A 141,968-nucleotide genomic window follows, 5' to 3' on the forward strand; every position below is an offset into this window, starting at 1 on the left:
CCCGGCGGCGGCGAGAGGAAGCCGGAAATTTTTCATTAATATTTAAATCGCACCGGATTCAATGATCGAACGGACGGTGAAGAAGTATTCCCATATCCGATCCGGCTCGGTACGGGCTTGTCCGCTTTCGTGTGACGCTCCGTGACGGCCCGAGAGCGGCCCCTTCAAATTTAGTGGGACAGTTTGATAATAAATATGATTCCATTTTTTGTTTCTTCCTGCGTCTCCGAAGTCTGGCATCGGCGATGTCGTGTGGGTGGCGCTTTATTTTGCCTCGATTTCGCATAACACACCCACCCGAGGAGATGGGTGGGAGAAGCCGGAAACGATCTGCGATGGCAAATGTAAGTTACGGAATTGACCGAGCAAAAGGGAACACGTAGACGAGCCCAATAGATTATTAGAATTAGGTTACCATATTGCTCCCGTTTGCAAGTTGCTGAGCGTTCGGTTACGGTTTCCGATCGGGCTTTATCTTTTCTTCGGTACGGGTAGAAGGAACCGGAATGGAATCGATGGCCGCGTCAAGCTCGGAGTCGGATGACTGTTAAAGTTAAGTAAGTGGAATGTATGAATTACGTAAGCATACGTTTAATGTATCTACTGTTTGTTGTTATTCTGAGTTTCTGATGATACAATTGCATTAATTACAATACGTTATGCATAATTATGTTATTTTTAATACTGAATCGTGAATCTTTAGTTTATCCAGCTTGCAGCATAATGAGTTTTTTATATTTTTCTTATAATAATTCTTATGTTAATGTGTTTATCATTCTAATTTTTCTAAGTTTCCGATAATACTATTTTTCTACTATTATGAGTTGTACATAATTATTTTATTTGTTCTACTGAATCCTAAATCCTTAATTTATCCAGCCCGCAGCATAATGATTATTTTATGCTTTTTTTATAATAATTCTAATTATAATTTGTTTATCATTCTAATATTTCTGAGTTTCCGATTAAACCATTTTTCTACTCATATGAGTTGTACATAATCATTTTATTTGTTCTATTGAATCCTGAATCTTTAATTTATACAGCTTGCAGCATGCTTTTATGCTTTTCTGATTCTTTTTATGATTCTTTTATGCTTTTCTTATAATAATTCTAACTCTAATTTATTTATCATTCTAATTATTCTGAGTTTCCAATTATACTATTTTTCTACTCATATGAGTTGTACATAATTATTTTATTTGTTTTACTGAATCCTGAAACCTCAATTTATCCAGCTTGCAGCATAAGGTTTCTTTTATGGATTTAAAATATTAATTTTTATTTAACTAATATAACTGAGACTCATATGAATTAGACTTAAAATATGCAGCCCTCCCAAAAAGCTGTAGATAAATATCACAATAAAATGCAACGTATATTTGTATAACACAACTTGTACTGTTTTGCAAAAGTAACACATCCGTGTACAACACTTCTTTCTGGCTCTCCACAACTGTTACCATATCGTGCATGAACAAATTCATAAACCAAAAACAAGAGCCATCCTTTACCTCCCACCCAGCGGGGGGTATACGCAGCCGTAGGGCAGAGAAATGAGGCACTTTCAGCAAATGACAAACGCGTACACCATTTTCCGACCGAGAGCTGAAAGGCAGAAATCTCCGACACTGGCCATAAAACACGATGAGAGATGAAGCGTAAATCATATCGGCACATTTTTCTCACCGAACTCGGGACCGTTCCGTTGCTCTGGATCTGGACCCGGTGGGGGAGATTCTAAAAAAAAAATAAAACAAAAATGATGGCAAATATCTCGTGCGGCCGATCCGCGGGCGAAATAAAAACACACGGACTCGGACGGACGATTCCGAAGGGTCCGGTGGCGTGAATCCATTCGTTTCCCCCAATCGGCACACATCATCTCACGGTGAAACCATCCGACCGGCTGCGGTTTGACGCCATCGTGGTTTTTGGGTGGGAAGTATTTAATCGCGATAAAACAATCACCACCGAGCGATCTGCCGAGCTTCGTGCCGTAAACGACAAGGGATGGGTTGCATGACGTTTGACCTGTGTGCTGGGTGTTTGCGTTTGTTTGTGGTGTGTTTTTGCTTTTTTTGTCTCAATTTCTACTCCATTTCACTGTCCGTCTACTCACCACCGTCAAATCGAAGGGCTACACAATCACGGATTAAACACACATACACATCATGCTTCATGTGTTGCAGTGGTGGTCAGCGTGGTTTCGGGAGACGGAGAAAAAACGGATCTCACCACCCACCCTGGTAAATGGGTTCGTAATCTGTGCCCTGAAATATGCGCCCAACCAGCAGCGCAAGGATAACGCACCACCCGCCCACCACAAACACGGGACGCGCCTGGCTGGTAGTAATAACGGCAACGCATCGGATGCAATGTGGCCATCGCGTACGTGGCAACACATGAAGTCATCATTCTGCAATCAGCGCCAGCACGACATGGCGGCGTAGCTTGGGAAAACAGAGCTATTCGGGATAGATTTCCATCGCTGCCCGTGCTGACTGAGCACTATCTGGGATGCGTTATTTATTTTTTTTTTTGCACGCAAATTTTCGTTAAATCCTATCCCAATTTGGTACTGTTTGTCGTGTCGTGGTACAGTGCCGATTGCAAACGAAACATATCGATGAATGTGATAGGGTTCGTTGGTGTAACTTCACGAATTGGCAGCATTCAATCAACTTTTCTTTTTCTGCGTTATCTTCTTATTTTACTGCTGTAATTGTATGTCGATAGATGAATGTGGTTTTCCCTATTGCGATATTGTTTGCGATTATTTGGTGCGATGTGGTTCAACTATTGCGATAAATTGTACGCGATGCAATAATCACTCAATTTCATGGATTCAAGGATTCAAGACAGTTATTATTTATTAATTTTGAATTAATTAACCTTCTATTGATTGTACAGCTTGAAAGATGTTTTGAAATCATATAACTCATTTAAAAACTCATAGAAAAAAATTACAAAAACTAATCTAAGACAAAAAAAATCGCTCAAATTCTCATCCGCCCTTCCCGGCTATTTTTTCATTTTTCGTTTTCCAAACAAAAATAGCGAAACGGTTACCAACACTCATCTTCTTCAAGCGAATATGCTTCTTTTTCATTCAAACAATTGAAGTATGGCCTCCTACGATAAAGGAACATTTTGCTTCCTCGAAATTTGCAACATAACCTCTCTCAAATAGTTTTAAGTCGGCTCTGATGTTTTCAACAGTTTTTGATTAACAATTAACACAATTTATGATCCAAAGCTACGCCAAAAAACAACACCAACAGTATTAATCATGGTTTAGCTGGCTTACAAAATAGTCAAAATATATATTTATTTATTTATGGCAATTTAAATTACCTCATAAAAATTTACAAATTTGTTTTATTTTTCAATCTGTTAGCAACGGCTTACCATCGCAATATGATTCTTTTTTCGTTATATGTAGATTAAGCTTGGTGTGTCAATGTTTGCATTTCCATCAATAAACATTAGCAACTAACGGCAATACATTTGCCTATGTGTGTTCATTTAAATTATATGCATAATTTATAAAACTTACTCTAATGACGTTAATGAAGTACATTTTACGCGGTCACTAAATGTGATACAAACAAAAAAAGGTGCACTCAGAAAATTCCCCAATACGAGTGTGAATAGTTCGAGCAGTGTTACCATACTTCAGGCTGCTACCGTTAAACCCCTGATTTGTTGTACAATTACAGCAGCCCTCCCGGAGTCGGTCCCTTCGAGTCCATCGACTCGGCATTAGTACCACTTGGTCGCGCTCTTATGCAACTCCATCGTTCACATTTTTTGCCCACAGTTTCAGCGAGCGGTGTTGCTAAAGCTTGATACTTTCTAAAGCAGTTCCCTTCAAAGCCCTCACACGGTCCCGGGAGCTTAATGACGATGCTTAATGGTGTTTGGGATTAGTCAGATTTATGACGCACACGACAAGAGGCCAACCCGGTTGCCAGCTCGCAAGTTGGCGGCGCTATTGGCGGCTTCCAATCGCTGTGGACCCCTAACGATAGCCCATCCCGGACGGCGCTAGCTGCTCTAACCAAGTTAATTACGTGGACCTCTCGAGAACCGCAAAACACGATCCCGCGGCAGGACTGCGCTCGAGTCCTGCCATGCTATGGTCGTCCTGGTCGTCCTGGTCGTCCACGGTTGTGTCGCGCTGACGAGTAAACTTTGCCCGTGCGCTGCTTTCCATAATCAAATGTAAATATTTGATTTGAGATAGTTACACGACCCATTTACTCGACTCATACTAACCGTGGCTGGGTGGCTTCTGTCGAGCGGTCGAGCTGGACGCGCGCCGCACAAATAGACCCGAACTTAACGGAATTAAATCAAGCTCGTGTGATTAAATCGTTCGTGGAACTCTCTTTTGAAATACCTTGCACAGGACCACATAATGGTTGATTTCAGTGGGGGCATTAGTTTTACACTTTTGCCGCCGTTCCGTTCCGAAGCTACCGAGCCGTGTAAAGTATTGCACAACATGTAGGTGGTACCAAATTGGAGGAACAACTTTTGGTGGTGATCACATTTACTGTATTTCTTACAACACTTCACTTTCTGGTTCTATAGGTTCATTGATATCTACAACGACTCACGAACTATTCGCTCGTCCATCCATCAAGGAGTAGTTATTGCTACAGGAATGTGGGCTTCAAGTTGCAGATCTAAAAAATTGTAGTGATCTGTAAGCTATCATGGGACATTATTAATCAATGATAATAATTTCTCCTTACTCCATCATTTGTCGATATAAGACAAATAAAACACTATTGGAAAGGTTCACACTGCTAAAAATATTAATTGCAATGTAAAAAAAAATCCTTAAATGTTATGAGACAATAAATTGTTAATCAATATTAAAAAGAACAATAGTATTAGGAGTATTAATCGATAACATAATTTTCTCCTAACTCAATGATTTGTCGATACACAATATAAAAAAGGTCAATACAATACATGTCGAAACAATGTTAAAAAGATATTCATTAAATATTATAAGCTAATGAATTATTAATCAAAACTAAAAAAATAATAGAAATACAATACGTGATTAACTTCTCCTAACTTGATGATTTGTACAAATAAAATACAACCGACAATTGGTATTTTATTTCACAAGAATTCGCTCAAGAAGTCATTTGCTTGCTATAACATAAAGCTTTTTCGATGAGAGGAAGATAAAATCTAAAAAAAAATAAAATGCAATTGAGAAGGTTGATGCTACTAAAAATATAAATTACAATATTTAAAAGATATTCATCGAATGTTGTGAGTTAGCACTTTCGATTTAACGACATTTTTACTGTAGAGATATTGTACTACACCACACTGCACGTAGGGGCAAGGGCGGTCATAAGTCCAATTTTTTTTATTCGCTTTTGCTAAATCTGATACTGCCGATTGAAAGTCAGATAGTTAAATAAGAAAATTCCGAAATTGTAGACTTCTATCATTTATATTTTCGAAGATACAAAGCTCCAAAGTCAAAAAAGCTTGCCAAAAAGATCAAATTTCAACTAGTCAGTACCCACAATTCAACTTACTATTTTAATGGTACATTGAGATGTAAAATAGATAAATTATATATCATTAGAAACATAAATTAGTCTTCTTTTGAATTAAAGTAAAACAAAATTTATAAAATTTATATAAATACATGTTTTTGGGCTATAACTAAATAAAAAACTAAAAAAAATCATGTTTTTCAACTTTGGTAATGAATTACAAAAATGTTTAAAATTGTTTATTTCCAATGCAATGATCTTTAGAGTAGGGTGCAGAAAAATTCAACTTAAAGAGAATATTAACTTGATCGAAAGTATGATTTTCCTTTGCTTTTTTAAAATAATATTTCCTTTAATGTTTAACGAAATGTAAATGGACAATTTTATGTTTAATCAGCAACATAACTTTTTGCATATTCCATTACTCACACCACCGTATAAATTGATATGATTGATGTGATATCCTTGCTGTTTTGTAACCCAACTGGGATGGTTTCAGATCTAATATACTACCCTTTTGTTGCAAACGATTATATATTTACTCTGCTGTTACAGACACTAGATATCATTAAGCTCAAGAAGGATAAATCGAACTACAAGAAATAGGACTACAGACTAATAGTAATCAAATTTGCATAAGAAGGAAGCAGATATATTGGCAAGGTGAACGTTTCAGAAAAGCAATGATTTTACCTCTAGCAAACATAAAATGAGATTATGTTATTGTACTATCAAAATTGTTTTCACGGAGTAGAAACATAATAATTTGCAATGTAGCTACTAAGAGTGAAGCTTTCAATATCTTTTAATTGATTATTTTTTCCTTATAAACTAACATTTTGATCAATGTTGGTTTTATATTTGCGTTTAACGACAATTGCAATTTTAAGGTGTATGTGCATTTATATAATACTTAAACTTGAGTTTGATACAATGCATTGACAAAGTAGATAATATAATAACCTATGCACACCTTTACCTTTAAGAATTTGTATATTAAGTACAAAAATACAATTTAAATACCAAAAAAAAAGAGATATATAGGGTTCATGTGATATGATATATATGACCTCATGCAATTATTTTTTTAGAAACTTTTTTAGTTTTTTTATTGTATTTTTGACACGATTAAAGCATTCAACATGTTTAGGATTCAAATTCAAATAAAAAAACATTATCATTAACACTATCACCTATAAGGATTGATACAAAATACACCTGAAACAAGGAAAAACTGTGCACAGTGGCGCCCTCTGGATGTCCAAAACATCAAAAAATGCTTAGTTTTGTTATAAAAGCACATTTGAATCTATTGTGTAGCAAATTGTAGCTTAGTTATGAAAAAAATAATTATGACCGCGGTTTGTTCCGGGCTGCCCCTTAGTGCACTGGGACTTCGTTTCTGGGACATGTGAGTATATCTAACACTCAGCATAAAACAAACATTCTTAAATGTGTTCTTATACTTTATCTTTCTCTCATCGAAAAAGCTTTAAATTATAGCAAGCAAATGACTCATAACTTCTGCTTCTTGTGCGAATTCTACCAGCGTTAGTACCCCTCCCAGGCCCCAGGTTTGTCAGGTTGACCACTGCAAGGCAAACAAACGCAAACAAGAAAAACGACTCTAGCTGCGGAATCGATTTCAGCGGAACACACCGAAATTCTCTCCAGTCATCACCGCATCCATCAATCGTGGCGAAGACCTTGGACGTGTGGCGTGCGGGACGATTCGTCCGATGACGAATCGGACCCAAGCGCGTCAGGTTTGGTCGATAAACGTCTTCTTGGCTCGGCCCATTCATCTTGAACTCGAGCTGTCCCGGAAGCGAAGGCCAAACCCGGGGATGCTCCATCAAACTAGCACTGTTGGTGTCTCGGTTTACCCAAATTGCCCTATCGGATCGTCATCATCGTGCCGATGGCCATATGCTTCCAGCGCGGCATGAGCCATATGGCGGCATGTCCGGGATCTATCCAGCGATAGATCCGTCCAACCAATGGGGGTAGGTTGTTACATGTCCTTACCGCATCCTAACGGATGGGTGGCCACATTCGGATGTGCCTTCGTGCTGGAAGGAGAAGAATTTCTACACAGTTCACATGGCAAGGCAAATATTACGAAGTGGTCGACCACACAATACCTCATAAACACAAAATTACGCAACCTCAAATGAAATCGATCGATCATGGATTGATTCGAAAATAATAGAAACGTGCAAACGAATTCCATGAAACCACTTCGCAACACTTCCACTACACTACCATTTTGCAGCACGTCAAGAGAGCTTTACGCTTCATACATTTGATTCTCAAGCTCAAATGGTACGTAGCAGCTTACATGAAACAATGTAGTCCTGCTTGTGATTAATCATGTGCAATCGAGAGCTTGCGTTGAATTTCAAAATTACATCCCGAATGAAAATGCATGCCGCATCAAAGTTGCACAACCACAATGTGGCAAATTGCGAAATCACGAACGAGTTGTCTAAAAACCGCAACGCAGGACGTGATTTTAGTTGCGTTGAGCTCTGTTTGTGCTTTAATTTGCGAGCGTTTTACCACATGCCCAAAATTAGGTGCGATTGCTTCAGGCGCCAGCAAATGATCGAAACTCCGCTCTGAATTATCCTACTTAAGACCCAACCAAGCCGCACACAATCTGTTCGCTTCGCCACCAAAGCGTTATCTATCCCACCACGAAAAAAAAGGAACCAGCAACAACGAAGCAAGACAATAAATGCGTAGAAAATTATTAGACGCTTCGTCCTCTCCGAGGCGCCCTCCGGCGAGGACTCAATATGGCCCCGGAAATGGTCACTATCGCGCGAAACCTTCGAGATCGAAACCGGTCGGTGGCGGCTCGAAACGCTTAAAATGAAACTCAACCATCCGGGGCGGCAGGCACCTAGCCAGTAAGTGGGATTTAAACATCGTTAGCGTTTTGCCGGGGCTGGCTTATTGGGGATTTTTTATTTCCCTCAGCCCTCAACCCCTCCTGAGTGTCCCTTTGCCACGAAGGTTTGATGGGCTTTACAGTTAGTTGGGCCGGAATGGAACGCAAAAAAAAAGTGCTGAATAAACAGCAAAATTCGATTATGACCGCTGGTGATTTGATGAGACGTCTTCGAAAAAAGACCACAGACGATGCGTGGCGTCCGCAAAACCCACCCACGCTCAGCTTTAGCCGGTCCAGCGCTAAGTTCCGCGCCATCCACCGTCTACACGCTCGGAAAATTCGCTCCCTCACAGTGCGCGCGCGAGAACGAGAGAAAAGCGTCCGGAAAAAGTACTGCACCCCAGCTCGGGGCCGGGACCGTAATCTGTGGCACAGAGAAGCGGCCACACATCGAAACAGCTAAAACACGCATAAAAATCCGCACTTTCGCTGGCGGCCGACCGGAGATCGAGAACTCGCCAGAACGGAGAAGCCCATCAATTCGAGTGCGATTTATTGAACCCATGTCCTGGTTTATGGCCTGTAAACACTATTAAGCATCTTAGCATTCGGGCTGTTTTAGGTGGCCCATTTGATTGCAATAAAACAGAAGAGAAAACAAAAACGAAACGTATTCCAAGTGCTTGTTTTATTTTCCATCGCACAAAAAACAAAGGGAAGCCAGTTTTCCACCGTAGACGCTCGAAGGAGACAACCGACTGCGATGGAAAAAAAAACCAACGGCCAGCAGCTGGTGTGAGTGACACGGAAATGCGGTCAGAGTATAGTTACCTTATTTTTTGTTTTCTGGTGGCACATGAAAACCTTCGAAAACCATCGAGAGTCATTTGCGTAAGGATAAGCAGCGTTTTTGTTCGTTTGTTTTGGAGATGTCTTAGTTTTTGGTGAGAAAAACAAAACGCATTTGCAGCAACCCGCACAGATGCACCCACGCAAACCCACTGAACCTTTTTTGAGCTGCTTTTATCGGTCAAACCTTGCACCTGAGGACGACGGAAATAAACATCCTCCCACCGGACATTGCTTCTGTCACTGCATACGGTGGCACCGCGTGCAGTAGTTTCCGGAGTTTTCAATTTCCAAACCCACTCACGTCACCACCGGCAGCTACTAATAACGATCGGCTTAAGCCCTATGCAACCCCATTTCCGGACCGGAATCGGGTCCCCCCCCCCCCATCAGCATCCCCATAAAAATGTTAATCAATGTTTGGGGCCGCATCCCGATGCAGTTCTCCATTGTGTAACTTTCGACTTTTGTCTCCGGCTAACGAGAGGGGTTCATAAAATAAATCCCACCGCCACGGGTGAAGCGAGTTGGGAGCCGTTTTGCGATCGACATCCGGTCAGGAAATAAGATTTTTTATTAGTTTATCCATCGGGCGTCGGGAAAACACATTAGCCCGAAACCTTGCCGAATGGCCCGTCGCGTGTGCCGGCATTCCTGGCATTATAACTACCCGACTGCCCATTGATTGGCATTGCTTGCTTACGGCCAGTTTCGCCGATAATCGCTCAAGAGCTCGTCACACAAAGCCAGGGTCGCTTCTCAGCTTGATGGGGCAAAACCCCGATTGAGGGCGGGAACCGAGCTGTGTGTACCGAGTGCTGGGAAAAATACAAAAACCAAAAAAAGAAAAACAAACCCATCACCGGAAGGGCAAACAGCCAGACAAAACGCATGACACGAAAGTGGCTTATAAATTTAATGGCCGAAGCGATTCTCCAAAATCCGCGTTCGCTGTCAAAATTTATGCGATTCTTGGTAGCGATTTACGAGCGGGAGGAAAACCCTGGCCAAACAAAACCCGGACGATCGCAAAAAAAAACAAAAAAAACGTCCCCAAAAAACCCCGGCATACGGAAGCGCCAACGTGAAAACCCATCGATGGAAAGCGGTCGACCGGTCGTTCCTCGTAATTCCTCGCAGCCGAGATCGAGAAGTGGCTCATCGAAACACACACACACACATACGGGGTAGTTCAGTCGAGTTGGCAGCACATCAAAATCAACCCCCGCCGGTCAATGATTTAACCATCCGAAAAGGTGGGCCAATTTGCGTAACCGAATTTACTGAGCCGGCAACCTAAGCCGGCTAAACGAGCCGATGAGGGGCTGCATTTTTCCATGCATCCTGGCTGGCCCTGCCTGGCCTATCGCACAACTGTTGCGCCAGGGACGACACACTCATCGTGAGCCCTGTAAGCCCCGGGAAAACACATTTCCCCCGAAAAGCAATCCCCTTTTCGATCGTTTTCTGCAGCGCTCACCCCATTTTGGCCAATCGACTGCCAGGGTTTGTCACATGAGGTCGACAAGCGGGGCCGCGGCTAATGCCGAATTGTCGAATTCACGCTCCTTGCTCCTGCTCCTGCTGTACGTGTGTGCGTGTGTGCGTGTGTTGTGCCATCGAGTGTTCCAATCGAGTCGAGTAATTAAATGAAACTGGAAACTGGCACCGGCGAGCGTTCCGACCCAGTCGGTTGGGTTGCCTGTGAGCCCCGGTGTGAGGGCTGCAAAGCCCAACTAAATTAAATTCCATTTGATTGTGCTTTATGTTGATTGCCGAAAGCTATTCAACAGCTGCATCGTTGCATCGCTCGGACGTGCACGAGCCTTGCGGTGGGTGCTTTGCTGGCGAGGGGTTAAAATGTGTATTGATTGGTATTGATTTAAATAGCTTGCAAAACTGTGTAATGTGAAAATCGCCCGTAACGCTCGCTATCTTGCGCTGCTCTTCCCCGGAAACGATATAATGCTGTCGAATGATATTAATGCTGTGTATTTTTACAACCCGCTGTTTCAAGTTTTTTGTAATGTTCTACGGTTTTTATTTATTACGGAAGCATAAAATGAATAAACCAACTTTTGTGTAATTTTCATTTGATCCATTCCATTCACTCGAAAGCGGCTATCAAATGAGAGAAATTTTAAAACAGCGAAACATGAAAACTGCATGACATTTGAGCACCTCGTGCGGTATCGGTAGATATTTGTGATATCAGTTTTTACATCCAATATCAATGATACCGATCAGCAGTCGAAACCCGGTTTTGTTTCAAATGCTTTTCGTTAGCTGCAAGTTCTCTTTGAGGCACCGTGGATCGAAAAATAATCGAAAAATGCTTTATTCAACTTGTGACCACAGCTTTTTATTATAGAACGATTTTTGAATTGAAACTGCGTACATGACTATTCAAATTCAGTTCATACACCTTATAGATTGTATTCAAAAATACAGAATGCGTTTGATAACAGCATCCCGACGATATCATTCATCAGAAAGTATATGTATTTATTCAACAATTCATTTTTATCCAACAGCCAGATGAAGCTTTGGAATTTTAAATTGAATTGAATGCAGCTTGAAAAAAATTCAACACAATTCCAATACTGTGAATACAAGTTACAGGAGAAAGCATACCATGCATTGTATAATGCTTATTACGAGGGGTAATCAGGTATTATAAAATTTAATGTCGCATTGAACACAACAGACCATTTATGGTATAATATATTTATCAAGCCTAGGGCTCGTTTACGATTCACAATATAGCGTATTTAGCCTAGATAGCGAACATATGGCAGTTAGTTGCCGGTCCTGTAAATAACTAGATTTGAGGAGCATTCCTGGGATTGAGGAGCGATTCAGTATCCACAATTCAACTGACTATTTAAGTAGTATTTTTTGGTATAAAATAGGTATATTATATATAGCAGTAGAAACACAAACTAATATACTTTTCCGTAAAATAAAATAAAAATTTGAGTTTTGATACAAATATACTTTTTGGGCTATAACCACATAAAACCCCGAAAACAAATTACGTTTTTCAACTTTGATAATGAAAAAAAAATGTTTACCACTGTTTATTTCTTATTTTTTCCTAAAACATATATTAACATATAAAAATGTAATGGTGCCACTTCGAACCGCAAATATGTTAAAAATGGACTTGAAAATGTTTGGTATACGCACTGTAGTACCAAACCTAAGGAGCATGAATGTACTGTATTGATGCGCAAGAGCTTTACCATAGAAGCATTGAACCATTTTATAAGCATCAATGTCTGAAATTTAAACTATTCGATTCGTAGAAAGTATGTTTCATCCTTTCTATTAAGTATTTTGCTATATTGAAATTTACAATCTACACAACTGTTATGTTATGATCTTCAGTGTATAGTGCAGTAAAAATTGACTTCAGCAAAGACTTCAGTGTATAGTGCAGCAGAATATTGACAATAATATATACTTTTCATATGGATGTATTGTTTTATGTTTCATCAACAACATAACTTTTTGCACATTTCATTAGTCATAGCTTTGAATAAATTCATATGATTGATATGAAATCCTTGCTGTTTTGTAACCCTTCTTTTTTTCAGTTGCTTTTCAGATCTAATATAACACTTTTTTGATTCCAATTAGTATATGTTTACTCTGCTGTTACAGGCACTAGATGCCACTAAGTACAAGAAGGAACAATTGAATCACAGCATGTTTTTTTTTGAAAAAGAAGGTCTCCTATAACTTTTACTTATGTGCAGCCTTTAATTTAAACTTGACTATGAAATGACTAAAAAACAAGTAAAACCGCGGTAAACAATACATGCCCTCAACGACATTTGCTGTCGTAAGGTGCATGTGTATTCATCTAATACTTAAATTTGAGTTAGATACAATGCATTGACAAAGTACATTGTATAATTACCTATACAGACCTTTACTTTACTGGAATTTGTATAGTAAGTACAAAAATAACACTAAAATGCCAAAAATGAGAAAATATAACATGAAAAATATAAACAACCTCAAGCAAAGCATTTTTTATATTTTGTTTTAGTATTTTCTAGTGTTTTTGAAACGAACAAAGTATTTAGCTTGCTTAGGATTCAAAATCAAAGCAAAAATCGTTGACAATGACATAATCACCTATAGGGACTGATCCAATATGAACCTGAAACCAAGAAAACCAAGAAAACTCTGGATGTCCAAAACTTCAATTCATGCTTAGTTTTGTTACAAAAGCGCTTTTGAACCTGTTTTGTTGTAAATTGTTGCTTAGTTAGGAAAAAAATATTTATGACCGTGGTTTGTTCCGGGCTGCCCCGTAGTGCCCCGGTGTTACTGAAAACCATGGCCTACTAGTTCTATACCTACAGAAGTAGCATGCATGCGAAGATATCAATACGTAATTTACAGCCTACTCCGTCGGGGCGGCTGTCGATGTAACACAGCACTGTAAACGACTTCAACAAGGGAAGCGCATTTTTTTCTCTCCGCCTTGTGGGGCAATTCACTCTACCAGCAGAACGCTATCGCGGTCGTGTTTGCTATCTCCGGCAAAACAAAATAATCGCACACTCTAACCATGCACCTGAACGAACGCGTACATTCACTTATCGGTTGAGGTAAAGCACGCTCGCCCACCGGGTTCCACAACGGTTGAGTCAGCACGGCATTTTGATAACGAAAACACGCAACACGCAAAGATATCACAACCACCGTTTGCGTCGGTCAACTCAGGAAAACGTCAAACCCGTTTTGAGTGCACTGCAAAATGGACGTTCTTGATGGCGTTCCTCGATCGGTGCTCGGTTACCCGGTGAAGACGCGCACGCAGCTCGTGGTGACGTTTCTCGTGCCAGTGATCTTCGAACTGATGGTGTACATCGTGCTGATGACAGCCGACATTCTGGTGGCCATGGAACACTTTAATAACGGCAACACGTCATGGGGTTGGTTCACACTTTCCCTCATCTGTTTACCGTCTATCGTGTGCTTCTGTTCCATCATATCGAACCCGGAACGATGGCCCGAAGAGATCGGGTTTGATCAACGTACAGGGTGGTTTTTGTTTCACAACTTCGCCATCCTGGTGTTCTTCCCATTGGCCGCTCTCTACCGGTAAGACTGCTATGACTCATACAAGCTCACTCACTTACTCGCTCTCTCTCTCTCTCTTTGGTGGACAAACAGCTTCAACAGGCGCATCTTCTGGAGCATCGAGGCACTGTTCCACGACAAAAACACCTACGGACGGGCTCAATCCGTGGCTAAAATAGTAGAAACGTCACCCTGCGAGTTGTATCACTTTCTGCAGGCCTTCCTGCAGGCGGCACCCCAGATGATGCTCCAACTGTACATTCTGCTGCGTGATGGCATGTTCCGGAATTACGACACGGTCACGGTGCAGGTGATAAGTGTCGTGTTCTCGTTTCTAACGATGGCCACCATCATCACCACGTACCAGCGTTTCGAGAGCCAAAAGATCGTCGGTCGTTGTTACCCCTGGAGTACACCCGAGCAGACCACAACGAGACGGAAGGAACTGCTTCGAACGACGAGCACTGCGGAGTCGACATTGGTCATGCGTACACCATCCATCGCTCCTGAGGCGGACCCGATCGTGCCAAACATCATGCGCAACTTTTACTCCAAATACGGCAGTGATGTTGATCCGGACTCGATCGAACCCTCCGAAATCCTACCGGAAGACATCTCCCGAAAGACCCTAAACGTCGACGTGGTGAACTTTAACCGGCAGCAATCGAAAGGATACCGCGATCCGTACGTGAACTTCACCGACGACGACAAGCTGGAGATCTCCGAACCGGACAGGGTCGATGCTAAAGGCACTGTCTCCGCTCGAAGCGTTAGCTTTAAGCTACGAGACACCGTGGACGAGCTGAAAGAGATGGACAACTATCTGCGAAGTGTGGAGGACTTGCGGAATTACACCGACGATAGTGACGACGAGTACCTGAAGCCGGACAACTTCGACGCGATCCCCAAAAAACTGCCCCCACCAACACCGGAAGCGAACACCGGCGTCCTGCACCGGGTGTCCATATTCCGTAACATGCTCCTGCACAATGCGGAAACCTTTCTGAAGGAAAACGTACCGAGACTGCCCGAGCGCATGTTTCATGAAAAGCATCACGAAAAGCAGACAGAACAGAAGCAAACACCAGCACCGGATACGATCGATGGAGTTGCGTTATCGCTGCCATCACGTCGACGAATGATCGTTGGGCTCGAACAGGACGACATGGTTGGCAAGTCGGTGTTGTTCACCGGTTGGGTGATGTTCCTGCTGATGCGCATGCTGGCCCTGTCGACGTTTTACGTGTTCTTTCCGCTGTACTTCTGGATGCTGTTCGTTAATCACTACCTCCTCATGATCGCTTGCATCGTGTACGAGGTGCGCTTGCACGAGAAACTTGAGCGATACTTCTTCTACGCGTTTCTCGCGTACATGTACGTGTTTTCGCTGCTGGAGTTTAAAATCCGCTTCATACACGTGCGCTGGTGGTACATCGGTTACGTCGGCATTGTACTGCTGGAGAATGTGGCCATGCTGGTGGTGTGGTTCAATCTGGGTGCGTTCGAGTCCTGGTGGTTTTACTTCCTGCATCACACGATCATCGTGAGCGGTGTGTTCAGTGTGATGTGCTTCCTGTTTTACTATGCGTTCCTGCGTCCCAAGGATAAGGTGCTGTTTGTTAACGAAGACCCGTAACAGAGGGGCCGATCGTATTGTGTTGAACGGCTTTTTAGTGGTTAACATTGCTCTCTAGTCCAGGTAGCGTAACTGCCACAAATTGAAGCAGGCAGAACAAACTTTTATCTTAATATTTATTAAACTATATTGACTGACCAGCCTGCGTAAGGTGAGCGGTTAGGTATTTTTAAGGCACACATTTCGTACCGATACATGTGCTATTTATAGTTGAAACTTATCGTGGATTTATGTTTGAAATGAAACTAATACGCACCATAGTTGAAGAAGACATTCTAAACCTTCATCGCGTGAGAACTAGCATACGATAAATGTAAGGGATTCAACCCCGCAATAAATAGCTTTTAACTAAAACCCACCGCACCGATGACGCTAATTCAACCGATCAGCTAAAAATCAATTTCTATTTGCAGCAAAGTTAAGACATTACGCCTCGGGACTGGCGAGAAACGGCTGAATCCTTTTTTCGTGCAAACAAGCACAATTTAAACACGGCGCGTCAGGATTTTCGATCCGTCCAGAGGGGGGAGCACATAATCTCCCAAAAGTCATAAGCCACGCGCCATCGTGACTGGAATTTCATGCGTTTTGTTTCCCGTTCCGGTGCGGCACTCGGCTATCGGCAATGCCCTAAAAATTAACAACTTTCAAGATAATGCCCCCTGCCGAAAACGGATGGAAAACCGTTTTTGGGGCCTCCTAACCATCCGCACTCTGTCGCGCGCCCTGGAACATTTGCCCATGGTGTTTCGATCGATTGACGAAAAAACGACAGACTATTAATGTGATTTACTGTTACTGCGGATCGTGCGGATCCCCAGTTGCCCGCCCGGTTGGATGCTGTGGATCGTAATGTTTTAATCTATTAAATTGATTAGAGATAAATATTTTATGTGCGCTTGAATCAACTTCGGCAATCATCTTCGACACACGATACCTCGGATGCGCTTCACGAGCGCGCGCTCGAATGGTGCTAATAGGAAAATTCACACATTTCCCCCTCTTTGCGGGTTGTGGATTAGGAAAGAGTTTTGGGCTGCGTGAATGGAGAGGGCAAAAAAATTGTGCAACATACGGAGGGTTCCATCGTAGAAGCGTTTAACAGCAAGGCGATTTTTTCGCCCATAACGCCCAACCTGCCGATAAACGACGGAAAAGGATGCCGATATGGGTGGAGCATTTTATTACTGTGAACTACCAGAACGAGTTTGCGAGAAGCTGGGGCGCTTTGACGAAAATAAGCTGGTTGACAAAATGTTACCTATGTGTATCGTATTATTGCACGCAAAAAAAAAGCGCACCTAACAAATTACACCCTCAAGAGCCTTTTTCCACAACAACCTTTTACTTTAAGTTTTCGTTTTTTTTAAGGAACGTTGGATATTTGTTTGTGAAAACAGTATTCATAAAGCTGTTGAACATTCGAGGTTTTGCATCAAAAACGATAACACCTCATTACAGCCAACACCATATCACAAATTTCCTATTTTACATAATTTGAAGAAGCATCATCTTTCCACCATTTTGCAGGAATATTTTAACATACCCATACCAATATTGTATCCTTCGTATCCAATACACCTTTGATGCAATTATAACGATAGCTCCAATCAACAAGATCATTTGGGCTTGTCGAATAGCTTACAAAGAACCAAATGATACTACTCAAACACAATATAGTGGTGGTAAATAAATTCAAAGATTTTCCCCAAGGCTTAAAGGTATCACCGAACTCGTGCAAAACACGCTTCTACACGCTTCAAGGACAGCATCCCGGCCCATTCCTGATGGCAGCTGTGTGCCAGATTGACCCATTAATTTCCCACGTTTACGATTCACCCGCAAAAACGTTGCCGCATATGAAAGGGCGCGCCTCGCTTAAGATAATCCATTATTTAAGCAAACGGCTTTTTGTGTGACACACAGCCACACACAATTCCATCGCCTTCGACGCGCTCGACACACTCACTCACTCACTCACTTGCCACAATGGCACAACGACGGGATAGAAAAAAAAACGAACAATAATTTAAACAATAAATACACCCCCTCAATAATGCGTTACGAGCAGGACGCTGGAATGTTTTCATTCTGTCAGGCGAATGCCTCCCCCTTGTGGGTGGCCATTAATAATGGGTTATGAAATGAATAAGAATTCCAAACAAAATAATCAATTCCATAATCACGCCCCCCGGGTTTCGGCCATACCCTTCCTCACTCCCTTCGACGACATCAGCGTTTTCTGGCGCTCGATAACTCGATTGCTGACTTTTCCGCGTGTATGTGTGTGATTTCTCCCACCCACAAGGTCCATCGAGCCATTCATTCACGCACACACTCGGATGACAAAAGGACCCGCAGGGCCGAGGGGAAGGGGGGGGGGGGGGAACGATAGTAGAACAACATTCCAGTTAAACATTCGATAATCCTTTTTGCCATTGACAATGGCTAATATCGTTGCGGCGACATCCGGCCAATGCCTCCGCCGATGCCCGTCTTGCGCAATGTAACCCACGCCAAAAAAGGGACCCTCGGCGTTAGCGTTGTGCTTCCCGCGGGGCGCACTTACCGTAATCCCTGCTGGGGACGACGACGAAGAAGAAACCGACCACGAACGAGAAACGATCCGCTCGGCTTTGGTCAACCTCCGCGTTTGGCGCAGATTTGCAAAAGAAAGATCCATTCAATGGCCATCCTGCATGCGATCCGCGCGAGCGCGCGCCCGTTCTTGCGTGTCCTTTTTCCACCCTCGCACTAGAGATAAGACCGGTCGAACGGTGATGCTCGTTGCTCGTTTTTTCCACGAGATGTCCTCCGTCCCTGTTCTCGTCCCTCCCTCAAGCTTCGTACAATTTTCTCGCCTCGTCCTGGCGAAAAGAAAGCACCCACAGTGGGGGATGAAAAACCTTACAGCAAATCCCTTCCGCCCTCAATCCACACAGTGCCGCGGCCAGCACACAAATGTGACGTTTCGAGTTAAGATGGGGGGGGGGGGGGGGGGGAGTTTGGAAAATCATGGCTTGCAATTGGCCCCCGTGCGCCACGCAACCCGATAGCGTCCCCGCGGCTGGACCCTGGGTATTTGAGGAAAAACACATTGATCCAACTTTTTCAATAACTAATGGATTATGACTATTTCTTTCTTTTTTTTTTTTGGTGTGTGTGCCACCTCGCCTATGGATCGTTGGATATCGCACCGAAGAAGAGGACCGTTTCTTTTTTCTTTTTTTTCGCCGATGTCGTGTAAATATAGTGAATCCTCTCGTCGCGATGTGCGCTCGTCGTTTGACGGTCGATTGTGGTTAGTCCCGCGTATGATTCAATCCATTGCTTCAGAGAGTGAGAAAGACAGAGAGAATGATGAGAAAAAGGAAGCTCGGATGAAAAACCAAGCAAGCCATGGTTTCTACATATACGCGATCGACAGCCGGTTTGGCAGGCCATCTTTGATCCTTACGGCTGAAGCCTAAATTAGGTTTGCGGAATAATACCTCAAGAACAAGTCGATGTTGGATTGGAGGAAACGCGCGAGGGTTAACTTGCTTTTACTAACAGGAACTTGAAAATGGCTACTTTTGCTGTCTAGCCCAAAACCTATTCCATTTGTGTTAGATAAAGCACATTTGTCTCAAAAACAGATTAAAATTTGCTTGTATCGCTAGCCTTTTGAAAAAAATAGCCATACAACTGTCCGTTAAAGCATTTCCAATCGTCCTTCCAATCGATAAGGGAGAGATTTTCTTTTTTGTAATGTAATTATCTCGTGCCGCTCCCAATTGGAGCACCGCTTGAATCAGTTCGAACGGGAGTGCTTCAAAATCGATTCGTTTCGTATCGCACCGGTGTCGGATTTTGATAAAACCATCAATTGAACGCATCATGTTACCGGTCCCACACTACACCAGAACGCTGCACATCGATCTGCACGCCCTCGCCATGTGGAACTCGATCTGCAATGGGTGGGAAAAAGAAAGAAGGACAACACGAAAAAACACGCTACGCTGGACGAGCCCGAGAACCGAGAACGAGCAGCGAAAACGATAAAAAGCTAATATTTCCATTACAAAGAGCGAAACGAGACGAGAACGTTGCTGCAAGTGGGAGGCTCGGATGTGCTCGGATGTCCTTTTGCAGCAGCAACCATCCCCACACGATCGGTGGGAAAGGACGACACACAAAGTAGGGAAAAAAAAGAAACACCTCCTGACCACGAACACAAGAGAACAACTAGTGTCAACGGTACAAACGACGGGTGCAACCGAGCGGTTGATGGTGGTGGTTGGCCGATCGAGCTTGGGATAGGGAATTTGAACACCGGAACACGGCGCTGGACGGACAAGGAACGTTTCACGGCACATTGTACGCTGTGTGATATGACCTAAATTTTACTGCTGTTTCATATTGTTTGAGGAACTAGTTAGCTTTATGGATCATGATAAAATGTTTGGCTTCGGTTACGTCCTCCATTCGATTCACGCTCGTCCAGCTCTGGTCCGGGTGGCCGTTTTGTAGCAAGCCCCGGAACCATGGGCCCGAGCTGGTTTGCCCACGTTCGGTAATCGTTACCCATCATCGTTGATTTCCCGGGCGTTTTCCACCACCACCACGAGGCTACCACGCCGAGGCCCTGCCGTGTATGATAAGCTTCGATATATTCGCTTCTTTCTTCTTTTTTTTTCTCCACCCCATTCATCCAGAGTGCAGCACAGAATGCTGGGGAAGAATTTGCTTCCAACGTACGCCTTTTCCTAGAACCGCGTCGATGGTTCCCTTTTTTCTCCACTGTCAAACAACAATGTCGTCGTTTTAGCATCCGCAATTTGGTTGCTGCAACCTTTCACATTCCATTCGGTTAATTTATCTCGCTTCTGGCTCACTCCTACGCGCCTTCCGTAAGACGCCCGCTCATTTCGCCCCCATTTCGAAACGCCACATTGGGTACCTAGAAAATCCGCCCGTAATGGGTAGGATTTCTTTTAATACCGACTTTCGCAATCGATGGCCATCGTCACCGCCAAGGGGCACACACACTGGACACGTTCGTCTTAATGAAGCTTGGCCAAATATTGACCATCGTTGGGGTGATATGGGGAGGAGGTGGGCCTGATCCTGGGGCCTAATGTTACTTATGTCGCTGTGGCAAACAAGCACAATTGTCCACACACATTCTCGCTCTCTTTCTCTCTCTCTCTCGTCATGATGTCAGCAATCGTAAGATTTGCACTTCCCTTCGGGTTTGGAGCACGTTGCGACTGCCAAGCGATAAGGAACAGGCGTCGAGCGGAAATAGGTAATGGCCTTCATCCTTTTTTTGTTGGTGGAACTAGACCGGCCAGAACAAGGGGCTGTTCAAACAATCAGTTGTTAAATTGTCCAATGATGAAACTGTGTATCGCCCTCTTCGCTCAAGGCACTGTAGCCGATTCAGTGCAGTAATGCAATTGGCGAAGTAATGCGATTTGGCAAAATTGAAAATGGATGAATTAGCCTTCTCAGATGGAATATCTGAGTCCCCACGATCGATGAAAGCAGTGATCATTGGAAGCCGTTACAAGGAGTTTGCATTACTACACGTGTCGCCGATCTGTCGGTAACGGTATGTGATGATAAAAAGGAACAGCGATCGTTGCGTTAACTCGATCGTGGGAAAACGAAAGGATGCTTTTGAGCAGTCCAGCAAAATAGGCACAGAGGAAATATCTTATCACAACTAAGCGTACTATATTTTAGGCATCGACACCCTGTTTTGTCAACAGCTTCAAAAAAACCAATTACTTATGGGCTCGTATGTTGACACCACCGTTTCAATTCGATCGAACTTCCGTAACTATTTAAAATCAATCTTAAGAATCCTTACTACTAAATTGACAAAATATAATAAAAATCAATATAACGCAAGCAAAATTTCAAAAACCTATACATGATTGTATGAGTATGAGTGTATAAAAGTATAGCCCACCGAGAAGTGGGAATATACGAAAAGATTACAGTTCTCATATCTCCTAGCACAATAGATTGTAATAGATAACAATATCATATTTGATTATTTAAACGATCAAGTGCATGTTCTACTGAAAAGAATTAAGCACTATAAAGCAATTGTTTTTGAAAGTTTGAACTACTCTAACTTGGTAGTAGATCAACTGTGTTCAAGCGTGCATTATTATTGCGCTTGGATGGTAAAAAAGGAAGTGTATATCATTTGTATCACTCTTATCAGCAAATCGAACAAACCCTACTACGCATAAGTAAACAAAACCCAGTCCCATGTGTAGGTACCTGGAGGAAAACTAACTAAACTAATAAACTATCTAGCTATTCATATTTGCCAAAATTTGCATATCCTATGCAGACTTTAAATATATTAGATTCTCTGGATATTATTTGACAAACTCAATTTGAAAGAAAAGAAAACCTGTTGGTTTACATTTCGACAGTTCGTTTTATACATAAACGAATACACTTACCTTCACCTCAATACACTTCAAGCAACGAGTTAACATTTGCATTACATATTCCGTAATTAACTAGATCTCACTAGATGTGGGTCAAGCAAAACCTGTATAAGGCTATACCGAGACACCAACGTATACAAGCTACATAAGCTTTGAATACAATAACGCTAAAATTGATGATTTCAAGTCAACTATCATATCAAAGGCGGATAAATGCATAAGATTTTTAATATTTTCTATCATCCGTATTACCAAGCTACACAAACTATACATTAGCGTGCACAGGTACACTCATACAAAAATACTAGCACTTTGTATCTCCCATAAATTAATAATAATAAATTAGTGCATTTATGAACAATACATAGAGAAAAGCATGCATAAGTAACAATATAATAATCAATAAAGTAATGAATAATAAATAAATAATAATATAATAATAATAAATCAATAAAATTTGAAAAGACATCTAAATGTTATTCTTAATTCATCACGTAAATATTTAATGTTATGTTGTTTTGTGACGACATGCTGCAACAACCTTACAATAGAAAGAAAATCATGCGCCAGATGCAAGCGGTTCTGAGGGAGAAAAATGTAAAAGTCAGGTAAATCGTCTTTGGCATATGACTCCAAATAGTCGAGCCTACCAATTGGTTAACTTTTTGGGTGTATTAAAAGTGGACCCTAGGGGATTTCCAGTATGGAAGGCCAATTGTAGCAAGAAGAAGAGGAAGGTCAATGGTATGTGATTTTTAGGGAAAATAAAACTAAAGTATATTAGCACTATTAGCAAAAAAAGCGTTTGCCACATAGCAAAAGGATCACATATTCTTTTTACAGTTTTCAAGAACTTGGAATTTAGCAATAACTACAAATTTTAGAATATATGAAACACAAAAAAATGGTTAAATAAGAGACATTTCGTTTTAATCACTTTAATGTACACGCACAATGCAATACATTGAAAGTTTCGTTCAATCCGCTAAACACTACCAGCATCCGTGCGGTACAGCTTCAACCAGAACATCCTCGGCATCCGCAATGCACGCACTCGACTACTCGTCCTTCCTCCAGCTTCGATTTAGGTACGCGACAGATGCAATTCGTGCCGAAGTTTGTGTCCCTCGTTTGGATGCACCTTAGGCAACATAAATTCTCGTAGCCGGACTTTTTCCATTTGGCTATAAGATTAGAATCGGCGATCTTTTCCTTCAAACAGTAATCGTACAGCTCCCGGCTAATTGCTTTCCTCCGGTAAAACAGGTCGTAGATGTAGCGCGATTTTTGGTGGTGAATTTTGAAGATAGGCCACAGCGACTCAGTAATACGCTTTCCCTCGTGGGGTTCGGTTTCCGCTGTAATAAAATTCGAAATACGGTTATGGATGTGACGACGCCGCAATAATGCTTGCAAACAAATCACCATGCTACGATGTTACCTTCTCTCATTTTCTGTTCCAGCTCCTCGAGCGTTGGTTCAATCAATTCCCATCCCTCAGGCGGTTGTTTCCTACTCCTACGTACTTTCGGCATACTTTATATAGTAAATACGCACAAGTACCACCTAATATTTCTTAATTTATGTTAAGGATACACCGCGATTTTGTTGTTTCGTTTCACCGACCAAACAAACGTTTGTTGTGATCTAGCCGACAGTACACAACACAAAAGGTTGCACCACTGAAATCTTTGCTGTCATCTCATTGAGGCACATGGATTATGTCCTTTTTGAAAACCGTATTTAGACATTTCTCGTAGTTGAAATAATTTTATTCAATTTATCCTTTAGTCTATCTTGTATTATCGGTTATCAAAAGCTTTGTACTTAATATTGTATAATTAACACGTTCTAAAATAGACCACGTGCTAATGAATTTGACAGCTGAAGTACAATGGTACTACTACCGTCCAACCCGCTTCACTTTCCACATTATTCGCGAAGTGTCATCCGTCTGTAGCACGTTATTTTGTTGTTAAGAATTTTTTTTTTCATTGCCACGGTAATTGAACACAAAATTCGTCGCAAAAGCACGTTGCCTAGCGCTGCATCGTGCGATACTCTCAGTGTCATGGCCGCAAAAATGAACGATAAAAAACGAGAGGGGGGCGAAGAAATCTGCGATCTCACCGAGGACGATAACGAAGCCGAAACGGGGTCAACATCATCGGACAGCAATTGTCCCGTCTTTCAGCTTTGCGAGGTAAGCACGGTTTATTTACCTCTTGTCCGACAAATGCCCTATGGCACAAAAGAAAATACACACGTTCATTTTTTTTATTGTTTGTTTCCAATGTTCACAGCAAGGACAGAGTGCTATCTTGGCCGGAATGAAAGCAGCCAACGCAATGCCATCGGGGCGGTCCCGAGACCTATATGCAGCACACGCAGAGTTTATCAAAATTACGGAATCACATGCGGATCGAATGTTGCATATAATATCGGACCTACTGCAAATGCACGGAGTCCAAGGCAACATTCGGCGGTGAGTAGTTCATGCAGGAGCACAGACGTCCTAAACACATTAAGGAAGTGGATGCTAATACACCCGTTTTCCGCTTCTTTTTCCTCTCTGCAGACGCGATGCGGAAGAACGATTGGAAATGATACAAGAGTTTAATGATAATTTGATTGAGCGAATCAACTCTAACCTGGACGCGATGGAAGGCGTTGGCGAAACAGCCCCAACAATGCTTGTGCAGTCGGAGGTTGAGGTACCAGCACTGCCACGGTATCGGTTAAGCGGTGCCTGGAACGAACAGAAAGCACCCGAACCAGTGAAGGCGACTCTCATTACCGGAACGAACATTGCCCGTCCCCAATCAAAGTTTAAGCTTCCGATCGATAACTCACGGTTGAACCCGTTCGTACCGAAAATACGCGACAAACCAAATTCGCGTAAACCGCTTGCCGTGTTACCCGAGTACGACGATGACGGCAACATCGTCAGCTATCTGCACCCGTACGAGTTCGAGCTGGATCGCTTCAAGCCTGCCAAGGAGATGTTCCAACCCGTCACACCTCAACAACCACTAGCGATCGAAAAGACTAACCTAATGTTCGTCGATGATGAGACCACACTGGGAGGCCTTTTGCGCGAGCTGAAGCTGGCCAAGGAAATCGCAATTGATTTGGAACACCACTCCTACCGCAGCTTTCAGGGTTTCACCTGTCTGATGCAGCTGTCTACGCGCGAGAAGGACTACATCGTAGACGCGTTGACACTGCGCGATGAACTTCACGTTTTGAATGAAGTGTTTACCGATCCAAAGAAGGTGAAGGTTCTGCATGGTTCGATCAGTGACATCGAATGGTTGCAGCGGGATCTGGGGCTATACCTAGTGAATATGTTCGATACCGGTGAGGCGGCGCGAGTGCTACAGTTTTCTCGCATCGGTTTGCAGTTCCTGCTGAAGCACTACTGCAGCATCGACACGGATAAGGCATTCCAGTTGGCCGACTGGCGCATCCGCCCGCTGCCGGGGAGCTTCGTCGAGTACGCGCGCAAAGACACGCACTATCTGTTGTACATTTACGACTGTATGAAGAACGAGTTGCTCGAAAAGGGCGAAGGTCTGCTGCAGACCGTGCTCGACAAGTCGACGTTTATTTGCAAGCAGCGGTACCAGAAACCCAGCATGAACGAGGACACCGTGATGAACATTTATCGCCGCTCGAGATACGTCTTCGACCATCGGCAGATGTACGCGTTTCGGGAGATTCTGTACTGGCGCGATCACCTGGCCCGCTTGGAGGACGAATCGCCCGGGTATGTGCTGCCACAGCACATGGCACTCGACATAGCCTCCAAGCTGCCGAGGGAGATGCAGGGAATTTTAGCCTCCTGTACCCCGGTTCCGTCGCTTGTTCGACAACATCTGCACGCGTTGCATAAGATCATTCTGAAGGCTCGCGATCTGCCGGCGGAAGCGCGCGATAAACCGCAAACGACGCAGCTGCAGGCGGACACGAGACACAAAATACAGTCGTCATATGACTTTAACAATCCCTTGGTGTGCCCGCACGATGACACCGGGCATGCGGATGTTATGGGAAGTACGAACCACCCGACGCTGTTGGGTGATTTGACGAATTCGCTGCACGCCATCACGCTGAAGCCAACCGTTCAATCGGGTTTAGTGAAGGATGCCGCCGATATAAGTGTTTTTGGTATTACCAAAATTGTATGTATCCAAACGATGGAAATGAAGTCGCTCCTATTCTAACGCGCACTCTCATTATCTTCACAGAGGACGATAAATGCTCGTGGTCACATTGGCCTAAGCGAAAAAGACGTTGGCGTGAAAAGATTTGCGAAGCTGATTACTCTTCACACCAACCCGGTGGTGAGTTGTGGAAAAACAAAAACGCTCACAAAATGGGAACACTTTTAATTACCACCTGTATTCATTTTTTTTTTGGCAGCCTACCAGCGATAGTACACCGAACGGTAGCGGTGACAATATCAGCAAATTTATGCGGAACAAATTCAATACACCCTACGAGCGATATCTCGAAACGTGCCGTTTACGTCACGTGAAGGAACGCAAGGATGAAGAAAACTACAACAAACAGCAAACGGTTCTCAAGCAGCTGAAACCCGGCAGCGAAGGAAAACGTCTGGATGATAGTAGCACAGATGGCGGTACGATTCCATTGGAGTCCGCTCCGGCAACGCCGACAGCGGAGAGCAAAGGCCACAAGCAGCCCGATAAACCGGCCACCGCACTGATGACGCAGAACCAGCTGAAACGTCTCGAGCAGGCGAAGGTGCGCAAAGCGGTCGAAATAGGTGAAAAACTTTGCTTCAACGGCACCACCATCGTGGAGGAAAAGCAACCAAATACCCCGACGCACGGGAAACGAAAATCATTTCCGCTGGCAATTAACGTCAGCGGCGACAGTGCAGCTATCGAGCGGGACCTAGCGGAAGCAAACGGCAACGATATGGGTGGTCCAAGCGCGGCGAAGCAAAAGTGGCGCATGGAACCGTTCAAAGACGCTTCGAAAGCGGGCTCGCACCATCACGACGCCGGCTGGGACGAGCGAAAACCGAAGACGAAGAAAGGCAAACAGCGCCACCGCAACATGACGAAATCGCCGGCCGCGCAGGGCTCACGACAAAACTCCAACAAACCTGTCGAAACGTTCGATTACGGTACTGTCGATTACGGAAGATTTCAGGGTGGCTCGAAGCCACTGGCCACACCACGCAAAGGCAAACGTGGCGCACCTCAGGTTGGCTTAGCGCTGGCAGAGGCGGATACCGGTGATGGTAGTGGCTCGAAGAAACTGCACCCCAACAGCCGGTTAGCGAAGAATATCAAAAAAACGGAAAAAATGTTCAATTTAAGTAGCAGCGGGCAGAAAAGAAAATAACACGCTAAACGTCTAAATTTCTCACAGGTCGTACAACAATAAACGAATTGTTTAAAATGATTCTGTACAGCATTAAAAAAAATCAAATGTTTATAAAACCAACCCGATATCGATTCATAGTTCTTGTTTCGAGTTTGTGGACGCGTACATGAGGTATATTTTGCGGCTGAGTTCCGGGCCTATCCTTCGGTTGGAGGTAGTAATCGGTCCACCGGCTCTGCGAATAGAAACGCCGGCCAGCACGTTTGGTGCCTCGTTGGGGCCCGCATTCCGAAAGGCTTCCAACAACGACTTCATCGACGGATGGACGCTCATAATGGCTTCGGCTATCTCCAGCGTAACCGCTGGTATCTTGATGAGTTGCGCTTGATACAGCTGTTGCAATCCGGCGGTGCCCTCCACGCGTACGCATCCTTTTTTCTCGTTTCCAAAGTACACCTGGTCGTGGCTGTGCTTCTCCATCTGCTGCTGCTTGTAGGGCCGCTCGGCAATGCCGCGCGCGAAATGGCACACAAAATTTGCCACCTGTTCGTCCGTTTCCAGCAGCTGATAGGAAACGTCCTCGTGCAGCTGCACCTCCGTAAGGGCGTGTTCCGTCTCGCGACGTCCGACACATCCGCGATGTACACGGCACCAGGCGAGGAGTCCAAAAACGAGCAGGCTTAAGCGGCGTTTCGGAAGCTGCTCTTTGATACCACGTATCACGGCCAAGAGTTGGTGGTTGCGAACGTAAGTCACGAATGTGGCACCATCGATGAGATGCACCGCGAATGGTTCATCGGCCCTTTTTTCTGACACCGTGCCACCGGTGGTCAGCTTCATCGGAAGGCAGCGGTAGAACGTTATGGTGGAGGCGCACGGTTGCGCTGCCAGCTCGTACTTGCATCCTAGTTCGGAGAGTTTCGATAGCACTAGTGCACCGTGTGGTTCCTTTAGAAACGCCGGGTCGATGACAACGTGCAGGAACTTATTACACTGGCCGGGCTTAAGATTGCGTTGTTCTTCGTTGTGATTCAGCAGTTTAAGACGTTCGGGATTCGTGTGAGCAAACATATTGCCAAAGGTGGATCGTAGCTAATATGCTTGGAACAAATAGGCATATAATTTTGCGTTCTTTACAATAAACATCTGAAAACCGTTACTAAAGGGTAAACAGTAAACAATAACTTGATGTAAATGCCCACGAATGACAGATTTCCAATTCGGTGTCGTTTCGATCCCCCTAGGCGGTACATGTAGATGTGTTGCAAAACAAATGTATAGTATGGACTGAAAAAAAAATAATCAATTTTACATTTTGCGAGTGCAAAACAACATCTTTTCCAAAATTAAACAGCAGTACCAGCCGGTGGGTGTAAGTACCACCCGAGTTCGCCATCAACATCACCACAATCATGATCCGGTCGCCGCAACACGCATGGGGCGCATTTCTGTGCAGAAAGAGGGTAATCAAAACAAAACTCACGCATCGTGTCGTGGTGTGCGTGCAAGACTTCGCTCCGTGTAACTACACAAAGGAAAAGCAAAACAAGCCCCGTCCGCGAATCCTTTCCCGGCTAGAGCGGAGGGCGACATGAAACCACCACCCCCCGGCGTGCGGGTGGTGGTAGAAGAAGAGCAGGAGATGTTAGGACGCGCGTTGCCGAAGCGAGAGAGAAAAATCAATGCATTTTCCAATGGTAAAATGGCGTCGCGTATCCGTATCGGTGGTGTCGATGTGTGTGCGCGGCGGAGGAGTTTTCCGATGATGATGGTGTGCTCGCGCTCGATGCGTGTCAATAAGCGCTCGAGCGAAAGACGGCACCGTGTGGTTGTTGTGCAATAGCAGCAGCAGCAGCAGCAGCAGTGCTCGCGGGGACGGAGACGGCACAAAACGTCATTTGAATACAAACGCGCACAGTGATGCATCTTTCGTTCGTGGCCGGAGCGAAGGTGCCATTGTGATAGGTAGGAAAAGTGCTTTTTCTTTTTACAATTACCGTGAAGGTTGGCGTGCGTGATCCGGAACGCGTGATTAGCAAAACAAACAGTCAAACGCGACGGCGTAAAAAAAAAAACGCTCCACGGTGAAAGACATTTGTTCTACGCCCCCTTCCCGTCGATGAGGTGGTTATGGGACCCAATCTCAGCAGGCGGTGGAGAACGGCTAGTGGCTAAGTAGGCAGTGATTATTCGGGACGGGAAGCGCACCACAACGCGTTCTGGGGTCGAAAAAAGTGTGGAATAATCGATAAAACAAGGAAAAAAATGGGTCCTCACAAGACGCGGACACGGTGTGCGCGACAACATGTCGTAATCTCGTAACCGCGCGAGTCTGTGCGATGGGACTCGAGCGCCCTTCGAGAACGAAGATGGCACATCGAGAAGGGGGCGTAGTGCGCACCCTAAATAACGTGTGGTGTAAAAGCAAAGGGCGACCGCCCTGTGGGTTCCTATGATTCAGCCCGCGCGCGCTCTAGAGTCTATAATAGCACCCAGATGCAACGGCGAGCAGCAGGAGACAGAGCGAGACGGCAAGAAGAGAAGATTAAAAGATTCACCCAAAGTTACACGAAACACACCCCACTAGACACTAGGAGCCTGTGTGTTTGTGGGTGCGCCCTGGTGTGTGCGTGCTTTGATGGAAGAGGAGGTGGAGGAGGATGTGCGGTTGGGTTTCATTCTAGGGGTTGCGCCGTGTGCGGGGATCTTTGAACCTTTGACCTCAGGAGGAGAGTATATCCCCGTTTTTCGGTGTGCGTTAGTTTGTGTAGCACGGCTAAGAATGGGGTTGGCCAGGGGTTGTGCGAAAAATGTACTCTTCCCTTCTTTTCCTCCTAGCACGCCGTCAGGGTTCCACAAACAACGGTTCGGTTGGGCACACGCTCGCTTTGTGACTCCTACAACAGTTCGTATCTCGCGCCCTCTGCCGACGCAACGCCTGCTCAGATGTCGTCACCACAGATGTGGGCCCCACAGTGGAACCCTAGCGGTTATTGGTACACGGTTATTGATTTTCCTTCACCGATGTGGTGATTCGCGCGGTCCACCTTGCACAGTGTGTTAATTGAGAAGAAGACGGACGGACCCTCCTCCATGAGCCAGTGTGTGTGGTCCTAGATGTTCACCTTATTTCCTTCCTTATGCTGCTTCCTTTTTGCTTCTAGCTGTGCCGTGTAAGCGCCGCTGCTGTTTGGCGTTGTTCGAAAACTAGTCACATGAACTAATCAGTGGTGATAAAAAGGTGCGTGCCGTGCATGCATATACCATTCTCACGCAAACATGAGTACCGCCGGACTATCGCAACAATTCTGCGTTCGCTGGAACAGCCATCTGGGCAGCTTGGGAGCAGCCTTTCCACAGGTACGTACAGTGCAGTCTTCAGTAACAAGTGTCACCATCCAGCTTTCGTGTGGTGGTTTTATAATTTTTTTTCAATCACCGGGAGCAGCGTACATTTTTGGATGTTTTCTTAGCAATAAATCGAAGACGATTTCGTTGTATTTAAAGGAGGGTCTTAAATCCCTCACCCCACGGTAATCTTCAACCAGCGGTATTACGTGCGGTATCTGCATCATCACCACCACCATCACCATCATGGATGCCTTTCGTCCTTTTTATCCGCCGCCTTTTTTCCTGTGCGATACGCCGTCGGGCATGGCTTGGATGGAGGGTTAGTTTGGCTGAGTTGAGATACAACGCAGATAGCCAAGTGTTGTCAATGGTTACCAACTTACATCCTCTGTGTGTGTGTGTGCGTCCACCGCGCATGGTGTTGGTGGATGAAGAAACCCTACGAACCCAAAGGGCCCGCCAGCAGCCCAGCCTGCTACGGTAGGATATTTGCGGGAAAGCGTAACACTCCGCGACTACCCTTAGGTGTACACAAGTGTACGCGTGAGGCCCAATTTGCGCAGGGGTATTAATAAGCACGCCAAACAACGAACGCCCGGAAGGGAGATGTGCACCCAACGGATGGAAGCTGATGCCCTCAGGATGGGTGCAGGAGGATACCGGTTTGCCCACGGTAGGGGTAGCATTTAGCGCAAAGTGCATTAACTACCATCCGAAGGGTTGTTCCGATTTTAAAGGGCCCGCGCGAGTTGCCACGAAACTAGACGACCGCCTCGGCTTGCGCACATGCACGCTCCCTTCATTTCTTTTTTTTCTGTGCCTTTCCCCCGCGTTTCATTTCTAGCCACCCTGAAGCGGTCGGAGGTCTGCGTACGACAGCATCAAGCGAAGAAGCGTCACCCTGTGGCACGGCTTCCAGTGGTCCATTTGTGCGACACACGTTTTTGATAATACACCCGCCTGGGGTTCCGTGAAACGTGATCATGCGCCGCTCTTCGCTATTTCCTCCCCTTCGCACTTGTTCCCTTTTTCGCTGTGGTGGTCTCGCTCACGCCACCGAAGGGCTAGAGTGTAATCTTTGCGGGATTTTAGGGTCGCCGAGAGACGAAATGCTTTATCAGAAAGCATCGGCGAAACGAAGCAGAAGGGCACAAACACACGTTCGAGTTGTTGGCCAGGGGTTTGGAATAACATCCAAGGGTCGTTGAATAATGGCCTGCTTCGGTCGTGTGTTTTGTCTTTGCGTTAATTTACAAAACCTTGCAAACAAAAAAATAATATTCGCAATGCATTCGTGAAATGAAATATCCTTTTTCTGCTGTACGGTTATCGCCCTTATGGAATATTTTTTTCTTCTTCCCATTCTCATATGGACATTACGTTTATTCTGCCGTAAGGAACCCCCTTTCGAACCATTCCGATTCCGTGGTGTGTAGGGGTGGCCAAAAAATGTGAACTTTTTTTTCCCCCGCTGCTCTAAGCAGACGATGTAAAGGGCATGCTTTGAGCCTGCGCTCAGAAACCCATTTTTCCCCCGTTCGGACAGTGTCCCGTAGCGTCGTAGCAGCCTGGGGTCATCGAACGTTCCTGGAATGATAATTGTCATCCTTCTCCGAGCGAGGGTCCCTTTCGTGTTCCCTGCTCGTGTTACATGACGCAGGAAACCTTTCAAAATCAGCCACCCCAAATTTGGCCGCATTTTAGACGCGTGTAGCATCATAATTCAATTTTTACCGGTATTCATTTTCACGGGAATGTTTTTTTTTCTAACAAATTTTTGCTTGCCTATTTTTGCAGTTATTGGCCGGACAAAGGTTTGTCGATGTGACGCTGGCATGCGAGGGCCATCAGGTGCATTGCCACCGGTTGGTGTTGGCCGCATGCTCGACGTACTTTGAAAATCTGCTCGGTGAAAATCCCTGCCAACATCCGATCATCATCCTGCCTCGAGACATCAAGCTGTGGGCCATACAAGCGCTGGTGGATTTTATGTACAAAGGAGAAGTGAACGTATCTCAGGCAGGACTGCCGGATCTGATGAAATGTGCGGAGGTGTTGAAAATTCGCGGACTTTGCGGGTCAGACGCGGCGCTTAACCTCAATCAAATCCACAGCCCACTGGAGGGCGGCAGTGGGAACTATCAGCAGCATCAACAACAGCACACTGCAAGTAGCAGTGACGGTACAGATAATGGCGGCCACTCAAAGACGTCGGACGGGTCCTTACCGAGACAGGGCGGCAACCAGTTCCAAAGTAATGCACCACTGTACTGCTCGATTAGCACGACGTATTAATTTGTTTCCGTTTGTCTTTTCCCATTAGATCAACACGAACAGCATTCAAAGTCACAGAAAACCAATACCTCTAGTGGACCAAAGGGACAGCTTCTGGGTAGTTTACACCTGCAGCCTACCGAAGCAAGGAACCATCACCAAGATGACGATGCCAATCATAGTGATAATGGCGAGAGCGGCAATGAAATGTGCATAAAGACGGAGGATTTAATGATTGGTAAGAGAGCTCGCCTCGCTCAAATTGCACTCGAAATTAAGTTGGTACATTTGTATTTTGGATATTTTACAATTTAAATTCTGCGAGTTTCAAGTGTATTCTGAATTACTTTTAAATGTGGTATCAATGTACAAACGAGCAAACTCTTGCCGCAAGCAAGCTTATGATAGGAGACATTTCTATCTTTATCTTGCCATTGCGGATATCGCTCTATTAGTTGTTTTCATTCATTGATCTCGTATTATTGCCTCTTAAGTAATGTATACCTTATTTGTAGACGAAGATACCAGCAGCAGACCATGCGGGGATGACGAAGACGCAACAATGGATGGGAATGAACATCTTTCCTCTGGTAAGTGTTGCTGATGTTTTTTGATGAGAGGCTTGTATTTAAAATGACTATCTAAATGTTCAAAAATCACCTGAGATGATGTTCGATAACTTCGTTCAATCATTTTGTCGTTACACGTAAAAGTTTAGTTCCTAGTAATATAATGTGAGGTCAATACATATCAACACGTGCTCACCATGTCATACTGGTTATGCTGTTTACGCCATTGCATTGGGAGACGTTTCATAAAATGGATTTTGAAGTCTTTTCCTATTGCCACTAAATGCTGAATTGCTTTGATAGCAACAGAAAATATCCTGGAAATAATAAATTTTCTGAAAATATGGCTGAAATGCCTTAAAACATTTATTTCAAAACCAAATATCTCTTTGTATGAATGCCTCGGTCTTTGTTCATGCCACGTGTACAAACTTAATACCAAATTTTCGCATTCTACAAGACATACCCGTATTCGTTCAGGATGTACGTTGATGCGTACATTTTTACAATTGTCTCTATTGTTTATGAGGCACCTGAAGATGTCGCATAACGTACTTGCTTAAAGTAATGGTGTTGCTAAACATATTCAAAACCCCTGCTCATTTTCTACTACTGACGGCCCTCCTGTGTACCACTTTTGTCTCGATATCTCGTCCTCTTTATTTTGTGAAATGGATTTTGTCATCATCTTCGCTTTTTTGCCCTTTTCTCTCTCACTCGCTCTCTCTCTCTCTCTCTCTCTCTCTCTCTCTCTCTGTTCTCTTGTTGGTGAATGTACAATATTGTCATGCATAATTATATTATTTTTATTCTTTTGTTACTTGTGTGTCTACTTGCAGACGGGATTCGCTGCGAGCAGTTCCTCGGCGTTCATGCGATGGATGCGGAGGAGCAAGTGCACGCTCGGGTTGGAAGGGATTCCCTGCAGGACCGAGTGGTGGAAGAGGAAGAGATTGAGGAGAGAGAAAAGATGATGGTCAGTGATGGTAGTGGGATGGTGGACAAATCAGACGAATTGCAGACCGTAGATCAGCATCATCACGATCGAGTTCAAGGCGATTACGATAATTACGCTATCGGAAACGAGAGTGATTATGAGGAAGACTACGATCTGATGGAGGTGCGAGACGAGACAAAAGACCCTGGCCTGGCCGCACAGACAGAAGCACGAAATAGCAAGGGAATGCGCAGGAAAATTAAGAAACTCACCCTCAGTCACAACGAACTAGCAGCCATAGGTCCTACAACTGTTGCCGGCGGCACTAATGCTAGAAAAAACGGCAACCGGAATGCAACCGACGGTAGTCGAGCAAACGGGACGTGGCCCATCGGTGCGGTGCCATCGCTTTCTTCCATAACCGCTGTACGGTCAACTCCCGGTGGGTCCAGGGGATCGATTCGGGTGAAATCGATCGAGAATCTCTTCGAAAACTATCAAGCCAAACAATCACCAAAGTCTTCCCGCGAGAAAAGAAAACTCGCGCAGCAGTCCTCGGTGCTCATGCTGGACTGCAGTGGTGCCAATAACAGTGAAATAGACAGTGCCAGTGAACATACCGCGAGCGGTATTTCTTCCTCGATGGTGTACAATCGAAATAAGCTGGAGGTATACGCCAAACAACCGCAGGTTCTTGCGGATCGTCCCGATCGTCGTTCCGCCAACGCTGGTAGTGATGGCTGCGATGAAACAAATGCTTCCACCAATGCCACCGATGGCGATGGGTACGAGAATATCATCTGTTCGCCAAACTTTCCCCAACTGACCGAAGTCGTCGGCACGTACAAAGCGGAGGAGGAGGACGACGAAGAGGAGGACTACGGGGACGAGTACGCCATCAAGCTGATGGCGGAAGAAATCGATAGCAGTATGATTGCGAATGGGGGCGATAGCGAGGGTGATGAAATCCTCTACAAACCGCCTCCACTGATGGCCATCGGTGGCCCAAAGGGATCCGAAGGTAATGCGAAGTCTTCGATGCTGCGAACATACGGAAGAGCGGGAGGAGGAATGAGCGCCGGAAATGGAGCTTCCTCCACGTTGACGATCCGCAAGATTGATGTCCGGGGAAATATGTCTGCATCGCAAGCAAACAGTTTGGGTCGCACAGGTCGACGGCCCAGATTGTTGGGCCGCTCGAAGGACCCCTTGCATCAGTTGATAAATTCCAACGGTACGGCACCGCCAATCGCGTTCACGCTGCGAAATCCGCGTGGTAACCAGCCGCGAACGTACACCACCGAAGCGTTGTGGGCGGCACTGATGGACGTGAAGGCAGGTGAAAGTATCTACCGGTAAGTAGTGTGCATTTGCCGCCCGCGTAAGTTGCGTAAAACGATAACTGGACAATGTGTTGGTTTTTCCACCCCATTAGCGCATCCCAAATGCACAAAGTTCCTCGCAAGACCCTTCGGAATTGGATGAAGCGATGGGACATAAAATCTGCATACCCAATGCCTAGACAGCTGAAGGAAGCCGCGGAGAAGAAGCGTATCATCAAGGAACTGACAAGCCAAATACAATAGCACCAACAGCAGCAGCAGCAGCTGCAGCAGCAACAACAACAAGTGCAGCAGCTGCAACACGAGCAGCGAGTGCAGCACGACTCACAGTTATGCCAACAGGACGATGCAACGCAGTCTACTTTTTTTTGTGCCAACGCCACGACCGTCGTTGCCAATGCTACTATACCGATTATATGGGGCTGAAGGGAAGCCGATACGTTGTGGAAGTGTATGGTGGGGATTTCGGGGGGAGGACGGGGTTTTTAAGTCAACCAAAAAACAAAAACCAACATGCAACACAAAGCCAAGGATAGTGGGTATAGTAGGAACCGGAAGAAAATATATACACACACATTTAGAGATATATGTACGTATGAAAACCGTAAATGTTATACTGCAGCGTGTTGCCTAACATTGCAGCAGGAAGAACTTAGATGCCAACATAGACGATAGAGACCCAGGGAAATAACATAGTAAGAGCAGATATATATACATACATAGATATATTTTACTTTACAATAATGGTTACAGTGCAGACCGAGGGATCGTTTTATACTTTTACTCAATTCTTCAACAAGAAAGGAAACAAAACGCAAAGACAGCAGAGAGAATGAGAGAGAGAGAGAAAGAGAGAGAGAGAGAGAGAGAGATATGTAATGCGAAAAGGCTTGTTTACGTTAACCAACACTCCATACCAGTTCGATGAACCATTAATTCGCAAAATATGATCGTAGTCATGTAATTCCATATTTTAGAACAATCCTCCATGGTGGAGTGTTAGCTCGTGGCATCTACACATAAAGTTAGGAATTGATTTCTTTCCTTTGCCAAATGTCTTTGTGTCTCCAGTTTGGTGAACTGGACTGAGATCGCTAGGATCTCAGGATATCCGTTATCTTTTGGACGAGCAGCAGCAGCAGCTAGAGAAACCAAGCGAAATCCAAGTGACGGGAACAGGAACAGTTGTATTCTTTGAGAGTGTATACTAGCGGTCAGAGCAGCCGACAAAGGCAAATATGATATATCAGATAAGACAACAGAATCGCAAAAGTCACCATTCAAAATCCGTACGAAGTTGAACAAAGCGGAAAAAAGTGAAGGTTTCTAGTCATCGTCTCTGCTTCAGAGCGGAAATTATATTGTTTTGTTTATTTTTTTTTTTTATTGAAAACACTAGGATAAACTTCCTGTGTGCTTAATGTTTTATATATTTCATATTTGTTTATCTATTTTTTATTGTTTCTATCGGTTAGTGTCTGTGGAGTTTGCGAGTAGTTTAGTCTAGTATTTTTCCATACACACGCAATGCGCCTCAAAGGGAAGGGAAGGGGGGGGGGGGGAGGTTGCCATTCTGAACGGTTGAATATTTACTTCCACTAATGATTATCTCGTTCATAAATTCCTTGCAATTTGATTCCGTATCTCAATGTTCCTTTTTAATTGGAAAACTTATATTTAGTCAATCGAAACGTATAAGAACCGATAAGAAAGCCCAAAATGAACGCGGAATGGGCGAGTAAAATGCTAGATAAAATAGGGTTTTCTCCTTGTGTCGTACTTAGGTAACAGATGTGCCGATAAAATAGGTTTTGTGCTAGCGTGTACCAGCTAATTTATAGTCAAATCAGCCGTTTGATTATTGCTCTCATTATCTCCTTACTATCGTGTCGTTGATGAATGTGATTATTTCTTGCCCAGGCTCTAGCACGAGAGTGAGAGAGAGAGAGAGAGAGAGTGGATGGGGGTGTATGTGCAGTTAACCACGATAAACACGTTCAATGGATAACGATTGAATGTTTGCCTCTGAGTCCTCCTATTTTTTACAAGAGGGTCTTTAATAAATGGTCTTGAGTCGGACGGATGGAACTTATGACAGGATATACCGAATATATTGTGAATAGAAACCCCAGACAAACGAAAATGCAAGTAATCTATTTATAAGAACGACCGCAGGTTTACCGATTTTCTATTGATGACGATTGTTGTGTGCACGGTTGCTCGTTGCGGAACGCTCGTGATTGTACTGATATCATTTCTGTAATTCGACGCTTGGATCTTTCAGAATTTGCCTTGGCCAATGTGACGTGTGAATATGAACTAAACAGCCAACAAGCGCCCCAAGACGGTACCACGGTTGGTCGGCGGGTTCGGCGATCGGAAGAGCTTTTACGGCAAGCGTCGGAATTTGTATCGCGCGGAGAAACCTTCCAAAATGTTAGCCATAAGTTTGACATACCAATCTCCACTATACGGTACGTATCGTATATGATCTTTACTTGCACGTAAAAATGCACGTAAACGTGCTACATGGTTTGATGGTGATTTTTTGTTTCCCGTACTTTGACACAGCTTCTACATGGCACGGAAAGGAATACTCCCGCGAAGGAAACGAGGCCGAACGGCAATGTACCCCAGCAGCATATCAAATCGGCACCAACTGGCAACGATTCCAACGGCTGCTGCTGTCGCTCCAGGAAGCCAAATTCATCTGCAACAGTATCATCAACAGTTGAATGAAAACATGGCCATTGCGGGCGCTCAATTTTCGAACCCGAGCACATCGACCGCAGAAGAGAAATCTCACCGGAACGGCAGCAACGAGAGTCGATCACCCTCGCCCTCAGGGCCGCCATTTCATTTTGCCAACTATAAGCTACCCGATCTACGGTCTAATTTGCTGTAAAACGTGCGCTTGCTTCATTTGCTGACCAGTTCGATGCACGCCGGTTTGCACCCTTGCGTTTACAAAGCTTGTTTTACATGAATATTTGCATGAACATTTCCAGACAGTACTGGTTTATGGTTTACAACAGCTACATCCGTGAATAGAATATGATGATCGAACACATATGCCCTGCAGCATGTGAGGATCAATTTAAAAATAATGCACAACCTTATATCGTGTACAGGTATAGCGATACGCTCTGCTTCATGGAGCCTCTGTCCTTGCTACAGCAAATATCGCTTTCTTTACCAGTACCTTGCCACTTACCTCCGCATACCCAATGATCTCAAGTGAGGCGCAACGTGACGCGTGCGAAGATAAATATATATCTATTTACATGTATTTATTTTTGTACCATCTTGTGAGACGGAATCTTGCCGGAGACGGAACTATTATCAATAATCCCCAAACCCCAACCAATTCGTACGATGCCACTTTAATGTACTTTATCGAAACTTTCAACACTAAGAAATATGATCATGGAAACGTAAGAATTTATGTGAAAATGTGTCGGTGTTGCGAACGAATTCCACCATGCAAAGCCGAATGCCAAATGTGTTGAGTATTAGCTAATCATAAGTATGGTTTACTAGCGTGTAAGAAATAATCAGACCAAATAAAATCACTCAAAATCTGTTTTTTTTTTTCAAACAATATATGCCTGTACAGATTGTGAAAAAAGTCTTTTATTTCATACAGTACGTATACATATTGCATACCAGACATATTAGTTATCTTCGGCTGTGACGGACAGGATGTTGAATCAAGTGAATTCGTTCAGATATATCCCTTAACATGTGATTCCCGAAGCACGTGTTATTCGATAGCTGTGCTGCTTTAGAAGCAAGATTCAAGATCAATCATGTTTTTGTCCAACAGCGTTTAGTGACCATTTTCGTACTATCGTTTTTATTATGCACAAATAAACCATTCTTGTCCTTATTTTTAAACATGTATTATTGAAAACGTCGTATGCGTTAAGCATGTGCCAATAGGGAGCTAAACTGGGTAAAAAATTATTGGAATAACATTGTACATACCTCCCTCATTTTAATATTGAAAAAAAAAGGTCCAATGTGATTAAAATTTTGAACATAAACTTCGTTTGAACAGTTCTGATGATTAAACTCCCCACGATGGAATAACAAAAGACGGCATCCATACACAATTTTTTTCACGAAAATTAAAAAAAATAAATAAATTTTAAAGTTGCTAATGAAAGCCGCATTTGCTGAAATATGGCACATACGCCTTTTCTTACTCATTACAACGCGACGAGATGTTGCCCAACTTTTCCAAGTGATGAGCAAATGTAGCTGTGCAAAATAGTTTCATATTCTATTTCTTCTTCTCAGATGGCTCTCAACCACCGTTAACGGCCAAGGCCTGCCTTGGTAAGGCTTTCTATGACTTGGAGCTTTCACGTCGCAGGAAAGTCTGTCCCGCGAACGGAGGAGGCTCAGTCGTGATTTGAACCAGACACTATCGTGTGTATACCCTATATAGGAATCGGAATTTTAGCAAACCCCTCCGATAAAATAGAACGGCGGGCTCCCCTACAACCTACACAAGGGTCGTTCTAGGACAAGGAATGAAAAATTTGGTAATTATTTTTTAAGAAATAAAATATAAGCTGATTTGCTGAATAGAGTACTGATATTTGGAAGATGGTAAATAGAGCGTGACTGAAAAACGAGAACATTTATAAAACAGGTGGAGAAAGAAATACATTGATAGGATAAGTCATACAGTTTAATTATAATAGATAAAATGAGAAAAGCAACGGAAATGAAAGGAGATTTGACAACGGAACAATTCATTTATGTGACATGAGCTATGATCGTAACTAAATCGGCAGTATTAAGATAAGGATAACAATTAGGAGGATAAATTCATAAATCGTATTGAAATTGCACAGCGAACCAATTGCAAGAACACAAATCAACAAATCCAAAATGATTGGAAAAGTTATTAATTCTCATATGTTCGAAAAAATGATGACCATTGAAGTAACTAAAAAGTAATTCCGTTTAACCGGATCGACGCGAATGTAATCGGCCAAGTGAACTAGATATGAAAGAAACCAAATTATTGCCCCAATTTATAGAAAACAACTTTTAATGGCAATGAATACCGACAATGAAATGACACGTTTATTAATAACTAAGCAAGTAGAGTTTGGTCTTACACTTTTACGCCTTGTCAGGAGCGTGTGACAGATGTTTTTCCAGCTTTTTGTGATATATTTTTTCCTCAAGTTTCGCGCAAGCCTGCTCAATTTCGTAATTTTTCGAAACCAACATAACCCACTGAGCCTCAAGCGACCTTAGCTTTTCTCCTCCTTGGGTTTGTTTGGTTTTACGAGCCCAATTGACGTCCTGTATCTCCTTCTTTATATCCGCCAACCGGGCCTGACACTTTGCTTGCATCGTTACCAGCGTTTCAAGGTAGGATTTCCACATCTCGCAGCCGTAATCCGCCATTAGCTCCAGATTCATTGCTCGCACGGCTTGGTGTTCTAGCTGTGCCATCGAGTTGTCTACGCTCTCGCCCCATGCGGACACTTCGTTCATTTTTCCAGCCGGAGGCGGAGGAAGTTCGTAGCGTTTCATACTAAGGGGTTCCATCGGCAGCCGGTTTTGAATACGCTCAAATTCGGCTGCCATCAGTTCTGTCTCGAATGCAGTCGTGTTTTGTGCAGGCAAATGTTCCAAATAGTTTTTTGTCGGACGATATCGGCGACATTCTTCCTCCACCATGGCGATTGCCTGGAAAGCGACTCATACGCTATATTGTGGTATACGGTGTAAACCCTAATATGCTTGATTCTTACCGCCTCGCGTACACCCGGATCGTCATAACCAAGATCTATGTACGGCAACGCATCCACTAAAACTTCTCCAGCCATGCTTATGGAACTGTTTATCCAACAAATGAAGGTTTTGACCGGTTTATTGATTGTTTCTTATTAAATGTTTATCAACAATTGTCTGACAGCCGATTGCTTCTACAGCCAAAGGCTTTTTGAACCGGAATTCACCAAAAGGCCTTTTTGAAACGATATTTTTAAAACAGTGTTACATTCATTCAATACTGAGCGCAAACACATCAAATGATATGATTCCAATACGGAAATAATCAAAATAATATTTTACGTACAGATGATCCCGTAGGGACATGAAATTGGGTAAAAAATCTGATGCGCTACAATTTCGTACCAACACTCCACTGAACTGCATCACTGTCAACCTGTCAACTGTCAAGAAAAAGCCGGATCGATGTGCTTCCGCTTCGAATAGTTCTTTTTCTGTCCTCCGTGGCATGGCGGACGTGCTTTACTAAAGCAGCCAATAATAATTGTACTATTTCGGGATTAAACTTGTGTGAAAATGGTAAGTGCGCTCAGAAAACGATTCTCGAGGATTGCGTGTGTCGAGTAGTGTGTAATATGTCTGGCAAAAGCCTCTAAATGTCGTGAAATAATCGCTTGTTTGTGAACATGTCATGCCGTCCCAGGTGTATCATGGTGGTATCGGATCACAGCTTTCAGGGGGGCTCTTCCGACCATCGTGAATGGCAAACATTGAAAGTGTGCGCAAAGTTAACAGCAGTACAAAAGTTTGTGATCCATCCATCGTGACGGTACACCGGCAGTCATGTTGAAGAAAGGACGATAATTAGTCTTTTTGCGTGCTGAGTACAAAGTAGTTAGAAACGTGTTAGCGTACAAATCACTCGTGGTAGCTGTTGTTTATTCCATTCCTGAAGGGTGGTACACAGAGCCATACTAAACGTCAACCAGGAAACGTGGTTTCGCTATGAATTTCATGTAGTTTCAATGCTGTTGTTTCATGTTTTCTTATCGGAGTAATTTGATGGTGCTGCGTAATGTACACATATTATTTTCTAACATGCTACTGTTTGCGTTTGCTTCCAGAGTTTGACGGCATCGCGCCCTCTGGTCAGTGTCTACACTGACAAAAATGCGCCGGTCAAGGACAAGGGAATCGCCCTGCCGGCGATCTTCAAGGCGCCGATTCGCCCTGACGTTGTGAGCGAAATATCGCAGCTGATGCGCCGTAACCGTCGCCAGCCGTATGCGGTTAGCGAGGCTGCCGGTCATCAGACGTCTGCCGAATCCTGGGGTACCGGTCGTGCTGTGGCGCGTATCCCGCGTGTCCGTGGCGGTGGTACCCACCGTTCCGGCCAGGGTGCCTACGGTAACATGTGCCGTGGTGGACGTATGTTTGCCCCGACCAAGACCTGGCGCCGTTGGCACCGCAAGATCAACATCAACCTGAAGCGCTACGCTCTGGTATCGGCGCTCGCCGCAAGCGGTGTACCGGCTTTGGTGCAGTCTCGCGGTAATTTCACAATTATCTCTTTCTCCTGATTAGCATCAATGTAATCAATCGGATTTTTTCGGTCTCTTTCCCTGTTTCAGGTCATATCATTGATGGAATTTCCGAGCTCCCGCTGGTCGTCTCCGATGACGTCCAGAAGTTCCAGAAGACCAAGCAGGCCGTTACGTTCCTGCGCCGCACCAAGGTCTGGGCCGATGTGCAGAAGGTGTACAAGTCGCAGCGTCTGCGCGCGGGTCGCGGTAAGATGCGTAACCGCCGCCGTGTCCAACGTCGTGGTCCATTGATCGTCTATGCCAAGGATGATGGTCTGCGCAAGGCTTTCCGCAACATCCCCGGTGTGGATACGATGTGCGTGACGAAGATGAATCTGCTGAAGCTAGCCCCCGGCGGTCACGTCGGACGTCTGTGCGTCTGGACTGAGTCGGCGTTCGCGAAGCTGGATGCAATCTATGGAACCTGGGAGAAGAAATCCCATAAGAAGAAGGGCTACAATCTGCCGTCGCCGATCATGGCCAACACTGATCTGGCCCGTTTGCTGAAGTCGGAGGAAATCCGCCGTGTGCTGAAGGCGCCCAAGAAGATCGTCCACAGGCATGTGCGCCGTCTGAACCCGCTCACCAACGCCCAGCAGATGATCAAGCTGAACCCGTTCGTGCAAGTAACCAAGCGTCGCGCGCTGCTGGTGGCTAAGATGCGCAAGTGCGAACGCATGGTGGCAAAGGCGAAGTCAAAGAACAAGCCACTTGATGCAAAGCACAAGGCCGTTAGGTACATCGCCTCGCAAAAGAAGGTTGCCGAGGTTGTGCAGAAGAAGCTGGCTGAGCGTAAGGCGTTCTTGGTGAAGAGAGCCGCTACCAAGCATACAGGTGACCCGAAGCCGAAGAGAACGAAGAAGCAGGTTGTTCCGGCGCCGGCGAAAAAAGCAGCAGCACCAGCGAAGAAGCCCGCCGCAGCAGCAGCACCAGCGCCAGCGAAGAAAGCCGTGAAGAAGTAAACGTGTGAGCGCTGGTAGATAGCACCGGTTTTCATACTTTATTGCTAACTTGTTCTAATTTCCATCGGCATAAATAAAAACACATAAAGCCAGCAGTTCTTACAGCTGTGGTGGAAAGAAAAAGCCCTGTTATGATTTAATTTTTTTCTTCTTGAGACGCTAAGAATCTTAAAACGGTCGTATGCAGTTTGATTAGGCTGGTTAATTTTAATTGCGAAATGAAATAATGAAAGGAACAAGAATTTAGAGCGATTTTATCTCATATTGGTTGATTTTGCACGGCTACTTGGGTCATGATTATTCGTTTACGACATGAAACAGATTATTGAACATGTGGGGACTGGTGCAATCTACGACATTGAGCTATGGCGGCAGTTAAGTCTTGATAGAATTAAACAGGAATTGCTTCTCTTCTGGTAAACTTATTGGAGATCAGTGCGTTATCTGCTGAAATTTTCTATTGATAAACAATTTTCGACTTCGAGCGACCGTTACAAAATATGAAATAATCATTGCTTACAACTTTATTTTAGGGCATTTAAATTATTTCAAAATTTTAGTTCTTGAATGAACTCCAGTGTCTGTTTTTACGATGGAAATCGCAGTTTGAATTAGTTCATTCGGTGAGAAGATTTCGTGAGATGAGTTCTCACTCGAGTGAATCGAACATGAGTAGTGAGAATAAATTACGCTGGGTTGAATTTAGAACTTTAGCTGTCATAGTTGTTTATTTACTTTCTGCGGACAAAACAGACCGACAAAAAAATCACAACTAATCGCAGAAGCATATTCTGAAATGGACATACTGAAGGCAGAAATTGCACGTAAAAGAAAGTTGCTAGAAGAGAAAAAACTTGTCGTAAGTTGAATCGGCTTTGTTTAACTAACATAATCACTTGCCCTTGTATATACGGATGAACGGCCAGGTGTATAACACAAAACAATTGTTTGCCATTTCAGGACGAGAGGAAAAAATACTTCAAACGTGGTGAGCTTTTGGCACAGGAAGAGCTTGAGTATCTCGAGAAAAGTGGCTACAACAAACCAGATGGCAACACTAGCAATGGTACAACCACTAATGATGGCCAAACATCGATCGGGGATGCTCAGAAGTACGATTTCAAAAAGCTACCGCGTTCGGAAGTGATCCGCAAACTGCGCGAGCGTGGAGAACCGATCCTCTTGTTCGGGGAAACTGAGAAGGAATCATGTCACCGTTTGCACCAACTGGAGATATCGACACCGGAAATCAATCGCGGTTTCCGGAATGACTTTCAGGAAGCTATGGAACAGGTGGACGAAGCGTACCTCAATGAAATTCTCACATCAAACGGGCAGGGCCCGGGGATGGGCAAGGCGAAAAATTCCAACGAAGATTATGCCGTAGACGACAGTGTGACCTATGAATCGATACAGGAAATGGCAATCCGACTGGGTCGCAGCGGGAAGGATCATGATTGCGACGTAATTATGACCCTTATTCAATTCCTGCTAAAAATTTGGAACGACCAGCTCAGTGCGGCGACGGCGGCAGAGCGGATGGCAACAAAGGGAAAAATAGCTCGTGCAACGTTCGAGCAAACGCGCTTGTATCTAAAACCATTGCTACGCAAGCTGAAGAACAAAACCATTCCCGAGGACATTCTCGACAGCCTGACCGATATAACGAAGAGTTTGTTGAAGCGCGATTACATACACGCCAGCGATGCATATCTGACTATGGCCATCGGCAACGCTCCGTGGCCCATCGGTGTAACCATGGTGGGTATTCACGCGCGTACAGGGCGAGAGAAGATTTTTTCCAAAAATGTAGCTCACGTGATGAACGACGAAACGCAACGAAAGTACATCCAAGGACTAAAGCGCTTGATGACCAAAATGCAGGAATACTTCCCCACGGATCCGTCGCGGTGTGTAGAATACGTTAGCAAAAAGGACAGAGAAGATTAACGAAATAAAGCATAAGTGTAAAAAACGTCGGTAAACTCAATTCAAATATAAAATCGTATGCGTTTAAGCGTAACAGCTTGAGCGACACCTGCTCCATAAACTATGCTTTATTGTGATACTCAGCTGCATTCGGCTAGACCGTAGCAACAGGCCCGAGTAAGGCTATATTATATTATTGGCTGAATTGAAATAATCATGATTTTCACGGCACACTACGATAGGTTACGAGCTCTTTCCGTAGCTTTCTCGACAGCATTCATAACCGTACTGCGCAATGCGCCTTGCTCCAGTGCGTGCACTCCGTGAATGGTTGCACCACCCGGTGAGCATACTTCGTCCTTTAGCACGCCAGGATGTTTGCCCGTGTCCAGAACCGTTTTCGCCGCTCCCATCACTGTCTGCGCTGCAAACTGAAGTGCCATGGCTCGCGGAATGCCCTGCTTCACGCCACCGTCTGCAAGTGCTTCGATAAACTGGTACACGTATGCCGGTCCACAGCCGGCTAAACCCGTGATTGCGTCTATTTGGCTTTCCGGAACTTCGAAGGCAATTCCGAGGACATCGAACATGGATTTCAGCAATTCACAATTGCGTTTTATTTGCGGAGTGCCATTCTGAAACGGTCTGATACAATATGCAATGCATCCGACACCAACCTGCATTGGGGTGTTGGGCATAGCCCGCACAAAGATTGTTGGTTCTAAACACTTTAGATCGTCCTGCAAACGATTCAGTGTTACTCCGGCCATGATGGAAACCAACAGTTTCTCGTGAGTTCTAACAGCCACCTGGTGTACTGCTGCCTCACGGTTTTCTGGACAAACTTTCATATTAAACTCTTCGCACAATTGCGGTAGAACTTGCGGCTTTATGCAGATGAATATCGTTGTGGCATTTTGCAGTACCTCCACGTTATTAACTGTCGTATGCGTTACCCCAAGCGGGGACCATCGTTTCTCGAGTTTTTCGAGATTCGTAGCAGACACATAGATTTGATCGGGTTGCACGACACCTTTAAAGAAGAATAGTACAGCGTAATTGACGCATTCCGATAGGTGGCATGGTTTGGATGAAAATGGGCTAAATTACCTTTCTGCAATAAACCGGAGGCGATCGCGAATGCCATATTTCCGCCACCAATGAAGCCAATAGTGTAATCTTTCGGCACCGTTACTTTGTCCGCATCCATTCTGAACCGCTGAAATAGGGTAATTTTTCGATTAACCTATTTGCCAGCCCCACAAGGTCGAGGTAGAACAAACAAACAGAAGACGCGCACGAGTATCAACAAACGGCTTCGTATCTTTGCGTTATCTAATCGATGCGTTCGTTCGTATGTTTCTATTTCTTTTTTTTTTATTGTGCAGAGCTAGATGCAACTGGCGCGTGCACTTGACTTAGGAAGATTTGTTGTTTGATGTCATTGTAAAATAGTGTCAAAAGCGCACATTGGGATTCGATTTGAGGATTCAGGTTCAAATTGAGCATCAGCTATTCCCATGCGCTTAAATGTAATCTTAATATTAATAAAAATCATTCTACTACCACTATTATAATGCTATAACTTTTTATTTAACATGATGTAATCATTTAGAACTCGAAAGTGTAATCGTAAATATGGTGAAAGTTTATTTTTCATAGTATGGAGATGGCGATATAAATGTGTATGAAACTCTTTACTGTGTCGTCTTTAAGGTTAGCTGCGCGACAAGACGAACGGGCCAAAAAAGATGATGCAATTTTGCAGCAGCAAACCCAACGATATTTGCTCTATACGATAGAATTTGAAACACAAGAAAAAAAAATAAAAAGGCATACGATCCTTGCTGCTCTGTGGAGCTGACAGATTTGAAAAATCGAATGTCCTTTCCGAAGATAGGAATCATCGGAGAATGATTAAAAAGGGCTCCAAATCGAAGATACAGTCTGTTCTCTATAATTTGATATACATGCTCTCATTATTCGTTTGTTTTTTATGTGTGCTTAAGCATTTTTTTGTAAAATGATCGCTTTTCTTTATTTCCGTCTGTCAAAAGCAACGCATTACATTCAGCGCAAGCAAATGCGCAAATACTCCGCGCGGTATGTAAAATGGCCTTTTGAAAGGAACACAATTTCGCACCGGCTGCCGCATTTGCCGAAAGTGAACACGTGGTGTATGGAACAGTCCGGATTTGTCTTGGAACCAGACTCAGAACAGGAATCCCCCGGACTAAACGTATGATGTACGGTTCGATACTCCAGTTCTGCTTCTTATATCATCAGCGGCTGTTGGGAGGAAATGCCTTTCAGCTCACAGATAATTATTCAAATCTAAATATGGCCAAACCCTCCTGAAATAAATTACAATAACAATAACCAAGCTGCATATACCTCAGCAGGCTCCCGCTTCACTACACCAGTAGTTCATCCCAGTATGTTCTAAAATAAGATAAAAGTGCGTCACTCTGTTCCCATAGAAATATGCCGATTATAAAACAAGATGCAACGGAAGAAATTTCAACAGTTTATCGTTGGAGTACTAGTACACGGGGAGCGAGTACACTGCGCAGCGTAATGGCGGCTGACAGCGTTTCTTCCGAACAGTTAGATAAGGAAATTCATCGTTTCGTAACACGCGAGCAGATAGAATATCTCTACGCACACTTTCGGACGCATAATGGCCGCCTCAGCTCGCAGGAGTTACGCGAACTTTTGGGCCGCATCAAACTACAGTACACCGAGGAGGAGTATCGAACACTGTGGCTGCAAATCAACACCGACCACGACGAGTACTGCCAATGGGATGAGTTTCTTAGCTACCTCATTCTCGGCTTCCAGGATGATGACCCGTTGGGGGTGAAGCAATCGATTGATCCGCCTATCGCAGGAGATCTGGCACTGAAGCTTCGCCGTCAGGTCTATACCATCGTGAAGGTGGACTTCTGTCCCATGGTCTATTACGTAAGTAAGCACCTCAAAATTGTTCGATCGAAATTGGTTCTTTCACTCGCAAACTATACGTGTATGTATAGGACGGAAGTATAAGCTGGTCACAAGGACACTGGATCACCACGTCCCGGGAAGGTGTGATAAATTACTGGACGGAAGATTGGAAACACACCATGACGATCAGATCGGTGCCATCGAAGTTAAAGCGCTGCAAGACGTGGGTACTCGACAGTACGCCCTTACCCGATCTCAGCATGCTGTGTGTAGCCAGTCTGGAGACTGAGCTTCGCTTCTACCACGTGGTGGCTGGTTCGTTCAGCCTGAAGCTGGTAGTAGAACGTCTCCCACATTCCATCAGTGCGTTGGCGTATCGATTTAACCGCAACGAACGCAGCCAGCTACTGACCGGTGACTATACCGGACGTATCCGCATGTTTGTGTTCTACCCGGAGCGTAAGGTGACGACATCTAGCGGTGGGTCGGCCATGACAACCGTGAGCTTGGATGATGTTCTTCGGGGAAAATATCCTCCGCTGGAATGTGTCGACTATGGGCAGCTTCTGCCGGACATAGTGCAATCGGTGCAGTTTGTCGATAGTTTGGCGTGCTTTATAGCGGCCGCTGAAGAAAATCCGCTCACGAGCGGTCGAGGTTCTGGCACGGGAGCAAAACGAAAACCGTGCTGCAGCATGGTGATACACTCGCTCGAACTTCCCGCCATAATGGTGAAGTTCTTCCACGTGCCACATGGTGTAACGTGTTTCGCCTTCGAACCGGCCAACGATTTGCTGGTTTCGGGTGGGCCAGATGGCGATCTGCGGCTGTGGGATATCAACCGACCGAAGAAACCGTTGGTGGCGTTGGTTGGCCACACGTCCAGCATCACGTTTCTCTTCATCCAGGATGCGGGCGACAAGATCTACAGTTTTGATCAGAAAAAAATCATCAAGGTGTGGGACGTGCGCAACCGAACACTACTGCAAACGTTCAGCCAGTTTTCCACCGTCCTCGGTAAGGGTGTACCAGCGTGTGCGTTCTATAACGCACGCGAACGAGAACTTACCGTGGCCGGTAACAAACTGTTCGTAACGAGTTGCTGTCCGGAGATCGCACTCGATCGTACTGATGGCGAGAGCCACACCAAACCCGTCTCTGTGCTGTTGTACAACGCGCTGTACCGGCTCGTGATCAGCTGCGGTTTCGATAGCTTCATCATCGTGTGGGATCATCGCATGAATCGTAAGATGAGCATCATCACGAAGGCTCACACGCAAACCCGCAACAGAGAGCTCGATGCCGTCGAGATCACTGCTGGGTGCTTCGATGAGAAGCAGCAACTGCTGCTGACTGGCGCACGGGACGGATCGATGAAGATCTGGAACATCAGCGGACGTTTCTGCATGCGCACGATCCAGATGGCTGAGGATTGCGAGGTGACGGCCGTGTTCTGGCAAGCGAATCGGATCATAGCGATGGGCTGGAACCACCGAGTGGTCGAGTTTGCGGCGTTCTCGGAACACGACGAGTATCCACGGGGTTTGCAGTGGCGTAAGCTGCACTCGGACGATATCCTGTGTGCGTCGGTCACTATGACATCACCAGCTGCCCTAGCGACCTGCAGTTATGCGGGAGAACTCGTGTTCTGGAAGCTTGAAACGGGTCAACCATATCGCCGGTACGATGCGACGAGTCCACTATCCCACATACCGGTGCTGTTCCACGGCAATCTTGAGCCACAAGAGCGCAAATTGCCATTACGACAGTCTATTTTTCGTGCCAGCGTAAATCGACCCTGGCAGCGACGATTGTCAGGTATCACGATGCCTTCGGGATTGGAGCAGATGCGCCGGTTGTCGTATCAGGATCTGATGTTTCTTGCTTCCCGTCCCATGGTGGTTGGTTTCGGCACGTTGCTTGGCTCGCTCAATAACGGAATGGTTCAGGTGTGGTCCCATCACCCTGAGGGAGGTTTTATGGGACAATTCAGTGCGATTCACATGGCGGGCGATAGAGTTATCGCGATGGCGTCCGATAGGGCGAACAAATTTCTGTTCACTGGCACAGCACTTGGATACGTGAAGACGTGGTACATAGAAGACTGCTGGTAAGCGCCCACTTCTCGCGTACCTTGGGATGATCTTCTAAACTCACCCCATTCGGTTGTAGGATTCCCGATGCGAACAAATTCCACGTGAACAAACCGGCCATCAGGGTGCAGTTTCCGTTTCTCCTAAACGATGTGGTGTTAGGCCGTGCTAAGCGATCAGCTCGGGCTTACCCTAAACCATGGCTCGTGAACTCCTACCAGGCACACCGGGCGTGTATTACCGGACTTGCGTACCTGGACGATGGTGAGCTGCTGTTGAGCTGTAGTAGCGATCGGACGGTTCGCATCTGGACACTTGGAGGTCGCTATATTGGGCTTCTCGGTAGTCCCGTTCACTGGGAGCCACTAGTTACTGACGTACCACCTCGTGTGGGCTATCCTTTCCGGTTGCCTCCGGATCTTCAGCGTGAGGTGAGTTTTACGACGGCGAAAGTGTTACGTGGTGGTCAGGATTCACACCATCTGCGGGCAACGATTGGACCACGGCGCGTTGGTACCACGGGAGACATCATTAGCGCATCGGAGCAGTCGAAATATCCTGCGTCAATCGAAACGTACGGTGCAGCACTTGCGGAACCGATTCTGAACGCGAGCGTAATGAAACTACCGGCCGAGGAACCGATGTTGCAGGCGTTTAAAATCGACAAAACATTCCCATCGCTGCCACTGCACGGTCACATGACGTGCTTTCCGGTGAAGCTGCCAAGGTGTACGCTCGATATTGAGCACATTATCGCAAAAACAAAACGCCTACGATTTGCGAAAGAACCTGACCCCCCCAGCGATGAAGTTAATTACCCCCCCAGCGATGAAAAAGCGCCTTAGCTGAGATCTCACGTTGCATTGTAATCTCGAGTTGAGTAAGTGTTTATTGATTGAATCGTCGACCACAAGATGGAGCGGTCGTAATTTCGTGAACACGAACAAAACTAGTTAGGAAACACAGTTCTGTTAATTTCTCTCTGCTTACACAATGCAAGCAGACGGCGCTAAATACTAACAAATTACTCTATCGCTCGCCCATTGCGCGCTGATTTAATCGAAGTATGGTAAGAAGGTTCCATTTGCTTCGATAGTAACTAGAGCATGGGCAGTGTACCCTTTCGATCAGTTCTGTGGAAAACGGTCGGCCAATCGATTGAGCTTTCTTTTGCTGTTCTCCAAAAAGGCAGCGAAAGACGTACATGCATGCCCTGATTGCTGTAGATTCGTTTTCGATTAAAAAATGATTCTAAGTACACGAATTCTTACTACGTAAATGACTGCAAATATGTACAGAGTACTACTACTATTACTACTATTACTTCTACTACTTCAGTAGATAGTAACCTACTTTCTCCCGTGCTGGAACCGGTCATTGCCAGTGGAATGTCTCCTGTAATGTGTTTTTCTGTTCATTTTCCATTTCCTACATTACGAAGCTAACTAACCTCTCCCTCTGGAGCTGTGAAGGAGGAGGAGTCTATCTAAATGCGGTGGTATTCTCTCCTTTGTATTGACTCTTCGATGTTTTCTCGCTTCTCTCTCACACACACACATTATGTTTGGCAGTTTTTTGTTTGTTTGTAACCACATCACCGATTTTTCCAGCGAATAAATAAAACGCTTGTGCAGTGCAAGCGACGTTGCACCTGATTGCTTTCAATCTAGCCTATCTACTTCTACTATTGTACACGTTTTCTTGGCTACCGTTTGCCTATCTAAGCAATTGTTTTCTAATCTAAGCTAAATGGAGGGAATATGAGTACCGCTATGGGTACGCCGCGTTAAAAACAGAGCTTGTTTAAATTAGCAAATATGGACATAAAACGTATAACTGAAGTAGAAACAATAGAAGATAAAATGCCACATATGTCACAATATTTTACACAGGCTAGATAAGAATGATTCCGACATGAGTTGTAAGAGTCTTATCGAACACACCATCGTCAGGGTGGTCCTTGTTTGCTGTTTCCCATGGTCTCGCTCACAGTTCCGTCGTGGTTTCCGCATCGGACCGGTCCAGGTCGTTCAAATAGGAGAAGGAAAGCTGGTTGTAGTCGCGCTTGCCAAAGCTGACATTTTCGTTCGTTGCGCTTATGTGGTTAAGCTGCGGCTGCGATTGCAAATCTCCGTTTTGTCTACAAAAAAAAAAATCAGCACATTTTAGTCACTCCATTCCAACGGACGCTCCACGATCGATGCGCTCTTACCGGATGTGAAACAGAGGGTTCGTTATTGGCACGTCGTTGTAGCGATTGTTGCTGCGGCTGAGCGTGTTCGTGACTATCTCCGTCCCGACGTACCCGCCGCCATTGTGCATCTGGTGGTGGTGGGCCTGGTTGAGGTTGATGTTGTTGGACGCGTGGTTCGCGTTGTTGTGCGGCACGTGGTTCATATTGCGCTGGTTGCGCCCGAGCGTGTTGAAGGTGTTGTTCTGGGCCATCGTAAGGTTGTTGCGATTCAGCGTATCACCGTACCTGTTGTGAAGAGTTGATAAGCAAAAATTTAACCATTTTCCCAGGCTGGGCTGGCTGGTCGGTAAGGACCCTTACCCGTTGATGTAGTTATTGCGCTCGGATTTAATGCGGCCCAGGGTGAGCGTTCCGGGAACCGCACCATTTCCGCCGGATCCCAGCGGATTGAGATAGTTGTTTCGGTTCATTTCGAGCGTCCGGTTGAGGGTGTTCTGGCGGTTGTTGATGTTCAGGTTGTTGTTGTTCTTAGTGTTGTTGTTGTTGTTTCGCTGCAACGTGCCAACAACAGCCGTTGTCGCGTCGGAGTTTGTAGGACTGTGCTGACCTGTGAAGCATGAAGCATGATGATTGGGTTAAAGATTGGACTAGCACATTGCATGGCAGAGCGGGTACGAGGACGAATGTTCTAGCGCTTCATACTGACCATTTTCTTTGTGCGTGATGTAGCTGACATTGTCGAGGCTGAAGGCATGGTTCTTAGCGCTAAAGTCAAGCTGCAAATCGTCACTCTCGTCGGCCAGCGGCACGGCCATGGCGAGGACCTGCGTTTCGTACTCTTTCAAGCTGGTCGGATTTTCCGACGGTGGCGGTTGCTGGGAATTGATCATGACCGGATCGTAGCGTACGGGGCTAGCGGGAGCGGTATACTGGCGCATTCTTTGCTTAAAGTTTTTGTATCTACACAAACGAAATCGGGCACACATTGGGAATAAGAGCAGGTTACTTAGGGTTAGCGGGATACGGGGTCTTGCCAACAAGGGCTTACTTACTTCGACCAGGAAATGCAGATATACACGATGCCGATCGAGCCAAGGATGAGAATCACGATTGCCACCGCAATGAGCGCGAACGGAAACACGTCATCGTTGCCTACGATCGTGGCTTTGATCTTCTGGATCGGCAGCTTTGGCTCGATCGGTCCAAAAATGCCCTGTGCCGTGGCTCGCGCAATGCTAGACGCTTCGAAGTTGATCTGCGACAGGATTGCAGGCGCGAAAACCCGCTTCGCGATGGTGCTAGAGTTGCGCTCGAGGATGCGTTCCGTTTGAGGATCGACGGCGTAGAACCTGTGGCGAAAGAAAAGGCAGCAAATTAATGTGTACGTCAACAGACAAGTCACTTCCGAGCGGCTGATGTTCGAAACTTACCACACATCCGTGGCTCCGGCCATTTCTTCTGCCGTGCCATTCTCATTCAACACCTTTCGCACGCTGAACCGCTCAATGCCCGTGATGAGACCATCCGTTTTCTCGTGCAGCAGCTCTTCGAGTGTGCGTGCGTGACGACGCATATCCTTGGGGTTTGAATCCAGAAACACGAGCGTCATGCGGTTGATGTCAGCAATCAGGTTCACGACGACGCGAGCTCGCACCTTGTGGACCGTTCCGCTGGAGACGTTGCCGTTGTTATCGCGTGCTTCCACCAAAAACACCAACGGTGTGTGGCGAACGTTCTGGAAGGATTTCTGCGTCTTGAGCATACCGGTGTCTTCGGTGACGGTGAAGTACGAGCTTGGGGTGTCCTCGTGCGGGATCTCGTTCGTCTGCTCTTCAACATCAGCCAGCACGTACTTGATCTGCCCGAACGGACCCACATCACGATCGGTGGCTTTCACCTGTAACAGCGGTGTTTCGACATCCGCATCTGCGTTGATGACGGCATAGTACGTATCGTTGCGAGGGCTTTGCTGGTACGTCTTAGGGAACACGAATTGCGGCGCGTTGTCGTTCTCGTCCTGCACGATCACCTTCACACTTGCGGAGTTCTTGTGCTGATTGACGAAGTATTTGTTCGACGCAAGCCGTACCTCGAGCGTGTGACTCGTGGCCGTCTCGTAATCAAGCGGAGCACTCAGAACCAGCGCACAGGCATGATCCTCGATAGTGACGCGGAACAGCTTCTGCATATCGGTGTCTCCGATCAGCTCACAGCTAAAGCCACCGTTGTGCTTGGTGGCTTTCTTGGAGTTGATGATCTGGATGAGTTTGATCGTGGCGTTCACGCCCGTTGTCTCGGGCACGCTCGTAGTGTAGCTGTCATCGCTGAACGCGAGTCCTTGCACCTCCAGGTTGACGATGCCACCGTTCTCAAGTCGCGTCTCCGCCGAATCGCCGTTCGGGTTGGCTGGGATGTGTCCAACGTACACCGGTAGGGTCGAAACGCTGCTCAGCTGTGGTTCACCCATATCGAACGCCCGCACGTCGATCAGATACTCGGAGTCCTCTTCTTTCGCAAGATCATCGCGTATCCTCACGATGCCCGAGTCAGCGTCTACCTGGAAGTACTTTAACGCCTTGCCTCGGCCAACCAATTCGTATCGCACAACGTTACCCGGCGAGGATCCGTCTCCATCGACAGCTGGCATGGAACCGACGATCGCACCGATCGGCAGATTGTCGTTTATGCTGACCGGTTCGGGGATTGAGACAAACACGGGAGGGATGTCGTTGCGGTCCTCGACCTCCACCATGATGCGAATGTAGTCACCCGGAGCAGTGCCGTTGTTCTCCAGCGTGCCCACGATGAGTTCATGCATTTTGTCCTTCTCGTAGTCCAACCCGCGGATTGTCTTTATCTGGCCCGTCCGGGCGTCTACCTTGAACAGATCGCCAGGACCGCGCTTCAATGCGTAGGTAATCTCAGGCTTCGTGTCCGGATCGAACGCCCGCACCGTAGTAACCGTCAGATCAGGTACGTTCTCGGGGATCTTCATCTCTACCGTGGACTCCATGAAACGTGGAACCTCGTCAGGGATGTCGCGCACCTTCACCGTTACGCTGGCCGTGCCAAGACGCGGTTCTGGCGCGCCATCCTTTGCCGTCACCACGAACCGGTACTCCTTTTGCTTCTCGTAGTCCAACGCGGTCTTTGTGCGCACCTCGCCTGACCTCGAGTCGATCCTGAACGGAATGTCCGATGGGATGGTGTACGTGATCTCTGCATTCATGCCTTCATCGGCGTCGGTCGCGTGCACCACGCCAATGACGGCGTTATCCTTGCCTTCATCCACCGCGAACACGTACGGCAGCTTGCGCTCGTCGAACTCCGGATTCTTGTCGTTTATGTCCGTCACCTTGATGTTGACGGTAGCGCTGCTCGCCAATCCACCGTTATCCTCAGCTCGGATGATCAGCTGGTATCTCGTGAGGTCCTCTCGGTCGAGCTTCCGAATTACGCTGATCACGCCGCTATCCTTTCCGATCGAGAACTGACGCAAATCATTCCCGGTCGTGATGGCGTAACTAACCGGGTCATTTTCCGGATCTTCCGCTTTAAGCACGATCACGGTCGAGTTGATTTCGGCACCTTCGCTCACCTGAACCTCGTACACAGGTTTAGCGAACCTTGGCGGTTTCGTGTTTGGTCCGGGTGTGATCGTCACCTCGACGATCGCCTGAGAGGATAATCCGCCGACGTCCGTGGCCTGTACTGTGATACTGTACTGCTCGCCTGCGTTCAATCGTGTACGCGTTTCGATCTCACCCGTCGATGGGTCAATGGCGAACTTGTTTGCGCCGTTATTAGACACGTGGAAGATCGAGTACGTGATGGCGGCATTGTCACCAGCGTCGTTGTCCGTGGCCTGCACGTTAGTGACCAGTCGGCGGCCATCACCGGCCATCAGCGTGACGGGTGCGACCATTGCCAGCTTCGGTGCGTTATCGTTTACGTCTCGCAGGTGTACCGTGAGACTCATTGGGGCACTGGCCGCGTTGCCACTTGCTTCACGAGCCACCACCTGAAAGAGATACTTCCCGGGGCTGGGTGGATCACGATCGAGTCCTTCCTCATTCACGCGCAGGATGCCTTCTTTGGAGACGGTAAAGGATGGTGTGGTCACTTCGTAGATGTACTCCATCTTGCCATCGCCGTCTGGGCCGAGATCCTGATCGGTTGTGGCCAACTTAATCGGTTTTCCTTGCGCATCCATCACGACCGTGCCAATTGGGGAGTTTTCATCGACGAACCCTTCCATGGAGGTGACGCTGATCGTCGGAGGATACGCATCCACGGGTTTGACGTTGATCGAGAGCTTTGCCGTGGTGTAGCGCTTCATTTCGGAGACCTCTTCCGCCTTGACGATAATGTCGAACTTTTTTGCCGTCACTGAACCGTCCACTAGCTTCGTTTGCTTCAGGACGCCCGTTTGCGCGTCGATCTCGAAATAGTCCCCGTAGTTGCCAGGAATGCCGCTCAGGAAGGAGTACCGGATCGGAGCGCTGATCGTGTCCAGATCGACGGCTTGGATGCGTTCGGGCGTGACCGTAAGGACTCCTTGCAGCGTGCCAGCCGGCACCGAGGCGCTGTACTCCGGATTAAGGCATGCTCCGTCCAACAGCACGCATCCGCGGTAGATAAACGATGGATCCTGATCGTCTGAATCGGCTATGTCGATCGTCAGCGTCGTGGTGGCTGACAGACGCTCCGATGCATTGCGGGCGCGATCCTGAAAGAGAGAAAGACGGTAGTGGGTTGTTGATTAAAATTAGGTTGATTTGCCGTTAAAACAATGAGGCTCACAATAAAATCGCAGTAAGCGAGTATGCACTTTCCCGCAAGGAGTGGTATGATTTTTCGAGCATTCATTAGTGCACCGTTTTTTTTTGGTAAATGCGTTGCGCGAAAGTTCAATAGTTAAATCGTATTACAAGTACGCACTTCGAGCAGTTCATCGGCTCCTTTCACTGGTCGCAAAGCGTCATTTACCCAGCTGTGGGGGCTACTTGGGTAGCGCGCAGTTAAAATCACCGTTTAAGTGGTGTAATAAAATCCACTTTGAATATCGTGTTAATTGGTACTTGACTGCCATATTAAATCGAAGCTAGCTTTCAAGCTGAATGCAAATTATTGGAGTGCTTTTTCTTTGCTTTTATTTTTTTTCTTGACGTGCCAATTGAAAGTAAAATGCCATAAAACCATTACACAAATTCACTGGCACAACTTCAATCATGGTTCATGATGACAAAGCTTGAGTAGGTTAAATAGTCTTAGTTGTCATATAGCAAAAAAAAGATTGTGTTTTTATAATACCATTACTTATCGGCCAACCAAGGTCGCTTTGAATATTAGAATGACGAGAAAAAAACCCAGCATAACTTGTAATACCCGATCGGGAGGGACGGGTTTTTATTGATAAATTTTTTCTTCCGAGCAAATAGTGGCATTGTTTATGGTGTAAAACAGATGGGCAACGGTAAGTCAAGTTGAGATAAAAAACAAAAAATTTCACTTATTTGTCCTTCCGTATCGGTGTGTTTTGCGATCTTGGTTTTTTATTAAGGGTTACGAAGTACGATTTTGAGCATTTTAGTGCAGGTTTATGACAGTCCTTGCTACCTTCAAGAAAGGCCAGTGCTCATCATGTTATGCGTAGACTCAGCTCAGAAAAGAAGCCATAAAGTTCCGCTGGAAGGAAACCGGCTCAAAAGTACGAGCAAACATGGAACTTTACGGCTCACTTGTGATCGACGCGGACACATTCTGACGAGGCAGAGGCCAATCATCGTCTTACGTTGCACTTGGATCAATAGCATGCCCTTGGTAATAGCAATCAGTGGTATCTTTCATGCCAAGGGCTTTACTTCTCTTCTCGCGGGTCAGTCCTCACGTTACACCAACTGGGAAATGGAATCTCATCTTTCGTCGTGTGCTTTCAATCCAAAGACACGGAAGGAGGGCTTTATTCGCCTTTAGGAACCACCGTCACCATTCGTCGTGCACAATTCTGACGGATCTGACATTTGCTTTTGGTGGTGAATCTAGTTCAATCTTCATCATCATCAACGCCACCACCACTATCGTTATTGGCTCTATTTGTGTGCGCATTCTTGCCGGGCAGCAGAGAAATAAAGCTTCTTTTGCATCCACGCACCAAACGTTTCGTGTTGCCGTTTTCGCCTAGAGGAGAGAACACGCATCAATTTTTCATCTCTCACACACGCGTGCAAATCGCGAACACCCAGGGGCCTTTTTTCACATCTCAGTGCATTGCAGCGCGGTCACTCCTTACAGAAACCGCCAACGAGATGCAAATTGCAGCGCGCCGTTATGCATCACAATTCTGCATTCTCTATTGCACTCCGGATTGTGACGGGTTGGTTCATTGACACCTTGTGTTAGTGTGTGCGGTGGTGTGACGCATCGTTGGGCCCGCAATCTCGTTCAACCCTTTCGCGCGTCATTTGTCAAGCATCGGTAAATTGATTGTAATTGCCATCGGACGGGACCTGACGCTGTTGGGCAACGGGCTCATCAATCATCTGCCCTTTTGGAACAAGGAACGCAGCAAGATCTAGCTTCAAACGGTCAGACAAGCCTCGCGCGGCAGGAGCCCGCTATTATGTTGGACAAAATTTTTTAATTAAAATTTGAAAACAACAACGAAACGAGCTGCACAGCGCTTGTTATCGTCCTGCCTTGCTGCACCTACTTGCATTCGATCACGAAACACCACGTGAGTGGGGAGGAGTTTGTGTCAACGGATTTTAACCGACGGTGCCACCATGCCACCCAGCTGGACGAACGAAATTGATGAAGGTAAGGGACCGATTAATCGGGTCGAAGAAAAATGAGGCCTGCGCGCTGTTGCCGCGTTCCCGGTTGGCCAGGAGTTGAAGGTTTGACCTTGTTTCCGAGCCGAATTAGCGCAGCACGGCTATTATTAATTATCACAATCCGTGTTCTCGTTTTGTGTGTGTGTGTGTGTCGAGCTGCAAAGCTCCGAGACCCGGTTGATTTTGGAAGGCCCCCATTATACATGGGCGGATTGGTTTGTTGAGCTTATCTCGGTCGCGCAGGGCCAGCTGCGTTCGGTACAAATGTAGTTGGCTTGTTGTGCGTTGGGTTTGAGGTGATCGTAACATGATCGCTAGAAACAATCGGTGAATAAAATCGAGCTAAATGGCAGGCTGAATTGTTGCTCTTTGCTGCCACAGCGTTCATTTGTCTTGTGCTTGTTTTGGCGACGAAAACGAAACAAATGTAGTTCGAAAGGCAGACTCATCTTGCATAAAGTATTGATTACCTTTCGCAGAGCGTCCATAATAGGGCGTTTCAAGCGTAAAATAGTTACCGCCTCGGTGAACGAACATAGGTCCGTTTTCCACAGCAAGTGCAAATCATCATCGCCATCATTCGCTCGCTGCGTTAAGACGAATTTCGATGGCAATGCACACCACTTTCATGCGCGGATCTACGGCTTCTTGGTGCGCCTTTCTCCGTTGTGGGTTCGTTCCAAATTGGAGCAACTTACGGTAGGCATGCATTTTCCAATTAAATTGATTCCTATGGCCGCGTGCCTTACCCCGCTCGGGGGCAGAGTCGCTGTTGAATTGAACGGCCATGCAGTAGTTGAGGAAAGTCCCCACGTCGAAGCCTGACGGAGCACAATACCGGAAAATAACTATCTTTAACGTTGCCTGCCAAAGCGGCTCGCTCTGGAGCATCGGCTCAATCGACGCCGTCAGTAAGCGACGAACCCGAAGGGTGGCGCCATCACCTAGTCCAGATACGATTGTGGCTTGCAGGGACCGTGGTTGAAAATTATAATAAATTGATCACGACTCTTGGTGCCCCGTGGAGCCGGTGGAAGCTCGTCTCGTCCCGGTGGCGAATTTTCACTAGCTAGTGCATTTCCACCTCAACGAGGTTTTAGGCTCGCATCGGACTCGGGTTGTCGAAGGATGAAAGGGAAAATACACCCTTCAACGATTATCACTCTCACTGGTGATCCCCTTCGCAGGAATGCTGGAACAAAACGTACGTGAACTGAGCTATTGCAAGTGACAAGCGTTATGTCGTGGCCATCATTCCTGGAACCCGTAACTCGTCCGAACGTTGACCGAGCGTCCTCCAACAGCGATGATCGGTGGCTCGTGCCTAGAGCACACGAAAAAAAAAACACTACCATAACCCGTAGTAATGGGTTGTTACCGTAAATGGGATCAGCCACCGTTGTGGCACACAAAACGCGTCCATCGGGGTGGGAAATGCATCTGACTGACGAAAGGACAAACTGGACCCGCCTCTAGTACGATGACGACCACCACACAGGCGCTTAATGACGAAACACGGATGGAACAAAGCAGCAGAGCTGTGTCGAGGGACACAAAACCTCGCGCCACGAATTAAGATCGCAATCTTTATTATCTCGCTTAAGTGAGGTCTGCATTTGGCACCTTGGCACCGGCTGCCGAGGCCGGCCGGGTTGGTTGGTTTGTGCGTTCAACGTGACTAGTTGATTCTTTTCACCTGCTTCTTGCTCGTGGTGAAGTTGTCGCGATTTGCCAGCTTTTTGGGGCTCACGAGAGTGCCACTTGGACCACAAAAAATCGCACCGTACAGTACCGTGATGCGTTTTTTGTTTGGCTGCTCCACACGGAAAGGTTTCGAATTCATAATGTCACTAGTAGAATGCAGCTTGAAACCTTCTAACACCCGGAGGTATCGTATACACACAGGTTGTAATATCGTGCAATTGCGCTCCAACTTTATAGCTTACCGGCATTATGGCATTATTGGTTTATGGCGATTTAGGAGTTGGTAAAGGAGCAGCAAAAAATACAGTACCCTTTCAACCTCCGTCTGACAACGGTGTCTGATCGTGTGCGTTTTCCATTAGAACATGCTTCAACTTATACGAATGCGGAATGACGAAAAGTGGCCATTTTCGTGACACTTGTAGAACATGTAGTGGCTTTTTTTTTCTCACTTATTTGGAGAGAAGATTAATGCCACATGCAATGAAAGCGAATGCACTTTCTTAACACTGCACCACCGGACTAAACGGACATCTCGATACGCCTAAAGCAGTGTGCCGTGATTTCTACACAAAGTTCGTGAAGCGGATCGTGTGCAGCCAACTCCATGGAGTAGAAGAACAATATTACCCCCGCCCGAAGTCGTGGAATGCAGGTCGCACGTGGTGGCATTAGCGGAACCAAACAAACCCTCACTGAATTGCGGGTTTTTGTTTCGTCTCTCTCGAAGAAGAGGGTGGCCACACGGTGAAGAAGAAAACACCCACCGAAGGGTGGCCAGGATGGTATCGAAAAAAGGGCAAAAACAATTTACCCAATTCGTAGGCTAATTCCAGCGCAGTTAATCTGTTTCACCTTATACGAGGTACGCGCGAGCTAGTTTTGCATCGCGACCGCAACCAAGGTAGCTGCAGCATAAGGCAGCAACAAGACGCTATATCTCTGACCCTTCTGGTAGCAAGACTGGTTCAGTTTTCGGTGTGGTATGGCCGCTTGGGGCGTACGAGGGAGCACATTCCTGTCACAACCGCGGTCGGTTGGTTGCGTTTGTGCGATATTTATGCAAATATGCACCGGGTCTGGTGGTTGAGAGCCAAAACACGCTGCTGTCTGTTGCCGCAGTACCTCGCCGGATAAGGCACACTCCACACCAAACCAAGCCGGTGGGCAATCGCTTCCAATTACCGTCGTCTGTGGTAGCCCAAGCCCGCGAAGGGCCCATCCACGCGGCCCACAGGCAAATCGGACGCGCACGGACCTTTTCTGGACAACTGGCGGCAGGTTTGGTCTGGTATTTAGGTTAGAGCCCAGCGTCGCGTTGAGAGTTGCATATGGAAATAGCAATTATTACGTGAATATGCTGCAGTTGCTGTGCAAACGCATCGCGCACGTGGCTGCAGCGGAGAAAGGCCGATCCCTAAAAGCCGCTAAAGGCACACTGGGTGGATCGCTTCACAGGGTGATAATTAAATTGTCAAGCAACTCAAGATCCGTCCCACGATGGAGCCGTGTGGGCATCGTACGGACTCCCGATCGGACAGTGATCGGTCGCTGTCGGTTGCGATTAGGAAGCCTAATATCGCATGCCACAACTCGCGATCTCGCGAAAGGGCGGCTCCATCGTCAGCCCATAAATCACGGACGTCGCCCTCAGGTGGAGAGAACGCCGCCGCCGCCGTATTTGCGCCATTCCGGTAGTGATTAGATGTCGTTAAACTTTCACGCCTCTATCCATGCGAGAACAGCGATCGCACTCTGCTGGACGGTGCTGTTGCGCTCGTGCTGTGTGTGCGCCTGTTTTTTTCGCTTGTTTGGGGCCATTTTTCACACGAGCGATTGTGCGATCCTGATCGACCTGGCGCTGCCGGTGATCACGTACGGCTTCGGTCCGATGAATATTCACACTTGCCAGAAAGTCTATAATTATGACCGCCACTACCGCGTTATGCTTTTGGGCGTGCTTTTGTCGACCGTTGCCGCCGTTGCGGAGCCCAACGCCATCGCCTCAGGCGCTAGAGGCTGCCAAAGGAAGGAAAAAAAATTATGTGCCCACAAAAAGAGTACGGGTGCACGCTTGATTGTGCGCTTTATCAAACGCGCAGTCCGGACCGGGCCCGGCAACTACGAAAAGCGTTGCCCAACGAGCCTTAATAACTTGTAATTATGCTGCTCACTCGTTGTATGTCTTACCGTCGTGGAGCTCACGTCGCTAGGATTCCACTGGTGGTTTGGTGAAATCGACGAAAAATGCCCTCAAACACTAGGCGGAAGTGTTAATGGACCGGATTGAGCTGGCCGAGAAAAACAGCACCCGGTGTGTGGAATATGCTCCGAAAAGGACGCTAGTGGCAGTCCAGCAACGCGATTTATTATCACACTGCGGCTAAACTCCACCCGGAGGCTTTACACCGGCAAATTAAGATATCGTTCAAGCGTATAAACCAGCAGCACGCACGGTACGTGTATCGGTTCGGTTTCGGTGTGCGATGAAAAATCGGTGAAAGTGTACAATATTGCGTGATTAATTTGTGAAAATCGCGTTCCTTCCAGCGTAACGCGACCGCTTAGAAATGGCACCGGGGAGGATCGCCGCTAATGAAGGATTTATGATCGGTGGCTAAAGTGTAGCCGGAAGCCAAAAGCTCGGTCCGTTCGGAAGCTTGATTCAATATAGCCCCAATATAGGTACCCAACAGCCTGGCGAAAAGCGAAAGAGCAAAGAGAGTGTTGTATAAACAACACCGGTTGAGCCCACGCACCACGAATAACTAATACTGCTCGCCTAGCAGGCACACGGGAATTGACATCTAGCGCGCTTTACGATTTATTCATTTGTCCCCAATCTGTGCACCTTTTGTACGAATCGGCCCAACACCCAAGCGGAAACGGAGGCAGCTATCTTTACGTTGGTGTTGGCACAACATGCAGGCCATGTGCAGGCTCTAGTTGCAGCCTAGAAGTCTAGCATTACGGTGCAGAGAACGCAGCGCGTTGATTTAATTCCACATTCCACGGTGGTAATTAATGCGATTATATGATCTCGCCAGCTCACGATGCATGGTGTGATTTGTTCGCATTGCGCGCGCGACTGTGGGTCGTGATGCAGTGTGCTTGGTGATGGTGCATTTGTTTTTTGTTTCGTCTGTTTGCTGCAATTGCACACGGCAGCATCTCTTCACACGTGTTTGAGGGGTCCAGGAACGGAAGGTCCACTTGACTCCCGGCAGCAGTTAATTGGAAGACGCATTAATCTACATATCGCCGACCGATCGGATCGCAAATCGATGGCATTGATTTATGAGAGCAGTAATTGGCCCCGCTGGCCTCGCAGTGGCTTCGAATGGTGTCGCTAATTACCGCTAGAACTATCGTTAATCATCGATTAGTGTTTAGCAGATCGTTGTGGGAGCGATGTAAAAGAGCAAAGAAGCATTTCGATGGCACTTCACTTCAACGCCATCGAAAAAAGATCAAATTTCGGCACACATCAGCGCACATGCGGATTCATTTGTGTGCCTTTTTTTAACATTCTCGCTCACTCAACAGCACGTTTAGAGCTCAAACAGGGTGACCAAAAAGGGCTCAGAGGTGATTTATGCAGCCTCCTTCGGAAGGGTCTGCCTGGTGTGCTGCATAAACTTCCAACCGCCAGCACACAGAGCCCTGATCTACATTTAAGGGGGCGCACTTCGCGATGTACGTTAATTGCTGGCACGGATGCCAAACTCGTTGGAAGGGTGTGCTGTGCGCAGAAGTGCTGACCTGTTTCCCTTTTTCCACTGTGGTTTTCCTCACCACGCGAACAAGCACGCGAACGGAGCGTCCGTCCATGCGTTCGTTTGTTCTTGATACAGTTTTTCCTCGACCGCTGGTCGGAAAATGGCACGGGCCGAGGCCTATTTTTTTGCTTAAAAAGTTGTGCAACGGAGATCGATCGATCGTTTATCGGCCGTGGCCGGGCCACTCGCACCCGGGTCTTGTAAGCCGGTAATGATTGGGCCGACCTAAAAAAATGCGGTCAGTAACAATCAGGGCTGCCCTCGGGAGGCTCGCAAGCGGACGAGATTAACCACTTGGGGCGGCGGTTTGGAAAGTAGCGTGAGGCGTACGAATAAAAGAGGGGGAAAAAAAAGACGCGATCTGAAAGCTGCACGAGGCTGATTCTAATCTTCGATAAGAGCACTTCCACCGGGGAGAGAAAGAACCGACCGGGCAGGCAGATGGGTGGGCAAAATGAAGGCTTTGAACCTTATTTGAGGTAACGTTACATGCTGAAGTTCAAACGTACGCTTTTATGGTCGAACGGAGGATTTTTTTTCTCTCTCGCTCTCTCTCTCTCTCTCGTGTTCCAGATCAACACAGAACGGTCGATAGAACCGGTTGGAGTTGAAGGAAATTAGATCACTTCCGATTGGAGCGTGGGGTTAATTGAAGTACATCGCCAGAACGAACTCTTTGATCGGAGCAACTAGCGTTAAGCGAAACACGGCGCATGCGCTCGTCCCGGAAAAGGAAGTGCCAGAAGATCCCGTCGTCGAAGTCACCGTAAATCGAGCTTTAGTTGACTGGTCCACTGCAGAAGAGTCGAGGTGGCCATTTTTCGCACTTTCTTCGACCGGTTCCGGGGTCGGTTTGGGATCAAAGGCGATGGCGGAACGCGATCGCACTCCGGTATTTCTGCGCTATGTGTCGACAAGCGCGCACGCTCGCGTGCGAAACGATGAATTAGCTATTATTAAGTGATTAAATAATGCGATCGAGTGTCGGATGTTGGACGTCGGTGCGTTTGAAACCCGGCCAGCGTGCTGCGAGTACAGGTGGAGCGAGAAAATGGACTCTCTGAGGCCCTCGGGACACACCACTTTCACTAATCTCGCCGAGTCACGTCGCGTGAGTGCAAATTATTTACGCGCTCGGTTCGACACGGGATGACATCGAATGTTGGGCTTTTCTTTTGCTTTTTTTCCAGCCACCCTAGCTCATGTTTCCCAGCGCCACGCCTGTGCAGAAATGGCAAAGTTCAATGGCGCTTGGGCGACCGAAATGACCGCCGGAAGGAGCCATTGCACCGCAAATCAAGAATTAAGCCGGTGTCGTAAATCTCCCTCATAAATCAGCCCCTCGTGCCGGTTTTTATCGTTTGTCATGCCGAGAGATCCTGCGAACCTGCAGACGGTTGCGAATCATCGCCGGAGTGCGATTGTATCGGCCGTCGTCGCGAGCAACATTCGTCCGCAGGGCTCAAGAGGGCCACAGCTAGCCTTTTCCCAGACGGTTGATAAGTCGCACCGATAGGATATCTTCATCGGCACAACTGGTGGCCCTCGGGGGCAACTATTCTGTGGTCTCACATGCAGATGTGCGAAAGCGATAGCAAACACGTACTCGCAATGTGCATGAGGACTCCGGCGGCTTCCAGCTGGTGTGAACGAGCCCTACAACGCACAGACTGATGATGACTACGTGCAAATATGAGCAGATAATGGGACGCTCCTTGAATTGAGAGATGATATGTTTGAGCCCGTATGCGTGTGCGACTCCTCTGCGAGTGCAACAGCCGCAGTGAATACTAATGGGCAGGTTGCAGAGCTGGAACTGAGTGGATTTCGGGGACGTTCAACTTGACGTTGTTGCCATTCTGGCGCCAATTTGGCTTGGGTTAGAATGATTGAAGGAGCTTCAAATGTCACTTGAACGACGTCCACGTAATGTCTGTGGATGGTGAGAATGCGCTACGATCATTAGACCTCCCACCAGTCGTCTAGATCAGTGCATTAGAGTGCTGAAAAGGGCTTAGAATGCACGGGAAAAGAGCTTCACCAATGGAAGATCATGGATTTCGGAAAAATTCCGCTTAACGAGCCGTCGTCGACTATCGGGCTTCGCGTTGTCGTGGCATAGACCATCTTCAGCGTGAGGCTCACTTCGGCATTACCAAATCCCATGCGCAATGTGATCGTGAAATGTTAAAATTGTTGTACCGCGATTGTGTTTCCCATTCGCTTCGGCGCTTCTGTGTCGCTTTGGTTGGCTGTTTTCCCGGCGCTGGCATGTCGCGGTTCGTCTCTGGGAAACCGCGTGCAATGTAGAGAGGCTGGGGATTCGCTGTAATGATCATGTGAATTTATGCCGTTATTGATTCGCCTGCTAGCGGCATCCGATGGCGTCGGAGATGATGTGGCGTGCTCTTTGCACGAGAGGATCGCTTCGAATCGAAGTGCTTCTACGGGGTCTTTTCCTGCGCCTGGGAGCTTCTTCAACAGTTGGCAGGAGATACACACACATACACAAACGGCCACCGCCATTGTGACGGGATTTTGTCATGAAGTCACTTCTGTCGGATGGTTTGCGAAGGGTTTTCGTAAAAAATCGTGCATACGCCAAGGAACTTGGTGGGGAGAATATGAGTCGTCGCAACCCTTGGTGTCGCAATCTACTGCTACAGAATGATACTGCACACCCTTGCAGGTGCTGATTTGAGCTTCAATTGGAATGCCACGCGTTCATTAAGCGGCAGTTTTTTTGCGTACACTTCATGACTCCCTAAAGCGAACTGTTGGTGAAAATCGTGTTAGAAGCTTTTTCCATCCGACTCAAATTATTCCAATCCAGCTCGCGGCCACGCTCTAATGACAATTAAATCCATCGTAGACCCGAGAGGCCGTCACGAGTGCATTGGGAAATTATTGTGCGCCTCGCACCAACGTGCTCACCCACGTGTCCATGTGTCGTGCAAATAGATTCATTTCGTTTGCCATGGGCAGGGTATTTAAATGTGTGTCTCCGGCTCGACTCGCTGCTGAGCTGAGAAGGAGGCAAAAAATGGCTCCCATGCCCGTGCGACGACGGTTGTCATTTGCGTAAGGCGGGTTTGACTTAAATGGAGCAAAACAAATCATGCCCGCACACCCGACCAGACCAGCGACCGTAGCTCGAAGGATATGCGGACTTGATTCCGAATCAGGTGCCGAACGGGTGGCGATGGTTTGTGCGGAACGTTAACATCCTGTCAGGAAGGTATTTACACCATTCGCCGGTGACATTTGGAGCCCCTTGCGTGTATGAGCCTCTCTTTGGTCCAGCCCCCGAACAAGGTGAGTGCTGCAAGAGCCTATTTAACGCCTCGTGCACGTTACGAGTCGGTCGCGGCATTGCCACGATGATATCAAAGCGCTGCACCGCTCGATTCTCTGCTCGATACCAGACCACGAGACGTTAATGTCGTGCCAGGTGGGACATTTTTTATGCTCGCCAGTCAACACCCCAACCAACGGGCGCAGTAAAAACTCGCTAAATGTCTCATTGCCCGTGGCACATTGTGGGGAAGGCAAAAAGGAAGAAAAAGAAAAAAAAACCGTTTCTCCGAGCTGCGCCATTTAAATCACACTTAATCCGAACGCGGCCGATTACGCGGCCATCGCAACGGCGTACTTAGGGTAGGAAAATGTAATTATGAAAAGCGACCGATGGAGCGTGTTTAGCCGCGTTTCCTGAGCACATTTGAACGCCATTTAGCGGTCGTAAAGTGTGATCGCGCGCGCGCGCACACTATCCGGCATTACGTTGGACGACGCCACTAAACGCGACCCACGGATGAACAAACCACCCCATTCATTCATCGGCTAAGCTGAGCTCGATCTCGATCGCGAACAGATCGGAGTCATCGATTAGGGGTTGGTCGATCAAAAACCGCGCCGCTCGGACTCATGGGCGTTGCGTGGTTTGACGCGTGCAGGTGACGACGACGATGACGACGCACACTACACCAAGCAGCACTGCCGGCAAGCAGTGAGTTGAAGTGTTGAAGGCACGATTGAATTGGCGGGAATTAGCCCGAAAGAACACCGACCGGAACGTGAACCAGAACGCTCGTAGGAGAAAAAAACCGCGCTAGAACCAAGCGAGCGAACCAACCGATCCAAAACCGATAAAATCATGCTCCATTTGTGTGTGTGTGTGTGTGTTAAGGTGAGACCTCATTTGCATATAAATTTCCATTCTGACTGCGACTGCGCCCCGTCCAGGCTTGGCCGGTTGAACCGGGCCTGCGAAACAGCACCGGCTCTCCGGCGTAAGCGACGTTGAAGGTTAACTACCCCTACACGCCGGACGCCCAAAATTGGAAGTTGTTGGGTCGGGCTGATTGCCTAGCACCGGCAAAGCGGACCACCAATGGACGCCTATGCCCTTTCCGGCCAGGCATAAGAACTTGTCGTGAACGTCACCAGAACCACGAACCGGGGGCTCACGCACGGTTCGATATCATGCCGTGATCCTGGAGCCTGCCGGTGGCGTGTTGTACGCTCTCTAATCTGCTTCCCTGGGCTGAGCCGTACCTTGACATGATTGTTTTCGCCGTTCGGCAGCTAGGGCGGGTTTTTCAGGTGACCCTGGAGTGCGCAGATTGGTTCGTTTTGATATGCGCGGCTCAAATCGAGCACCCATTAGCTGACCCATTGGTGCCCCTGTCGCGGCCATCGAAAAGGGCGAACGTGATAGAGATGTTCGGAGGCTCGGAGCCGTGGCTCAAAAGGCACGAAACAAAGTGTCGGTTTGGCCTATAAAACGGCAGTAATCGAAACATCGGAGCTGGTTCCGATGAAGGGCTCAGCGAGTGAAGCATACCTGCAGGGGATGCGAAAGAGAAAACGACCGGCATAAATTATGCTATAAACGTCGTGTTCCTGTGAGACAATGCTGTAAAAAAGTTGCCCCCGAGCAGAAGGAAAGCAAAAGTACTACAGCATTGGATTCTCTCTCTGTGTGTGTGTTGTATCGTTCTGCAACATTCCATGCCAATAGTGCGACTGGAAAAGGTACACCGAGTGCGGTATAAATCGGGGCGGATCCAATCGAAGGTTTCCGAGCCTCGGAACGTACTTCAACGTACTTCGCGGTCCTTTGTGGCACGTCTGGCACGTTCGCTCTTCGATCCGTCAACACTTGCAGGCAAGTGAATGACCACTGGGCGAAAAAAGGGGAGTTAAAACAGATGAAAAAGGTCTCAAGAATGGCGGTTTATTTATGTTGTTGCGAGTTTTCGATCGCCAGCGACGATACCGACGGAGGAAACGACTCCGAGCGTATGCAACCTAGGTGTGATTCTCACGACCTTCAAGTGCCCTTCACAGCCCAATCGAGCGGGTTATAAATTGAAATGGAATTGAGCGGGTTGCATCCGTCGCCGGATTGGCGATTCGGGGCTACTTAGCTGGCTCGGAAGCTCCCCCAAGCAGTATCAGGTGTACGTTCAGGCCACGTTCGAATGGAACGTTTAATTTAATTAACCTTTCACTTTTCGCACTTTAGCCCCAGCATGCATGCAATCGATTGGACGCGTGAGAAATGCATTCCGCTGCAGGCGACAACCGACAGGTGAAATGATGCCATCTTACTCATGCCGTGATCGATCACGCCCAGATCGGGGGTGCGAAAACAACGCGATCGTGCCAATAGCGGCCGGATAAGGTCCCTTAGGCGACCGTGCGCCAAACGTCACCGTTCGATGCGCAAACCAACGCGTCAACCAGCGTCATTGCGCAAGCGAGCCAGGGGTGCATTTGATTGATGTCTGGAATTAACCTAGCCGGTTGCCTAGCCCTCCGGTTGCAGTCCCAGTGAGGTCGGCACTCGACGCGGGCAGTATGTTTCTTTTCCCACTTGTGACACGCGGCGAGAGTTTTGTAATATGTCAGCCCACCTCGGGCGCATCGAGGCCGCGCGCGAACGCGATGATGAGCCTCTCGAACGATGAAGATGTCCGCTCGGGTGGGCTCTTGAGTAGGATCCGGCCTGGGTTGATCGTGCACCCCGTTGGCTTGACTTTTAGCGCCGTTCAAGCGATGCACATCGCGGGTTTTGATAGCCCTGGTATAGCGCAGAGGATCGACCCCAAGAAGATGCCACCGATCGCTTACGCAATGAGCGTCTCCGATGAGCTTTCCGAGCGCGTTCGAAGGCATCTGATGGCCGACAAAAATAAGCTTTTCGTCTAGAGGGACAAAAATTCATTTGCGGAAATCAAACACGTATGCAAACGAGCCCAGAACGTATCGAACGGATTCGTGTTTGCGGATCGGTTGCAACACCCCGGCAACTAAACGTGACTGGACCAAAAACCGCCCCAACCGCGCACAGGTGCGTTAAGGAGAAATGTAAACAAGCAGCCCAATACAAACAACCATAAAACAAGCCCCAACGAGGCGGCGCTGATAGCGAAGGCGCTGCTGATGTTGACGATCAACGGTAAGGTGGAAAAACAAGCCATCGGAGTCCGTGCGTTCGTTTGGACACGCACGGATTGTGGGGAGCAAAAAATGGGAAAAGAAAACCCACTCACACGCAGAAAGCGGATAAAATCGGGCTGTGCAAATAGTGTCATTTACACTCCACTCACGCAGGCTTCGCAACCGACCACAGGTCGATTCGAAAGCCTTTTTCTCTCTAACGGTTGTCGCACAGCGATTTATTGAGGCGACAGTTCGGCAGCACCTGCTACCAGCGCGAGAAGCAAACATGCGGTGGCTCGAGCGCGGATTATGTCAGCTTTTTATTATTTTATTTAAACTGAATGGACCCCCAGACTCTGGGGCTTGTGCGTGTCGACGCAGAAACATGAATGAATGAAAATCGCGTCGCCACGCTACGCTGTGTTGCGTAATCGAACGCCAGTTCAGGACGCTCCGTTCGATTGGCATTCCTTACGCTGTTATTGATTCACCGCGAAGACAAAAACACATACTCGCGCGAGCACAATTCGATTGACTAACGCACCCCACACATACACACATGGAGGTTGTTGCGACCTAATTAGGACCCCGAAGAGCACGCTCGCGGGCGTTAATGGGGGTGAAGTGCAGCTTCACCCCGTACTGATGCAACAAGTTGCCAACCTACCAGCCCTTAGAAGGTGGTGGCCGATCGAGCTATCATTTTAATTGCCATCGAGCCGAATTGTTTGCGATGCTTTTAATTACCGACCGACCTGAAAGTCATCCCCGTCGACGCCCGGGCCCCGGGTTTCGGGCCAACCGCAACATTAGGCAACCGAAAATGATCGCTCGCAGGAAAATTGATGGTTTATCGGAGGCTGCGGCGATCGATTTCCTTGTGCTTTTTTTTTTTATCTCTGTTTGCCGTGGCCCTCCTGCAGCTTTTTTCAACCTGTCACACTGGACCAGTATCGAGCGCTTTCTCTTCGCCGACGCGAAAGGCCAGCTGACCGCGAGGGTACACGACCCTACCGCCCCGGAAACGATCAATGAAAGTTAAATAACGGGTGGATAATGACGTGGAGGATCCGCGGAACTTCACAGGAAGGTTAATTTTCGCCTCCATTTCGCCGGTAACTCTTCCGAAGTGCGCCTCGAGCGCGCACATTGCGTAACGTTCGGTATGGCTGGGAAGTCGACTCGGCGAGTGGTTTGAGCTGCGCTAAGTGGACCTATAATTACACTATTCGCCTGGTTGGTCTTTACCCTGAGGCATCTCCACGCACAACCCGTCTTGCTGGCTGGTGTATGTAAAGATTGGCATTAATTAGCAGCGCGAATCTTCGACATTTAGCGGCCAAACGTTGGAAAGTTGTTGCGTGCCGTGCGGCTCGATCAGCTACTTGTAAGCTCGCTTGCACACTGACCAACACGATCCATATCGATGGCGAAGACTGCAAAAGGTTAAGCAGGTCGTGGAACTTCTGCTAACCGGTAGGATCCCTGAGAAAGGATGCTCCGGTGAAATATGGACAATCTAGCTGAGCTTAGCTGTAGTTCGCTATGCCATCGTCGCTCGAGAGAAACGGGAACGTTTAATTACCGCTTCATGGATGTAAGCTGTCAAGTGTGAGGTTGCACTCGGTGTAATATGCAGCAGTTATTAATTTCGTTGGGGAAAGTGAATGCAAAATCGAATCAACAAGCTCCAGGCGCTTGGATCTGTGCCAATGCTGAGATAAACGATAACCGAGCGCGAGAGCGAGAGCGCGCTTTTGAAGAGTGAAACTTAGCTTCCATTGCAATGGGTACGGAAATACTGCAGAAATTGAAACAAATTGCAACTCTGTGGTGCATTCGAATGGCTGACACTGGCGATTGCACTGGCAACCTGCAGCCGATGAGCCGTGCAGTGAGCATGAGACAGTTTTATCGACAAACGCCTTGTGACAGACGCCAGTGATCGCAACGCTAGCGCAAACGACGAACCCCTCCGTGGGGCAATTATTGGCAAAACGGGAAATGCAAACATGAGCACATTTCCCCCCTCGTTGGAAACGGGCTCTTTTTCTTCCACTCTGTTCGAGGCTAAAAGTCTCGCTTAATTGCAATCCCAGTGCGCAGCTTATTGGGGACATACGTTTCCTGCTGGCTTGCAAACATTGTGACTGCCTTGGGGTTGGAGAAAGTGGCACCAGTACCAGTACTGCGGTAGGAAGCCTTCCTGAATGAAGTTGACGCAAAGCATCGGTTACTCGATGGCGCACTGCCGAGGCATGTGGGTGGTGCGATAAGCGAAGGGTAATTAAGTTGTTGCCCTAACCGTTCGCAAACCATGACCAACGTGACCACCGACGATGGGAAGCTGTCGAAACGGAGCGATCGTGAGTGGTGTCTTGTGCCGGTTGAATTTCCCATACCGCTCGATGCTGCCAACCCAGTGCTGGTTGGGTTAATTGTGCAAAAGCGTTTATGCTGCACCCACACCCTAAGGGCGATGCGCATGATCATGCATGGCTCATCCCGACACGGGAACATTATGCAACGGGCGTTGATCACGGAGCGGTTGATTTGAATGTGCACTGCAGCAGCACTAGATACGGGCGAGTTCGCTCGTTATCGGACGCTGAATCGATGGTCCCGATTCTCGAACCGTTCGAACACGTTCGCCCTATAATTAGGCTACGCCCTGTGCCCTACGTCCGAGCCAGCCGTCTATTTGCATCATTTTCACACCAAATACCCACGAGCGCGATCGGTTGCACGCGAGCTTCTACCTTCCGCCGGTGTCGGGCGCAATCACGTCGATCTGATCGCGGCGGTTCCGTTATGCCCCGTTCCGTCGTCGTATGTCGGTCGGGAAAAATCGATTTTGGGACTAAGCTCAGTCGCGGCGTGATGCGGCACTAACGGTCGAATTTGGAATGCTTGATCGTCGACCGGGATCGATCGTTGGGGTTCGAGTGTCACAAATCTTCCGGCTACACTTGGGAGAATGGACCCATTTTGGCACGATTTACCCACCCGAAGGTGTTAACCGGGGCACGATCGCTTCAGCGAGATAATGGAAGATTCGGTTGAAGATGAACCGACTGGGTTTGGGAAGCAGGATCATGCCTTCCGACACGACTGCCAGACTACTGCGAGTGTGAAATCACGGCCGACGATGATGTACGTGTATCGGGAAGGCATCTCGCCTGGGTTCTGGCCCTTTTCCGTGATCGCAATCTCACCCCCTATAGAATCGGGCGCCACCCTTCAGATCGTGCGGCATTCAATTTCGGCAAACTAGACAGAGAGCGGCCCGGCGTGGAATTTCACCACACAAAGCGTCTTTCTTCAAGCGAGCCGCTTTGTCGGAGGTGGTGCCCTAGTTGCCCAGTTCTGTACCGGCGATAAAACGATAATTTACCGATCACCTACTCATGCTCAATGCTTTGGGCTGATGTGACCCAAATCCCGGATCGGATCGAATGCCGATCGGAACGAATGATCCACCCCAAAAAAAGCACAAAACAAGCGTCGGTGTTGGCGCCCAAAAAGTCGCGATCCACTAGCGGCTGTTAGAACAGCCTGGCAGGATTGCTCATCACAATCAGGTGGCCACGTGTGTGTGTGAGTCAGTGTGAGGCAGGCCGGAGAAAAGGAAAACTCCATTTATGGAGTGCAAATTATTTGCAACGCTTGCCCCAATCGAACGCCACGACGGGGCTGCAAAACGCCCCGATCATTATGCTAATACGCGCTCGGGCAATTTAGTTCGAATGCTCCGGTGGTGATGGTGTCCATACTTAATTCTTTTCTTCGTTTTTTTTTCTCGCACCCTTTCGCCGTGCCAGCCGCCGATCGCTCGCCAATCATCAGGCCTCTCATTGCGACCACCATTGGGTCAGGCTGTGACCATCTTCAGCGCGACTAAGGCTCATGAATAATTCATGGAGCATCATTGTACACAGATTGAATTACAGGAAGACAAACCCAGCCAACGGGCGGTGAAGAAATAACACAATCAATAGAAACGGAATCGCCAGGAAAAGAGAAAACCCCGAGTGCCCCGCGCGTGCTGTGGTCCGGCGTCTTTGGTGGGTTTTTTGGGAAAGTTGAAACGCCAAGCCAAGGTATCCTCTACCATCGCGTCTGACAACGGTGCATCTTCTCGCACAAAGCGAGCGGGACGGAAGCTGAGAAGGGGGCTAGCGAACGGGGGCAGCGAAACAACTAAATATAGCCGTATTTACATTTATAGTCCTTTCGAGAAAAACTAGCATAATGAGCAAGGCTCCCGGTGGGCCCCGTTAGCACGGGTTTTGGAGAGTGAATTTAAATTTTTGATCATTCTATTGTTTCCGATTTGTTTCCGAACTGCAGCTGCGGTGCCATCGCGCTTTCACTATTTCGAGCGATGGGTCGTGAGCATAAGGGCCGTCGATAATTCCCGCCCTTTAGAAGGGTGCCCTTTTTTTTCATCCACCCAGCGGGCATTAACAAAGACATTAGACGAAAATGGCACCGCCTGATGGAACTGAGCTTCGCTGCAGCCTGAGTTTGCTCTTCGATCGTCGCATTAATAACCGTCAAACAAACCTCTGGATACCTCTGGCTCTGGCTTTCCCGAGAGGTCCGAGAGATTCAAAATTAATTAATCATTGCGAAAACGCACTCGCACACGGGCAGAACGAGAGCACACGGAATGCGAAATGCTCCAGCGACTCCGTCGGTTGCTTCTGAGCCAATGATTAAATAACCCATTAATTGAGAGCGTAGCGGTGGCTGATGTATTGAATGAAGCCTAATCTTCGATCGCGCGATCGCGGTGGTGGGCTTAGGTGCGCTTTTTTTAGCCACCGATCGTCTTGCAACCATTCGCTTTCGCGATTGCTCTCGAGGATCTCCTTCATGGGGCGAGACAGGTCGCTACCACTTGTCGCATGGGGCATGGGGGTTTTGCTGCTATTTTTTTCTTCGCCATTCTCCCACCCCATCGCTTGTGGCTATGTGGCGTTTTGCTTTCGATTTCGATCGAACGGCCACCAGCGGTGGTTTCGCGCACACGAGACGAGACTCCTGCGCAATAGACTCCTTTTCGTGGTGCACCCGAAACCCGACAGAACTCGCTCATAGTTTCGAAAAAGTCGACAAACCAACAGCGAAGCTGACGGCGACGAATGACTTCACAACACCGAGAGAGAGAGAGAGAGAAAACGAGAGAACGATAGGGGATGCTTGAAAGAAAGAAAAAAACGACACTAATCCCTACCGCTGAGATAGTAACGTGGTCTGAAAAATAAATTGCATCGATTGAAGGTGGAAATGTTAGCAGACTCCCCATCGATCCATGGTGTCCTTCGCGGCGTGGAAGGGCGGCGATCGGCAGCAGGTAGGCTTTTTCCGAATGGGCACCTTTTGCGACAGGTTTGACAGTATCAATTACATTAATTGGATTCCGGTTTCTCTTTCGTTTGGGTTCTGGTTAGGCAGACCCCTGGCGTCGCGTTTGCTGAAGTTCACCCAACTCGTGAGCTAGCGCTCGCTTGGAATCGCAACCAAAATTATGCTGATTTTGGAGTTTCTAGTTCACCAGCTTCCTGGTGCGGGACACCCGCCGAATCACGCATATGTCAAGGCACGTGAATTATTGCTTGGCCTCGCACGGGACCTTGAACTTCTCGCTAGCGGATCTCACACCGGGGCTTGCCCTTTTCCAGCTCACAACCAGCTGGAGATGAGTTTTCTCACATCCAAATAAGCCACCGGAGCGCCGGCAAGAATACACATCGGCAACTAACACCACACAGTCTACAGTCGCGCGGAAAAACACGATCATCGAGGTTGAACGTGCAGATCGGCGCGGATAGTACTGCAGGATGTATTATGCAAGTAGGTTATCTAGCCGTAGGGGAGCCTGCGACAGAGCATCTTCCCAACGGCGTTACCGTCGTCGCCTTTTCAGCGATGGAGGATCTCGTTTCTAGTATCCGTCTGTGTGTGTGTGTGCTAGTTCTCTTTGATCATCATCCTCGCGAGAAGCATCAGCTCGGTCTGAAACCGAGTAAGGGCACAGGGCACGGCCGCGTTCGGTCGTTTTAAATCGAAATTAATTAGTTGTTTAACATTAGCAAACTACACGTCGTTGCCTTTTGGCCTCCGTGCTTGCACTGAGCCCACGAGCGCACATACACACCGCCGCAAGCAGGAGCAAGGGGTTCTTTTTTTTCTGTAGCTGGGGTAGCTAGTTTCACCCCTATTTCCACCGCAACTACATCCGCCGGCGGGATCTCCGTTTAGACAGAGACCAGCATGGAACGAGCGAGCGGAGCAAAAAAAAAAAACCACACTAACGAAGCCGGCGCAAGACGGTGAACTTTAACTTTTGTAGCATTATTGTTTGTCCGGGTGCCGGTTCCACTGTGGTGTGGTTGCGCTTGCGACATTGTGACCATTGTAGCCAATCGGTGCCGTTCAATGTGCTGGTGTATGTTGATGATGTGGGACCAACCCAAGAAGAAGGTCGTACAGACACTGAATGAATCGCGCTCGGGCTGATTATCACGTTTTCCCATGGTGGTGTCGTCGCGATCTTGCGGAAAATGGCTATTGCTTTGGTGGGAGCCCCTTCGTTACACGACACGCAATATGCACACGCGGGAGATTGAACATTTTTATACGCCATCGTCTGGCAGGGGGCGCGGCTGTATGGTGTCAATGTGCAAACGAGAGACACACTTTCCGGTGCTTCCCGAACCACGTGCTGGACAATTTCACCCCGCCGGTTGGGTGGGTGGGTGAGAAAATTTTAATGGGTACAACAACATTGCCATGCTCCCGCAGAGCCACTGCGCGCGTTGGTTTATCGCGGTTGGCTTTGGGCGCGTTGGTTTAGCAATTTCTTGCATAATTAACTTGTACTTCCGTGACACCGAATCTTGCGGCCGGGTGAATGTTGATGGCGAAGGTGTTGGTGGTTGGCGAGAGGCTTGACCCAAAAACTTTCTACCTTCCCTTTAGTGCTGGATGTCTGCTTGCCTGCTTGTGGCACGCTAAGCGCGGTGTTAACAGCTCATACATATTCCGAAACATGATAACAAGCGATCTAGCGAACGTCCGCCAAACCCATTGCCTAGGTTGGGATCTTGCCAAACCTCGCTCTCTCTCTCTCTCTCTCTATCTTTCACATGTATGCGCGTTCGGAAGTCGGTCGTGAGATGAGTAAAATATGCTAATCATCCATATGACGACGACATCTGAACGTGCTACAATAAATTCGTCACTGATTTATAGTTCCTCGACCATTCGAACGGATATGGGTATGTTGGACGCTCGCTTGAGTGCGGATTTTCAGCGAGTATTTCTTCACGATAGCACGAGAGTTCGTCGTGAAGTGAGAGAGCGCCGTTAGACGTGACGACCGAACCCTCGCTTTTGGTGGCGGTGGTCGTTCGCGGCCAAAAGGCACTAATCGCGGGCGAAATAAAAATAAAATGCTAATTAATATCTCATTTGTGCCCAACCGAGACAAAGGAGCTCGGAGTATTTTGATGAAGTCTTAAAACAATAATAGACGCACGGTGGTATCAATTAAAATTCGATCCACGATGAATAATTCGTGCATATTCGGGGATGCAATCAATCATTGCCCTCGCATCCAAGTGGAATACATTAGCGGCAAGGCGTTGAGGTGTTCGAGTATTTGGATGCTAATGATTTTCGGCCCGCAGCCGATAGCGGTGCTGCCGAAATTTGGACAGTCCAGATAGGGCCGATGAATAATGTCCTTTCGATTGGTGGACATTTTCATCGAAACGCATCGTGGGACTGAGGTTAGCAGCATTGCAGTTGCAAGCCGATGCATTATTCAGCATGCTTCCTTTTGGGAGCAGCTAATCGGGAGTTGGATTCGCGTCGCATTTGTGTAATTAATCACACTCAGAATAATCGGCGAATTACGGTTTGCAGCGAGTCTCTTTTGCATACAAGCGCCATGTTCGACGCTGACTGATTGCTGCTGTGATCGAAATGGCTGGAAAAGAGCTTCCAAATTGGACCAGTCTTTAGGATACGTTGAAATCGGCCACAGCGAAACAAGAGATCTCAACGGGCGAGCAAACGACGAACTCGTTTCTTTGCTCATGGAACAGAGCGACATATTATCTCGGTGTCAAGGGCCAACTGTATCGAGTGATTCATCTGCTGCACTGAATGCAGCTCACCGGACGCAGTATAGCATGCTCCGAGAGTGGAAACCTGTGGCGATCGGTTCGTTGTAGGCCACCAAATTGACCCACCACAATCGATTAGCAATCGTGTCAACAGCGAGACGCCCCTGAAACGTAATGCGAGCGCCCACGCGCCAACCACACCGGCCAATAGCACGGTACAATGTGGTGCAAAACGTCAACCTACCATTTTTGGTACCTTCCGGCTCCATTGACAGGAACCGCGAGCGAACCTCAGCACATCCGTCCCACCAAGCGACTGGATTGTTTCATATTTCGCGCTGGCTCACAGCATGCACCCCGTGGCGCTCGATACCGATACGCGATTTGGCCTACGGTCACGCTAAGCAAATCCGAACACTCCGTGAATCAGGCAGCATCAGCGGGCACATGTTTGCTTTAATTTTTGAAACCTCTCTGCTCCCCAAAGAGCGGCTTTTCCGCGGGCCTTTGCGAGCCTTTCTCTTTCTTGCACCGTTTTGCGGTCGCGATCTCGCGCGGCCATTGAGACGGGGCAATAAATCCCGCACCGTAGGACCTGGCACGTTTCCTGCCACGGGTAGTGCGCGCTTGGCACTGGGAATCGAGACAGAGGCCCAAATACCAACATTTCCCAAAACGGATCTCGCCGCATTTAATGCCGATTTAAAAGCGAAGCTTCGGAGCAGAATTATTTCGATCCGGTATCAATTAATAATTTTTAATCGGTCATCAATTTGATCGTGGTGCGAACGAGTTCACTCAACCGTGGAACGCCGGGGAATTGAATAAGAAACGGTCCAGCGAAATGACGCCCGAAAATCCCAATCCGACTCGGGTCGTTCATCTCTCAGCACGACCGCTGCTTGTCAGGTGGAGTCGGCCACCAGAGCGGAAGGATTTACGGTGCGCGTATGACTTAGCAGAGAAGCAGGCAGGATGTGCGGGATCCTCGACTTCGCAAGAACGTCAGGATGGCATTTCCGCTGCGGGAAGCAAAGGCATTAAGGATTAAGAATGCAACGCATACATAAAGGGTTTTATTCCCGTGCTAAGTGAGTTATCCTCGGCGAGCGGCGAGTGTTATATGCCGGTATCATTGCGTGCTCTGATAAATTTATGGCGGCTATCATTTAACGCTTTCGGTATGGTAGCATTGCCGGTGCTTTAAAAAAGCCCAGCGGAAAGTGTTTGTTTTAACCGAAAGCGTTCTCTGTAGACCCCTTTCTGTAGGTAGAGTTGATGTATTAAGCAACTCTGTTCAAGGTGGAAAATCAAAGCAATGGCATTTTTAATTGGCATCTGCCGCTCTAGTCGGCCAGGTTGTCATACGCAGGCACACATACGGCATGGGTGTGTACACACACACATCCACATACACACACCGATACCGGTGGCGAACCGCAGCGAGAACGTTCGGCAACCCGTTTGCTGTTTCTGCTTCTGCTGCTCATGCCGAATGTCGAACAATATTTATTAATCAAGGAACTAATTCCAACCGGGCCCGTTCTTTTGACAAGTGTACACGGTCCATCGAAGAGGCAGCGGAGGAGGAAATCTGTGCATTAATTTATTGCTACCATTTAGCGTAAACAACACCATTAATTTCCTCCCTGTAGAGCCACCGACGCCACCTTCGCCAGGGCGAGTTTGGGAGCAGATCGTTTCATGCTGGGGCGAGTTTTGAGCCTTCACATTAGAGCAGTGTGTGAGTGTGTGATTTTTGTTGTTGTTTTAGGTTACGTTTGGAACTGCTCACCCAATCACACCACGAAACAAGGCGCACATCTCGCCTGGCACAAATATAGGAGCCTATTGCTAACGTACGACGATTGCTCCAGTTCTGCAGGCGCGAGCATGTGTGAGCATGAGAAATTTATGAAATATCTTTTGCACCACCCGGCGAAGGTGGAATGCCGTAAATAATGTTGCGAACAAATTTAATGCCAATTTCTGTCCTCGGTGCGGCTTAGTCGAATGTCGTTTGTCTTGCCAACGGTTCCGCGGGTGAGCGCTTTTTTTTCTGTTTTGTCTTGCGCCACACTCCACCCTGACCAGGGCTGTGGAGCGGCTAGGTATGCGGCTAGAATGTGTCGTTTTTCCTGCCGGGAGGATCGCTAGAAGGTGGGCACTCGATAAGAAACATTCCTGCTAGGTTCGGGGTTAAATGTCAACGAGATGGAGCACATTCTCGGGCCGTGTTCGTGGTGCATGATCCGTTGCGAGTTGAAAAGCCTCCCGGAGGTTCCAGTTCAACGGGAGTATGCAAACAACATAAAAGTTGCATCGGGTTTTCTCTGTTCTATGGTCGACGCTCGGGCAAAGCGATGTCGGAACGGTATCGGCGTTGCATGTAAGTTCCATTAATAAATCAAAGCACAGCCGGACAGCCCGTGAAGCGCAAGAACACTGGCGCTGGGGTTCTTCTCTGTGTTCTTTCGCATCCTTATTTGGCTTTTTTTTGTACCACAAATGAGTTCCAATGCAAGCAGAACCAGACTTGCGGGATAGCTACAAATAATCGATAAAGTTCGCACGCGCTACCTTTCGACCTGCTCGCGCTGTGTATCAGATGAGCTAGCTCCAAAACCGATGGATAAACGAATAGGAAGCGCTTTACGGACGAAAAGCTATACCAAAGAGTCAGAGAAGCAAACCGCTCACGTGCTCGTTTTCGGTTGCGATGCTGATATTTGAATCCGATCGGATAACACTCCCGGCAAGCCCATCTGGCGGTGATGTAGGGCGTCTAAAATCCCTTCACTCCGCAGTTCGTTCGCTTGCCAAAGCACGTATGGATTCTTTTAAAAGCCATAAAAGGCCACCGACACCAGCTACCAATATACCGGTGTTGGCGTCTTTTTTACTTCGTTTAGCGAAGGTCTGGCACACCGATTGAGCCGCAAAGGTAGCACGAGATTGGGTGGAAACATTTCGAAATTGATTTATTAAGAACCACCACTAGCCAACATTTGGTGAATGTTCTGCGTGAATAGAGGAAGAACTTTACCGTAGACAGGAAAGTGATGTTAAAAAAGCTTCAGCGAAAGAAGGCTGTCGAAAAATAGCTCGCTAAATAGAGAGGGTTATGATTACAGGGGGTTTATATGTGATTTTACACCCTTTTTTTGACAGAAAAAAATATTAACCTATAACCTTCGGCCACTTCAATCGGGCACTCAATGGTAGCTTTATCGTTGAAATTATTCCGAACGATCCGAATATAGTGTGATGAACAAAAAACTCCCAATGAAAGGGAAACGAAAGCAATAAATTAAAAGTTTAGATACACTCTTTCAAACTTCGATTCGGCACAACGAATGAAATCAAAAGTATGAAAAAGAAGCAACACAAGCTGCTTGGAGCCAGCAAAAGGTAGTAAAAAATCGAATCGAAAACGCAATCGACAAAGCAATGCAGCCGCGTGAGAAGTGAAACGGAAGAGAAGCGAATTCCTCAGAGAGCACATCTTCCTTGCAAGTCACCGGCGGATGAATCATATGGGAATTGCAAAGGCGCAAAAAAAAACAGGAAAATAGAAAAAAGAAAACGCGAAGGCGTGAAACATCGAAAGCAAAAACGCCAAGCCATCGAAATTGATGTACCGAGCCGCTAGAGGTGGTTCCACCAGATAATGTGAGGGCTCCGTTGGAATAGTAATCGCAAAAGCAATGCATTGGTGGTGTAGCATTTTTTGTGATGAACAACCATTGATTTATCGTCAGCATTCGGAACAAATGGCATGTAACGCGGGTTACTAAATTCCCATCGAAGATCATTGCGTCCGGTAGCGCTTTGAAGCACGTCAATGAAAGGTTTGCAAACTTTCTAAGAAAGCCAAAAGCCTTTTGAGATTTATGCTTCAAATATCAACCCTTTCTACGAACTAGCCAAGGAGCTTGAATATTCAAGACGTCAAATTTGCAGAGGAAATATCACCCTTTACGTAATTCAGCAATGGTTCCCTTTGCTGGATGCTCAAGTGCACACCACCCTACATTATCCGCTTATACTTGAAGCCTTCCGTTGCGGTGCAGTTCCGCTGATCCTGGGATGGTGTGAAAAATGGTGCCTTGGACGGTTTGTGCTGTATGTTTGCACGTGATGCAAGATTAAGCGCATAAATTTCGTACTTACCGATGCTACGATGGTCAGGTAGTACCGCTGCGTCCGCTCGTAATCCAGCGTCTTGACCACGGTGACCTAAATGAGAGCGCGTTGGGGCGGCGCAAAAGGGTGAAAGAAAAAAAAAGCACGATGGCGGAATGAGAAAATGAAAACAATATGAACATGACGATCGCTCGATGCGAATGGGCAAGATACGATCGGTGGTTGGGCGGCCATCGAGGCGGAGACAAAATGAGACTCATAAAAATATATTGCATCGCACTGAGGTGAGGTTTGGCATTCGGGCGGGTGAAAATAATCCCTCTCGATGGTGATTACATCGAGCGTTCCAAGTTCAATTGCCATTTATCTGCAGTTCCCTTCAGCATAGCCGAGACGGGGAGCAAGATGTCAGCTGCACCCTAAGACGTGTCCCGTTTGTGATGTGTTTGGGAAGCTTTTTTTCACCTTCTCCACTGCTCAGCGAGTCGAGCAAACGAATCGCTTCATAAATAAGCAGCACGTCCTTCACGGGCAGTCTCCTGCGTGGTTGTGAACAAACAAAAATGCATGATTGATGCTCGGCTGCATCAATTGCCACAAAAATGCGCCGCGTAATGCAATGCGGCGAAGGAGCGAAGGTGCGTTGAATAATCCGGACTCCACGCAACCAGCGGGAATGCAAACGAAGCGACATTGCTTGATTTTTACCCGCAGAATGGCACTAAGTAAGCAGTCGACGCACCATCAATTTCAACCTCATCAAAACTGCAGCAGATTGCAATTGCAATGGGCAGGTTTGCATTCGGGAAATCTGCATGTTTTGCAAATTAATACAACCGCCTCGCACTCGCAATGATGTAGATAAATCCCGACGCGCTTCCGAGCCGGTTTCAGAAAATAGCAATAAAGTGTGTTAACACTCTGCCGGACTCCTTTTTGCAGCCGATTGTCAGAGGACGCTCGTTCTGCAACTCGGACGGCCACGGTTCAGTTTCTCTTCAATTGATGCGTTTGATCGATCGTGCATAACAGCCGTTGGGTTGGCTTACGTTTGATCAGCCTGATCTTTGCCCTCTGCGGTCGCAATCTGCCGGTGCGATGGAAACTGAAACTGGACCCCCTTTTTCCGCATTTTCGAGCGCTCCCGCCCGGTGTAGTCGCGCGGAACAATGTACTGCCTCTGCGAGGGCAGGCAAAAGTTTATCTTAATCTCCAGCCCGGATGGAAATTAGCGATAAAATATGGCGGAGTAATGGAGCGCAAGCGTCGATCGAGTGCGGGTCCCGTTGGTGCTGCTGGTTTGCTTGCTTGCCGCTTTTTTATTCTCGCGACTAAAACCACACCACACGGTGAACCGTTAGCTCGCGTGGTAGGGATCACTCGTAGACTGCGAGTCGCGGCAATCCACCCTCAGAAATTGGTTGCGGGTGCAATCGAGCAGGCGATCGACTCCCACACACGCCTGGGGAAGGAGTTCCAAAACGAGATTAGTTCCTCCTTTCAGCCACCCGCGAATGCCAATGCCAGCGCTCACCTGTCGCTATTTGGTGCGACTCCAGCGACTCCAGCGACTCCAGCGACTCCAGCAACTCGGTCCTCCTCGGTGACCCGGTTTCGTGGTGGCACCTTGATGTGAGGCTCCATCGTACGGGCTCTGGCACCCAATAAATTTGTGCACACCGGTGCATGCCAGGCGTTGGACGTTGTGCAACGACATTCCTGGGCCCGCTCGGTCGTAAACGCTCACATCCACATCACGAGCCCCCGTTCATAAATGTGTCCCTTTCCCGCAGTTGAAGGGCTCGCTGCGTTTCGTGCACTTCGAGCCAGACTTTTTCGTTTCGATTTTTCGTTACGTCCTGTTCGCTCACCCCACCGAAAATACCGGACTCAGTCGTGATTACGGTGGCATTGGATCGCGCGGTATACTGCGACACCTTCAGAATCGCACCCCACGACAGCGAAATATGAAGAAAATGGATGTGATTGCTCTGTGACAGGAATGTACTCCTGCGACGACGGTGTCGCCCCCTAGCGGGGAGTATTATAAACACCAGCGTTGTCGCCATTGTCATCGTCACCATCACTGTCTCGTGGTGCAACATGATCAAGACGTACGGCCGCCTGATTGTGCCGCATAATTCGCGAACTTACCTGACCCTGGTGTGGGTATGCGATGGCGAACACCCCGAAGCCATCTGCCGCTGTGAGGGTGTTTGGTGAGATGTCCGAAATATTCTGCGATCCCTCGACGATGAAGTACTCCACCAGGCCGTTGACACCGGCGTCCTTATCCGAGGCTTGGATGCTGCGGAAGATCGTCGTCCCGACGGGCGTCGACTGTGGAGTAAAGGGAGAAATAAGGGTTGTATCATAAATCATGGACGGTTCTCGGCTAAATGCTTGGCTGGGTTGAGGATGCACGCCCTGTCTTGGTGCAGTGCTAGTCGCACAACATGGTGCATTCGTGTGCACCCGAGAACCTAGCCTAGCCTGGTGCCACGTGACGAGGTTGAGAGGTGGCAGAAATAAATTGCATGTCATCGGGCCACGAATGCAAGTTCGTGCGCATGTGCAGCCGTACTGCATCGGGAGCGCCGTGGCGACTCATCATCCGCTCGTCAGATCTCGGGAGCTCGAAAAAAAGTCCGTGTGTCCTGCACGATCCTGCTGCCGCAGCATCGTGGCCACGGCCAATTAATCATGTACCATAATTTCTCCCGCAGGGATTATGCAAACAATTTGCCTCCCTGGGTACCTTCTGCCCTTTGGTTCTTTCACCCCCCGGTCGTGAGTGCGCACTGGAAGACTAAAGGGAATGAGAGAAAATGAAACAACCCAAGAACGCGGCGTTCTGGGACCACATCCTAGCGATCGATAGTGGAGCTCACGGAACGATCAATCATTGCTAGCGTGGGGAAAAGGAGGAAGGAAGAGGTGAAGGGCGATCATGTACCTTGCCAGGACGAACATTCGATTTGATCATGCGATTGTGCTAAACGGTTACCACCGCGTGCTTGTGGAGCTTTGTGTAATGGCGCGAGTGGAATGTGCGCTCGCGAGAGCAGAATTCGCGACTAAACGCTAGAAAATGGATCGTACTCCGCGAAAAGCTCACACCACACCCCGAAATGCGTGCGAAAATAAAACGAACCAACCGGAGATGGAAATTCCATCAGCAAATGAGTGAGAGCGATCACTTTCCGGCACATAACCGTCAACGGTACGCTACAGTGTGGAAGAAAAAAACCGCAAACGAAGCACCGGTGGATGGAAAACTGACACTTCGCACAGTCGCTGACACGCTTGGCCAGATCACGCCACGGAACGCCACAGGAGGGCGCCATTCGCGCATGTCACGAGCGTTTAGAACGACGATGACAGTCGAGCATCCTCTCTCAGGGCGACTAAGATTAATGTTCCGCGAACGATTCCGATCCCGGTGGGGATCGGAGAGTGCATTGGCCTTTTGGGGATGCTGCCCCGTGAAGCCAGCAAAAAAGAACCACCCTAGCCCAGGTTAATTGCCGTCGAAAGCGCGTTTTTTTTGCGGTTGACACTGTAATGAATTACGCCACGAGGTGTGCCTTCCGTTTCACGGCAGAACGCGCACTCAAGACCACCGACAGCGATGCTTGGGTGAAGTGTGCTCGTTGAAGTTGCTTATCCGAGGCTCGCTTTTAAGGCCCTAAAGTTTGGCTAAGCTTTCTCTGTCTCGCGATGGCCGCCATTATCGTAAATTGTCATAAGCGGGATGGAGAGAAGTGATAAGCGACCGCGTTCCGTTCCGTTCCGTTCCGTTCCGTTCCGTTCCGTGCCGCGATTCGATTCGATCGATCGATCGGTCGTGATACAGGCTTCACTACTTTCTCTTCCATAATGGCGTTCCTGGGCGAGTGCATCCGAGTGCACCGTGGCAGGATACGCGACGTGTGTTAACGTAATTTATGCTCCCTGCTCGAGGGCGAAAGGTCAGGTCAGCAAGCGGTCCGTCCGCAAGTGGGCTCTCGTGGTCGGTTGGTAATTGAAAAATCGCATTCTACCGGCCTGTAATTCTCGCTCATTTGTGCCGATACGCGGGTGCGCGAGAAACCCGCGTCCTGTTGCATCCTCGCGCGTTCGAAATGTCGGCTCGCGGTCGCGTGGAGTTGGCCATTTATCTCGGTCGGCCTTTTCGATCGCGCGGTTGTAATGGCACGCACCTACGGATGGCGTTTTTGGAACGGCGGCACTTAAGTGTGGGCCATAAATAAGCCTCAAAATTAGCAGCTATCTGTGCCCTCTGGGTTCCCGCAGGTGGGCAGTGGGAGCAGAACTATTCTTTCGAGTTCGCTCTTTGTGCCAGCGACGGCAGCGTTCTTCAGCTGTCGTCACCTTTGCGCTATTTACGCGAGTACACGCGAACCACTTCTCCGGGAGGACCTGTGGATTGTGCGGGGATAATGCCTTTTATTGCTTTATTAATGCACGCCAGAAGCCTCGAGGCTGTGAGTAAGACGAACCGGTTCATGCAAGAAACAATAAAAAAAAATGCTAAACAAACGAAGAACGGTCGATTTCATGTGTCGGAACACCAACAGGGCCGGAAAATGCGGTCAAACGATGAACGGGAAAACCACGACACGGGAAGTTCACTTGCTCAGGGAAAGGTATTTTTACCAAAAAAAAATAAAAAAACAAGCGCCTCCCTCACGAATCCTCAGCCACGAGTCGTGGCCACGGACGGATCGTGCCGACATGCATTTTACATCAGCGCGATCGAATCCAACGACAGGCCAGACCTTCCCTGGAAAAGCCCGGCGGAAGATTTATCTGCCCAAAACCCGCGGTTGCGCACTGTCGTCGAGTGTTTTACACGGAGTGATAGCCAAACGGATCGTTTCCATAAGTCACCTGCTGTCGGGGCGTCGATGGTCCCGGACTTCAGGGAGTGCCACTTGATCCACCTAGCGGCACAGTTTCCGCGAGCACACGATCTCGCGAAATGGGACGGTGGGAAAACAAACACGCGCTCTCTCTCTCTCTCTCAACGACCACACGGGGTATTTTAATTCGAACCGTCCCGCCGCCCAGAGACTTGGCAAATGTTTTGGCACCGTCCTGGTGTTGGTGGGAAATGAATTATTTATGATCGCTCGGGCTCCGTCGATCGATTCGATGGTGGAGTGCTTTTCGACGCGGATTCGTGGGCGGATTGGAACCTAACGGGGGTGAAGACCGCGTGACCTATAAATGAATCTCCACGCGGAAGATGTGCCATCGCAAGGTGTTCGGTTCGATCGATCGCACGATTTATGCGCTCAGGTGCACCGTATCGGTGGGTGCCATCTGAAGACGTGCGACTGCGACTACCGCAGGCTAATGAGAAGCGTGGCTGGGCGATCAATCAAACGTTCACGCCCCAACTTGTCCGCTAATGGGGAAGATCGGTCGATCGACTGGGCGCACGATGGTTGATTAAAATTCTTTACCGTCCAGCGAGGGCGCTTTCTTCGAACGAAAATGGGCCGGCCGTTTTCCCTGGAGCGCGACTCGGACAGTCCAAATATGGTCAACACTGATCGTACCAGCTCGATTCTTGTGGCCTATCGATGATCTGCGACTCGTATAGCCTGCGCTAGAACTAGGTGAACGATGCTGCAATGCTGATCCCGTTCGGTAATTTGTCAGCTGCGAGTGACAAAAGCGCCCAACGCCCTTTGGATCAATTATGGCTCTCTAATAAGGCCTTTCTGGGCATTGTTCACCACGACACCATGGACATGCAACGTGCTCTTGCTGGACCTGCTCGCTCCAAGCAGTGCGTTCGAGTCCATTTATGTTGCCTTGGCCGGAATGGCATCGCGAACACGGCTAACGGCGGTTGTCTTCGGCGACGCCTTATAGTCAGCTGTTCGATTTATGGTTGTGAAATGTGGGCCCGATCGAGCGCTTGTCCCTTCGTTGGGCGGAAAATCGACGTGAGAAATTAGTCATTATCAGACGGCTCATTACGTTTATCGTCGTTCGGTCGCGGGATACTAATTTCGCGCACATTGTGCTAGATCACAGGCGCGTTTGGCCGTGTGTCCCCTGGGCAAGAAAGCACGCCAGCGAGGTTGGTGGCAGGTTTTGTTGTTTGTGCTAAGTGCTAAATTACACGGATCAGCCAATGGGCCAATGGGCTACGGAAACTCGCATACACGGCCACTGAAAAGTGTGCCATTTCCGAGTGCTAATCCGACATTTTATCTGCCACGATCGATGGAGGCCCCCGTCACTGTGCGGTAAACCTAAAAGGGCTTCACGTCAGGTGGGCTGGCGCCTGCCAAGGGTGGGTGAGAAATATGATCTTAATTCTCGTGTATACGGCGTGGTCCGCAACCCTCGAAGTCGCGTTACTGCAACTATGTTGATAGTTCCCGTGCAACACCATCCCGAATGCGAGCGCGCGCGAGGGAGTTAGAGTAGGTAAATTTTTTTCTGACCCATTCTACGCGCTTTGGCTCGCTACAGAACGCTCTCGGTGTGATTGGTGGACGTGGACGAAAGATTGATCACCTCCAAAGGATCAAAACGTTTGCTTGCGATTGGGAACGGGTCTTGGTTCCTAGTCTTGGTTGGCCAGTGATATGAACCCGCGCGAGATGTAATTTGTTTGACATGACTTTGACTTTTACTTTTATTGCATGTCGTAACAAGACAGCCGCCAAACGCCCTCTGGAATGCGTGTCGAATATTGTGTCCATTCATTCCGGCCCTGGGTTCCGGTGAAGGCTCGTTAAGGATAGGGCTAATATTTAGTGGGTCAATGTTTGTGACCTTCATATGAACCTAAGAAGTCCTTGACAAAAGCACCAAGGTTCAACACATATTCGTACTTCTCTAGAACGTCTTTACTTTCATGCGCATGATCAGGCTAAAGATCAGTTCGACAGTCATTCAGCACACATCTAAAGCATAAATCACTGTAATTTATCACTGAGGCCTATGCTAGCGGATTGATCATCTTGATAGATGATGATCTATGCTATAAAGTTGCGGTTTGTTGTGCTCCAAAATGACGCTACGCACCAAGACGACCGTTGACAAGCCTTTTGTGAACGAATTTTTGATCCTTAACGAATGGCGTAATCGCAAAGTGATCAAGCTCGATCACACCACCTGATTTCGGGCTTCACCCACACTTGTTGGTCTCCGCAACTGGTGTAATGGCCGCCGCCGTGCTACCGTTAATCTGTTGTGACATTTCATGGTCGATTCTCGCGTCAACCGTGCCAGAAACAGTACGCGCGAACTTCGTATTGTTCGAGGCCTCGTTCCCAACGACTACCTCCCCGAAATCGCACGCTAAACCTCAACGACGAAGGTGAATTGGCTGGAAGGAACCGCAAGCTCATATGTCAAGCTTCCACGGCGAGCCGTTTTGCGTAATTGCTAATCTTTTTTTTACCTCGCGTTCCCGCGCGTTTAAGCTGCCCAATCGAATACGCCGCGACCGCATTGTCGCTGAATACGATGGCGTAGATTAATAGACACTCTGTCGCTCTGTCGGCTACGACTTGCTCGAGTTCTTCTGACCGACGTCGCCGTTTCGCGGCTGGTTGCGGCTAGTTTAGCCGTTATTATTATTGACCGTGGGGCCGTAAAGATTTTGGCAAATCACGTCGTTCGCAAGCTCGACCACCTGACCGTGGTCGGTTCACTGTTACTGGAACACGTATGTTTGAGGCCCGCACTGCTCCAAAGATTAATAGCCTGCATGAGGAAGCCCGAGGTGGTTGGGTCGAAAAATAGAGAAACATGACCAATTTAGCCTTCGGCACCGAAATTGCACGAGGTGGGAGTGCCAGTGTGGCGAGTTTCTCGGTCCATCGATGACTTCAGCTGTTCTGGAGCTGCACGATGCTGTGCTCCCGATTCAGCAGCAACCCGGAAGTGAATCGCGAGTCCTTTCGCCTTTGCCCAGCTGGTGGAGGTGGGCGTTGGACTATCACAGCCAGGCAGCCGCTACAGCAGGGCATCGGAATGCCCTATTGAAAATCAATTTAAGCCCATTATCCAGCGCCTCGAAGGTGCGGCCGCGATTGGATGAGAACATTCCTAGACCCTTCCTACAGCAGTGCGAGGGAATCGCAAAACGCGACATCACAATTGCGGTCAGATGAAATTGTTATGTTCCCGATGTCAGCGCAACTTCCGCATGTACCGTTTGTCGGAGGGCCGTTCTGGATGGGGGTCTGATTCTTGCGTCGGTTTCCCGTGAGCCTTTTCCGCGTAAACCGGTCATGCAACGAGCCCGGATCGTGGTCACGCGGATCGGGATTGAAAATCCCGGTGCCGCGCGATTTTTCCTCGCCCTGTCCGCGATCGACCGCGATCGACCGCGATCGGTGATGGTGGCGGTGGTCGTGTTAAGCCACGCGAGGACTGTGTCAGAAAGGATGCGAGACGGCGAAAATCGTGTAAGAAAAAGGTACGACTGCGCTGAGAACGCCCTTATCGTAGGTTCGATGCGGTTGCGGTTTTTTGTTCGTTTTATCTCGCTTACACAGGTCGGCTTCGGTGCCGGAACCGCATCGAGTAGGGATCCGCGGATTGTGGGTCGGATATTCGCGTCCTGGGATGTTTTTGCTTTGTTTCGAGATTCGGTACCTTGTTGGATGTGGTTTTTTTTGCGAAACAAAATAACGGCAATGCTAAAGCACTCGTCCATCTTTGGGAGTGACCGAGCGAATCGCAACCGGTGCAACCTTTTCGGTCGACCGACGCTACCGGTGTTAGCTGCGACACACAGTTCCAGCTCAATGCGCTGGGAAAAAAAAGCTTCAAAACAACGACAATCCATTAGGACCAAACCCACGGGAAATAGGAATCGTGATTTAGAACCCCAACCTGTGCATCGTGTGTCTTTTTTTCTCGTCAGCCTCTAGAGAGAGACGGATTGCAACGTTTCGGTTCATGCACTTTCGGATGCACGGGCACGTTTGTTGCGGTTTTTTGTTCAAGCCGTGCACCGAAACGAGCTTCCCAAACACCGCCCTGACCGATGTGATTCAATTTTCGCTCTTTTGACCCGGTTTTGCTCGAACTCATGTCGAATATTGAAGGAGCATTCCAAGTTTGGCGTCGATCAGGTTAATTGCCACTGCGGTCCACAATTCTGTGGTGGTTCTCTTATTTCGATTTCATTAACCTTTTTCCCGATCGTTTTTGTTCACTCAACATCATTGCGATGCAATTTTTTTCATTGATGAAATGCCCCTTTCGAAGAGGTGGTTTAGGTTTAATTTTAATTCCTTATTTTTTTTGTTCGCACTGTGACCTCGTTTCCGTGCAGCAGCGTTGCTAAATGTCACGGTGCGTTTAATGCGTATCTGCGCGTACATGGCTGGGTGGCACGGATGAAAGGCTAGCAAATTTGGTGTCCTTTGGGAGCGAATTGTTGCCCACGAAGGTTCGTCGCTGTTTCGGCGGCGTTCAGCTCTTTCGTTTTTTTTTCTTCACCATGCACGATCCAACGGGCAAAGATTGATCTGACGGGTTATATGGGGGTTTATGGCTTTATTATGGCCGTTGAAAGGCTGGAAATTGCCGCTAAGCCGTGTTTATGCATCGCCGCGGTGCACTTGATAGGGCACGCTGGTTGTGGTATTACCGTACCGTAGGTTATACACACTCAATTAGCTGTCGCCGTCGATCAAACAAGACCTCACCTTGTGGTGGACGCGATCTAGCTCACGTTCACGTCCTGCGCGTGATGCATTAAAACGCAATCGTGCTAGGCTGCGCAAAAATTAAGCTGGATGCATTTTGTTCGCAAAGATCACTACACCAAGTTTGGACGACATAACGAATCCGACGCTAATTTATAGCCCGAACCTTTTTTGTACGATAGCACCATGCTAGCTGGGCTTGGAATAGGATCATAAAGTGCAATTATACCTTCTCACCGCGACGGGGACCGACAAAGCGGACAATTGTGCTTCGTAACGGTCGTTTTATCGGACAGTTAGAAGTAGCAAAGTGAACACTTTGGCGGTCGAAAATTTGCAGTCATTTTGCAAATTCTGCCCGAAGCGTGACTGGGGGTCTTGTCCGCTTTGGATCAAGTATTCATCAGGGCCCAAGTTGGGGCAAAAACTTGTTGGAATTGGGATGAAAAAACAACAGAAACGAAATGATAATAATTGAACCCCGTGATGCTGCTGCTGCAGGTTCTTGGTTCTGATACGATTTTCGCACGTACAACAACGAACACACCACAAAATGGATGGCATCCGCTCGTCGTCCGGTTTCATCGCCATCGGCATCGTCGCTGGATTGATGAAATTGAAATTTGATTCGTGCATGATTTTGCTGTTGTTCGCGGAATCCCATTTTACGCTCGAACGCTCGTATTCAAATGTAATGCTCTGTCGGTTGCGGTCCAATGCCGAGGCGCGTAACGTTCCTTGGAAGCCGACTCGGAAAGGACTCGCAACCCTTGCCATTTGTATTCGCTTATTCGCAGTCAGATGTGTACGATCACTTTCGGCAGCAATTTCAGCTGCATCGACGTTCTGCGGCTCGCTTTGGCAAGCAACCAAAAAACGACAAATAAAACCGGACAAAGTGAAGGAATAAATACACCCGACACACATCGTCCGGTGGTGATTTCTTCATCGACGACGAATTCGAATTAAGATGGTGAAAAAATGATTACGATTCATAATTGCGGTTTTGCACCCAGCCACCGATGAGAGCTGCTCAGTATGCGAGCTAATTTACACACAGCTCTGTCGGTTGCATTGCACACGGCTCTCAAAACCTTTTGACGAGGCAAGACCTTGAAAGAACGCCACCGACGATTGCCCACCACCTCCAGCGAGTCGTCGTCGTCGTCTTCGGTGTGGTTGCCTCAAGTGGTGCGGTTAACGTTTGTCAACACCGACCGTTCGAGAAGTTCGTTTGCCATTTTCGATACCAGCTTGCATAAGAGCATCACCGTGGTGATCTTCCTCCGGCATGGCACAGGTACGATCAATTAGGAGCAGATAATTTGAATTAATAATATTAGCTCAATCGCACGGGCTGCACGGGTTCCCAGCGGCAAAGTCGTAATGGCAAAGTCGTGAGAAAATCGCCGCTCTCGCGTACGAGCAGGACCTCCATTTTGTTCAAATAAGATCCACCAGCGATCGGTCGTTGCATGCACGGACGGTATGACAAAATTTCCTCGATCAAACCGCACCGAGTCGAGTCAGATTCGCTGGATTTGCGTTCACCCAAGCGCTGGAAGGCTGAAGGTTAAGCTGTCAATCGAACTGCAGATCGCTGAACGATCGGTAAACGATCGATCGACTCCCATCGGAATGCATGCATGATGCCCGGGTGCCTTTGTGTGGCTAAATTTGCGTCCTTTTCAGGTGACTGAAGTGGCCAGTCGCGAGTTCGGGGTGGACTCGTTCTGAAACCAAATTACAAGACAGTCCGCCTCCCGAACCAAAAAAAGTCACTTGAACAGAGCAAAACAAAAAAAAAACTCGTAAAAAACCCTCACTAATTTGTTTACAAAATATTCGAAACCTAAATGAACTGGCGCGCACTGACGAGTGGGAATTAAAATGGACAGCTTCAAGCGTTCGTGATCGGTTTTCGATTGTTTGCATTGCGTTGGAGTGTGGAAGCGTTGCGTCGCTCGAAAAGGCATTCCTCCGTCCTTCCGACAGGCCAGGTTCGCTGCACAAAATGGCGGTTTCGGTGGTCCACTGGTGGGACGGCGTGTCACGAACCGTTTATGATTTTGACAGCATTCTCCGCGATTGCACCGACAGCGACATTTGTGAATGGGCGTAAAGTGACTGTAAACGACGTTGCATTCCGATCTGGTGTTGCTGCTCGGAAACACTCGTTTTCAATCGTTACAGTTCTAATCGCTAGGCGGTAGAAAAACCACCCGCCCACTGGCCAAGAACGGGCGGTTTTGGCCCTGAGCCGTGGCAATGACAAATGATGCCAGCTGACAATGCTGACTGGTCGTTTGGTCAAGAGTTAATTTAAAGTTTATCATACGGGGCGGCCTTGGTCGAGGAAGCTGAATGCAAATAGGAAATTGATATCACACGTCGTTACGGGTCAGTTTAATTTTCTTCCCAACGACGCGGGTTGCAATCATCTTCGCAACGTGGCGATGGAAGTGATTTGCTCAGCGACTACTTCCCATGCTCGTGGTGTTCCCGACAGATTATTTTTTCCATCTCTTCCGTGTGCTGGAGACCGATGGAGGTTCGATGTCGTACGATCGGCACAAGGGCAAAATTAATACAGACACAGTGATTTTCGATTTCAACAATATAATTAACGAGTATTCTCATCAAATTTTATGAACATGATTATCATCATCATCAGCAGCAGCAGCAGCAGCAGCAGCGGTAGAAGCAGCAACGGACGCGAACGCCAACGTAATAGTCTTTTGCACATTTTGTGTTATTTTCGTCGTCATCGTACGAGCATTTACACGGCCTTGCGTGTTCGCGTTAAACGCGTGGCCTAAGTTGATGAAATAAGATAAAAAACGGCCTTCCCCGGTGCCTATTAGCCCGTTGAAGCAAACCGGTAAAATAAACACCGTCGTTAAACGACGCCACGATAACCGAACATTCCAGCGATCCACGTTGGGTTCGGCCACACGTCCCGGCAGGACGAACTACGACAAACTTTCAATCACCAGGCACGAGAGAGGCAAGGGAGTGAACACCGGAAAAACAGCATCGGCACAAAAATTGGAACCTAATCAGGGTTGATCCTCGCCCACGGAACCGACCCGTTCGAAGGTGGTCCCGCGACCATTAAGATGGAATTACCGGGGTTGTAAAAATCGGCCGCACGAAACGCGAAACCTTTCGCTGAGACTACACGCATCGTGCCAGCGTATTGTGCTTGAGGCGTTGAGATGTGTTTTGCCCGTAAGGGGTAAAATTATAAACACTCCAATCGGTAGAAATTTGGGCCGTCGATTTGACCGTCGAACAATAACTATGCTAATAACTGGCTGCTTCACTCGTGCCACGTTTGAAGGCTCATCTAGACTCGTGTTATGGCGAACATCGCTAATATGCGTTGGCAACAGTCAATCCCTACGCGAACATGCTTTAGGCGGTGTCTGTCCGAGTGATGTCAGGATGCATCTGACCGGTCTTATCTGATCGCATCGATCAGACTTGCAGAGCTCTGCAACAACGGAGCCATACGAGCCACACCAACTAGCCTATCTCGTTAGGCTGCCAGCAACCGGTACCGGCATGTAGGCCATCACATTTGCACAAATATGGTTATCGATTAATCCAGTTCTAGGTTGACGAGCCACGTCAAGCGGCTGGCAGGTCTCGGCTGTAGCTCAGTGTACGGTGTTCGAGCAGCAGTAATGAAATTCACGGGGAAAATTTCTCCCTCATTAGAAACTAATTCCTGTGGATGTTTTTTTGTTGCCTCTACCAGACTTCGAGCTTGCGTGTTTGGATCGCGTGTGCCAGAGTCAGAGCGGTTGTCTCGCGCACGGTTGCTTCCTCATTCCGATCTCGGCTGGGCTGTTCCTGGCGAATCGCGGATTGCTTATTTCACGTTAATTATATCATTCCGATCACCAACCGAGAGTGTGGAACAGGTTCGTCCCCGGTTCGGTTAAACGTACGACTTTTTCCGGCAGCCGCGAACCAGCTCGACTCGTAATATTATTGAATTTTAATCGAGCTACGTTTGACAGTTTGCTGCAATTAATTAGCCACCCATAAATCAGTGAGCTCGGTCGCGGTAATCGATACGATTCGAGCAGCTCGGGCGTTGCTCCGACGTTGTGGTGCCGTTTCCTTTGGGACCACTGACCCATTTGATCGACCAACGGTCAGAAAGTGCACTCGACCCTTCGTATCGGTGCCGTCGTCACAACGAATGAGCCCGCAAAATATGGCATGCTTGCGGCACAATCGGACACCGCGAATCGAAGAAATGTAACTCCGACGCAAGCCACTCGTCAACTCCAATCACGCAAGTTCCCCCCAAGGAGTACGATCACGGCACGGCAAGATGTATGATAAACTGGTATGATAATCAAAACAATCATTCGCCAAGCTAAACTTAATTACGTAATTACTGCCATCGAGCCACCATGTGCGTAAATAAACGAACGAGTCACAAACAGCTCCTCACCGCCACGCGGCTATTCAATGACAAGATCAAAGAGTTTATTAAAATGTCGCTGATTTCCGGCGCGGTTTGTGTCGGATGAATCACGCGTTCTCACAACCCTTAGAAGGCACCTGGGTTGCTCTGGGAATTCCGAGTTGTGTTCCTGCACGCCCTAGGGCATCTTTAACCTTAATATCATCGCCTCTCTGGAGACTAGGACTTTCTAATTATCCCCCATCGAAAGGCCCATCGGCGGTTGGCGTTCAGATTTCGAATTAAATTGCGCCGTCGGGCAGTACGCATGCATCGCGGGAATAAAATATGACACTGCAGAGAGATCGAGCGAGCGAAGAAGGAAGGTCAAATTGAGTTGACCTAGCGATCCGTACGAGAGAGTGTCAGTTCCTGGATCTCACTTTCTTTCACGTCTACGCGCTCGATTAGACAATGTGTTGGTGGTGTGTATGTGTCTCGGGGGTGGTTGATTAGAAAAAGCAATTCCGGTGCGTGCAAATAACACGCGAAGCGAAGTCGTCGAGAACGATGGGGTTGCGATCAAAGTCACATAAATTAGTTCCCAGCCGAGGACATGGCGATAAATTTTATCGCTCGCCTAACACGTTGTCCATCCGGAATCGCGACTAGCCGGGTTGCTGGAACCGTTTCTTCCGGGAAGAGCCTACCAATTAATATCCGCGAAGTTACCGTCCGGTCCTCGACTGGGATTAGTGAGGTCGCGAGCGCGAGAACACCAAACCCGGACCATGTTTGCGCGTTTCACGAACCAACCACGCTGGAAAATGGGTGGGATGAAATAGAAAAAGTTGACCAACCAGTGCTGGGCCGCGGGCCAGCAGCGAAGAGTGTGCTAATAATTTCGCTAAAAGCTTTTGCGCTTAATTTATTTGCTTTGCCGGACGGCTAGGTGTGAGCTAGTCCGTGGCACGCGTGGATGACCGACCACTTGGGACCGGTTCCGTGTGCAGATTGTGTTGGAAAAGCAAAAAAAAAAAAACTAAAAGAAACATACCATTCGTAACAGTGCTTTCGTTCTTTGCGCGAGCTGTGGCTTTTTTGCGAGCGGCTTAGGTGAGCCAGAATCGGAGAAAGTCCGACAGTCCAGCTGAACTGAAACTGATCCTGGCAGACCCCATGTGGGGACTACAAAGTTGTTAGCACGCCTACGGTACAGTGCAGCAGTTTCGACAAAGACTCGCGGCCAAATGGACGCACGGGAACACATTAGCCGGGGCGAAATTAATTAAAAATCTAATCAAAGCCCTTTTTGCCGAGCCACGCCGCCAACGGGATATCGATTGTGGGTGGTTTATCTCGCACTTTGCAGGCGTACAGAAAGCAAACGTCACGCGCTTTAATTATAGCTCACATTACAACCTTGCAGGGTAGCTCTTCGCTACTTGAAATGAAGCGGGATGTGGCTTGTTAAATTTCCCCAGCGCATCATTCGCAATGACCCACGCGTCGAATCCAACGCGAAATTTTCCTGAGCCGTGCGAAGGCGAATGGCGGTAATAAATAAGTCACGAACTGCTGCAGCTCCATTTGTGCTGCACAAACAAAGAATTAAGTATCGATAAGATCGATAAAATACCACCTTCCGTCCCAGGAGAAAAATGGCGTCCGAACGATGCAACGGAAAAATGACTGCACCGCACGATCACTGACACGGCATAGAGACATTTGTAAAATTAACAAACCAGTGCAACGAACGGTCGGGATACGGATAATGATGATACGGATGATCTAACACCGTACCATTACCGGTCACCGATGGCACGGAAGGATTATTATGCAATTGTAGAAGTAGGTTACGCCGATTGACGATACTCTCCTCGCTGCATACAACGAAGCGCTCAAACCCGATTGCGGACGGATATGCGATTGTGGCGCGGGATTCCGACGGGTTCAATGCTACCATAAATCTAGTTAGCCCTAGCTGCTCCAAACAAAGTGGGTTCCTTTTTAATTTTTACCTCATTCCCAGGCTCTAAGTAGTGATCTCGCGACACCGTCCGTTCCCGAGGCGGTTCGGTGAGCGTTCTCGCGGATTGAATACCACCGATTGCACTGGCAAAAGGGCCGCGAAAGGGCCACAATAATGACACACAAGAAAGCCAGAAGGGCGGCGCCGAGCCTGGTGAGAGGACGTTTGTAAAAATGGAGTGATATCATCGCTACATGGCGCGCATAATGGAGTGCAGCCTGAACGCGCGTCGTGTGGGCTCAGATGCAACCGATCGGTAGCGCGTACCGGGTGCACAATGCATGTGCAATTATTATTATTATTCATTATTAACGAATTACGGGAACGAATGCGGGCGGGTCTCGTGGTTGGAATCCGTACGTTGGGTTGGAAAATTGCAACCCATGCCATCGATGCATCGATTGAAGAGCCGTGCGACCCTGCGTGAGGTCGAACAGCGGTACCCAAGGAAGGCCACACCATAAATAATGCAGCAGTAGCAGCAACGTGATGCTGTTTAGGCACCTCGACCAGAGGGTACACCTCGGTTTTATGTACGATAAATCGAATTCGTGTTCGCGCAAGTGCGAGCAAAATGCCGAAAGCGCGTCAGAATGGACAAATGTAGGGCCAGGGCTAGCACTACTTACTTCAGGCACTGTTGCTTCGTAGGGCGTGTTGATAAACATCGGTGGATTATCGTTGACATCCGACACTCGGACGATGATCGGGATGTTGCGTTTGCGACGCGTCGACCGCACCATGCAGGTTATCTAGATTGTGAGGGATGCGAACGAGAACGAGGTCGGTCAGTTTTGGATCATGCGAATGAAACTGGACGGTGCGCTTACCTGGAAGACGATGTGGCTGAGATTTTCCTCGTCGCGATCGAGCGGATGGATGAGCCGCAATGATTTGCCGTCCAGTAGGAAGGTTGGTTTGCCTTTAGGAAAGACTAGCTCGAGGGTTATGTCGTCGTTTGGATCACCAGATATCGGCAGTTCTGGTGGGTTCGTGAGTTGTGCAACGGCTGCAAAAGAGGTGTAGAATCGGACAAGAATCGTTCATCAGATCGGTGGATCGGTGGAGCAATGAAAACAAAGCTTTGAAAGAAGACATCAGCCGAATAGTAAGCGCAATGTAAGGAGCCATACAAATTTGACATGAGTTTACTTAAATCCCTCGCTGTCTTTATTCATTACTGTCAAACGCGGAAGCATCATGATGAAGAGAAACCAAATATTTCGAATTGTAATGTTAATTCAGTACAAAAATAAGAATGAACTAGCAATAGGTAGTCTTAAGAGATTATAAGATTAATCAATAATCAAACTATTGAATAACGGAAAATGCAGAATTGGCTAAACTATTCTTTTAATTAAACTATTCTTTTAATAAAAATATAAGATAAATAATTGGTCCGATCTAGTTCCAGTCGTAAACGGATTACGAATGTATGGATTTTAACACAACAAAGGAAAGTGCAGTAAAAAAAAAGATCCGAAATGCACAACAATCAGCAAAACCGAGGACTGCAGAGATTTCAAGCAAGCTAGTGAATTCTACCGACAAACCCAGGGATTTACATACAGCTGATAAATTACTGCCCCATCATGTAACACAGTGAATTATTTCAGCAATAATACAATAACTGTTATTCGAATTTTACATCTAACGCAAGCATTAATTTGATCAACTTCTCCGAGGGACGAAACACCAAACAACACATTGCATTCCCCGTCGACACATTGCATTTGCAAGCCCTAGGGGAGTCGGGTTCGAGATCGATTTCAGCTAAACCCAGCGCCAGTAGGAAGCTCCAATTCTGATTAGCGCCTGCGGCCCCAAAAACCTTGGCTAACAGTCACGAAGTACCGCGGCGAACAAGTGTTCCATTACGTTCCCGCCTACGGGGTGAGTTTTAATTGATTGTTGTTTGTGTTGTTCCTCACAGAGCCCAACCTGGTCGCCTAACGTTCCCTGGCATGGAAGCCACACGCGTTCGCCATTTAATGGGCTCAAGTTTCGATTCATTACAGGAATGCAGTCCCGTAGGAAAGGGATTACGCCGTCACTTGTGCGCCATTTTACGGTGCCTTGCGGTGTTGGCCTCGTAAACCTGGCAACCTCAACCAAGCCGGAACATTAGGCGTCCTTTCGCGAATCGACCACACCCGACCCCATCCGTTAGAAGGACGCTGGTGTGTTTTTTTTTCTTCCTTACGGATAAATAGAACGGTTACAACTTACAGCTGCCACGACTCTCCTCGATGTCCAGAATGATGCTGGACTGGCCCGTTTCCACCTCACACAGTTGCAGTTTCGCCTCGATGGTGGGCAGCGCGCAGGTCACGAGCAACACCGCCAGAAGCAACACAGTGTGCGCCATTACGCCTGGCAGGATGGGCTTGGACAGAAAGCTGGTCACCATCATTACTGGACGGCGCGTTCTCGTTCGTTCTCGCCACAACTGCTGCCGATCGTGGCTGTTGTTGAGCTGCTGCTGCTGCTGTTGCAGCTGCTGGTCCCGTTTCGTGACGATCGAATCCGTCGATCGACCGGTCGTGGTGCTGATAGTCATTTCCGTTGGTGTCGCCGCGTCCGGTCGCGATGTCACGCTGATGTCGACCGAACTACCGATGCCGTGGAGTTCCACGTCCGAGCGCAGCCAGCGTGTCTGTGGGAGAAAGGAACAAACAGGAATGAATTAATTAAAGACGCATGCAACCCGCTCTGAAATTAATTCAATTCATACTTTGGCGAATCAATAACACCGCATTGGTGGGGTTTTCCGCCTACATAGGTGTACACCTGTGCTGGGAATGACGCGACAAGTACGCGTACCGCCAACAATTAGTGCTGCTTTTAATCAATTAACATACTAACTAGAATCAACAAAGCAAGGGCCATTCTTTCGCTCTCTCGTTCGCGATCGATCGAGGGATCAAATCGTGATGTGAACGCGATGTGATTAGCATAAACGCGCTCGAGAAAGCGGACAGGAGCGACGCGGAACACGGTGAAGTGGTTCTGTCCGTATCGGAACGATTAGAAGATTAATAGTGCGGAGAAAAATGGTAATTCCATTTCCGCCACAACGCAGTGATTACTCATTCGCGGGTTGACTCGCGAGACTCGTCATAGGCGTTTCGTTCGAAACATGAGTTGATATTGATTTGTGGGCCAGGTTTTTTTTTTTTCAACCATGAATGAGAACTTTTGCAAACAGTTTTTGAATCGATGGCGCACAGGTATTTCTTCGGTTTTCCCAAGCCAACGTGGAGACGCTGAAATGGATTACATTTTTTACACGATCACAGAGCCACTCGCAGAGTAATGTGTCGCCGAGGTTATCGATCACCACAGGTCGAACGATGTCGAGTCAGACGATCGAGTTTTCTCACTCACAAGCTCACGATTTTTCCCAAATCGAACCAACCCGCAAGGATCGCGAGATTAACGACGCCTGTTGCACCCAGCAGGTTGGTTAAAATTAGAAATGTACACAAAAAGTCCCACCGATCGAGGCTCGATTGCAGTAATTAAATATTCAAATGCACGCCCGTGAGCACCACCAGAGGCCTGCATTGCCCGCGGCAGGATAACATTGCACCTGCCCTGCGAGAGCTGCTGTTTTGAAAGAAAAAAAAACGGCTCGTCCAGCGGCCATCCGAGCATGAGGGCGACACAGTGATTGCAGTAAGGCAGGCAGACCGACCGGCAGGAGATGCTGGCTGATAGATTGCGAGCACTCCGTGTTTGCTTCCCAACTTGGAGTAAAGATAAAGCACAGCACCAGCACCAGCACCAGCTCGCACCCGGTGGTGAATTGAACATAAATTTTGCATTTGCGGCAAAACCGGCCAGAGCCTTACGCAACTGGCGTTCGATCGGGAACTTGATCGGCGTGCGCGCTCTCGTTTGCGTTCGCTAGCACCGAGCAGTGGTAAGATTTTCCCCGATACCGACGAGCCGGCCAGCAAGTGCAGCCTGGGTTTTCCACCTGGACACTCGCTTTTCCCGCCGCCCGTTCTCAGGAATGTGCCGGCAAGCGCGGCGTGGCAATAAAAAAGAGAGCAACTTAACGAAAACTGATTCGCCGGGAGCAATGGCTGCTGTGGTTAGGCCCAGGCGAAAGTGTGCCCCATCGCACGCGGTATCCGTAATCTATCCGGACACACGTTTAACGAGCGTCCCCATTTGGAGTCATTTTGCCCGTCGAGCCATGTGCCCTTTTTTGTGTTGGTCTTCGTTTTGGCCGACGTGGCGCGGTTGGGTGCGATGGAGTTCCCGGGGCTCATTATGCGGATCGACGCCGGGAAAAGCCTCGCACATGGCCTAGGGCCATCGGGCTGGATCGGGACCCGGCTGCTTAACCTTTTCCCCGCCCGATGGGCCCTTTTTTGTGCCATTATTTATGGCCCAATTTACCCAATCGTCGTTAATAATAATGCCTCGTAAATTATTTTCGCTGCACGGCGCGAATGTGAACCCGTTCCATTTGGCGCGGAGCTTATTTGGCTTTTTTTTTGCCATCGGCTGAGAGTTTGTTCTGGCGTTCCTCCGTTCTGGGCTCACTCCAGGCGATCGGTCAGCCTTTTGACGACTTCATTAGAGAGACCCGCAAAGACTCCCCAGGGAGGGTGTTGTTCTGGTGCCATTTCGGTGCTGGTTCCTCCGTGCATTCGTAACCGGTCTTGGAGGATGAACTGGAGCAAAGGAAATGATACGAGCGCATTAAAATTGCGCCCTGGTAAGTGATCGAATTTGTGCCAAATAAGGCCACACAGAAAGCCTCGCGACACACGACGGGGCGTTTCCAAAAAAAAAAACAAATCACACTCCGCGCGCGGAAAACGTTTGATAATGCGCTTAATAATGATTGTGATGATGATTAATTGCAGAAATGCATCCCGACCACACCAGAACCGGTCACGCAGGCTTGTCGAATTCGTTATCGTCTAGTTGTTGTCCTGCAACACGCAACCAACAAGAAACAATCGAAGGTGAAGATGCAGCGCGGCGATAAACGAAACCCTCCGAATTCGGTGATGGCAGCGGCGGCGGATGAAGATGCAGCTCCGGCTGCATTGTTAATGCAACATGAGCGCGGTATTCTCGCTCAGATCGATCACCCATTTATCATGCGGACAGCGCGGACATCGCAACAGCGGCGCAGGCGCGAGAAGAAGCGCGTACATTTTCACCTCAGGGGTGCGCATGCACCTCGCAATCGACGTAAACCGGTTTTGAGTGCGTTTGGTGATTTTCCCCGATTCCCGATTCTGCTGCCGTGGTCCTCGTGGCCACCGCGAAGGGTTGCGAATCCTCCGAGGGTGGCTAAAGGCGCCCCCAGGGGAGGCCAGCGATGTTCTGGTTGCGCACCACGCGGTGAACCATGCGTCATTTGGCGCGAATGGGCATAAATTGTGACATTTATTTATTGGCCCCGTCGGTGCTGCCGGAGCTGGCTGAAGGTGGCTTTGATTTACTGGATCCCGTGGTCCTTGTTGATAAGCTCCACCAAGCGATGGACGCGCACGCGAAACATAATCGCACACGGCGGTAACGCACGAGCCCAGCTAGGAAAGCGCGCGCGATTAGGATCTTCGCTGATGTATTGCCAGCAAGGTGCTGAGAAGACACTATCTCGCTGGCCATAATTGCGTCTCTCGATCATGAGCAATTATGACACGGCTGGGGTTTTTTTTTCGGACGCAAGTTGTTTGATAGGACCGAAAAATTACTGCCCATTAAGCACCAGATAATGTCCGGTGTTTCGGTTTAGCCGAGGGGCCAAAACTACAGCTGGTGAAGTGCTATTAATCTGCGGTACCTGACACAGCACAAGCCATGACAAATGGGCCTGCTGTGGGTTTCTTTTTTTTTCCCTCTTCCTGCAATTTCCAACCAATTAGGCTACATGCGTACATCGCATGATACGCACGCCTGCGGAATGGAATAAAATAATGCGACCAAAAAATGCGCCTACAATGGCTTCGTAAAACCCAATCCAGTCGTGATTAACAGCTAGCATTTTGGGCGGCACGGACGGATTTGGGTTTACAGTGCGGCATTATTTTTTGCCCTAAAAATCCCTTCGCAAAAAAAAGTGAAACTCGCAAGGTGTAAATTGGTCACTATTAAACATTTCCCTCCTCAGCGGTCGAGCGAGTGACCCGCAGCATGAAAGTTGCCCGCAGCCGTTCGATATTCACCTGACACGAAAAACTCCAGGACGAGCTTCACGCGGTGTTATAAAGCCGATTCGAGCGCTCGACGCATCGCCCCCGGGGTGTTAGTGTGATTTTTGAATGTGCCTTTTTTTTTGTCTCCTTTCAGCGCGAACCCGCGCGTACGGGGCCCATAAATTATGCATAGAAAAATCGAATGACAACAACTTGTTAAATCAATTAAAACTCGTTTTCACTTCGTTCGGCCAGCGAGGCGACAACCGGCTATCGGCACGACGGGGAGCGTAATGGCGGAGTCGTTGTGGGGCGAGCAAAAGAAAAAAAGGCAAAAAATCCCAACCAATCCAAAATCCCGTGGGTCGATGTTGCGCGGATTTTGCGTGCGCTGATCACCTTGTTTCCCATCGGGTTCGATCGTGCGTTAGTGCAGCGTTTTTCAATGTGGTCGCTGCCCGCGTGCAGATAAGATCCGAGGATCTTTTCCTGGCATGCGTGTCGGGTTGACTACCCTGCCCGAGAAGGGGGCGAGCCGCAAATCGCAACCCTTACAGCAAGCAGCACCTGGAAGCGGTTCAACCTGGATGGATAAAATGTTGACTCGTTTGGCAGTTTGAGCGGCCACAAACGACGGAACGAGCGTAATGAGCGATGGTTCGAGGAAACCCGAGCCCTGAGAGGATACGCTGGCAGCGTGGCGGATCCACGGTGGCGGTGAAACCCACGGAGAAGACCTCCGGGAGGTACACAAATTAAACAATCCCCTGCATGGACGCAGAATTGGCAGCAGTCAAATGTGTCTCCTCCCGTGGAGTGCACTTTTCATTTCATTTTATGACCCAACCGGCGGCCGTCGCAGCCCGGAACCGGGTCCGGTTCCTGTGGACCGCCTGGCTAGACCCGCTGTTAGGTCGTCCTCGTGGACGTGGCTTGGGCACACTTGTTTTCACCATGTATGGTTTGGCCGATGCGGCGGCACTTCCTTGACTGCGGTTACGACTTGCTTGGGTCGATTTGGTCGTGCTCTTGCGTCCGATCTACGCTCAGCGTGCAGCGTGCAGCGCTTGTCGATCGAATTGTTTATTTTATTTTTTCCATTTAATTAGATGCACTTGTACATTGTTGGTGTGCGTAGCTTAACCATGGCTGCACGCCAAACCGAAGAAAGGGCGCGCTATTTGGGGACGGTGATCGAGCACACCAATTTCTCCGCTTTCGGTCTAGTTTTAATTGATTTTGCTTGTAACCCGTCGGCGGGCGGCTCTACATTTGCGAGCAGGTTTTCTGCGACCTGTGTGTGTGTGTGTGTCAATTTCAGGGGAGCAAGCCACAGCGGGGGGTAAATGTTTTGACATGCTGGCGATGCGGCTTTCAGGACTGGTTTCAATTACACGGAACGGGCCTGCTAATTATTGATCGCGCTCGATCGCAAACGCTCCATTTCGCTTCGCATATTTCTGCTACGTTCGAGCGTTCGGAAACGAAAATGACGGTACCTTATGCAAGGGAATTAGTGTAAAAATGAGCACGACAAAAAAACCAAACACACACAAACACCACAGGGTTAGCGACTCTGACCGAACCCAATCGAACGCTGCAGGATGTCTCGATAATGAACCGAGCCGATGATTGAGACTCTCCAGTTCATCATCGATCCTACGGCACCTTTCACCGGTCGTTTTGTGAGCGAGAAGCGCACCGAAACCCGCAAAACGATCGATTCCGGGAGCACTAGGATCGATCTTTCGCACGAGCGCTCGAGAAAAAAAGCAAACTAAAGCTTCGAGTAGCAAAAATGACCGCAACGGTTTTCGCACGGACAAACCCGCGTGTCGTGTAAAAATATGCATCCGTTTGGGCCGCTCGTGAACGTTCCACTCAGCCATCCAAGCCCTGCGGCTCAGGGATCGTCCGGGTAAATGTGCTAATTTGTCTTCACTCATTTAGCAACCTTTCACTTGGCGCACACCGCTGCGTGTGAGGTGCGCGATCGATCGCAATCGTTGCAGCAAGCAAAAAAAAAATTGCGGTTACTAATTTACACCACGGCTCAGTGGTGAGGTTTCCCGGCGTTTGGTTGCGTTGAAGTCACTTGTTTTAATTGTGCAATCGCAACCTTTGCCTGCGCGCGTTTTCAGCAGCTCACCGAGCATCTTCGGATTGCTGAAACACCAACGATAGTGCAATAACCAGCGTGCTAGTGATCGATGATGACTACTTGTTCATTTGCGATCCACACACACACACACTCTCAGGTGATACTTTCGAGGCGACATACCGACGACGTTTACCGTTCGTTATGTAAATCGCACCGTGTCGTCAATGAACGGCCATCAATTCTAGACTTTCCCCGTTTGGGTTCGAGCTTTCGGGACGTTACCGGTAAATAAATCACTCTCACTCCGGGGCTCGAAGCGGGAGTCCTTCCGCGTGCTATCACTGTCAATCACGGTTGTTGCCTTCCTGTTCCTTGTCCGTGGTTGCTTGTGTCCTCCAGCCACACGCTTTCTCTCCGTCACCCCCTTTTTTGTTGTGCCTATTTCTCTTCTGCACCGCATGATTAGACCGGCTGACATTTGTTTCCCTTCGATTTTCCATCCGATGATCGCGAGAAGAGGGCACTCTTCGCGATGTGTCTCGCCCGCGCGAGTACCTTCTTCAATGTTTCAAGCCTCCGCTTTTTGTGCACTGCAATTGCACGGCTTGGGTTCGTGCACGCGGCGGCGACGCTGACTCATTGTTGCTGGAGCCCTTATTAAGGCAGCTTCTAAGCCTGCCGCTTGGAACGCCCCGGCACGAGAAAGAGCGGCCCTGAAATCGACCAGCAACGGAGGCACCGGAAAGCAACCTCCTCAGACACAAAACAATGGACAATTCTTCTTCCCTCGATAATGGCACCGCGGTCTGAATCATCATCCCACGGCGCCATTTCGTTCGATCGTTTTCGGCGACCCGGCACGCGGCGCCATTTCGATTTCGTTTCTGCGTTCCGTATCACGACGATCGCATTAAATAAAATTAGCCTTCGCTACACATAAACCAACGCAAATCCTTACGATCGAAGCAATCTGTGGCGCTCGGTAGCGTGTTTTTTTTTTCTGCGCCCTAACAGCCGCTTAGGTGCAGGGCAAGGCACTTAAGAAAAAAAAAAAGGTGCGTTCGGAACAGCGCCACAACGAGCCAGCACAATCGATCGGCGAACCCCCGGTGAAGTCTAAATAATAATACTTACGCCGAAATTGAAAGTGATTTATGATGACGTGGCGGGTTTTGTAGCGATGCAGGACGCCCCTTCCAACCACTCCACGCGATCTGTAGCCCTCGTAACACTCGCTTACGTGTCTTCCACCGCTCGATAGCCTCGCCGATTTATTCTAATTGTGAACACACCACAAAGGTTAGCCCTTTGGTGCAGCAGCCCGAACCTTCGTCGGGGTGAAAGGCCAACGTGAAACGAAAATGGTGTCCAATTTTCGAAGCCCAACGGCGCCAAAGGCAGGACGTCAAAATGCCAGAACTTTGCCGATAGCGATCATTTGTCGAGCCGCACATGCACAACGCGCGCAGTTCTGTTGTCTGGCACGTCTAATCGCGAGTTCAAAGATTAACCTCACCAGCAGGGTTCAGCAAACGATCGCGAGTTGCGAAAACTGGCAGCCATGTGAAGTAGCGCAACACTTCAACATGTGATATTTTCATTCGCCTGCGAGGCACATCTCCTCGACAGGTCGGTGAAGCTGAAGCTCCTGAAGATCTGTTGCTGTTGATTTAAATCCCCCCGAGCTCAGCACATCCAGTAGCATCTCGAAAAGGACCACTTTCGATGGCGTGCGTTGCCGTCGCATGCAGAATCCGATAAACTTTCACTCAACCCCGAATCCATCGGTCGTGGTTGGGTTCGAAGAGAGGCAAAAATGGAAGCGGGCTCGCTTTCCGCAGTAGCCTTAAAACAAACAGTGAAAACCTTCACCACGATCATCCTCGGAATGCGCCGCTTCGTCGCGTTTCCCTTTATCAATAGCAATCTATGCCAGTCTCGTCGTCATCGTGGCGAAGAAGCGGTCTCGAAGCTCAACTGGAAGGTATCCAACTTTGCTATAGCGGCAGAAAAAATAGCCACAACGATGGGAGTTTGAATATTGTTCAATAAAAACACACAAAGGATTTTCATGTCGAGCTTGTTCGTGTGCCCAACCGACGGACGCTTTCCTTTGGGTGACGAATCTCGAGGGGTGGTTTTGAACCTTTTTTTTTTTTTTGCTCGTAACCACATCATCCAACCGCACTCATAATCGCCCCGATCCGAACCCGGGGAAGGTTTCGCTTTAACCACCGAAAAATGCCACCAAAACATGACCCCAATCGGAACTGGTTGGGGCGTTCTTATTATTGGCTTTCTCGAAGCAATTTGGCTCGCGAATGAAAAGATGAAATGCAGCCATATAAAAATAGCGTACATGAGGAAATCGAAAAGAAAAAGGCCGACCGAAAGCGAACACAGAAAAAAAAAGCCAATAAAACTGGCTAGGCGGGAAACGTCCAGCCCACCATCCGGGGGTTTGAAAATCGGACATCCTCCATAACGCCGCTTAATCTGGGGTCGTGTGAGTGTGCGTTTTTTTTTTTTTAATTTTTGGAGGTGTTCAGCAGTCCACAGGGAGAACTCTCGCCTGTGTGTTGGCCTACTTTCGCTTTCCACTTTAAGAAGAGTGTCGTGTGAGGGGGGATGAGAGCCATGCCACGGTGCCGTTAACAGCTGACCCACCGCTTGTGGTTCGAGGATGATAACATTTTCGAAGGTTCGATTAATCGTCCACCAGGCCGTCCTTCGATCACGCGAGGGTGGCAATATCCTTTTCGCCCTTCAAGCCCAGGCGGGCTACTGTAGCTCAGGAAAAACCGGTTTTCGCTCCCGTTGAGGAGCGCATTTTCTTCCTCCAAAAACGAAAGCAAACCCCAACCCAGTGGCGATCGCGAAACGCTCGAAAAAGGGCTCCACATCAATCCGATGATTTACGGCCGCCCTGAAACGAGACTCGCAATCAACGCGCCCGGACTGTTGTCGTCGGTCATCCTGCCCCAGCCGGAAAGGTGCGTGACCTGACCACCTTCGCTGGGTTGAACTTTGAACGCTGCGCCGAAATGCGACGCTGATTTATGATTGTTTGCATGGCGCGTTTTGCAGACCTTGCGTATGCACGTGTCCGGTTGCGCGGATGGAACACGCGCAAGCGCAAGAGAGCACGCTTTGCGTTGTACCCCGAGAGAGTTGCGAAAGCCGGATTTATGCGCTCGTTTGACGGGCGCACAATAATTTGCCAAAAAATGAACGATCGTTTTATTCGCCAATTTCGTTTGGCCGGTTTTGGTCACTTACGCAGCTACTTGCGTTCGTCCTGACGCAATGCAAATATTGCCCTCGAATGGTTGTGTCACCGGGCGCAGTTTAACTTTCCATCACTGGCTCAAGTGTGCAAAATTGAAGCAAGATTTATCGCACCATAAATCATCAATCAGTGGGATTTTTGCGCTGGAATCTCGCATACAGGGAGTGGTGATTGTCGCATGTTTTTTTTTTTGTTTGTGCGATCAATTACGTCGAGGACTCTTCACGGGTGCCTTGAGCGTTGGCGACGATGGAATTTCACTTTCCATACGTCGCTGTCAATAGCACTTTTGGCAGATTTTATTGCTCTCCGACGGGAATCCACTTACCGTCCCTGTCAGCGCCACCAATGATTTTCCTTTCCGAGGGTCTTGCGGCCGTGGCACCCTGTGTACTGACAGGGTGATAAAAATCATCAAGATACGCCGCGCGTCAAGAAACATGCACGGGCGCATTAACAACGTTCACGTCTGTTGAGATTCGGGGATGGTCAGCAACAACCGCTGATCGGGTATGTTCCTTTTATCGTGATTGCGCCAAACTGTTCGATCGTCTTTTAGCGTGAATGTTACGCTCTGATCAACAGACTGGTTCAGGTTTCTCGTGAAAGCAACCAACAAACCAAACGCTTCGAACTACATCTGTTCTCGCACCTTTACGACGCGAATCCCCGTTAAATGATGCGAAACGAGGAAAAATGGGTCCTGACCCGGGTGGAGCGATGCCATTTGCATGCGAGAATCTTGTTCAGATCGGCCACGGGGTTCCGTTAGACACCACCCGTTTAAAGCTCGCCGCGGGTGCACTCTCATGGAAATGGGTTCACCTGCATTCCCTGGGTTGTGGTTTTTGTGCGGCCAAAGAATGCTCGCGCACCCGCTCACAATGGACCCTGGGTGGCCCTTTTTTCTTCTTGTCGCTGCAGCGAAGCATTTAGACCAATCTCACACACCACCTCACGCAGGGATAGCCTAATGATCCCCTTTTGAGGCTTTTTTGTGCCCACCCAGACCCAACCTAACGGTGGCAACTTGCAACTGCAACTGCCGCTTTCCCACTATTGTGCTGACATTAAGCCGCTCGACAAAACGTGCCACAGCCAGGCCCAATGTTGCTGGCTTAAATAGTAGTAGTCTGTCTGTGTACCGCGCGTATGTGTGTATTTTTTTTTCTTGCATTCCTCCCGAGCGGGCGGATCCGATTGCACCGGTGGTACGTGGCAAAGGCCAGATCCGTGGCAGAGCAACATCGAACACCTTGCTTGCGCAAGACAAACCGCGTGCATTAGTCGATGCGTCCCACGTGCGGTACTGATCTAGCAACGCGATCCTACAAGGAAGCAACACCTGTTGCCTGTCAGGGTGGCGTGTACCAACCTAGTGCCCACCTACCTGTCTGGCGGGTGTACCGAAATCGACGGCTTCTTGTGCCGCTTTTGTGGAAATGTCACTCATCGATTGCAGGTGGGCGCGTTTCCATCGGTCGCTTCTCAATCGATCGATCGGATGAGAAGCCTTGGGAGAGTGACATTGTCGACTGTGGCTCGCATCGATCCATTTACGGGCGTAGTAATCAATCAACGCGCATCATGTGCGATCCACGCGATCTCGCGCGTCGCTAGATGCCATCGGGCGATATGCCATTTCGATGCCGTTTGCACGACGCTGTATGAATAAGTACGTTACAAAACGTAAACTTTGGCCTCCAGCGAGGAACAGGCGTGCGCGAGCAAAACCGTCGCTAGTCGTGAATGAATTCCTTCTCGAACGCCAGCGTGGTTCGAACGTGACACATGCAGCAAAGTGCAGCGATCGACAGCTAATCAATGCGATCGCGTTAGGAAGCCTCGCGAAGGGCAACATGAGGCATCGATGTTTAGATAGCCATCAGCTGACGAGGTGGGGATGAATGCCTCGCTTTGCGCTCGGTGCATCATTTAGAAAGTCTGGTGGCTTGAGATCGAGCCCATTGCGATGCAACATTGTAACATTAGTCGCGATGGTGTGCGCTTCACGATTAGCATGGCGATGTCATGTTGAATGCGAGTCTGCAAAATTTCCCATGGCCTGCAGCTGCCTGTGCCTTTTACGTCCTTTTTTTGACCCTGAAGCATTTCAAGAAATCAGCATCCCATTTGGAACATTTTTAACATCCCCACCCTTTCAAAGGAATATGCTAGTTTTGATGTGATTTAATCATAAACATGCAGAGCCAAAGTGTAAAATATGCACACCAACAACACCGCTGAATGTATTAATTTCTCATACAGTTTTATGTTGTAAATAAATCTACATATGCTCCAACATTATCGAGCGATCGAGCCATACCGGAACGATCCGATCAGATAGGATCAAATTTCTCCCGACTCACCCACCGTCCGGGACGCGTCTCCACCGAAAAAAGAGGTGAGCAAATGTAATTAGAAAACCATTTATCACTGTCAAGAGCTGGTCGTACCTACACCAGTGCAAGACAAAATGCGATGCAGTGAGCCCGGACTCAGTCTCGCTCTGCATTGCCACAGAATCTGACGATCGAAGTTGACCACAGCGCAGACGACGACGACGCCGACGACTTCGTTCACGGACCTGCCCCAAAGCACCAGACGGGCAAAAAAAAATTAGTTCACTTTCTACGAAGCAGCCCCATCGATCGCAAGCTTGGTCGAGACGGGTTTGTCCGAGCGAGGGTCGTTTTATTAATATTAATTTCTTTGCCCGATAATTGCCGTCTTTTTCCGCCTCGTTGTTTCGATCACGGTAGTTGGGAGTAATACGTTGGGAGCTTGCTGCATTTTTTGCCTCGCCGCGATGCGTCTTTTTGTCGATCGTCAGTGGTACGGTACGGTTCATGTTCTGGTGCCGCCTCGCCAAGAGCCAGAGCTGATACGATCGACGAGACCAGGATCTGCAAGACTATCCACCGTCCGGTGATCATAAATAATATTCCAACGACGCGATCACACGATCGTCGTCGCGGTCAGAAAATTGAAAGGAGCTCACGCTCATTTGGAGCGCGATTGGATCAAACGATGCAAAAAAAAAACACTCGGATTAAGCACAAAAGCGAAGAGAAGTCCGTAATGGAAGGCGGCATCAAAGTGGCTACGAAAGCGAAATTAAACACATCCATTTTTGGTGTTTAAATAATAAAAACACTCCTCAACGGAGTGGTAGAAATTCGAATAGGAAGTTGTTGTAGCAAGCACCCTAATGCGTGCGTTTAAAACAATCGTATGGGTCATCGCACGTCGTTTGAGGTGGTGAACCTTAGTCTCAGCCTTTTGTGTCGTTTACATTGCTCCCATATTTCGACCCGCGCAGCTCCTGACACGAGGAGAAATTTATGATTTATGTGCGAATGCGTTCGATACACCTGCAGCAGGGCCAGCGTTAGAGGATCACTGGAAGCAATAAAACCGGAGCAGGAAATGACAAATCTTTTCCCACTCGGCTTGAGCCGACGGTTTCACATTCTCTCTGCTGTCTGCTCCATCGTGAGATCCTAAAATGCATCAGCCTTTGGTTGGGGAAGCGAGTAAAACCTGCTGGACGACGCGCGAAACCAAAAGAAATCACACACACACACGCGTAGGGCAGCCACAAATTTGTGACTCTTCGGTAAGCGCTTTTTCTTGGTTTGCTTTTCGTTAGTGGGCCATTTCCGTCCCTCCGGTGGCTCGAGCTGGAATTAAATCGTATCCCTTCAAGCGGTTTTCACGTCGCTGTAAAGCCTAGCAGCATCGCAGGGCTTGGGACGGCGAAACCACGACACAGCGGTCATCCGGTTGCCACGGTGAGAATCGGGCCAGTTGCAGGAACTGAACGCCGCTGGTGGCGCTGATGATGTCGCCTCGGGTTGCAGATGGTGGTTCGACGATAAAACGAGCGCCGGTCGTCCGTGCAGTGCGCAAGAATACCCAATAAACTGGTGCACCCTGTTCATATTTTCCATTTGTTTCCATACCCATCGGTTATTTTGCCTTCATTTTCCACCGTCGCTCGGTGCCGATTGGATCGGAAACCCAGCCGCAAACCCAGAACGTGCCTGGGTTGCGCCCCTAGTTTGTGGTACTGGTGGGAAAATTCCTTTCCCACCTCGGGCGGCACACCTGATGAGGGTTTGCTGCCTTCACCGGACTCGAAGAAATGTGGTACTCTGTGGTCGAACGGGCGATAAATTCAGATGCAAGTGCAGAAGAAAAATCGAGCGAAACACCTTCTCTACTTCGAGGCACACGGAGACGCCCTAGTCGAAGACGAAGGTCACAAGAACGATCGCCTTGGCAGAACGCAATCCACCGAGGCGAATGCCGCTGGCAAACGGGCCACATTGTGCAATTGTAGTCCTTCGTTCGCGTCAGCGGTACAGCAAAGATCAAAATCGAGAAGGACAGCACCGCCCCAAGGGCCCTGGCAGCCGACTCCCGGTCTAGAAGCGATAAATAATCAACCGATGGTTTTTGCTTTCAACGAAGCCCTCCTCTGCCAGGCACGCTTTACACACACACACACACACACACATGCTGATTGCACTCAAATAAGGAAAGAAAAAGCGAGCTGGGAAAAAAGATGACAATGAATAAATTCACCAGCGATCGAGCGCTGATGTAGATTGAATTATGCGAGTCGCGTGAAGTACGCGAGTACTCGCGAGCCTGCCTTGAAAGGGCGCGACAGAGACCTGTGGATTTCGGAAATTCGAATTCTGTCCTTCTGTCGGTCGGAGTTTTTTTTTTTTGTTGCAGCACGTCCTTCGCATGATGCTGAACTTACCGTGTACCGCCACACTCATAAATCGGGTAGAAATTGCATACGATCGAGCGAGGCACTTGATGACAGTTGCACACAATCGAGCGCCTTGACGTGGTCTCGTTTCGTCCGATCGACAACCACTCGAACAGGACGAAAAGCAGCTGCCAAGCGTGGACGGGTGATTGGTTCGTGCATTGATTTATGTGCACCTCGACCTGGAGCCCATCCTGCTGACCCTACACGAGGAACAGTGCTAAACGGGGTTCGGACGGCACGGGGTAAAGTTAATCAATTCGGCTGCATGCGTTGATTTCGCATTGTTTTGCTTTGCTCGTTTTTCATGCCCTCGAAAGTGGCGAATTGGTGGCGAATGTGATGTCGACGCCGGTTAAAAGGTCACCGGTTCGAAGGCAGGATCCGATGCCCACCTTGTGTTACGATCAATTATGAGTTAAATTACTTTTATCACCGAATTTAATGATGAATTTGTGCTTTCATAATAAGCCGAAGGAAAGGCTAACCGTGCTTCAGGAGGTCGATGCAGGAGTCGCAATCGGATTGATGGCGGTGTAGGCCGATTTATGTAACCGTTATTAATCGATGTATAGCTCTAGTGAGCCTCACATTTCAGCTGCGGTTCGAGTATCGTGCCAGCCGCCTGGCGATGGACGAGTTGAGACCGGTTTCGGGCAGAATTCCGGGACAAAAAGCTTATTTTCTCTGCAGAAAATTAGACCAATCGATTGAATGGGAGCATAATCGCATCACACATTAGACGCAGAAAGGAATGGTGTGGGCTTACACGACATTCAGATGGCGTTTGCGTCAATGCATCCTAATAGCTTAAAACCCACAAAACCACCTTAAGCCGCAAAACGATTTAACCACACCGGTGTTTTTCTATCATCGTGTTGATTTTTGTAAACTCAAATATTGACGCAACTTCTAACACCCGCCGCTAGATTGAGCTGCCCAGATGTCGAATCTCGTGGGTCTGCAGCGGTGTCGAATGCTGAAATGCTTCGATTATCGCTTATGCTCGCACTCACCCTCCAACCTAGCGAACAGTTACGGTGAGCATAAAAAATAATTAAAACCAAACCTTCGCTTTCTAGCGTTATGAGCGACCAAACACGCAACCGCAAACGCAAGTGAACATCCATTGCCCTACCAGAGCGGGAAGCAGTAGGGTTGATTGAAGCATAAAGATGATTTTTATCTCCTTCAACCCCTAAAGTTGGTCAATTAGTGGCACTTCCACCGTTCGGTCCCAAACACACACAAACCAAAAAAAGGCCACACAATCCCGACCATCACTCGCGCGAGGTGTGCCGCACAAAAAGGGTCTAGGAAATTATTGTTACGCTTTTAATGCCGGTGAATAGTAATTTTTCCCATCCGGCAAAACGCGCCCAGATCGGCCACGACCATCGCTTGGCCCTTTGTACATTGGCTCGAATTTAGCGTTTCTCGAGTGCAATCGTAATAAATTTATCCACTTTGTCATGTTTTAAACATTGTTGCATCAACAGCGCCGCCGCAAATGTCACCATTGTATCCCACCCGAAGCGATCAGTATCCCGGGTGTTGTCAACCATCGGGAAATGGCTCCCGGCCTACACGCTTGCAGCATCACCGGGGAGTGATAGCGAATCGTTTCTTTGCTCGCAAAGGCTCCACGAAAGGCTGCACAATCTTGTGAGTGAGTGACTTGAGCGAGACTGGCGACGAACCTCCTCTCGGTTGCTGATGCCGCACTGACGGTGGGTAAATGTAAGATGGCTTTTTATTACGCCCGGCTACCCGGCTTTATGTCTTCCCGGTTGCCTTTCGTGACCCTTGCTCTTGCCACCACCAGGAAGTGAAACGTGAAAAGCGACTGGGCAGAGTCGCCATTCGACTCAAACGGCGTAAGGGCTGCAAGTGAAGAAGCGTCCGATGAAATGAGGAAATGGTTAAGTGAACGTTGCAAGACTCGATTGTGCCGACGCGGGTGTCTAGGTGGTAAAATACAGAAATCGTAGTTCCGAGGTGGCACTTTATGCTGGTGAGAATAGGTCCGCAACGAGGTGCAAGTGCCAGTGACTACGCCTGCTGTCAAATATTTCCTGCCGTAGCTCGCTCGCTGCGCTTGATCCACTTTATTGCTTTGCTGCATTTCGAAATGCTCGACTTCATCGCCCCCATAAACGGGGGGAATTAATGGGAAAACTGTCCCCAAACCTCACACCCGCGTACCAGCCGAAGAGAAGCCACCAAAAGCGTACATTAGCACAAAATACGGGACAATTTAACAGCCTCCACGCGGTAACGTTGTGCAGCTGGCTATTGTTTTACGATTTTATTCAACCACGGGATGGCATGCGTTCTGCCTTTTTGTTGTGGTTTTGAAAATTTCCACATTTTCCTCTTTCTTTTTTCATCGTTTTTTTTTTGGTTTTTCGTCACCCCTGCTCGACCGAGCCGGTTCGTTATGTCACGCTATTTTGAATGGCGATTTCGTTTTTTTTTTGTTTTTAATTTCGCCCACCCGCTTGCCGCAAGCACTGGAACTAGTACGCTCTGAGCGTAGGGCCGCGACGTTGGTGGCCACTGACCTAATAACCGGTTAAGCGTCGACGTAATGGTGCATTAGCGTGGCATTTGTAGCGCTTCAAGCTCGGCGCTGATATCGCTTTCGGGAGGGCCGATTTTCGAGCCACCGTCCGGCACGGAAGTATGATTCGTCTCACGTGTCGGATTCACCTCACGCTTCGTCGTCATTAAAACAATGGTCGCATCGACGAACGTCCAGAATGAGGGCTCGGCAGCACGGTTTCCGCTTGATCCCGCCCCGAGGGCGACTATCTCTCCATTCGTCCAATGACCTACATTAGCCCGCATTAGAGACATTAGCTCCGATTCGGCCTCATTTTCGATCAACCTGTCCGATGCCCCAGCCCCACGTCGTTCAGGACCATTAAGGGAAGATGTTAAAAATCGAGGCATCTCGAAGAATTTCATGGACTCACCATTTCGTCACAACCGAATTGACAACCCGAAAGTGTTTTGTTTTCTCTCCCTGCTGCGTGCGGACGCGGACGGCTTTAGCAACGGGGGTTGATCCTCGTTTCTGGTATTCCTTCAACTTGTCACACCGCCCTCGGGCTCTCCCGCGGGGATCCCGCGTGCATATAAATTGAAAATTAACTTCATTTATATCTCAACCGATTAAATGAAAACGATAGCAAACACACAGCCGGTCCACGCTGTATTTCGGGGGTTTCTGGCTTCCACAGCGCGGAAGTCTTTCGTTCGGGGCATTTTCTTTTTTTGCACCTCCCAGTCCCAGGTCCTTATCTTTCGATCGGTCAACCCTTCCCGTCAACCCCTCTTAGGCTGCGTGGTCCCCGGATCGAGGTGCTCCCGGGTTTATCTTGCCACCGGGTAGCAGTGCCTTTTCGAAAGCGCCGCAAGATTAATTGATTGATATTAATTAATTTTTTTTTTTTTACCTATACGCAGACAATTTTTCTCTCCATTTAGAGTGAGGGGGTTTTCACCCGCAGGGTGAATGATCGGCGGGCACATTCCTACGATAGACTCGTCGATAAAAATGAATACAATCTATTAGAAATCCCTTCCCGCATGCCTCGGCCAAGATGGGGCCATTTCGATCGAGGTTAAACGGCACTTAAAATCACCTGCGAAGTGCAACATTCTTGTATCGATTTGTTTGATTTTATTACGTTCGGATTAGCTCGGCTTTATTCGCCAGTGCACCGAGCCGGCGGTTTTATGGTGCATCCCACCAATTGCACCACCCACTGCAACGCGCCCGCACCAGGTTCGGGTTGCATTTAAAAGCACTTAAGCGATTTGTAATGTTCGCTCACGCTGGGAAGCTACTCGTAAAGAAAACTACGATGCCCATTGAGCAAGGCAGCGCTTAAGGCTCGATTTTACGATGCGACGACGCACGCCGTTTACGGGTTATTTATTGAATTTGTAAGTAGCACTCGTCACCGGCGTGGCCCGCAATGACAAATTCTAATCCGAAGCCTTGGAATATCTTCATCGATGCACGCAGACAGAGACATAAAGTACAATCTTAACGAGATGCCCGGCGCAATCGGTCGGTGGGCCAAGCGAGATTGTTACCCCGGAGAACGCTCTCTCACACCCAGTTCCCCAGATAAGCGCCCATAAGTTGGAAAATGTTGCACCACCCGTGGTGTAAATGGCAACAGTGTAGCATGCTGCACGGCCCCGTACGATCCGTGGACCTCGCTCTGTCGTCTATAAATTTGTCAAATTAGTTTTAATTAATCTGCGGCCCATTTAAAGCCATATGCTAAACCTGACGGATCGGTATCAGAGCCCAACGGGTGGGCTAGCAAACACTGCAACCTTTTTTGTTGTGGCGACCTTTTTCGATCCTCGACCGATCGCTATTCGATCGATCAAGCACGGGATGGCCCGGGTCGGAATGAATTTCCGTGTAATTTAATGAATGCCCCGGATGGGATGGGTATAATTTTCACATGATTATTACGACCAGCTTCGTATGGCTCTCGGGCTCGCGCGGGTCGCCCGGGATGCGATATGATCTTGGCGTTCTTCGAGGGTAAAATGTCTCACTCGCCGATATCGCCATCCCGGCGGTACGCAAATTCGTTCGATCAATGTTCGCTCGGGGGCGTCTATCGATCAATCGACCCGCTGTGGCTTGGTACGCGGTCAACTCAATCAATCGACCACGGCCTCTTGCCTTGACTCGAGCTTGCGCAGTCTTGTTGCGTTTTTTTTTTCTGCGCGGAAGTGGGTATTTATCTGACCGTGGCTCTTTTTCTGCTTGCTACCCAAAACCCCGTCCGGTGCACATTCCACCGACACTGCGGGGGTTCCATCCGAAGCCTTCGAAATACGTCGCTAGCCTTAACCTCTGCTTGGTCGCAAGGTTCAAACGTTTCTCTCTTCGCCTGCGTGACTGCGCGAGCAACATTGTTACCGATGCACAATGGTCCATCATTAAATCAATTATTCCCCCTCAAGGAGGGACATCGTTTGACCAGCCGCGTTTTCCGCCGGATGAAAGGTGTGGGCGGTATTGAGGGTTGTTTGAAGAATTTGCTCCTCCATGCGCTAGCTGCTGGAAGAAACGTTCTTTCTTCCGCAAACAGATGCACCGTGGCTTGGAGCATAACATTAGCACACACACTACACTCAACGGACAGGCTTACCTAGAAACCCAGAGCCTGGTCTGCGTTGGTGGGACAAACGCCGGGAAAAACGACGCTCTTTTGAGTGTAAGGATCGAGGCGGGACCGGGAATTGTTCCACATTAGAGACACAATCATACCATTATGCAAATTGTTATAGAAAACATGTCGTCCGTTCCAAACCCACCGGAGGCCGCGAGCGACAAACCCATTAAGCGACTCCTAAGAGCCCAACGAGCTCATTTAAGATCTATGGTGACCGATATGCTTGAAACCATCTCGCAGCCTTTCGAACGTAGCGTAATCTCTTTTATGGTTAGGTTTGTTAAGTACTTAATGAAAAATCAAACCACAAATAATAACATGTGGAATGTTTTTCATGCATTAGAAAAGGGCTTTATATACGAAAGATCCGTGTTAGAAACCAACTGTTCCATTAACGATTTTCTGCTTCTTTGCCTTTTGCTTAATTCCTACTACTACTTTTTACTGAATATTTCAGCAGCTACACATTAAAATTAGCCACAATAAGACACAAACAAGTGTTGAGAGAAATATCCACCCAAACGATGATTATCTATCATTCCATTTCCGGAACATTTTTTCAAACCCCACACGAAGATCTTTGATGATCGTTTCCGAAATTGAATGCAAATTTGATTTATTCTTTGCCTCAACATTCACGAGAAACGCTAATGAAAACAGTAACTTTTATTCTGGGAATGCTGTGAGGGCATCCATCTCGACGCGTTTGCCTTCTTCCCCACGTAATACACCATCTCCCATCAGTATTTTCATCGTGCGGGTCCGCCACTGATTTATAGCACCTCAAAATGTTGCCTTTCCGTTTGCAGGGAGTTTGAAAGCGACCCACGCAGGGCGTTCAATCTCCCAATACGCAGCAAGACAGGCACAGATTCTGCTACTTTAACCACGGTAAGTTCGTGGCGTTGTCGAAGAATGTCATAATCCAGCGGAACGACCAGCGGAGAGAGTCAAATACTAATAAAGCGAGCGACGACGTTCGCGAAACACTCGATTCTTCCACAAGGACCGCGGAGTTATTCATTGCTTTCATATCCAACCCACCGTCCACCGTTGTCCGATGAGCCAAGGTGTACGCACGTTGTGGAATCAGGTGGTTTATCATTATTAGCGATTATTTATTGCACATTATTAAAATTATAATTTGTTCGTAAATAAGATTAAAGCTCCTCCCAGGTCGGGATAGCAACGACCGAGGCATTTTACAGCACGAGTTGGAAATGTAAACGAGGTCGGGGTGGCTTGTTGGTTTTTGTGCCCTACGCCAAAACGCGTGTGGGTTTGAACAAACGCACCACGGAGCGGCTGCTGTAAATGATGATGATGAAGGTGGATAAAAGTTGTTGCACCGGCAAAGCGAGTCTGCCTGCTAGTCAAGGATAATTAAAAGAAAATGATGCATTTTGTAGCAGAGAGAGAATTCTGAACAGAATGGCGGCTTAGCTGCCTGTTCCGTCAGATGCGTTGCAGCATGAAACACACGGACCGACGATTGTGATAATACTAAGGCCCTGTTGCGGATGAGAGAATGGAGCAAGGAGCGATTTAATTCAATACCATAAAGATCTAGGAAATATTTCCTCACTACCCTACTGCCATGTCGAACGATCGGAGGCCGGTGGGTCGATAATGGGAGGTGGCTCAATTTGCGGCGGCGTCTCTAGAGAGGGAGAAATTTTGCTGACTTCAGCATCCCACGCGCAACGGGATTCGCATAAATCGCGTGTCCTCGAGCGCAAACCGGGGCGGGACGATTTCCACCGCTTCATGTGCCTTTATCGTTGCGGAGGCCGGATGCAATGATTCGAAACGAAACCGGCGCCGTCCTGCCTTTCGGTCCTGCCGACTGGAAGCCGTTCCATACCGGTGCCGTATCGGTGAACCGGTATCGAGACTCACATCAACGTGCGGACGGCTGTAATAGGTAAGGGCCGCACGCCGAAAGGGCCAATCGTTCTCCAGGGACGAGAGACGACTGCGGATCTAGTAAGCTAGCAAAAGGCCTGGATTGGCGGTGGATTGATTGGATGCTACATTCGATCTGCTTCGGCAGATGGTGGATGCTTCGTTCTGTTGCAATCAGCACACACCCTGAAGATTCCCAACCGAGCCTGTCACTCTGCTGTCCCCAAGTTGGTCCATCAGACGGGTCAGCTCGATCGTGCTAAAGCACACCGTATCACAATCATTATAAATTAAGCCACAACGATCTGGCCATGTGCCGTCTCGTTCCTTCACCCGAGCTGGGTGGTGTGAGCACAGAGATGCATCCAAGCGATCGGCGGTGGAGACTATTTGCCTAATCGCGAAGATCGATCGATCAATCGACTCCGTCGATGTGACTCCCCGTATCGCTGATATTCGATCAGTGCAAGCGATGCACGGTCAGTTCCCGCCGGCGATGCCGTCAAAGATCGCAGAATGAACGCTCCGTTCGCGATTTAGCACATTCTGCGAAGGATCACCATCGCAGCGATCCTCGATCTGGAGAACGATCTCTCACGCATTTAGCGAAGATAAGGCGTCGTGTTTGCAGTCCATCCAAGGTTGACAAACAACGCTCAATGACTCGCTCGCTGTGCGGAACGCACATCGAAGGCTGCGATATCGCAAAAAGACAGGCGGAACCAGCTCACCTGCTGAGTGGATTTTGCATGTAAATGGACCCCGCGAAAAGGACACCAACGCAACGCGCGGTTTAAGTGCGACGTGGAATCATGCCTAATACCTGATTATGTGCCTACCCACTTAGTTCGGCTCGGTAAATGTGGCAAAGCGCGTTACTTCGATGAATTGATTGTCTCGTTTTAGGGGATTGTTTCTATGCAAATGAGACGTGAATCCATTTGGATTAATTTAATAAAATGAAGTGAAACACACACCACATGCCCGCGGCCGTGGGGCCGCGCGAGCGAAGGGGCTGTGCAGAAATATCGTAAAATGGCTATAAAACGTATCAGCAACACATCATCGGTTGTCGTAAGGGTTAGAAGCGGTGATCCCATTTTAGCAACACCGACCAGTCGAAGCTTGTTTGAGCGAAAATAAAACACCCTTATCAGCTGTCAAATTTTGCAAGGCTTAGCCGACGTTCGCAAAATGCATTCGCCGTTCGGCGGACAATGACGAGCCGCTGAATGTAAATGCCAAGCAGAAACGCGCCAAAACGGAAATCCGCCATTTGCAATGTCTCCAGATGGAAGAGCTTAAGCTTGATCTGTGCCACCGAGCCAATGATGGAATTGTTTGGTTGTTTCACTTCATCGCTTGTATTATTATTTTAGATCTATCCTTGAAGGCTGTAGTATAAATTTGAGCAAGCTTCCTAGTTGTCATGCGACACTCACGTTAAAATTAATGTTGTTTTGTTACGGCGTGTTGGGTGAAACTTGATAAATGTTTTATCCACCAACAATACACGACAATGCATTAACCAAACATTCGTTTACCATCTGGAAAACTGTGCCAAGCCAAGTGCCCAAAAAAGTCTATCCCATCACGTGTTGGTTTGATCTCTGTTACACATGTTATATCGCTCTCTCACCTTTTCAGTCCATCCAGCGCTCTTCCTTGGGCAAAGGAATAATTAATGGCCGTTTACCGTATGCATCTAGATCGGATCGGTGTGCCATCATTTGTAAAAATGAAACGGTAGCGGTCCGGCGGCACACGCTCACAATGCGCATTGTTTCAATTGATTGAGGATCGGAACTGGCCCTACGTCCCGACGACGGTTGCCCTTCCAATCGCGACCGATTGACAGCACGTACCGGCGGTTGACAGTCCGCTTTGCCGCTAGACGATCGGCTTAGAATCAAAGGCTCGGCTCGCGAATGCCAACAGAATGGCAGGAAGGAGCGACAAAATGCAAAATAGAACACCGGTGGGTTTTAGAACGCGGCTCACACGCCAAGGTGGCCACCAAGGGGTGCCAGCCGAAGGGTTGACAAATGAAACACGGAACCAAACGCGAAACGATCGAACTCGGGCGCCTTCGCTGGCCGCGATTTGCTGCAGAAATCGCAGAAATGAAATGCCACCAAGCCTGGCTGCTGCTTAGACGTACCGACGCATGGCGATAAGCAAACCCGCGAGCTGGCTCCGATCCCGCCGATGTCGTGCGACGGGATGCACGGTTTAACGTTCATTATTTATTTTTCAATAATTTAACATAAATTTCAGTTGATGGACACATAAATTATGTTGTATTTTAATGACGACCGTGCAGCGACCAAGAGCCACGGCTTGCTCGCAGAACGTGGCTTAGAATCGAGCGCAATCAGAACGACGCATCAGCTTGCCCGAGCGGTCTCAAAGCACGGTGTATCGGAGGTAGACAAAATGACGCTCTACTGACGGTTGAAAAGCCTATGGCTCAGAGCTCCGTAGGGTTTTGCCAACAGCTAACGTGCCCTACGCCTCTCCTAGACGTTGGACGGGAACGGATTTTTCTTCCTCATCTACCAGGGCAAAAAAAAACCGCGATCGTTTGTTTTCCCGCGCCCGGCAAACCCGGGGTCGCTATCTCGAGGAACATTTACGCGCACAATGCCGTGGGGGTGATGGAAAACGAAAAATAAACCACACACCACACAACCGGGCACGAGCGACTAGATAATGAAAGAGCGATAAAATTAGCGAGCGAAATATGTTGTAAAATAAATGTAATTGGATTTACGGTATCGAACTGGTCGTAAATATGGCACAAAGTACATTCCCTATTTTTTTGTCTCTCTCCCCCATTTTAGCGATCGTATCTGGGATGCAGGAAGGTTGAAGCAAGGAGTCACATTCCAACCGCGCGCTGACAAGTCGGAATTTCCGCCGCACGGAAGGACCTCCCATTCGCGCGAGTGTCGCGAGCTGGAAAGGGTTGGAATTCGTAATTGCGACGGGTGAAGATGGATTTAATTGACACTCGTCGCGAACGATGAATGTCGCTGCATCGTGCTTCGTAGTACTATTTGACGTGCTGAAGGTTGCCATCTCGAGGTGGCCACCGGAGGCATCATTAGCGATCGGAGCCGATGATGACCGCGATGACGATCATTTGTCCCGTAGTCCCGCAGGTTATCAAGGATTGCTGCTGGATTTCGCCTCCCTGGAGTGAACGGATGAATGAGCGAACGAATGATAGACATTAAGAGCCTCTTGGCGTGTCCTAAATGATCCTCGCTTGCGTTCGTGCACACCGAAAAGTCTCGAGGCCGGTTTTGTAGCAGGTCCCGGTAGCCAGCGCTCCGTTAGACCGGGAGACTCGCTGACCCGATTAGATTTGCCGTGAGTTGCTGAGGCAGCAACACACCGGTAATTGATTTCTTCGCCCGCAAGACCTACAGAAGAAGCCGCTACCGAGCCGCCGAGTCCCGTTGGGCGACCGGCGATTGAGCATCGATTGAGTTATTACACTTGGTTTTGCACCAGTCGCATCCTCATCGTCGTCGATCATATTTATTCCCGTCGGTCTCATCTTGAGGCGACGCCGACACAGCTGTCGTAATGATGTTAATTGCCCCGCAATCAAACCACACGTTTTTCCCAGCGATTCGGTGGCTTTTCCACGGTTAATCCTATTTGTTTTCTCGATCGTTCGTACGGGAGGCATCCGCAGTGCGTTGAGCGAAGAATCTACATTTCTAGGTCTCTTAGTCGGACAAGAACCGGCACGCGAACCGTTCACTTCTTGCGCGATACCCAAGGGAGCGCATCGAGGGCCACCAGGGACACCCGGGATCGATGGCTGGAAAGGAAACACGAAGCCCAAGAAATCAATTAACAAATGCCCAAGCCCAGAGCCACAATCTCCACGGCAAGGGCCACCGAGCTCAATGTCAACCGCGAACGGTGAAGGAGACGCACCAGCAGCGCGATCGCGATGGCGTTGGCGATTTGGAGGGCACAGGACGCGACTCGCCAGTATCACGATTTTGATCCATATTTTCATAACCCGGGCCTTTCGCCTACCGGTGTATGGGTCGTGAATTGGCGCACCGTGCCAGCCCGTGTATCCTTCATTTAACGGACGGATTTCGCAGCCATTTTGGGGCGACCCCCGTTTGGACGGCGATGGCGAATACGTTCACTTCCAGTCGCTCCGTGGCGGAAACACGCCCGGTGGACGTCGAGGGTCGAACCACGCACGTTGTGAACGGCGTAACCGAGGCGATTTCGTACCGTGGAACACGCAAAAGCAAACTGAAGTGCCACGCCGGTTCTGGAGGGTCTCTCGAGTGAACGGAAATGAACGGTAGGGTGTGAAGTCGGCGAGTATCACTTGACGTTCGGCGTGCGTACCGCCAGAAGTTGTTGCTGGCTGTTGTTCAAACAGCTGCCAACGAATCTAACATCTCCGCTTCGGCCATAAACCTGTTCTACATGCATCTCGGAACACGTTTCGCTTCCCCGGCAGGTTTCGCATTTATGCTCGATCATCAGCTTACGTTTGCAGCGCGCAGCTTTGCTGGAAGCCCCGGAATCGCGGATCAGCACAAAATTCGCCCATAAAAACAAACTCACGCTTTCTCCCGCTCGAGGGTAATTTAGCGACCGACGCCTTTCGCAGGGGTGTTTTGCTTTTCCGCCCGGCCACTTCAGAAGTTTCGCCACTGCGCGGTTCGCTCGAACACGGGAAAAAGATCTACCGCGAGCCGGAGGTTTGCAACGGCCGCACGGATTGTGGTGACCAAATGAGAACGAAAATGAGGTCATTATTATTTTCATAGCCGGCGCTCGCGGCTGCTGCGCTCAGCGAACACGACTTCACCACCAGTGAAGGGACCTGAAGGCGTTGGACCAGTGCACCGGCGACACTTGTTGTTATGCTTGAGCAGGCGAAACCTCCAGGACGGCCATCGCGAAACCGGGTCCAGCTAACGAGCCCACGGGCGTTGCTGTGCCATTAGCCGTTCGCGGTTCGCAGTGGCAATGGGCTGCGAGAGAGTCATGTTTTTGGCGATTCTTCACAACAACATCGTAGCTGTTTGATTTTACAGTCCGCCTACCGTGCTTCCGGCTTTCTGGCGGTGCTGGCGTCGATGGCGAAAAACAAAGCCCCAAGGCTTCAGCGTTCCCGGCGTGTTGTGAGAAAATGATTCATCATCCACCGCCTGCTCGCGAACGCACTTGTCGCATACTTGAGCCTCGGCGAAGAGTCTGCCTACTTCAGCTGATCGGCCTCTTAGCGGCAGGTTGGGCTTCGCAATCGGAAAAGGGATTATCTTGGGCTTGAAAGACGGTTACGTCGCTGGTACGCATTAATAATGTATAAATGCCCCCAACAGGACCGCGGCTCCATCGGCGGCTCATTGTTGCAGCAAGCGGCTTGCTTTAAAGCACCCAACGCGGCAAGGCAAAACCATTGTCTGACAATCGACTGATTCGAATGCATCTCGCTGTCGGTGCTTCGTCACGATCCAGGCTAGCTCCAGGCGGTCAAATCGCGGTCACGGTGCCTTATCGGGTGTTCCTGGTGCAACATAGCTCGATCGGGTTGATTAACTCGCCTTACTTATCGCTCCAGCCCGGCCCGTAATTTACGATTTCAATTATTCATACGCACCGTGGCAAAGGCGGTCTATTTTTGCGTCACAACCTGGCACAGCACGAGAAGCGTTAGCGGTTGTGCTCTGAAACAATCGATTCCGAGCCTCGCTTGATCACACGAGATACGGCCACGGTTAAGACTCATAAACGCGGCGAGACCACACGGAGCCACACTGACCCTGAAACATGTTAAATCTGCAACAGGGCGTAGAATTTAACAGCGATCGAATCCAGCCCACTGACCTCGCGGCGCGAGAAGACGCAAACGAAAGAGCAAAAAATAACAACAAACCACCCAGCCGAACCTGAATGTCAAGTTGACACCTTTCACTGGCCGCTCGCGCCATTGTTGGCGGTTTATGCTGGGCCGGTATTGACACCTCGCGTCGATCGACGCGATGCCCTCTCGAAACACGCGGTCGTAAAGTTTCGACAATCACCTTTTACGGCACCGGGTGGCTTTTGATGTTGCGGCTCATCGATTTTGGGATTGCATGACAATCACAGACTCCCATCGGTCGGGATTGGCGGCGGATCATCATAAATGTTTGCCGGTGCGCTTTGGGTCACCACGTTCACGTATTTGCATTGTGTGGTTTTGTTTGCGCGAATTCATCGCATCCTCTCGGTGCGAATTTTTTAGCCGCTCACACGGCTCACATGGGCTTCTGGTTCCTAGAGGTTTTTTTTTCTAAGCCACCCAAAAGGCGCGGAATTCCAGTACGGCACACAACACTCGGAATGCCAAACGGTTCCATATATGCGAACTCCCAGGGAAGGGCTTCGAGGATCGGATGGCAAGAACGCGATCCGCTCGCCACGGGGAATTCGGTCCGGTGCGAGTGTGCCTTTCTCTTTTGCATTCGTAAAAGGAATCGATATAAATATCTTCTCCCGGAGGCCCTAGCCGTGGGTAGTCCGCAAGCCGCACAGCAAATGCACCCACAAATTCGCCACAATCGCTGAGTGCGATCGCGATCGATCGCCGTCGGGAGGTTGCGCGATGGATGGATTGATTATTTTTATGTAATTGACATGAGTTTTCCGACCATCCGCTAATGAACGCTGCGGCTGCGTGCCACCGGGAGCGAGTGGCTAGATGCGATCGATCGAAAAACTGTCCCCTTTCGAGAGCCCCAGTTGCGACATGCCGTCCGAAACGCGCTTTGTCTGAAAATGAGAGTGATTTTCTGCTTCATAAATCATTCATCACATGCATGGTAAGAGCATACCGGTCTTTCTTGGACTGCTTTTCTTGTTGCAAATATGCGAGTCCAAAACGAGTCCTTTCCTTGCTTCGAAGGACCCACGCGGCTGACGGCAGAACTTGATTGAGATCAATCCGTTTGTAATTGTGGCGTTCGGGAGCGATGTAAAAAAGAGCTGTGAACCCCTCCAATCGAGTCGATCGGAGAGCCTCGGAAAAACTCCATGGGGTTTGAATTTGAAAGTACCATGCTCTGGCGACGATTCCCGCACTCGTCTCGAACAGGGCCACTTCCGCACGTCTCCAGACGAGCCCTTTCCACCTGCCACACGGTTGTGAGGAGAAGAAGGAAAAGAAGGAGCCCCAACACAGACGCAGCATCACCGTAATTTGCAACATTCGTCCTCCGCGAAACAACTTTCGATTTTTGGCGAACGATCTAGTTCTACCAGGGAGCTGCTGCGAAAGTAAGAGGACTCCACGAGCGCGCGATCGAACCCACCGGATTGGGCCGAGAGTTCAGCTTCAAACAGCTCTTTTTGGGGTTTGTGCTGCGTGATAAATAGTTTGTTGAGCCACTCCTGGCCTCATTCCGTCGTTTGAAGATCGATCGGTTGCACAACCGCCCACCGCAGTTGAGTCCCACCCAGTCGCAGCTGATTGCACGTACTAAATTAAATCAATGCATCACCGGCGCGCTCGGCACCGGAGTAGTCAACCAGGCGTACTAGACGGGCCGGGTCACCGTTGTAGAATTGTTTTGCTCGATCGTGCCGTCACCAGCTCGTGCGGGAATCGTTTGTTTGCTTCGTGCAAACGGCTTCCCGTTTCGGCTCCAAGCCAAGTGGGTGATGATAAATGGCCGCCTGCCAGGACCATGCCGCCATGATTGTATTCGTGTTCGTTGTGCACGCACGCACGCACGCGTCCATATGTCATCTCGTCAGGTGAACTACTCTCCGGTGTGCTGCATTCGGTTGTGCCGTCAGCAGGAAACGCTGAAAAGAACGGCTCTTGGCTGCTAGGGAAAAGAATGTGCCAAGGTGGGATGCACGAACGTAACCATGATGGCGTAAGGGTTGCACTTGGGTCGTTTCGAGTACCTTTAGACGGACGTGTTCGCCTCGCGGGAACTTGCTGAGTGGCGTGCTGGTTGGAGCCAAATAGGAAGCAGAGCAGCACGTCGTTCATGCGGGCGTGATCGGTGATAGTTTTAATTCAATTTCTCCCTGTCGAAAGCGCGCGATTGCAAGCGAACCAAGCGATCCGTCCCCGGCAGGCAGAGTCAAAGGTTACAGCCATGACTTCACCGAAAGCACGCGAGCCTAAGCCGTAGGGCAAACGCGACCGCACGGCGAGATGGAGAGATGCATTTAGCAGCACATGGCGGTGATCTAGATCATTTCTCAGCCTAATCGCGGATCTGTCCCTCCGGCTCCAGTTGAGCTCTCCCAAACCGCGCCAACCACCGACCAACGTCGAGGGCCTTGGGTAATGATCACCGTATTAGTCATGTCAATCTTGCTCACCGAGGGATCTACATCGAGCAATGCCTTCTCTGCCAGCTCGGCAACACTTCCTTCAGTTCTTCAGTCCACCGTTCAACCGAAACGTCACCATCTCCTCGACGGGTTCGTAACGGTGTTTTATTCATACATGAAATTTGTGATCATGCTTTCGAGCATGCGGCCCAGTGGCCTGTTGGTCGGCGATTTGCCGAGGCAAAACGGTAAGGCATGGGAAAAAAAAACCCAGAGCCCACGGGGCTCGAGGTTTGGGCATTCGGAATTGTAACCTTTGCGAGCCTTACGCTGCTTCGCGATAGGATGGAATCAGACACCGGCGGCGACGATCGAGCCAACGAAACGTACCTTCGCTCGTCGGCTGCCCACTCATTTGCCTCACTGGCTTGGCTTGACTTGACTGACTGACTGACTGACTGACGGACTGGTTTGCTGGTTGGCTGACGGACTGGTTGACTGAACGGCACTGACGACGCTTACTTTCACCGCAACACCGGCGAATAGCGACCAGCGACGATCCAGCAGGACACGTATCGCTTCATTCGGAGGCTCGCGCGCTCTTTCCATCTCGGCCGCGGCATCCGGCATCGGAAAGGGAAACCCCGAAACAAAGCTGCGCCGCCGAACAGCGGGAAAGATGATGGATGAGGTGTTCCCTTTGATTAAGCCTTGTATGGCAATGCAATTAGAGTTTGGTGATCGTGATGATCGCGACCCGGTCGGTCGGTCGCGATGGCTATGGTGGTGGCCGACCGTACGTTTGAGAACCCGACGAAAGGTCATAAACGCGCTGAGCAGAACGCGCGAAAAGAAAGTCCACTACCGTCCGGGGCTGGGATTGAGATTGAGATATCCGGCGGACCGTTAGGGAGTTAGACTGTCAGGTAAAGCCGTAGCTGGCAGAACCAGGCCAACTCCGGTCTCAGAGTGGGAAGTCGCCAACCGAACACACGTAATCCGTCGTCCTACATGCGATTGCAAGCAGCTCGTGGGCTCCCTGCCGCGGTAGAAGCAAATGAGTTTTATCACCGTTTTGGATCTACCTATTTTAATCTGATCATGAGCCTAATCTCCATGCGGATCGGCCCCAGCCTCGTGACATGTGTGTGTCATGCGAATTATCGCCCAGCGAGAGACATTTTACAGCCATAAAACGAGCCATCTATCATGCGACCCCGGCCGGTCAGCTAACCGGTTCTCATGTCGCACAGTGTGTCGGATCGCTCCCGATGCCAGCGCAGTGCGTTATAATTTATGGCGTTCTATTGCGCCGTCGCGATCCCCATCAGTCTGGTTGCCGTAGTTGACTTTTACGACATTCGCGAACTTGCACACTGGCCTGCTGAGGTCTGCCACCTGCATAATTAGCACCTGTTTCACCTTCTGACGGGCAGCGTTTGCACACGCGCGCGTTTACACCGCATTCTGGTGTTCTTGAAAAGCGATCGCGCGGGCATGTTTGGAGCCCTTGTTCATGCAAAACAAGCAACTTGTCGAACGTCACGTCGATGTGGAGCACGCTCGGGTCGTGCAAGAGCACGGGCTACCACGACTTGACATAGTTCGATCGCGTTTTGCTCGACTTTTGCCCGCAAATCTATTTCCCGGTGTCATTGTTTGTACAGCAGCAATTCTAATGAACCTGTCAGAGAGGAAAGTCAACCCGCGAGCGTTGTTATGTCCTCCAGACTCCAACAAGACAACAACAAAAAATACGCGCTACCGTCGCTCAAATCAACAACAAAACGGTAGTCATTTGTCTGAAAGTAGTCACCCAATCTAATTAAGATACGACCAATGAAAGGCTTCTCAACCTCGACAGAACTTTTGTGACAAATGATGAACGACCGAGACGCTGCTCGGTCGAAAGAGGCACGCTCTGGATCGTAAATCAATCGACACCAGCTCCAACAGCTCTACCAGCGAGGACTCCTCTCCATCCGAGACCAATGATGTCCAACGTCTGCTTCAGCACAAAGCAACTGTGGTAGGTGTATAGTGCAATCAATGTTGCTCACGGTCTGCCAATTGTTCACGTGGGTGGCGTACCCGTCTGCTGTGTGGTCACAACCTGCGCGAAGAAGCCAGCCAGAGTGGTCTGGCACCGGTTTCCGGATGTGGTGTGCGTTGCGGATGAGGTCGATCATTCATAAACTGCGCGTCGCAACACCGCTATTCGGACGATTTGCCACGGTAGCACGTGGGTGGCAGAAGATTGCCCCCTACTGGTGGGAAGTCGTGGACGTGGACGTTTATGTCACGGACTCCACTAGACAGCCGGTGCGTCATACAGCCAGAGACAGCAGAGCAAACTGCTTAGATGGATGCTACAATAGATCTTTTTCGGCGGAAGTACCATCTCCGGTGAGGGGTGAACCGTGAACCAAAGTCTAGTCCCCAAAGGAAACAAGTTCTGACGAAACCTGTTCTTGATAAATTTGTGCAATTAAACAGCCAGCTGGACGACGGTGATTTTTCGCTTCCACCAGTGAGAAGAGAATGGAAGCAGATAGATTGACCGGTTTCTACCACAACTCGCTATGATTTGGCATCCCACCAACGGGCGACCACTTGAGGTGCTCTCGATCAGTCACAAGATCACTGCGATGATGTTCCATCGTTGATCGCGCGTTCTGTTTAGCCGCGGAGGAACCTTTTCGGCAAATTGCGTTATTTTATTTGCTCTCGATCAACAGCCTGTCTTCCGGTCTGTTCGAAACCAAGTGGCTTACGTCATCGACAAACACGACACAGCGAGATGTAAATCCTGTTTCGTTTGGTCGTTTTTTTGCGGTCCTTATCTGTTCTCTTCTTATGTCGAGACCGCGTTTCAAGGGGTCTTTTTTGAGGTGGTACTGAACAAGCCGGTGTCGAAGCCAGCCCTCAGCTTTCCGACGCACGCCGGATTAACTGGGTCGTGAATATCGGGCGTCCAGAATCGACCAAAAATGGGCTCCAACACCCCGACAAAGCAAACAAGTACACGGCCACACAGCTCTCCAGCGCGAATCGTTTCACTTTGCGCGAACAAAACCGACCAACGGCGATGAATCAGAGAAAACAGCAAAGATCGCTTAGCGTTGATCGAGTAACGCTGTACACGGTTGTAGTAGGGTTTGGCCGCAAAATCCCGTCCAGTGCTCGAGACTCACGGGCAGGGTCCGGTTTTTAGGCATCTTGCCACGTCGACCATCGTCAACAACCGGTGCAAACGATGGACACAAGCACTACGAGATGGATCTCGCACCAATTACCGTGACCGGTTCCCGCCGTCTGGTGGGTTTCACTTTCGCCCGACTGCACGACAGCCATCCGTACGATCATATGCTATCATTTGTGGCTGCACACTCTCGAGGTGCTTCACTCTCACTCACAGATCCCTGGTTCCAGGACGCGAAACGCTCGATGAGCCCTCACGTGCCGTAAAAACTCGCTGATGGCGAAATGGCGTGTTTCGGAACCATTGCCACAAAATGCTGGCACGCGGACCGAAATCTAGCGCCACACGATTAGCAAACCCGGGCCCGATTCTTTTCCCTTTTCACAACGACCAAACCCGAGGCTAGCTTGACCAATTTTGGTCACGGACTCCCACGCGCCACGAAACCTAAAAAGCGCCCGTCAGCTTCACGATCGTCCGTGCCGCTGACTAATTCATCCGTGGCCTCGAACCATCGAACCCACAATGAGCCATTTATCTGCGAACGCTTTCCGCTGGCGATGTATTTTCCTGCCGTCAGGGTGCTTCCCAGCGTTCGAGCAAGCCACCCGGACACCCGGCCATTCATTTACGGTCCGCGCCCTCGCGTCCGGCGTGCGATCCAGTTTGGCGGGAAATATTGCTTAATCGCGATTTTCGTGTGCCATTGGGCGAGTGGTGGCGTGGTCGACGATCTGGTAACGATCAAGTTCGCACTCAATCCTACTCCACCTTCTGTGAGATTGCGTCAGTGCATCAATAATGGTACATTGTTGTGCCAGCCGAAGGGTTCTTGGCGCGCTCCGCGGTCGCAAGGTAATGTGAACCAAATTCAACCACCGTCGAAACCAAACAAAGCAGCTAGCTAGGTTCTGTGTGCGTGGGGAATCGCAAGAAGCTCACCCCGGTTCGTCAGAATGCTTCTCCGGCAGAATCCAATCTATCTTCGTGTATCTAGACTCTTCGACTGCTCATCCTTGACGACAGGCATCATTCATAGACCAGGTAAACAGGCGAAGAGTTATGCTGCTCCATCATGGACAGCCTCAGGCCAGAATAGGGCACTAGCCTTTTACCATGAGCGAAGGCAGGAGTGAGAAAAGATACGCATTTCGTTCAAGGACACCCCAAAGGGACGTCTTCGAAGCGGCAGGTCCTTGAATTTCGTTGCCGCCGGGTACCACGCTGGCCGAGGTTCACCGACCCGCCGGTAATCCTGCTAGATTTATTGTGGTTTAATGTTTGCATAATTATGCGTTTCACTTTTAGCACGCCTGCCTGCGGCGCAAAAATACAAATATATTGCAAAAGGAGCGCACGCACGTCCATCCTCGGTCTCGGCGTAATCTGCAACTCCTTGCGGGCCCTCGATCGACAGCCGCTAATGGTCAGAAAGCGGCGGAAGATGTGCAACTTGACCTGTGTGGCCGGTTCGTTCACTGGACGTGAGATGCTGCGAGCTTTCGAAGGCGCGTGCAAAGGAGTCGTGTGGCGACTGCTTAATTGGAGGCGCAGCAAAACGTCTTCTTTCGCACAGCCACGGGGTTGTTCTACGTCGGTTTTTTTTTCACTTGCCGTTACCCGAAATCATCGCGTGCACGAGGCATCGTAAAAAGATGTGCATCTTTATTTCATCTCTAAGCGAATGTGGTATGTCTTGGAAGAAGAAAAAAAGCAAGTGCTCATCCTCGCAAACGGTTGCATTCCAAAGCCGACCAAACATAATGAACACATTTTTTGTCGAATTTAATTTTACAGCTGTAACCACAAACTGCGCTCGAACGACGTGCCCTTTGCAGACCATTTATCATCTGAAACGCAATCAATAGGTGCAATCAGTGTTGCAAGAAAACCTGTCGATCGAATGCACATTCACGTCCGATGAGCTCATCAGGAAACTGCTCCGAAAAACCCAAACGCATCGGAATTCCACTCGCACAGTATAAAAATACGTTTCCACACCGACTGCCACAGTTCCCACGCCATCTGTAACAGTGACCAACCAACCAAAAAAAAAACGTAGCGAATGTTTCCGATGTAATTTCACGTTCACTTTCCGGTACGACACCACGTGCACGTGCCGGGTGCGATTGGGTGGACCCGCGAACGGGTGGAAATAAAAACAAACCAACTTTCCGTCGGAAAATGGATAGTTAAACATGTTGAAACGCGACACCCACATCGAAACGTTGGAGGTTATATAAACATTTTCCGCGCTGCACTTTATGCTGCTTTTTTCAAACAACACCGGCAAAACAAACGCCGCAAATGATCTGTTCACTGGAAAACTCGGGTGAAAACAAAACCCCATTGGTACGGGAAAGAACCAGCCCAAAAATGTGCCGTAATCCGCCGTTGACAGCATTTTGCAAAAGCCACCCCGGAGGGAACCGTAGAACAAAGCTCTGACCAAAGGGCACGATCTTCACCTTTCGACGCACAGCGAGCTGCTTCACACCTACCGGAATTTCGTTCACTCTCTCGCACACCGGGCAGACTCGTTTTCATGGCACCATTTGCTGGACCGGAGTGGAAATTGGTTGAATTTCGCTCATCAAAACGCTCGAAAGTGCGCAAACTGTTCGGGAGACGCGCAAACAATGGCGCTTGGGCGATTAACCGACGCGACCGATGCTGCGGGTGTCGCGGCGCGAAAATGCCGATTATCATAACAATGGGATGAACGTGTTACGTGATGTGCTATATGTGTAAATGGGGAAATGGATCCATCGGCTGCCAGGTTACGGGGCCAGCGAGAGTTGGCTCGAAATGTGGCTAGGTGAGCGAAAGGTTACGAAAGAGCGACGCGTCAGAAACTTTCGATTTTGCCAAGTTCTTTTTGATGACAAGCTTATTATAAGCCACGTACCTTGTGTGTCTGGCCGCAGCAAAGTACAGAAATCCTTGCAAGTAGCACGTTTAAAAACTACTCGTTGAAGGTAACGTGCTATTTCTGCGGAGAAAGCGCATAAAAGGCTTTTTTCCTCAATGTAAGTTACACTTATACAGCCATATACGATTGAAATAAGCCAGAAAAACATTTTTAAAGTAGTGTTTCGTCTCAGAACATTCGTAACATGTTACTTTATGAATGCCACTGGGCTTAGCGAACGGTGATAATAAAGCTAACACGCTGGATCAAATGAGTGAAAGCCGCAGCACATTTACCAGAGAAGCACTGCACCAGTTCTCTTCGTTCAAGCACATCCCTTTGCACCGGAACAACCCTTATCAAGCATGATGATGGTCCCTCAGGGCAGCGAGCTACATTAAACACTGGTTTGATCACACGCTGCGCTTGGAAGATGCCAGCAGATCTTGAAGATGATGTGCCAGAAGATAGCTCGCTCAGCAGCTCAACGCGCATGCGGCGATCGATCGATCGACGGCGTGATCGTGATACGCCTTCGAAAACTAAATCCCATCGGTATCTGCTCCCTTACGTCGATCGGCTAAGTACACGATAGCGAAGGGCGATTCGCAGGAGCAATGCGCTAACAAACGCGATCCGTACGCGCGTACTGGTAAGTCGCAAGACAAAAGCTCATTCGTCTATCGGGGCCAATTTATCTAACGATTTATTGATTATAAATATTAAATTAACTACCGGTGAAGTGTGCACCGGCGTTTAAAGTATTCAGTTGATGTGTTTTTCGCTCGCCAGCCTTTTTCCGTTTCCCAGCAGGCTTTTATTTTCAGCGTTTTTTATTCTCTCTCTCTCCCTGTCTCTCGCACTCGACTCTCATTGCTCCGGTGACGCCAGATGTGAGGCACAAAATGGACCATTTGACGAGGACAAACCCCCGGGGTGGCTTGGGCCAGTGGGTTTCCAGTTACCGGCGGCCATTACACAAATCCTTTAAGCACCCGCTTCGCCCTTCGAGCTTGCCGAATGGAAACGGTCCGCAAATCGTAGGCGTGATCTTTCGAATGATTGATCGATGAAATGGGAAGTCGTTTGGGCTAAAGCTTTTTTCTCCATCACTTCGTTTCATCGCTGCCAATCGCGCCCTATCGACAATGCAAAGGAATGTGTGTGCGGCTGTGTATGTGTGCCTTGCTAGGCTCGAAGGGATCTGATTACGATAGAAAGAAATGATCGCCGTCGTCGCTTTCCCCGGCCAGCTAAAGGTATGGGATTGTTTTAATGCGACCGATCAAATCACAACCGCGCCAGCCGCGGTTGCAGTCTGTAATTTTGCCTACGCTTCAAATGTATCCTTGCCGGTGGAATGTCATTTTCGAAACATAACGAACGTCGATTATCAGCGCGGCCCACCGAGTGCAATGTGCTACTGCTTGCGCATAAAGCGCTCCCGCGAGAGGCGGAAAAGTGCAATAATTTCACGGAAAAAAATGGGTGGAAACCAAAAAGGCCGCGATTGTGAGGGAAAATGCGATACGCCCTGCGATCAAATCAGCAGAACATTTTCCACGCCTGACGTGGTCAGAAGTGAACAAAACCCATCGCTTAATTCGAGCCACCGCGAACGGTCGGGAACGCGATCGCGGGACACCCGGGATCAGGTTAAGTTTTTTTTTTGTGTTTTCACTGTGCTCCACCAGCCGTGTTTTACATTTCCAACATGCACCCTTTGGAAGCCCGCGCGTACCGTTGCGAGCCGTGGGTTGACGATGCGGATAAGAAAATCTAGCCCCGTGCGACGAATCCAGCGTCCGGCACGTTCGGTGTGAGTGTGCGAGGAAATTTATTATTTCTATTAAAAAAATCTCACAACCCGACGCGGAGAAAACGGGCGAATGGAGTGCGCTCGGGTCGCTGAATCGTGGCCGTTATATTTCGTAGGAAACTCATAACCCCAGCACGAAACACAATCACGCATGCCGTCGGAACGGTCATGTGAAGCCCGTGCGCCTGTCCCGGAGACGCGTCTTTCGCGGCTTTCTTCTCCTTCTCCGCGTGCGGAAGGAAAGTGAATTACGTGCGGTCGCAAATGTCTTCACATCCGCACGCTGACGACGACGACGACGACAGTTTCCATTCTCGAATGGGACCTCGCACGATAGCTGAAGTTCAAAGGGGACACAGTACGGTGGGTGAAAAAATTGCTCGCTCAGATCCGAGCGTGCAGATAGCGACCAAATGGATGGGACATGCGCGGGTTTGCGGTTGTTTTTCACTTCCTTAACTTAACCGTGCGCGGTGTCTTATCCGTCGAGGGCTCAGCTCAGCACGTCGAAATGTGTTCATTCGTATGCTCGAACAATCGACGTCGGTTGGCACAAAAAAAACAGCCTCTCGAGCCAGTTCGAGTTGCTTTTCATACGACGATTGGTTCAAAAAATTAAAATCTCTTTCTTGTGAAGCCTTCTTCTTGCAAGGGTCTGCTTCTCCGCGGTTGCTCTCATTTCGAGATCCGCCGCCGTTTGCTACTATTTATTACAACGTAAACATTGCTTGCTTGTGCAACAGCGTTTCCCACCGACTGGCCAAACCCCGTACAGCGAGCCACACCCGAGCCCTCGGCAGCGACTGATGGGTGGCTCTTGGATGCAAAATTTATGACTCTAATTCCTCGTCCATCTGATCGTGACGACACGCTGCCTCGGCGATTGTGAGGCTAATTTTCTGTCTGCTGACCCTATTGATGACTCGAAAGGCGCGTCTCCGAGCGTGCTCGTGGCTAAAACCAGCACCCAAGATGCAGCCTCGATGCACTTTCTTCTACGGCTGCTGCAGGCAGATCCGTGAAAAGGGAGCCCAGTGAAAGCTCTATGCCAAACAGGTCGTTAATGGTAACCGGGTCGGGCTGACTGTGATTCACACTGCAGCTGGTTAACCGTCTATCGTCTGCTGGCTTCCTTTTCGACAACGTTGGTACGGATTTTCAGCAGCAACCGGAGTCGAGCAGGCTTGGTGCGTGCTTTGCTTTGCTTGGGTGTGGCACGCAAATGGGGACTCAAACACGTGATCGTACGAAGCGCGAGCTCACACTCTTCAC

At 48.5% G+C, this 141,968-nt stretch overlaps 12 protein-coding genes across 12 annotated transcripts; 7 read left to right on the forward strand and 5 right to left on the reverse strand.

Annotated features, from left to right (window-relative positions):
* The first annotated feature begins 14,056 nt into the window (after window positions 1-14,056).
* On the forward strand, window positions 14,057-16,018 carry LOC128723945 (uncharacterized). Its single transcript, XM_053817713.1, has 2 exons — window positions 14,057-14,403; window positions 14,476-16,018. The coding sequence occupies exons 1-2, from the start codon at window positions 14,057-14,059 to the stop codon at window positions 16,016-16,018; spliced, it is 1,890 nt and encodes a 629-aa protein (XP_053673688.1).
* A 7,441-nt stretch (window positions 16,019-23,459) lies between these two features.
* LOC128732088 (protein BUD31 homolog) lies at window positions 23,460-24,047 on the reverse strand. The gene is made up of 2 exons (XM_053825250.1): window positions 23,915-24,047; window positions 23,460-23,831 (listed from the first exon to the last, which is right to left on the reverse strand). The coding sequence occupies exons 1-2, from the start codon at window positions 24,006-24,008 to the stop codon at window positions 23,491-23,493; spliced, it is 435 nt and encodes a 144-aa protein (XP_053681225.1). The 5' UTR covers window positions 24,009-24,047; the 3' UTR covers window positions 23,460-23,490.
* A 497-nt stretch (window positions 24,048-24,544) lies between these two features.
* LOC128723956 (exosome component 10) lies at window positions 24,545-27,867 on the forward strand. The gene is made up of 5 exons (XM_053817724.1): window positions 24,545-24,676; window positions 24,777-24,958; window positions 25,052-26,657; window positions 26,724-26,816; window positions 26,899-27,867. Exons 1-5 carry the CDS (start codon window positions 24,545-24,547, stop codon window positions 27,850-27,852), a joined length of 2,967 nt encoding a protein of 988 aa, XP_053673699.1. The 3' UTR covers window positions 27,853-27,867.
* A 99-nt stretch (window positions 27,868-27,966) lies between these two features.
* Window positions 27,967-28,905, reverse strand: LOC128720505 (crossover junction endonuclease EME1). Its single transcript, XM_053814179.1, has one exon. The coding sequence runs from the start codon at window positions 28,903-28,905 to the stop codon at window positions 27,967-27,969; it is 939 nt and encodes a 312-aa protein (XP_053670154.1).
* Window positions 28,906-31,113: 2,208 nt separating this feature from the next.
* LOC128731020 (broad-complex core protein-like) lies at window positions 31,114-36,551 on the forward strand. The gene is made up of 6 exons (XM_053824115.1): window positions 31,114-31,194; window positions 32,983-33,439; window positions 33,509-33,697; window positions 33,975-34,049; window positions 34,868-36,320; window positions 36,401-36,551. The coding sequence occupies exons 1-6, from the start codon at window positions 31,114-31,116 to the stop codon at window positions 36,549-36,551; spliced, it is 2,406 nt and encodes an 801-aa protein (XP_053680090.1).
* Window positions 36,552-38,027: 1,476 nt separating this feature from the next.
* LOC128723967 (uncharacterized) lies at window positions 38,028-39,847 on the forward strand. Its single transcript, XM_053817735.1, has 3 exons — window positions 38,028-38,046; window positions 38,593-38,782; window positions 38,880-39,847. The coding sequence occupies exons 1-3, from the start codon at window positions 38,028-38,030 to the stop codon at window positions 39,211-39,213; spliced, it is 543 nt and encodes a 180-aa protein (XP_053673710.1). The 3' UTR covers window positions 39,214-39,847.
* A 1,600-nt stretch (window positions 39,848-41,447) lies between these two features.
* LOC128723978 (pre-mRNA-splicing factor SPF27) lies at window positions 41,448-42,163 on the reverse strand. The gene is made up of 2 exons (XM_053817746.1): window positions 42,089-42,163; window positions 41,448-42,023 (listed from the first exon to the last, which is right to left on the reverse strand). The coding sequence occupies exons 1-2, from the start codon at window positions 42,161-42,163 to the stop codon at window positions 41,448-41,450; spliced, it is 651 nt and encodes a 216-aa protein (XP_053673721.1).
* A 406-nt stretch (window positions 42,164-42,569) lies between these two features.
* On the forward strand, window positions 42,570-44,832 carry LOC128721053 (60S ribosomal protein L4). Its single transcript, XM_053814762.1, has 3 exons — window positions 42,570-42,647; window positions 43,193-43,619; window positions 43,700-44,832. The coding sequence occupies exons 1-3, from the start codon at window positions 42,645-42,647 to the stop codon at window positions 44,611-44,613; spliced, it is 1,344 nt and encodes a 447-aa protein (XP_053670737.1). The 5' UTR covers window positions 42,570-42,644; the 3' UTR covers window positions 44,614-44,832.
* A 577-nt stretch (window positions 44,833-45,409) lies between these two features.
* On the forward strand, window positions 45,410-46,583 carry LOC128720169 (pre-mRNA-splicing factor 18). Its single transcript, XM_053813823.1, has 2 exons — window positions 45,410-45,472; window positions 45,574-46,583. The coding sequence occupies exons 1-2, from the start codon at window positions 45,410-45,412 to the stop codon at window positions 46,561-46,563; spliced, it is 1,053 nt and encodes a 350-aa protein (XP_053669798.1). The 3' UTR covers window positions 46,564-46,583.
* A 63-nt stretch (window positions 46,584-46,646) lies between these two features.
* On the reverse strand, window positions 46,647-47,865 carry LOC128731198 (uncharacterized). Its single transcript, XM_053824302.1, has 2 exons — window positions 47,653-47,865; window positions 46,647-47,575 (listed from the first exon to the last, which is right to left on the reverse strand). The coding sequence occupies exons 1-2, from the start codon at window positions 47,750-47,752 to the stop codon at window positions 46,776-46,778; spliced, it is 900 nt and encodes a 299-aa protein (XP_053680277.1). The 5' UTR covers window positions 47,753-47,865; the 3' UTR covers window positions 46,647-46,775.
* Window positions 47,866-49,119: 1,254 nt separating this feature from the next.
* Window positions 49,120-52,426, forward strand: LOC128723989 (WD repeat-containing protein on Y chromosome). Its single transcript, XM_053817757.1, has 3 exons — window positions 49,120-49,506; window positions 49,578-51,598; window positions 51,661-52,426. Exons 1-3 carry the CDS (start codon window positions 49,120-49,122, stop codon window positions 52,424-52,426), a joined length of 3,174 nt encoding a protein of 1,057 aa, XP_053673732.1.
* Window positions 52,427-53,567: 1,141 nt separating this feature from the next.
* On the reverse strand, window positions 53,568-103,538 carry LOC128731166 (cadherin-99C). The gene is made up of 11 exons (XM_053824266.1): window positions 103,208-103,538; window positions 101,809-101,987; window positions 101,608-101,730; window positions 86,983-87,168; window positions 84,856-84,921; window positions 55,206-58,504; window positions 54,828-55,124; window positions 54,482-54,735; window positions 54,136-54,382; window positions 53,794-54,060; window positions 53,568-53,721 (listed from the first exon to the last, which is right to left on the reverse strand). Exons 1-11 carry the CDS (start codon window positions 103,536-103,538, stop codon window positions 53,568-53,570), a joined length of 5,403 nt encoding a protein of 1,800 aa, XP_053680241.1.
* Window positions 103,539-141,968: the final 38,430 nt, after the last annotated feature.

This window comes from Anopheles nili, chromosome 2 (genome assembly GCF_943737925.1).
Source record: "Anopheles nili chromosome 2, idAnoNiliSN_F5_01, whole genome shotgun sequence".
Classification (NCBI taxonomy): Eukaryota; Metazoa; Arthropoda; class Insecta; order Diptera; family Culicidae; genus Anopheles; species Anopheles nili.

Excerpts from the sequence above, each read along its gene's own strand:
- LOC128731020 (XM_053824115.1), top strand. The coding sequence starts at position 31,114 with ATGAGTACCGCCGGACTATCGCAACAATTCTGCGTTCGCTGGAACAGC. Across the intron at positions 33,440-33,508 it reads GGGCGGCAACCAGTTCCAAA|ATCAACACGAACAGCATTCA; the intron begins GTAATGCACCAC and ends TTTTCCCATTAG. Across the intron at positions 33,698-33,974 it reads GACGGAGGATTTAATGATTG|ACGAAGATACCAGCAGCAGA; the intron begins GTAAGAGAGCTC and ends CCTTATTTGTAG.
- LOC128720169 (XM_053813823.1), top strand. The coding sequence starts at position 45,410 with ATGGACATACTGAAGGCAGAAATTGCACGTAAAAGAAAGTTGCTAGAA. Across the intron at positions 45,473-45,573 it reads TAGAAGAGAAAAAACTTGTC|GACGAGAGGAAAAAATACTT; the intron begins GTAAGTTGAATC and ends TTGCCATTTCAG.
- LOC128723945 (XM_053817713.1), top strand. The coding sequence starts at position 14,057 with ATGGACGTTCTTGATGGCGTTCCTCGATCGGTGCTCGGTTACCCGGTG. Across the intron at positions 14,404-14,475 it reads CCATTGGCCGCTCTCTACCG|CTTCAACAGGCGCATCTTCT; the intron begins GTAAGACTGCTA and ends GTGGACAAACAG.
- LOC128732088 (XM_053825250.1), bottom strand. The coding sequence starts at position 24,008 with ATGCCGAAAGTACGTAGGAGTAGGAAACAACCGCCTGAGGGATGGGAA. Across the intron at positions 23,832-23,914 it reads GGAACAGAAAATGAGAGAAG|CGGAAACCGAACCCCACGAG; the intron begins GTAACATCGTAG and ends ATTTTATTACAG.
- LOC128731198 (XM_053824302.1), bottom strand. The coding sequence starts at position 47,752 with ATGGATGCGGACAAAGTAACGGTGCCGAAAGATTACACTATTGGCTTC. Across the intron at positions 47,576-47,652 it reads CTCCGGTTTATTGCAGAAAG|GTGTCGTGCAACCCGATCAA; the intron begins GTAATTTAGCCC and ends TCTTCTTTAAAG.
- LOC128723967 (XM_053817735.1), top strand. Across the intron at positions 38,783-38,879 it reads ATACCAATCTCCACTATACG|CTTCTACATGGCACGGAAAG; the intron begins GTACGTATCGTA and ends ACTTTGACACAG.
- LOC128731166 (XM_053824266.1), bottom strand. The coding sequence starts at position 103,538 with ATGACTATCAGCACCACGACCGGTCGATCGACGGATTCGATCGTCACG. Across the intron at positions 101,731-101,808 it reads TCAGCCACATCGTCTTCCAG|ATAACCTGCATGGTGCGGTC; the intron begins GTAAGCGCACCG and ends CTCACAATCTAG. Across the intron at positions 53,722-53,793 it reads AACCCTCTGTTTCACATCCG|ACAAAACGGAGATTTGCAAT; the intron begins GTAAGAGCGCAT and ends TTTTTTTTGTAG.
- LOC128723989 (XM_053817757.1), top strand. The coding sequence starts at position 49,120 with ATGGCGGCTGACAGCGTTTCTTCCGAACAGTTAGATAAGGAAATTCAT. Across the intron at positions 49,507-49,577 it reads TCTGTCCCATGGTCTATTAC|GACGGAAGTATAAGCTGGTC; the intron begins GTAAGTAAGCAC and ends GTGTATGTATAG. Across the intron at positions 51,599-51,660 it reads TGGTACATAGAAGACTGCTG|GATTCCCGATGCGAACAAAT; the intron begins GTAAGCGCCCAC and ends ATTCGGTTGTAG.
- LOC128720505 (XM_053814179.1), bottom strand. The coding sequence starts at position 28,905 with ATGTTTGCTCACACGAATCCCGAACGTCTTAAACTGCTGAATCACAAC.
- LOC128723978 (XM_053817746.1), bottom strand. The coding sequence starts at position 42,163 with ATGGCTGGAGAAGTTTTAGTGGATGCGTTGCCGTACATAGATCTTGGT. Across the intron at positions 42,024-42,088 it reads ATCCGGGTGTACGCGAGGCG|GCAATCGCCATGGTGGAGGA; the intron begins GTAAGAATCAAG and ends GTCGCTTTCCAG.
- LOC128721053 (XM_053814762.1), top strand. Across the intron at positions 43,620-43,699 it reads GGCTTTGGTGCAGTCTCGCG|GTCATATCATTGATGGAATT; the intron begins GTAATTTCACAA and ends TCCCTGTTTCAG.
- LOC128723956 (XM_053817724.1), top strand. The coding sequence starts at position 24,545 with ATGGCCGCAAAAATGAACGATAAAAAACGAGAGGGGGGCGAAGAAATC. Across the intron at positions 24,959-25,051 it reads GTCCAAGGCAACATTCGGCG|ACGCGATGCGGAAGAACGAT; the intron begins GTGAGTAGTTCA and ends TCCTCTCTGCAG. Across the intron at positions 26,817-26,898 it reads TTACTCTTCACACCAACCCG|CCTACCAGCGATAGTACACC; the intron begins GTGGTGAGTTGT and ends TTTTTTTGGCAG.